The sequence below is a fragment of the Tiliqua scincoides genome, chromosome 2 (genome assembly GCF_035046505.1).
Source record: "Tiliqua scincoides isolate rTilSci1 chromosome 2, rTilSci1.hap2, whole genome shotgun sequence".
NCBI classification, from domain to species: Eukaryota; Metazoa; Chordata; class Lepidosauria; order Squamata; family Scincidae; genus Tiliqua; species Tiliqua scincoides.
The window spans coordinates 265227195-265331751 of NC_089822.1; the positions used below are offsets into that span (position 1 = coordinate 265227195).

Genomic DNA, 104557 nt, shown 5'->3' on the forward strand with positions numbered 1-104557 from the left:
GGTGGACCATGCAAAATGGTACGGCAGGGGACAAACATTGAGGAATGCTGGTGTGCAGCATATCAGTTTAAATCAATTGCCAGACTCGGAGGCAGGATAGGGGAGGCAAACAGTGGGGACAACTTCAGTCTTTGCATTCAGTTTCTGCCCAGTTATGGTGGGAGAAAAACACTGCCTTGTCTGCTTCAGCAAGTATGTGGATGGAGGCAAGACAGCCAATACTGTGCACTTGGACTTCCAAGGAGTCCCCTGAGAGAATCCCTCACCCAAGGCATAAACATAGCAGTCATGGACTAAAACGCAGTGTTAATCCTGGCCCTGGTGCTGTCTAAGGCCACGACCACAAGTTGCTCCCCCCCACTGGTCCCGCCCCCTGCTTTCCTTCCGGAAGCCATGGGACTTCCCCAACCCTCCAAAGGCCTTTTAAAGCCCTTAGAGAGCCCATAATAATCACTTACAGTTTCACGGAGGAAACCAGAAGCGACGTTTTGATACCCAAAGAAGGCCTTCTGGGGACTGCACAGGGGAGGAAGGATGGTGGTGTGGCACTGCTCTCCCAAGTCTGGCACCCGGGGCATTTGTCCCCCTTGCCCCCCTTCAGGTATGCCACAGAAGAGGCCTGCTATGGATTGTTAATTGGTTGCAAATGGAAAGCACAGAGTGAGAATAAACAGACATGTTGCTCAATGGAGAGAGGAAGAAATGGGGACCCCCAGGAATTTGCCTGGTAGCTTTTAATCATTTATACATGATCTGGAATTGAGGGTAAGCAGCAAGTGGCCCACATTCACAGAGGACACCAAGTGAGTCACAGCCCAATCCTATTCACACTTTCCTGGGAGTAAGCCCCATTGACTCTAATGGGACTTGCTTCTGAGTAGACATGCATAGGATTGGGCTGTCAGGGTGGTAAAAGCAAGAGCAGAGGAGAAGCTTTAAAAAGTCCTCTCCAAATTGGCTGAATGGGCAACCAAATGGCTGAAGCCTGCTTCGCAGGGGCCTTTGGGGACGAGGCCCACTCAGTTCAAGCACTGGGGAGCTCTGAAACTCACTAAAGGAGGCGGGGCCAGTGTGATGAACAACCCTGATTTTGTACCTGTTTTCAACCTTCCTCTCGCCTCAGAGCCTCCTGGGATGCCTCAGCCCCTGATCAGGCTGCGGAGCCATTTCAATGGAGAATTCAGGTTGGCCCTTCTGGTTGTTCTTTATAGTTCTTGATCAAGAATCACTCTTCTTTCTCAGTAGACCAGTAAACTAAGAACTTGGCTTAGAGGTAACTCATTGGGTCACAGGAGCCCACCTGATTCCCTACAGCAGGAGTGTCTTTGGGCTCAGGTGACCCCAGGCATCCAATTGCACAGGCAAAATCTAGTGAATGCCCACAAGTTACACAAAGATGAGTGATTCACCCTCCCCCTCTGCTTATTTGTCCTGGTCTCTCACCTGAGCCTTGGATCATGAGTGGGGGGGGGGGGTTGCTTGCCTGTTTGGACAGGTGTGGAATTAAGGACCACTATCAGGGACTCTAGACAGAAGAAGCACTTGGGGTTGAGAAAGTGCCCAGCAAGCCACACCAGTGTGTTGTGTTACTTTCCGCCTGCTTTTTATTTTCTGTGCAAATCTTTTGTCCAACCTCCCCCACCTTGTTGCAGATGCACTCGCTTCACCTTTGCAAGTGCTGAGCCCTCTCCTTTATCTTTTTCTTCCATTGCTTTGTGCTGTTTTCACCCACATTCACAAACCTGTTTTTATTTTACTGTTTACCGTTTTTGTTGACAGCTGGGTTGTATTAACTGAAGCACAAATTAATTGAGACATGAGCAGTTACAGTTCTGCTCTATACTGCATATGTCAGACCAGTGACATAGCTAGATGGGATGCAAAGCGCTAAGTTTTGCAAGGAGCCTCACCACAACATGCAACTGGTCCCTCCCCTTCTGAGCCATGAGAAGATGGAGAAAAGGGCAAAATATAGGCAAAACTAGAACATGGATATGGATTACTGAAAATATCCAAAATGAGGCCAAAAAAGAAAAAAGAGAAGCTTAGCTTGCAGTTACTTCTTTTTTTGTTACAAGGAGAAAATGAGACAAGATGTTCACGCGGCCCCCTTCATTCCTTTTTTCAATGCAACATTCATCTCCTTTCTACCTCTTCTCTGGTGTTGGGGGGGGGGGATATGTGGCTTTGCTCCCCCAGCCCTCAACCTGCAGTTCTTTGCATCAAGAAATGGCCACTTTCCTTTCTCTCCCTCTGTCCTTCCCTCTTTTTCTTTCTCTGTCTGTCCATCCACCTCATCTCTGCTCCTCCTTGCTGTGCTCAGTGAAAACAGGATACCAGGCTCTTCCTCTCCCAGAAAGTTACAAAATAGGGAAGTCTCAAATTCGGGGGGGGGGGGGAAGACATGCAATGTGGTTGTCTGCAGCATGCAGGCACATTGGGGTGGGGGAGTTGTGCATGAAAAACAGAAGAAGATTGTGTATTCTATGCTTCAGTCTCTTGTATTGGGGGGAAAAAATATGAAAATCCAGTCTCCATGTTGGTCTAGCTCAGCACACTCTTCAACTTGAGTGTGGTGTGTGTGTCCCCAAAGACTTGGGGGACGGACGGACATGAAAGCAGCCCACCTACCTCAGGCCAGCTTGAGAAACGGGGACATCTCCCATTCCCACCCACCCCCATCCTCCTCCTCTTTCTTCCCTTTTCTCACTCTGGCTCTCCATCGGACCCAGCACTTCTCTCCCCTGCCAAGTTCAGTGACAGCAGTGCACAAAAATTCTGCTTTTATGAAAGTTACGGGGGGGAGGGACTGCAGTGTGGTTGCTGCAAGACTCAGGCAGGCAGGCTGGGGAGGAGTCACATCCTCTTTCTTCAAGTTTTTTCAAATACGCCTTTGAGATTTCAGGCCCCTGAGTACAGAAACTTGCAGCCTGGTCTCATGTTGGCCATGAAGCAGGCTTCCCAGTGGTGGAATGAGCCTGAAAACTTAAGAACATAAGAAGAACCCTGCTGGATCAGGACAAAAGCCCATCTGGTTCAGCTTCCTGTATCTCACAGTAGCACACCAAATGCTTCAGAGAGCACACAAGACAGCAAGAGACCTGCATCCTGCTGCTCTCCCTTGCATCTGGCATTCTGACATAACCCATTTCTAAAAACAGGAAGTTGCACATACACATCACAGCTTGGAACCTAGGATGGACTTTTCCTCCAGAAATTTGTCCAATCCCCTTTTAAAGGCACCTAGGCCAGATGCCATCACCACTTCTTGTGGCAAGGAGTTCCACAGATTAATAACACGGCAGGTAAGGAAATATTTTCTTTTGTCTGTCCTCCCAACACTCAATTTTAGGTCAACACGTTCTTCAAGGGTGAAGGGAGCAGGAGATGTGTGTCTGTCCATCCCCAAAAAGACTCAGGAGACAATGAAGGCAGTCCCTGCAACTCTGGCCGGCTTGGGAAAGGAGGCCAGGTTGTAACAAACCCCCTTAGTCCTCTTACTCACCCCACAACTGGTCAGCCTCTGGCAGGCACCCCCTGAGTTCCAGCCCCGGACTGGGTTCCAGTGAAGCCTCCTCCTGGGAATCAGCCCCAGTCCCCATCGCCTGTGCCCCCTGCAAGAGACAAGAGTCAGGATCTGGGCAGGGAGCTGGGAAGGGGACTGGCAGGGATGAGCGAGGGGCAGGGGGTGAGACCCCCCACCCCGGGATTTATTTACCCATATGGCAAAATGCAGTATCATTGTATTACATTCGCAATATACTAACTAGATAGATAGACAGACAGATAGATATAAACAAGCAATAAATTATTAAAACTTAATGGGTAAAGCATAGTGGATGACATAGTGGATTAAAACATAGAGGTACATTATATGTCACATACAGTGGCATAGCTAGCGGGGCGGGGGGCGGTCCACCCCGGGTACCACCCTTGGGGGGGTGACACCACAAATATCCCAACATCGCTAACATTGCAGAGGTTCATAGTAACCCCAACATGCCATATACCATTGGATGTGGAATTTCCAGCAGAATGCAATGCAAAAAAACCAGATTGAAATATCTCCTTTCCATCAAAAGTTATGGCCAAAAAACCGGAAACAAAAAATGTATGGAATCCTATTGAAAATGAAACTGAGCCACATCGTGCAGTTACTTGCGAGTAGGCGAACTTGCCATAGTTCGTCGGAAAGGGCAGGCTGAGAGGCATCCAATGACACCAGAATGGTTCCTATCCAATGAAAGCAGCCCCCCAAAAAACACCCAAGAAGGAAGTCTCTTCCTCCAATCAGACAAATGTATTGAGCCCTAAGGGAAGCGAAAGTAAGCTACATGGTTGCGTTTACTCATGAGTAAGCAAACGTGCCTTGGCTCGTTGGTCAAGTCAGGCAAAGGGGAATGCAAGGCTAGCTAGCTGCATGGTCCCAATCTGATGAAAGTGGAGCTCAATAAATGCTTCAGAAGGCAGCCTCCCCCCCCCCCCCAAAGAATAAAGCAGAGGCTTCAGATGGTAAGGTCCATTTTATTTGTTTTTAGACTGGCTGGCTTCCCCTTATTTAATTATTTGTTTTTCTTTAATTTAATTATTTATTTTATTGTGCTTGATGATGTCACTTCCAGCCATGGCATCACTTCCAGTGGGTCCTGGACAGATTGTCATTCTAAAAAGTGGGTCCCAGCTAAAGTTTGAGAACCACTGCCTTAACTCAAAACAGGCCAATGTGACATCCGGGGTGGGGGTGACACCCTAGTGACCAAAATTCTGGAAATTGTGACTTTTAGGAATAATACCATCATGTTATATGCCATTGGATGCAGAATTTTCATCCATTGCTTGTGGGGAAATATTCACTGCATTTATTTTCTGGCCATTATTATTATTCATTTCAAATCCTGAGCTGCTTAGAGGAAGGGTGGTATAAAAAGGTGAATGAATGAATGATGTCATATTGTGAGGGGCCCCCTAGAATTTAGCGTGTTTGAATCTATTCAGAGCCCCTTGCTGTGAGCAGAGGCAGGGTGCTTGGCCAAAGTAGGCCCTATATTTAGCTGCTTGGGTCAGCAAGATATTTCAGAAAATGCCCTTTGAATGCCTTTCTGTGCCTGTGTAAAAGAGGAAAGGGTGTTGCTGACTAAACTTGACGCAGAAGTTGTTTGCAGAGCTAGAAAGCCTCAATAACAGGAAACTGCTAGCTTAACTGCAACTGGGGAGCAGGTGTGAGGAGAACAGGGACTTTTTGCAAGTCTGCTATTAGCCAATGCAAAGAGGGAGAGATGGGACTTCTGCAGCTTAGAAAGATTTCACATATTTTAAATGCCATTTTTATTTATTTATTGGATTTGTATTCCGCCTTTCTCCCCAAAGTGCACCCAAGGCGGTGGTAGAACATGCTGGGCAGAATTTGAATAGTGGGATATGTAGTCAGACAGAGCTTCATTTGATATGCTGTTTGCCAATCAGGAATGTATCCAATGCTTTGCAATTTGCATTCTGCCAATCAGAAATCTGACCAATGCTTGACATGCTTTACCAGTGCTGGAGACACTCCTGATGCCACGTGGGTTAGTAGACCTGGACTCCAAAGACTTCTCCAGCAGTCTCTAGCCTCCCCCCCTGTTTTGCCCCTTCCTGCCCCTATTCTGCTTGCCCATCAGCAACCTCCCCTGCTTCACTACCTTCCCCTTTGCAAAGGGGCCCAAAAGAAACTTTGTACCCCCTGATCAAACTCCTCTGGGAGGCCCTGCGTATGAGCAGTTACATGTTACATGAGCATTATGTGTTACATATGACCCCGTGCGATGATCCCCCCCCCAAGCCAGAACCCCCTTACCTGCCACTCCTCCGCCGCTGCTGCGCGACTCCCGAGGAGACCTTCTGCCAGGGCCACCGCCTGGGCGCTGCTCTCCGGCCGGCAGTCCCGCACCCAACGCGCCACCTCCGGGGGCAGGAGGGTGAGGAGCCTCTCCAGGTCGAGCATCTGCGCCTTGGTGCACCGCCCCGGGCTGCAGCCACCCGCGGCAGAGCGCTCGGGGCTCCTCGCCCTCCCCGGAGCGCAGCTGCAGGGCCGGCCGGCTGCGCTGGTGCGAGCGGGCGGCGTGCGGACCCCGCAGCCTCCCCAGCAGCTGCGTCAGAACTCCGCAGCGCTCCTCTGCGGGTCTCTGCCCCGAGGCGCCTCCGCAACAGCCTTCTGGTCCCGCTACGCAACTGATGCTGGCGGCACCGCCGAGCTCCGCCGGGCCCAGACTCGTCCGCAGAGGAATCGGCTGGACTCTCCAGGCGGCTAAAGGAGATCCCTGGGAAGCCAACCAGGGAAGACACGAAAGGAACTGGAGGCGGGCACGTGGGAACGGAGATTTTCGTGTCTGGGGAGATCATCCACAGCGGGGCTCAGCTCCGTGCAATCCAAGGAGTCCTCCCCAACCGAATCCGGTTTCAAGAGGCAGAGGCAGGGCGAGGGGAGGGGCGCCTGGGGAGGACGGGCCTCCGTGGGGAGAGGAGGGGCCGGCCGCGGGGAGGACGGAGGGAGAGGGGGGCGCCCGACACCCAGATCCCCCACACTTACTTTCAGCCCTCTGCACTCGCTGCCCCCTTTGCAGCGCGCAGGAGGGCGGAGCGGGTGAGCAGCGCTCCCAGCAGGGTCTCCGCCCCGAGCTGCTTCCAGGCAGATCGGGGCAGAGCAAGAGGGAGGCGCCTGAAGGTCCTTGGCTGGCCGGCTCCTCTTTTGCAGGCTGAACCACAGACCCCAGAAACAATCACCCGCGCTGGTCCCCTTAGGCAGCCTCCTTTGCCCCTCCCTCCCTCCCTTCCTGAGTTCCCTTGGGTGCCTGGCCAGACTGGAAGCTGTGATCTGTCAGCCCAGTCCTAGCCACGCTTTCCTGGGAGTAAGCCCAATTGACACTAATGGGACTTACTTCTGAGTAGCCATGCCTAAAATTGGGCTGTGTGTCTCTTTCTCGCGTGTCTTAAGGAAATTGTGGGTCTGGTGAAGTTGCTTGTGGCTTTGTGGAAACTGGGGAGATCTGGGTGGTCGGATTCTCGGTGGTCTCCATGGCAGGGTCAGTCCTTGTCATCTGGGAAGCTCCTCTCTCTCAGGCAGGCAGGTTAGGTTGCAAAGTCTTCCTCAGGGGAGGGGCTGCCTCGATTCCCCAGCCTGCAAAGACCCCGATGGCCCCTCTGTCTCGGACTTGCTTGGGTGGATGTTCATCCTTCAAGTCCAGTGTGTCAAAAGGCCATCCAGATAAACTCTGGCGACCTAAGTCTAACCCCATTCTGGACCAAGAAAGGCGAGGACCATGCTGTACCCCAGATACAACCATACTGTACCTAAGGGGGACCTGTCAAGGATGTTTCATCCTTGTCTTCTACCATTTGCATTTGCTTTCTTCTTTTTCATATGCTTCAGGCTGTGAGGGTGGGCAGACTGACCCTGCCATGGTGACCACAAAGAGGAGTTCGCAGGTAGGCTCAAATCTCCCTGTTCTCCAGTGGGGTCTCTATGGCAGGGTCAGTCCTTGCCATCTGGGAAATGCCCAAGCCCTGCCTCCTCAAGGGTGGGAGCTGCCTGAAGTCTCTGAAATTATGCCCTGGAGGATGGTGTATGACCCCCCCCCAGGTGGACCCCCCAAGCCAGTCTCCCAGTGCCTGTGGGGTCACAACCTCCTAATGAGGGAGGATGGGGCTTAAATTTGGACCAATCTAAACTTGGATTGACCCTTGGGACTAAAGGATTGCTTGTGACCTTGAAAGGACTGGTGTTTGGAATTATTCTTTATTCTTTAGGAGCATGGGCAAAACCTTTCTCTTATCCCTGTTCTCAATGAGAATGGGATCTAGTGCCTCCCCAAATCGTTTATTGACCTCAAAGGGGACGGAGACCAATCTGGCCTAGAAGCTGCGTTGACATCCCCATGCCGGAGCCAGATGTTTCTCCTGGCCACTAAGGTAGAGGCCATGCATCTTGTAAATTGAAAAGGAGGCATCTGCAGTAAGAGCTGCTGATAGAGCAATTTCTTTCAGTGTATCCTTGGCACTCTTGCATAGGTTGGGGTCTACCTTGGCCAGCTCTTCCACCCCAAAATAGGTAGGTCTAGACATCAGGAAGTTAGTGGCAGCTGCCCTGGGGGCCTAAGAAGAGGTTTCAAGGCTCTCTTGTGGGCACCTCTATCCCTTTTATCACAAGGGTCCTCTGGTCCCCTTTCGCCCCTCTGATGATATTTCAGCATGCAAAGTGAAGGCAGCAATGGGAGCATCAACTGTGGGGACCTTCAAGGTTTGCAGAGTATTCTGAGGCAGAGAATAAAGCTTACTGAGCAATTTGGAGGCATGCTTCTTCTGAGATGGCTTCACCCACTCCACTTCCAAGATGGATTTCAATATCTCCGGAAAGGGAAAGGGAACTTCAGGTTCCAGAGCAACACCTCATTTGCATGCTCCCTACTCCTTCAGTTACATTGTCTGGCCGACAATATCAATTTCCAGAAACTGTGTTGAAGAAAGTGGCTCCTAAATGCAACAGAATGTAAAAAAAAGATTGTTAGCGCTTAAAATTGAACTGCAGACTTCGGCTTGGGAACCATATAAGATACCCAGTTTAAGCTTGGGAACCTAGGATAAGCAGCCCAATCTTTGGCTTGGGAACCAGATAGATACACACACAAGGTTTTGGAACCTTGACAAAGAAACCAAATTACAGGTTTGGGAACCTAGATGAAGAAACCCACCTGGTATTGCACAGCTATTGGGTGTGACCCCTACAGCAATGGGGTTGCCAGTTCAAGCTCTTGAACTGGCAGTGATGATGTCACTATGGACTAGTTATAATGATGTGGATAAAAAAATTGTTTAAAAAAATCAGCGCGACCGGAAAAATGACAGAATTGCATGTTGAAATATAGGCTGTCGCTATGGCAATGTCTCCCAACTTTGTTCCTATTTTTCAGGCACTGTTTGCCCGAGTTAGAAAATCAAACACATTTTTCTGGAGGGTTTGAAACATGCTCTTTCTTATGAGATTAGTGAGGGAGATTTTTGGGGTTTACCTGATTTATAATCTTCCTGTGTAAACTTATGTAATTGCAGAACTTAAGAAATGCACACTGCTCTCTAAAACTGGTTCTCGGGCTTTCGGGCCTAGCAATATGGTTGCAGACTGTAGTTTCTGCTTATCCAGTTCTCTGGTTATGCAGATAGGAAAGAATGTGTTTTGAGCTTTTGGATGTGGCTGAAATCCAGGGACTTTACTCGAAAACAGATATATCAGAAAGTAGAACAAAACATGTCAAAAATGTTCTAGGGCGCTATGACCCATGTTTATGAATTCTGGAAAGTTTGGAAAGTCCCACTAAGCCAAAGTGCGTCATGGCTGTTATGCACGGTTGTTGTACTGTTATAAAAGGATCGAAAAAGGGGAGGTACGGGGGGGAGGGGGTTTGGTCTTGTCCTCTGACAGTCTGTTTTGTTCTGCAATTGTTGAGCAATAAACATCTGAAAGAGAGCAGATTCGGATTTTTCATTTCAGCTGCCTAGCTGAAACGAACCAGCTTCTTACAAACTAACTTTTATCCAGTTAGTTTAAAAGCATTTCTAGAAGGTACCTTTTTGTAAAAGCAGGTTGAAAATATCCTATTTTTGGCCTTTTAACAAAAATCATCAACTTTATATTTAATTTGTAAACGAATGGAAAGAGCTAGGAGGCTGAAATTACATATTTGAAAACAAGGTTATATTGGGATATTATGCATTAAATTTCACAATTATGACTTAATTATTGCTGGAGCTATTCAACATTAAACTTTGGATTTTTTTTTGGAGAATTGATTTTTTTGGCCAAATTTGCAGCAATTTTAACCACTTTGGACACGCTCAACAAAAATTGTTTTAAGTTTCATTAAATAGAGCGCAAAAAGTTGTATAAAGTAGCTAAGTTTCATTTGTTTTGAAAAAATAGCAAGGAAGATATTATGTCTCAAAGTTGTCAAAATCTGACAATCGTACTGAACACGGTCGCAGTATGGGGTCAAACAAATGGTTATATCTCCACAAGTATTCCACTGGCGAACCTAAAACTTTACCAAAGTTCGCTTGAGACATGTGGGACTCTGCACACAAAATTTCATTAAAATCCATGATGGTCGTGCGGGGCACTTTTCAAATACTAGACCACTTGACATGGAATGACCCCCATGCCCTCCCGCAGACTTGTGCAGAATGCCCCTCGTTGCTTCCATCTGGTGGGATAAGGCTGTGGCGGGAGAATAAACTGTAGCACTGTGGCCTGATCTCCACTGAGCCCCATCGCCTGTCAACTATGAAGAGGGTTGGGGACGCTCAAATCAGCCTGTCATTTATCTGAGTATGGAGAGGGTCAGGGACTCTAAAATTAGACGCTTCCGGCAGGGCCAGGCAAGTTCCGTCTCCAGTCTCAGCAGAGGGGCAGATCAGGATGCCTTACAGGCAAACAAAATAGCTGTGGACTCTCTGAAGGAGCAAGCTGCTGAAGGCCATCCGCCAGTTCAAGGGAGATGCGGCAGTCCAAGGACTGCTTCCACTGGCTAAGGAGCCCAGCTTCCTTGTCTTCTTTGCATTGAGCTGACTGAAGACCTAGAGGCAAGGTCAGGCTGGGAGAGCAAGGGAGCCCCTGCCCTCAGGAAGACCTTGTAACCTGCCCAGCCTGCTTGAGAGAGGAGCTTCCCAGGTGACAAGGACTGACCCTGCCATAGAGATTCCACCAGAGAATAGGTTACCTGCACCAGGGTCTTAAGTCATTCTAAAGTGGTTCCGTGGAACCAGGCTGCACACTCTCCTGTGTCAAAGACAAGTTTGGGTGTGAGGGAATCGCCCCTTTCCTTACCAGCACAAGACCTCTCTCTCCTGGCCAGTTTTATAATTTTCTTCTTTTTAATAAACTCACTTTAGCAAACTGCTTTAAGCACATATAGTTCCTTTTTCTTCTTCAGAGGCCGTGCTTGGCCACAGTTACCCATGAGTGCTCAGTGTTAGTGCTCAACACAAGCTGACCAAGAATGGACAGGGGGTGCCTTGGGGGCTCAGGGCAAGGCTTTTGGCCAGGGGCCCCAGTGCTTAACACAAGCCAACCAAGAATGGGCTGGGGGTGCCTTGGGAACTCAGGGCAGGGTTTTCTACCAGGGTTCCCAGTGCTCAACACAAGCCAACCAAGAATGGGCAAGGGGTGCCTTGGGGACTCAGGGCAGGGCTTTCTACCACAGCCCCCAGTGCTCAACACAAGCACCGGTGCCAGGACAGATCCTTGGAGTACACCACTTTCTCTCTCTCTCCATTGTGAAAACAGCCCACTGACACCCTCTCTGTTTCCTGGTCCTCAACCAGTTCCTAATCCATAAGAGGACCTGACCTCTTATTCCCTGACTGGGGAGTTTTCAGCCTCAGCCTTTGGTGAGGCAATTGGAAGCTCACAGCTCTGCTTGGGAGAGGGAAATTTAGACTGAATGTATCAGGGTAATACAGAGAATTCCCTTCCCTCCAAGAAGAGAGAGATGACTTCACTCCAAGATCAGTTTATTATAAAATAATAAAGATAAAAACATTGCATACTATGAAATATGTTTCTTTGCCCTAAAATTGTGTATAGTGTTCCTGTCTTTTGGTGGTGGTTCCTTGTAATGGAACTAAAGCCATTTAGTTATTTGATTTTTTTCTGTAAACCGCTTTGAACGTTCAGTTGAAAAGCAGTATATAAATACTGTTAATTAATAATTAATAATGCAGTGCATTTGGTGCATGAGAAGAAGTCAGGAAAAGGAGACACTTTAAGGGAAAGGAGCTATAGAAGTCCCTGCTCATCCACCCCAGCTGCAGCCACTAGAGACAGGGAAAGAGAAGTGAAAGGTGGAGTGGAAAGAAGGGGAAGGACAGAGCTTTGCAATAGCTGAGTTCCTGAAGAGGTTTGCCTTGTGGGAATCTGGAGGTCCTTTGAGCAGCTTGTGGAAATCCTCTCTGGACCCAACACAGGAGTGTACCAGAGTGACCCGTTACTGATCGAAATCCCTTACTATTTACGGATTTTGGGTGATGCTGCCAAGTGCAGAAGGGGGGTAGGCCAATTATCAGGGATTTGGGGGTGAGAAGGACTTGGGTTATTTTAAAGTATAATGGAGGGATTGGGGTGTGACTGGGATGGGAGTTCAGGAAGGACCTAGATCAAAGCAGTGTTAGCATAGATCAAAGCAGTGTTAGCTACCACACAAATAGCCACCAAGCAGTGGGGCTAGAGGGAAGATGTCTGGCATCTTGAAATGACCTTTACAGAGAGTACGTGCAAAATGAAGGTCCAAAACAACAGGTAAAATGCAGGTGGAACACAATACAAAGATTATTGAGGTCACAGTCACTATAAGAAAGTACAAAATATAAATTCAGACAGGAGTGGGATAAAAAAAGACAACCAAGTTGCATTCAGCTGGAGACACACAGTGAGATGATCTCTTTTCCTCCCTGGTTGTGTGACTGTGGGGGGGTGGGGGGTGGAGAGATCACATATGCCAAGAGTTTGAGATTTCACCACTTTAGAAACATGTATTTGGGAGTCACAGAACAGGCTTTACTATTGATTTTGTACACAGAGGTTCTGGAAAACACTTCCTCTGGGCAGTGGATGATGCCAGCATAGGGAGCTGGTAGTACTGTTGTTTGGTATCAGAGTCCATATTGCACTTAATGTTAAGATATAAAAGAATTGGGAAGGGAAAAAAATAAAGAAGAAATGGGGGAGAGAATAGTGCGCTTAATGAGAAAAAAAAACATGAGATTCATCAATATCAGGTATATCATGCTTGTTACATACAGCAGGCTGAATAGAGTTCATGGCACCTTTGGGGATGGAAGTCATCACATTTAGCAGGAAGTGACATCATTAAGCAGAAGATGGAAAGAAATAAGCACTTTGCAGACATAGGAACTCATTAACCACAAATGACAGAAGGAAAACATATGCAAATCTTGAGCATATCTTCGAGATAAGGGAGACCCCAATTGTCACACTGAGAGAGCCCAATAGTCACATGGACTGCTCTTTCAGACTTTTCCACCTAAGCTCCAATGGAAGCTTTACTCACACTCCCACAACTTCTAAAGTTCCTCTTCTGTGTGGGTTCTTCGATGCCGGCTCAGGTTTGAGCTCCGGCTAAAGCTCATTCCACAGTTCAAGCATTTATATGGCTTCTCTCCTGTGTGGGTTCTTTGGTGCATAGTCAGACTTGAATTCACACTGAAGCCTCTTCCACACTCCAAACATTTATATGGCTTCTCCTGTGTGTGGATTCTTTGATGCACAGTCAGGCTTGTGTTCCTACTGAAGCTCTTTCCACACTCCAAGCATTTGTATGGTTTCACCCCTGTGTGAGTTCTTCGATGATAGGTCAGGTCCCAGCTACGAATAAACCTCTTTCCACACTCCAAGCACTTGTATGGTTTTTCCCCTGTGTGGACTGTTTGATGAAAGGTCAGGCTTGAGCTGTTACTGAAGCTTCTTCCACACTCCAAGCATTTATATGGTTTCTCCTCTCTATGGTTTCTTTGATGCACAGTCAGGTTCCAGCTCCGAATGAAGCTCTTTCCACACTCCAGGCATTTGTATGGTTTTTCCCCTGTGTGGGTTCTTTGATGATAGGTTAGGCTATGGCTCCTACTGAAGCTCTTTCCGCACTCCAGGCATTTATAGGGTTTTTCCCCTGTGTGGGTTCTTTGATGCACAACAAGGTCTCCATTGTCACGGAAGCAGTTTCCACATTTCAAACATTTATATGGTTTTCCCCCTGAGTGGATTTTGCTCTGTTCAGTAATATTGAATTTACAACTTTCCCTGTGCAAAAGATGCTCCTTCCTTCCCTTCCCTTCGGGATGTTCTTGTCGGATTGAGATTTCATGGAGGTCCGTCAAGGTTACATCTTTGTCAACAACAGATGTTTTGTCAACAACAGATATCATCCAGACAGATGCTAGACTTTCCTCCTGCCTTTCTGATCTGTTTTGGTCTCTGAACTGTACATCAAGGATGTTCATTTTCAGTGACACCCCTCGTTGAGTCCTCCAGTCGTCACTGTCCTCTCCGTTGCTTCCTGGAACAGAAAGAAAAACTGATTTGGCACCACAGTATAGAAATGGACCTCTAATGCACACACTTAGATGGGTATATAGTCATCAATAGACCCGAGTGGATTAATTGGCACTTAGTCCCAGGAAAGAATGTACAGGACTGCTCAGTGACCAGTTCTCAGCTGTAGGGGAGAATTGGCACAATTTTGGAGACGTGGGAATTAATGGCTTGACTAACATTAAGTGAGCAGGAGAATTGCTTATTTTTATTAAAACAATGATATACTGCATTTATTGTGCTAGCTCAGGTGAGAGCCCCGTCTGTGTCTCACACTGGCCCCCAGATGCTTCTGAGAACACAGACTAGCAGGATGCCTCTTGATGATGGTATTTCACTATAACACTGTAAGATCTGTTCAGCCTTGTGTAAGTAGGATGTCTAGTAACAAAACAAAATGAGTGGAACCGGTCAGCAAACGGGGCCCCTCTGCCTGGGAGCCTCACCCTGGCGCTTGACCTTAGCAAGCAGGCACATTTCAGCCTCTGCTTGGCCCCCTTTCGGCCCAGAGGAAGAAAAGTCATTCAAAGCCAGTCTTAAAGAATACAGAAAGAAGCTTCCAAATCAGAAGCAGCTTGTCTTTCACTGTGAGTTTCCTCAGGACTAGAACCGAAGAGGGGGCGGTTTTCCCCAACCGTGGCTGCTTGGCTTGTTGGAACCTTGCCCGGTCTCGGGATGGAGGCAGCTTTGTCGCTGTGGAGGACAACTTTTCTGTGGATATGTCAGAAAATGGGTCCTCCCCAGGGATGTGCCATAGCTAGACTCGAGTCCCAACTCCCCACCCCTTGACTCGACTCATGCTCAAGTCTTAATGGGGGGCTGTGGGGATTCATCCAGAGTATGTTTGGGACTCTATGTGACTCGAGTCCTGTAGTAGAGCAGAAGCGTTGAGCTTTGAACTGCTTTAGCATACTTGGCAACCTAGCAGACATATCTGCGTTTGTGCAGAGCAAACTCTGCTGGCCTTGGTACTATGCTGAGTGTCTGAGCCCAGTGCTGTAAACAACAGGATGAAATAGGAAGCAGTCAGACCTTAAGAATGTGTTGCCAGCTAGAAGCTTATCAGTAACCTTCAGTAACCCTCAGTATTGCACTGTATTGCTTCATGAGCCAGAAAGTGAATAAAAAGGGCTGAGAGGGGGCTGGTCAAAGAGTTTTCCCCCCTGCATCTACCTTTGAAGCCTGCCTGCCTTCTCCTTTTTTCTGCCTCTCTGACTCCTTGCTGCTTCAGTTCCTTCCCTCAACCCTCAGAGTGCCTCTGCTCCGTGCACTCCATCAAGCAACAAGGCTCTAAGCCTTGTGTGCTTCCCATGCCATTTGCTACAGAGTCCCAAGTCTTTTTGGTACATGTGTCAGGTGCAAAATGGAGCTCTTGGAATGTGCATGTGTGTGTGAGTTCTAATATTCCCCTGATGTCCCTATCCCATCTGTAAACAAGGCAGGAGGGGGTGGGATGAACAGTGTGAGTGGGGACAGAAGCGGCAAGAGGGATGAGGGTCACATGCAGCAGCTGGAGGGCTTATCAGTATGACCCAATCCTTTGCAGCTCTACTCAGAAGTAGTTCCATTGCAGGGGTCATTAATGCGCCTGCTGCAGCCATGCCATGAGTTTCTCCTGATTGGCTAGGAACTGCGTCCCTCCCTGCCTTCTCTCCTCACCTGTCCAGGGAAAAAACCTTTCCTTCATCCAGCGGTTCTCAAACTCCAAGAGAGTTTGAGCCCTGCAGTAAGTCCTTGCGGAGGAAGGGGGGAGGCAGCAAGGCAATCACCAGGATCATGTCACTGTGAAGGGGCACAGGGGCTTGGCTGGACTTACCAGAGCCTCCTGCAGCCTCCTGGGGGTGCGGGGAGCCCTGCACCAGCCTCCACAGTGCCCCCCAAAGCGCCCTGACATTGAAAATATCAATCGCAACCCACTTCCAGTTTGCGACTGTGAGACCGGAAGTGGGTCGCAATCAATATTTTCAAAGAGAGTGCTCTAAAACATTTTGGAGCACTCACAATGGGCAGGGCCCCTATTCCACACCCACATTAAATTGACAGGTCATCAGTACCAATGGGCCATTTTCGGGTCCTAGTAGAGCTTTCTGGGGAGACTTGGCACTGGTTAGGATGATTCAGCACAGTACAGCTCTGTCATTCCGATCTCATCACCTGCAAGCCAGGACAGCAGCTTGGCTTCTGCATTTGCTGGGTGGGGCTCATTTGTGACTTTCTTCATTTAAAGTCTGATGCCCTTGAGGAAGCTGTGATGCAGGGAGGGAGGCCCAAAGCATCACTCACTCCAATCACAGTGGCACTTTCAGCTGGAGGTCAGCCTAGATGCTCTATCGGCCTGCAGGTGATGAGAGCAGACTGGCAGGGATGTACTTTGCTCATCTTAACCAGTGCCAAGCTATGCCACAGGGGAGGAGAGTTTCTATTGTGGCAGTCCCCATTGAGAAAGCACATTCTACTGCTCTGCTGCTATGAAGCTCCTGCTGCATTAAGCAGTCCTGTGCATCAGCAAGTTACCTGCCGATTCCTCTTCTTCCTGGAGATCGTGGAAAAATTCACACTCCCCTTCTTCCAGCTGGGCAATGAAGGCAGGCTTGGAAAATGCCTCTGAGAAAGAAACAAGGAGATGAGATCCTTCCACCGACATCATATCAAAACTTTCCAAAGCCACCTGACTCTGTGTGGCCCCCAGTACCTAAAAGGGAACGAAGTGGGAGAAGGCAAGAGGTGAATGTGCTGCAGGACTAACTTCATGTATCCCAAAGTATTGGTCTGGCTGATGGGAGTTCAAGCTCACTGCTCATGACAGCTGGGTTGAATGACTAGTTGGGAATCCAGCTTGTGGGCAAAACCAGTCACATTCCTTCCACCCACCTCTCAGCACATGGAAGGGAAGCCTCAACCAGAAGGCCAACTGTTTCCCTCCACCTCCTCCTTCCCCGGCAATTCCCTCTATATAAAGAGACTGGGAATCCAGGCAAGCTGAGAAGGGATGTGGTCTTCTGCCTTTGCATCATCTGAACATGACTCTCACTGGAGCATCACAGCAGTCCGGAGCAGACACAGCTTAGTGGTCAAGAATTTGCTTTACGTGCAAGAGATCCCAGGATCAATCCCTGGCACCAGCTCAGGGTAGAGCTGGGAAATGTCCCTGCCAGAACCCCTGGAGTGCTGCTGTCAGTCAGTGTAGACAGTAGTGAGCCAGATGGGCCAAGGGTCTGGCTCAGAGGAAGGTAGTTTTCCTCTGTTGCAGAACTCTGTTAATGCCACCTTGGACAAGCTCAGGCTGAGAGGAAGAGCTGCTTTAAGGGCTAAGACAATCTTGAGCTTCCCTGTGGCATCAGCCAGGCCAAGCTTGCTCAGCAACAGAGACAGAAGGGCATCCTTACCCTTCAGAGAGGCCACAGTCCCATAATTCTCCAGCATGACTTCCCTATACAGAGCCTTTTGGCTTGGATTTAGCAGAACCCATTCCTCTGCAGTGAAGCGCACAGCCACCTCCTCGAAGGACACCAGAGCCTGGAAGGAAAAGACAGTCTATCCTCACAAATAATGTCCCAGTCTTTTGACATAACATCCCCCTGCTCTTTTGCCCACAGTCTGAAAAGAGGAATTAAGTTAGGATCAATGGTATTTTCTTGCTGCATATTTGGCAAATCAGACCAGTGGTTTGCCTGGGTTTTTTCTCCACTCCTTTATGATGAAATTCCTACAGTCCCTAGAATCCCTGAATTATATACATGCCTGAAGGAGGGGAGCAAGAAGTTGCAGCCAGATCCCAGCCTCCAGAGGGGGCAGCTGCCAAGAACCAGGAGGACTGAGCAGCCAGGCAGGCATCCCTGCAGCCCTGGCAGTTCTTCTCGCCAAATGGGGGACTTATAGGGATACTCTATTGCAGCCTTTCTTGGTGCCAACTTTGACATTGCAAAGAAGCTTTATTGTTCATTACAAAGATAGAATTAATTATGTTGATTTGTCCCTGTGCAAGCATCCTCTTGCAGACACCCATCTAAAATAGCTGTGGTGAACAGGGTAAAAAATGGTCAGGCTGGATACCATTTTGTTAGGCCAGAAGGCATTTTAGCCTGCCCTGGGAAATTAGTGATGCTTGGAGACAGTTGTCACAGGAAGGGATTGTCACTCCCGGATTGGCCTTTTCAGCCACACTAGACGCTGTGCCAGAACCACCTTTCAGAGCGCGATACCAGAGTCTTTCGAGACTGAAGGTTGCCAATACAATACAAGGAGACAGTGCAAAAAGCATTACTGGTCTTTTCAGTAGTAGCTGAACTTAGAAGTCAGAGAAGGCAGCCCTTGGGCTGGGCAATGAACTACCCAGTTAAGAACAATGTGCAGCTGTGATTCTCCAGTTTGGGGGGGGCGGGGGCAGAGTAGGACTGCATCAGCCAATGAGGTCATCTTCTAGAAGCTTCACCCATTCTGACCCTCTGGTTGGCCAGAAGTTACCTTTCAGGTACATAAGCCTACTGCTGGGGCAGGAGAGAGACTGGCCTTTGACCATTCCATCAAGGATCCCTGTGGAGACAACGGGTGGAAGAATCCCCCTTTGCCTACGCTCAGGAGTCATTTAGTTCAGGTGAGTGTTAGGAGTAGTTTTACGGTTCTCACACTGTGTGTGAACAGTACTGATTCTCTTAAGTAACAGAGGCTGCAATCCTAACCATACTTTCCCAAGAGTAAGCCCCATTGAACAAAATGGGGCTTACTTCTGAGTAGACCTGGTTAGGATTGTGCCCAAAGGGTCTGATCCTATCATACTTTCCAGAGCCCTGAAAACCACAATGCAAAGGGAACCATAATGTTCCCTTACTGTGAGGAGGCCTCCATGACTGCTTCTCCACTGCAGGATGCAGCACATGCCCCATTGGTAGGGCTGCATTGGTGCTGACCAGTTGGATCAGATTGGGCCCTAAATGCCCTTTTTGTTCATGTAACATTTCATGTAGTTGAAAAGTGGTATATAAATACTGTTAATAATAACTGTATTTTTGTTCTTTAACAAATCATCAGTGTTGTGTGTGACTCCTAGAAGGCTGGGGAGTCACACTCCAGCCAGTGCAATAGAAGAACCCCCTGATGCCATGAAAAGGGGAGAGAAAGGGATTCTGGACTCCACGGAACGTCTGACAAAATGCAAGACTGGCTTAATAATAGGGGACAAATTCCAAGATTGACTTGGTCAACTGACCAGCATTCCAACCCTTGGAGTTTTTTTGTTTTGTTTTTTTTTGTTTTTTGGTGCTCACACACACTCTTCTTCTGAGGGGTCAAATATGATTCCTTTCAGCCCCAGACAAAAAGGCTTCCTTCAAGGCCTGAAAGAAAGAAGGAGGCACTCAAGCAGTTTCTTGTACGTTGCCCTGATGATCTGCCCTTTACCTGAGCAGGCCGCATAGCTGCCAATTCTGGTCCTCTGAAAAGAGGAGACGGTCCAGAATGTTGCCCCGACGCCATCCCACTGCCTGTGTGGGAGACAATGGGAAGACTTTCACCCTTCCTGCCCTTTTCAAATGTCCCTTCCGTGTGCAATTTCACACTATTTCCTTATTTGCTCCATAGCTCAGAGTTCTGATCCAGAAATACCCCAGTGGGGTGAGTCCCACACATCTTCATTCACGTTCTTCAAATAAATTCTTCCTTCTGCCACTTTGTCCCTGTGTCCTCCCCCTCTGCCCCTAGGCACTTTCCTCTCCTCCTTGACATCTCCTTGCAAAACACAGAGCCTTTCCAGGCCTGCCAGGATCTGCCTTTCCTGCTGCATTTTCTGCCTCAGTTCCTTCCTCCTGTTCATACCCTTTTATGAAGCCCAGACCCTAAGACTGTCCTTTAGCAGCATGCAAGGCAGGTGCTGTGTCAATTTCAGGTGATGTCCTGTAACTGGGACCATATGAGTTGATGTGGGGGAAAATCTGATTTGCAGATACAGGGGCCGGGAGTCCTGTTCAATGGGGGCATCCTGCAGGGCTGTTTCCTGGAACAGACGCTTCAGTCCTGGGTGGAAGCTCATCTTCCAAGAAGCCCCCCCCCCCAAAAAAAAACAACACACACACACCTTGAACGATGCAGATGTTTTGACACTGGTTATGTGAGGACATCATTCTCTGCAGGGCAGACATTGGAGGCTTTATCTTACCTGCTTCCTTGCTGGGGACTCACCCTGCTCTGTTGCCCTCAACTCCTTCTTCTGCAGAGATCAGCTGTCCAGAGGAACTCCCTGGTTCCTTTGGATCAGGCACGGATGCTGGAATGATCCTTTTTGGCTGCAAACTCCAGCTCTCTTCCTTATGATTTTTATTTCACCTTCCTCTGTTTACACCAGGAGCAAAGAAGCCTATAAGAGTTCAAGAAATAAAGGGTGATATCAAAGACATTTTAACAGACATTAAAAATACATGCATAAAAATCCTCACCCTCCTTGGGAGTTTAAACCATCCCTATCAAGACATTTCAGAGCAGACCCAAAGCTTAGCATGCAATGGGGGGTGGGGGGTTCTTCTCAGCCCCCCCTTTCCCTTTACCAGCTGCTGACCTCTTGGTTGGGGGAAGGAAAGGAAGGGGCAGAGCAGGAAGTGGCTCCCCATTCACTTCTCCTTCCTGATTAGCCCCTCAATGAATCCAGAGTTGCTCCTCTTAACTCTCAGAGTGCTGGTCAGTCGAGAGCAGGGTCACCTGACGTCCTCTTTTTCCAGGACATGCCCTCTTTTTGAGCCTGGAAAAGAACTTAATATGTTCCCTGTGAGTGGGCAGCGCAGAGCCTTCTTGTAATGAATAAATTATATGCAATAAATTAAATGTAGTATACAGTAGTTTTAAACTTAATAACAAGTAATATAGTGTTTAAATTAACCACATGAAATCAATATATGAGTGCCTTTAGCTTTTATTTGGCTATGTCCAACGTTTTGCTTGGATGTCCTACATTTTGGGGTGCCTGGTTCTCTTTGGTGGTTATGACATCTGGTCACCCTGGCCAAGAGGAAAGACTCTAACCCCTTCGGGGGGGGGTACCTCTCCCCTTGCTGGGCATCCCATCCTTCCCCTTACTGATGCAGCATCAGAGACTCTGAAGCCTCTCCTGGGCTGAGCCTCTCTTGCCCAGGGTGCAAGGGGCCAACTAAACCTCTTCCCTGGGTCTCCTACCCCAGCCTGGCATCCTATCACTGAGTTAAGGGGGCTGGAAGGTCTTTGCAAGGAACAGTGGCGTCACTTGGGTTTGCATCACCCGATGCGGGAGGCCAGCGAGTCACCCCCATGATGGACCTCCTCCCATGCAGTGGGCAGGGCAACGCCCCAGGTGGTGGGCATAGTGAAGCCCCATCACCTGGCCTCTGCTGGTTTTTTGCCTATGACTTTTGATAGACTAGAGAGTCTACAAACAATGCCGTTTGTTCCATTGCATTCTGCATGAAATTACAAATTGTATGATACATAACATGACAGTGTCATTCAAAAATACCAAGATTTAAAAATTTTTGGCCAGTGGTGGTGTCACCCCTCCATGCGCGTCACCCAGTGCTGCCCACATCCCTCAGCAACACCACTGGCAGGAAATCTTCCAAGCATCCCAAAGGGATCACAGGTGAAGTCTGGCCCAGGGCATGTGCAACAGGAACAGAAGTTTCCTTTAGTGGGACATCAATGGGGAGGCCCCCTTTTAGTGGGGAGGAGGGGGCTTGGTAGTACAAGCTTCATATGATGTGCAGAGAATTGAGTTGGAGCCTGTATGTGCACACCTAGTGCAGGGGGGGTCATATGGTGGGCTGAATAGCGCTCACATGCCTGACACCTGTTATCTGACACACTGACTAGTGGCTTTCAGGCAGATTGAGGGCAAGAGAGGGGCCTTTGTCAGCAGGCTGGTTTGAAGCCAATGGGACCAATTGCTTTAAGCTAATAGGACCAATTGTGTGGGCTTAGGGGGTCCTGTGCTAGGGTAATCTACTCTTGTATACAATTTCATGTTTAAATGTGCTTTGATCCATTTGGTCAATTAACTTACATGCACATGCATGAACAGAACATGCATCTGTTCATGCATGGCCAGATGGCCAGAACAGCTGCCATCTGCTGAGTCAGACCCCTGGGGCATCCACCTGCATCAGTGCCTCAACATGGGCTGGCAGCAGCTGTCCAGCCCTCACTAGAGATGGTGCCGGGATTGAACTTGGGACACTCGACATGCAGAGCAGGGGGTATGTGCCTGAACTGTGGCCCGGTTCCCGTCACTGTATCTCTGTATGCGGTGAGAGAGTTTTTCTACACAACAGTAGGGTGTGTGTGTGTGTGTGTGTGCGTGCGTGCGTGCGTGCGCGTGCGCGTGCGTGTGTGTGTGTGTGAGAGAGAGTGAGAGAGAGAGAGAGATCTATAAAACAGCCAGAGTTACAGAAAGGGTTGCAAATCTTTTCTCCTCTAAAAGCTGCATGACAGGCCCACATTCAGCAGGTGAAGCTGCTCCTAGCAGGAAAAAAGGTACAGGAACTTACATTGCTGCTGCTGTCACTAGCAGGTCTCTTGTGCTGCATGACAGGCCCAAGTGCGGCAGGGGAAATTTCACTTCCTTTGGGGGCAGGTGAAACTTCACCTGCTGAATGTGTGCCTGTCATGCAGCTTTTAAGGAAGAAAAGATTCGCAACCCTTTCTGTAACTCAGGCTGTTCTATACGTCTCTCTCTCTCTCACACACAGACATGCACACACCCTACTGAATATAAGAACAGTCCCACTGGATCAGGCCATAGGCCCATCTAGTCCAGCTTCCTGTATCTCACAGCGGCCCACCAAATGCCCCAAGGAGCACACCAGATAACAAGAGACCTGCATCCTGGTGCCCTTCCTTGCATCTGGCATTCTGACATAACCCATTTCTAAAATCAGGAGGTTGCACATGCACATCATGGCTTGTTATCCATAATGGATTTTTCCTCCAGAAACTTGTCCAATCCCTTTTAAAGGCATCCAGGCCAGATGACATCACCACATCCTGCGGCAAGGAGTTCCACAGACCAACCACACACTGAGTAAAGAAATATTTTCTTTTGTCTGTCCTAACCCTCCCAACACTCAATTTTAGTGGATGTCCCCTGGTTCTGGTGTTGTGTGAGAGTGTAAAGAGCATCTCTCTATCCACTCTGTCCATCCCCTGCATAATTTTGTGTGTCTCAATCATGCCCCCCTCAGGTACCTCTTTTCTAGGCTGAAGAGGCCCAAACGCCTTTCCTCATAAGGAAGGTGCCCAGCCCAGTAATCACCTTAGTCGCTCTCTTTTGCACCACTGTATTGGCAACCTTCAGTCTCGAAAGACTATGGTATCGCGCTCTGAATGGTGGTTCTGGCACAGCGTCTAGTGTGGCTGAAAAGGCCAATCCGGGAGTGACAATCCCTTCCACACCACCACCTCAGATCCCTGCACCACTGCTATATAGTAAAACTCTTAGATCAGAACCACCAACTTGCAACTGAAAAAGGCAACTGTCTTCAGCCACCTCTGCAGTTTGATGCTGCAAAGAGTTGAATCAATTCCAGATGCTCCAAAGAGTTAAGTCAATAGAGAGTCAGGCTGCCAGAGAGGGCCGGAAATATAAAAAGGGGAAGGGGAAGCCAGGCAGCCCCTTTCCTGTTTCACCTTCCCCAGGAGGGAATCCTGCCTTTTGAATTTTTCCCAGCCACTCATAGCCTAGAAGGATTGGTCAACCAGCACAAAGGGTTTCCACTGGGGATTTTTTTGCAGTGGAAAAAAAAAAATCATTGCAGCTCTCAGGTGGAGGTGAGTGAAATAGGAGCTTTTGTGGGGGTGCAGAAAGGCAAGAAGCAGGGGGGACAAGAGGGACTGCAGCCCCCCCACCTATGTAGGGAGGGGGAATTCGGTGGGAAGAGTAATGCTATACCCTGCTTGCTCATTGCTCTCCCTTTTCTGTGCAGGTTCTCTACAGATTGCTCAGAATTGCCCTGTGTACAGAAGAGGAAGAACTGCTGACGACACAATTATCCAGTACAGGGCAGTGATTTTCAACCTTTTCCATCTCACGGCACATTGGCAAGTCACTGCAATGGCCAAGGCACACCATCGGTTTTTTGACAATTGACAAGGCACACTGTGCTGCCAGTGGGGGGCTCATATCCCCCAATGGCCCTACTAATAATAAATTACCCTCTCCCAAATTCCCACAGCACACTGGGGGACAATTTGCAGCACATCAATGTGCCACGGCACAGTGGTTGAATATGGCTGGAATAGGGAATGATCCAGGCTTCTGCGTAAACATTTATGGATTGTGGTGCACACACCAGGCACAGCCAGGATCATGCCCTATGGGTGCAGCTAGTGGCATAGCTCGAGGGGGTGCAAAGCACTAAGTTTTGCAGGGTGCCTTACCACAGCGTGAAAGGGGCCCCTCTCCCTCCCCTTCAGAGCCATTTTGTATACGCCTCCATTTTGCTCCCCCCTCCCGGCTCCAAACCAGAGGAGCCCCTTGCACACTGCAGTGAGGTTTCCTGCAAAACTTAGTGCTTTGCACCCCCTCTACCTGCACCACTGATAACTATAATATTGTAATAAAAATTATTATTTTATTATTTGGAGCTGCAAGAGCAAAATATGTCACATCACATATTTGCCCAAGGCATAAAGGAGGGTGCAGATTTTCACAGGCTTCCCTCCAAGGTGACCTGACATATGAGGAAGTATATCACATGCTGCCCCCCTTACCTATTGATGAGCCAGTCTCTGCCCATCTCACTCTTTGGATTGGAAAAAAAAGGGGGTAGAAGTGGAAAAGATGAGAGTGGTGGACTAGCAGCAGTTCCCAAAGTTTTTCAGCTGGCATCTCCCTTGACCATTGGCTGCGGCTCCCCATTAGGGTTGAAGATATTGTATATAATGTATACCGGGGTGTCAAACATAAGGCCCGGGGGCCGAATGCGGCCCACGGAAGCTTTTTATCTGGCCCTCAGGCTCTCCTTTGCTAAGCAGCACTGAGGTGTTACTTCTGAAAGGGCAGCCCTCTTGAAAATTGGGCTCTCCCATAGCTTGAAATATGATCAAGAACTGCATATTTTCTCTTCTGTCATTTACAGATAATGAGGTCCTAAGTGAGAAAAAGTGCTTATTTTTGGTTATGACCTGTTTAATTACATCATTTCCTGCCTTTTGACATTACTTCCGGCCCTTAGCAGGCATCAAAAATGCTATTCGGCCCTTGGTTTGAAATGAGTTTGACACCCCTGATGTATACTATACAATACATTGTATAGCGCAGTGGGTTTTTGGTGAGGATTTCGCAGCCCCCCTGTCTGGTTTCTGAGGCTCCCTGAGGAGCCATGGCTCACAGTTTGGGAACCACTGGGCTAGAGCATCTGAGAGGATGTCGCCAGGTATGGGGGGCTCAGCATATGGCATGCCAGTTCAGGTACCAGGAGGTCTGAGGCCTACCCTGCTCCCAAGGTCTACAAGGGTTGTGTATAGGGTCTGACTGATTGCAAAATCCAGTGACAGAAAAGACTTGCATTTATTTTCCCTTTCACATATGGCTTCACTAACTTCTGGATGGTTTGCATAGGGCCCTCGTCCTGTACTTGTGGCACATGGTGGTCTGGCTTGTTTGGGCTGACCAGGGGAGCTGCGGTGCTGAGGTTTTGCAATTTCACAATACAGTGATTTGATTCAATGTCCGTGTTGCCTCCTCAGGAAAGCAGTTCCAAGAGAACCCAAGACCAAGATTCTGAGACCAAACCCTTTGAAGGACACGGCTCATGCCTAAAAGCCTGAGAACAAAAATTGCATCTCCATTGCTTGCAATTAAGGAGGAGAGGAGTGGAGGCAGGCTTGAGTGTGAATGAGGCTGTCACCTAGACTGGGAAAGAAAATGGCTGACAAGCAGATAATCGTGAGAAGCCAGGCTAATATGGGACAAGGGGGGCGATCAGAGCAAATGGAGATGCAGAGTCTGGCAGCCTCCAAACAAACGGTGAGATTGGAAAGAGAGAGAAAAACACCTCATAAAGGGGTCCATTCTGGGAGTGTTAGAAGACTACTGAAAAGGGTCACAACCCTGCAAGTGAAAGAGGAGCCAGAGGAGGGCTTGCTCCAGAGTCAAGAATGCCACTGGCAGGAGTCACCACAGGGAAAACAGGCTCCTTGTTCAAGCTGGAACAGCCCAGAACTGAAAGAATCATGGGAGGATATCAGATCTTTTCTAGCCCGTTTTGAGGGAGCGGATGAGGCCAGCCAGTGGGCAACGCGCTTGGTCCCTGGCCTTGGAGAAGCTGAGGAGGCCTTGAACAGCCTTGATTTCAGAGAGACTTGTGGGAAAATGAGAGCTGCCATCCTGCGAGGCGAGGCCAGCTGTCGGGAGTGGCAGCGCCAGCGGTTCAGGCATTTCGGTTTTGAGGAAGCTGAAGGGCCCCGAGAGGTTTGTGGCCAGCTCCGGGAGTTTTGCTACCAATGGCTGAAGCCCGATAGATGCACCAAGGAGCAGATTTTGGAGCTGGTCATCCTGGAGCAGTTCCTGGCTGTCCTTCCTGAAGACATGCAGAACTGGGTCAGAGAAGGCGGGCCGGAGACCTGCGGCCAGGCGGTGGCCCTGGCAGAGGAATTCCTGCTGCGGCAGCAAGAGGATGAGAGGCAGGAAGAGCAGGTGAGGGACCGAGAGACTCTGCTGCAGGAAAGTGGAGATGGAGTCTGGATTTGAGTGTACATTGTGCTTAGAGAAGAATCCAGAATCCACACTGGAGAAAGGGTGTGTGTGTGTGTAGTGCTGCAGCCAACAGAGTGACTTACCCAAGGCCACTTAATTTATCTCATGGCAGGGATGGGGTCTTCCTATTGGGACTTCTTGGCTGGTAGCTCAGCCCCTTAACCAATCTGCCATTCCAATAATAATACTTGTCTGTTGTTTCTACCAGTGTGGTGTACTGGTCAGAGTGCTGGACCAGTTGCAAACACAGGTTTGTTGGGAGGACTGAGTGGGAGGGGGAACCCCGTTTGTCATGCTCAGCTCTTAGAGCAGAGGGTGCCAAACCCTGGGCCGCAGACTGGAACCTGTCCCTGGAAAAAGCCCTGTCATGCATGGTGCTTACCGTTCCTAGTGCTTAACATGCTGCTGCCTGTTATCTTTCCAGTCCGTCTTGTCAGATAGTTGCACTGGGCAGCCGTGGTTTGGAGACCACTGTCTTAGAGGAAGGCTGGGGTATACTCAACATAAATATACACGCTGTTGTTGGCAACCTTCAGTCTCGGAAGACTCTGGTATCGTGCTCTGAATGGTGGTTCTGGCACAGCGTCTAGTGTGGCTGAAAAAGCCGATTCAGGAGTGACAATCCCTTCCACACTGGGAGCAAGTGCAGTCTGTCCCTGGTCTGTCTCCCTGTCTATGGGTCTTCCTTCTTTGCCTCTTTGCCTCAGTCTGTTGGCCAAGTGTCTCTTCAAACTGGAAAAGGCCATGCTGCACAGCCTGCCTCCAAGCAGAATGTTCAGAGGCCAAGGTTTCCTATCTGTTGAGGTTCATTCCTAAGGCTTTCAGATCCCTCTTGCAGATGTCCTTGTATCACAGCTGTGGTCTACCAGTAGGGCGCTTTCCCTGCACAAGTTCTCAATAGAGGAGATCCTTTGGGATCCGACCATCTCCCATTCTCATGACATGACCAAGCCAACGCAGGCGTCTCTGTTTCAGCAGTGTATACACACTGAGGATTCCAGCTCATTTACACGCTAACTACATATAATGTAGCACCATTAGAGTCTGTCACATAAAAAGAAACAAGCTTCTAGGTCCCAAGAAAGCAAGTAGAGTGATACTTTGGGTGTCCTGTCTGTGAGGTAGATTAGACTGAAAGAGAGAGACTAGACCAGTGTCACCAATGAGTTTCATGGCTCTGAGAATTGGAACCAACGTCTCTGCAAGTTTTAAGCACCCCCTTGCCTTTTCTGTCCCATTTCTTGCTCTTACTGTGGGGTCCTTGTTGCAGGTGCTGGGAGTGTTTGAAGAGGGAGCCTCAAATTCTCCCGAGGAAGACCAGATCCTCTCGGATTCCAGGCAGGCACAGCTGGATAGTGTTGTTGAGCAAGGAAGCTACCGAGAAAATACAAGCTTGATTAGTAAGTGCTCAGGCAGTGTGATGTTTCTTCTTTCTGATTGGGATATTATCTGGATGCAAAATTCACATCCCGCTCTTGAGCCCAAGACAATCCAGCACAAAAAGTTTAGGATGATCATATATTGTTGTTTATTTGTGAACGCAAACGATAGGAATCAAGTCACAATATTAGGCAGAGAGGTGACAGCAGAGGTCAGCCAGATTGGGCATTCACTAGGGGCCAAACAGAAAGGCCGACCAGGCTAGGCTGATCACTGGACCTTTAGTTCCAGCAACAGTTGTAGCACCCAATACATCAACATGGTGCCAGCACTGATATTAGTGGCATGTAACCACAATAAAATTTTTTATTTTTAAGGATGTTTTGGGAATGTCAAGCCCATTCTTTGCCATCAGTAGATCCCATGTTTAGTACCTGGCATTGCAATTTAAAAGAATCTCTGGCAGCAGAGCTGGGAAAGGCCTCCTTCTGCCATGGATGTTGGAGAGCTGCTACTGCCAGTCATTGGGTAGACCTGGAGATGGCCGCTGACTGCAGATTATTTAATTCATTGGCCATGCTGGTGTAGTGGTTGGGGAGTTGGACTTGGAAGATCCAGGTTCAAATCCCTACTCTGTGAAGCTTCCTGGGTGACCTTGTGCCAGTCACACGCTCTCAGCCTCATCTGCCTCGCAGGGCTGTTGAGGTCAAAAGGAAGGAAGAAAAAAGGAGCCATGTACACGCCCTGAGTTCCTTGGAGGAAGGGTGGTGTAAGAATGTGAAAAATAAATGAAAATGAATCAGTTTGTAAGTGGAAGGGCTGTGGCTCAGCAGCCACAACCACACTTGGCATGCCAAAGATTTTAGGCGTGATTCCTAAACAAAGTCAACAATTCAATAAATGCATCACAGCACAAATTCAGTTCATCTCTCCTCCAAAGAGAGATGCTGAGAGCAGAAAAGGAGGGGGGGAGTTGGGGAGTGTCAATGGTGTTAAGTCCTCTTTTCCACCAGTGTCCCAAGTGCTTGGGCTCCTAGTGCTGCTTCTACTGAATGCTAAATTGTAAGCTCCTTCTTCCCTCTTTTACTTTGTCAAGAGTCATATCCACTGACAACACCACATCTGTAGCATAGAGCAGAAGCGCTGGGCTTTGAAATGCTTTGGCATATTTGGCAACAACAGCAGGCATGCCTGCGTTGTGCAGAGCACACTCTGCTAGCCTTGGAATTATGCTGAGTGTCCAAGCCCAGTGCTGTAAACAGCATTAGAGAAAAGGAGAAGCAGTCAGATCTAGGAATGTGTTGTGGTTAGCTAGAGCCAGCTAGTTGTAGCTAGAAGCTTATCAGTAACCCTCAGTATTGTACGGTATTGCTTCATGAATTTAAGAGTGAATAAAAAGCTTGGAGGAAGCTAGGCAAGAATCAGTCCCCAGTCTATCCCTTGCTCCTTCCAACTTCCTTCCTGCATCTACCTTTGAATCCTGTCTGCAGTCTCATTCTTTGCTCCTTTCCTCAACCCTCAGAGTGCCTCTGCCCCTGGCATCTCCATCAAGCAACAAGGCTCTAAGCCTTGGGTGCTTCCCAAAGTAGCATAGCGCTGCTACACATATCAATTAAGAAATGAAAATAGATCATTTCTTACCTACCATCTGTACAGGTAGGTGGAAAGGATCCTGACAGGTTGTGACTCATATTGATCTCTGACTTGCTTTCAGCAGGTGAGGATGAGGGGCTGGGAGAAAACAAGGAAGCTTTGTCACTGGGAAACTCTCATGCAGATGTTGATAGAAGAGAAGAAAAGATCTCTCCACATCCAAAGTCAGAAAGGACCTCAGAGAAGCAACATGGGTCAAAGAGGAAGAAGGAAGGCAGCCCAGTGAGAAGAACTGGTTTGTTCCTCTTGGGAGGAGGTAGGGATGAGCATGAAGACCTGCCCATCAGGCACACATTTGGGGTCCCAGAACTCTGTGCTGAGGATGGGAGTGATTTTGGTGACAGCTCGGATTTCTTAATCGACGCAGAGGGCAGGCCTCATAAACGCTCAGACTCCAAAGAGTCGCCTGGTCAGAGAGCTGACCTTGTTCATCAACAGAAAGCTCCTGCTGGCGAGCAAGTGTGCTGCTGTTCAAATTGCAGGCAAAGCTTCCTTTGCAGCTTGAGCCCAGTTGAACATGAGCAAATCTGTGTGAGAGAGGACCCTCACAAATGCTCCGGTTGTCAGGGAAACGTTGATGTGGGTTTGGCACTACAGCATGAAAAAATGCATCCAGGAGAGAAACTGTACACCTGTTTAACCTGTGGGGAAAGCTTCAGCCTCTATTCAAACCTTATGAAACATGAGCGAACACACACCAGAGAAGGGCTGCAGTTGCCCCTTGAGTGTGGAAAAAAGCCCCATCAGACCTGCCGTCCTCCTGCCCTGGAACAGGGAAGCCACGCCGGAGAGAAGCCTTATCAGTGCCCAACCTGCGGGAAGAGCTTCAGCAAGAGCTCCGGTCTTCGCTTTCACAAGAGAATCCACACAGGAGAGAGGCCATATGAATGTGCAGATTGTGGGAAAAGCTTCAGTCAGAGGTCCAACCTGATCCTGCACGAAAGAACTCACACAGGAGTGAAGCCATTCCGCTGCTCAGACTGTGGGAAGAGTTTTCTTCGCAGCTCTGACCTTGTGAGGCACGAAATCACCCACACTGGAGAGAAACCATATACGTGTTCAGAATGTGGGCGATCCTTCGGTCACAACTCCACTCTCATTGCACATGAGAGAACTCACACAGGCGAGAAGCCTTATAAGTGCTCAATTTGTGGGAGAAGCTTCCGGCACCACTCGGGCCTTATCAAACATGAGAGGACCCACACTGGAGAGAGACCCTATGCGTGTCCAGCTTGCGGGAAGGGCTTCAGTCAGAGTTCCGGGCTCACTTTACATATGAGGACTCACACTGGTGAGAAGCCCTACCAATGCTCAGCGTGTGGGAAAAGCTATAGTCAGAGATCAAAACTTACGAAGCATGAGAGAACCCACATGGCAGAAAACTTTTAGATGTTCTGATCTGGGTTGGGGGAACCAGGAGGAAATTCAGTTTTCACCTCTGGATTGCAGGTTGTTGCACATAAAACAGAAAAACTTAAAGAGACAATTTCATGCAGAGGGCAGAATGTTGGGCTCCTTTAACCAACTGATTGTCTTTTCTCAGGGCTTGAACGAGGATTATGGGTGATCCATGATCCTTCGCATCATGAACAACAAAATGTCCATCAGATGAAAGTTTATTCCAACAATGTGATATTTGTGTTCCTGTAATCTAGATGTTTGCTTTGTAATCTCTAATGTTGAGTTCCCATTTTCTTAACTTGGTTTTATCTTCCATTATACTTCAACACCTCCCCTTGCTTGTATGTGTGTCTAGACTAGGGGTGTCCAAACATTTTGGCAGGAGGGCCACATCATCTCTTTGACACTGGGGCTGGGTAAAAAAAAAGAATTTGCATTTCAAATTTGAATAAATTTACATAAATGAATATATTAGAGATGGAACTCATATGAATGAATGAAGGTCTTGCAATAGCTCAAGGCCTACGAAAGGCCTTGCACAAAGCAAGGCTGGCCTTTCCTTCGCTGCTGCAGCTGCATCACAGACATGAAACAGCAAGCACCAGAGGGAGCCCTTGACCCACAGCTCACGCGAGAGGTGGCCTTCACGCTGAGAGCAGTTGCATCAGGCCAGTAACTGGTTCAGATGCACTTCTTTTTCCATCAATATGAACATCGCTAGAAAACTAGTGGGATTCTTCAGGAGTTTTTCCCACTGCCGATAAAATTTTATGGTTTCTCATCTCCTCATTTTGATGCCATTGCAGGTGGGGTGATGGAGACATTCATGAAAATGGGTGAAAGGGCTTTCTGTGTAATCTAGCGGAATTTTCCCAAAGCTTACTCATCCTAAAAACTTTCAGAGGACATTACATGTTTACATTTTAGCGTTCCTGTATATCAGACCTTCATAGGGCAGCCTATTTAACATGTGACTTTTAAAAACGAACACACTGTTCAGTTTCATGAGGTTGTTTCCATTCCATCTGAGATTCTGTATTTGTGATGAAAATGTAGTTGGGGATTTTCACATAATTACTGGCTGTCCTATTTATAATAACCTAAGGACTCAATCTCTTTGCTTTTAGGAAAAGAATGTCGGGTCAGTTCAACAAAAGATCCAGCAGTAACTTGTCTAGTGAGTGTGTGTGTGTGTGTGTGTGTGTGTGTGTGTGAGAGAGAGAGAGAGAGAGAGAGAGAGAGAGAGAGAGAGAGAGAGTGTGTGTCTCTTCTGGAGACTTTCCTGAAGAAGTACTTCATCACAAGATTGGAAGAGAACAAGCCTATATAGCTAGATTTCATCTGACTAAATCCGTCATGTGGCACTTACAGTCTAGCTTAGGGGTCTCAAACATAAGGCCCGGGGGCCGAATACAGCCCCCAGAAGCTTTTTATCTGGCCCTCAGGTTCTCAGCTGCTGAGCAATGCTGAGATGTTACTGCTGAAAAGGCAGCCCATGTGAAAATTGGGCTTTTCCATATCTTGAAATATGATCAAGGTTTGCATATTTTATCTTCTGTCATTTTCAGCTAAGGAGTTTCTATGTGAGAACAAAGTGTTGATTTCTGACCATCAGTTGCTTAATGATGTCAATTTCTGCTTCATGATGTCACTTCCTGCCCCAGCAGGAGCCCTGAATGCTGACTTTGGCCCTCTGTATGAAACAAGTTTGACATCCCTGGTCTGGCTTGTTGTCCTCATAAAACCAGACTCCTACCAGAAGCTTGCGATTTCCATCCTTGCAGTTACTAATTTAAAATAAAAACAATCCTTTATGCAAAATGTGGGGCTGGGTTTATTTATTTATTAAATATTGACAATCGAAAGCAGAGGAGAAGCAGGTCTTTCTTTGGAGCTTTGCATTCACATGGATTATTCCTGCTGGACCTTGCCTCTCCCCCTCCACCTGCTTCACCCCATGTGACTGTGGTGCAAAGGCAGAGCACCTCTTGGATGCATGAGGTCCCAGGTCCAGCTCGTGACATCTCTGGGTTGACTGAAACCCTGGAGATCCACTTCCAGTCAGTGTAGCCAGTATTGAACTAGAGATGGTCTAATAGCAGTCTGATTCGTGCAGCATTTTCTCGTGCACCTGTGATGAGGTGCGCCTTTGTGGTTGAGCACTGTTCCTGGGAATGTCATGTGCATGACAGGGTGGAGGCACTGGAATACCCGGCAATGTGGAAGGAGGACCCCTGGGACAGTTCTTCGCTATTATGGTGTTGCACTATGAAATAAGGTGTTGCACTCCCTCACTTCCTTCAAATCACACCTCAGAACCCCCAACTCCTTAGCTTGCATGCCTCTGGAATGGAAAAGAAAGAAAGAGGGGAATGGGGGACAAGAGCAAGCCTGGAGGAAAAGTCCTCCAGGGAGCCGGAGGAGCAGAGACCGGCACCTCACCAGGTCAGAGGACAACACTTGGCATGCTACTTCAGGCACCTTGAGGTTTGGTTGTGATCTGGCACCACCGCCCCATAAGAACATAAGAACAGCCCCACTGGATCAGGCCATAGGCCCATCTAGTCCAGCTTCCTGCATCTCACAGCAGCCCCACCAAATGCCCCAGGGAGCACACCAGATAACAAGAGACCTGCAAGGCTTTCTGGGAATTGTAGTTAAGAACATAAGAACAGCCCCACTGGATCAGGCCATAGGCCCATCTAGTCCAGCTTCCTGTATCTCACAGCGGCCCACCAAATGTCCCAAGGAGCACGCCAGATAACAAGAGACCTGCAAGGCCTCCTGGGAATTGTAGTTAAGAACATAAGAACAGCCCCACTGGATCAGGCCATAGGCCCATCTAGTCCAGCTTCCTGCATCTCACAGCAGCCCCACCAAATGCCCCAGGGAGCACACCAGATAACAAGAGACCTGCAAGGCTTTCTGGGAATTGTAGTTAAGAACATAAGAACAGCCCCACTGGATCAGGCCATAGGCCCATCTAGTCCAGCTTCCTGTATCTCACAGCGGCCCACCAAATGTCCCAAGGAGCACGCCAGATAACAAGAGACCTGCAAGGCCTCCTGGGAATTGTAGTTAAGAACATAAGAACAGCCCCACTGGATCAGGCCATAGGCCCATCTAGTCCTGCTTCCTGTATCTCACAGCGGCCCACCAAATGCCCAGGGAGCACACCAGATAACAAGAGACCTCATCCTGGTGCCCTCCCTTGCATTGGCATTCTGACATAACCCATTTCTAAAATCAGGAGGTTGCGCATGCACATCATGGCTTGTACCCCGTAATGGATTTTTCCACTGCTGTCAAATTGAAAACCCAAATGAAAGAGCACCGACATTCAAATGAAACAGAGATACAAATGCAACAAAACACACAAAGAGTGTCTTCCAGTCCAAGGAATAGAAGGGGGAGCAGAGGTAGCAAGTGGGCCTGGTGGGGAGGTTGCCTTCTGCCAATCTCCTGCCTGAGGCAACCACCTCAGCAGACCTCATGGATGGGCCAGCATTGGGTGGGGATGGATGAGAAAGCCTTTTAATAAAGTTAAATTAAAAGATTTAAATATCAATACAAAAGGCAAACCCCCTGCGGGGAGATCAAGAGTTAAATTGTTAATTCTAATAATTCATTTTAGCAGTGCAATCCTACTGTCTTCCCTGGAAGCAACCACAGTGGGATTTACTTGAGTGTAGCCGCATAAAATTGTGCTACACCAGCATTTCCCAAACTGTGGGTTGAGACTCCCCAGTGGGTCTCAAGATGATTTTTGATGGGCTGTGAAAAGTTTCTGAAATTTTATTTTTCTTTAAACTTTACAAGCACCCTTGCCCAGTTTGCAGAAGAAAATTGCAGCAGTGGGCAATCCAGATGGAGAGACCAACCATCTTGTGGCTAGAACGCTCACCTGTGATGTGAGGTCATCTTCATACCCCCAAATCACAATGTCACATTTGTAAATGTGTAAATACATTTCTCTAGTATTTCTCTAGTATTTAGCATGCTGTAGATCAAGTGTGAAGCCAGTTTCAGCTTTTTTCTGGCCTGGATGTCCCTAACTGGACATCTTGCTCTGCAGTTCAGCTTTCTGGGTTCCCTAGAATGACTGAAAATGTTTGGCGGAACAGTCCTTGAGCTCCATGCCTAGGCAAGTGTAGCAAACGTCTACACTCACACACACTATATGTAAGATCTCCACTAGCCTCAGGAGCACAGGACCCTAATATCATTACTTAATAATTTATTATTCATTAATAAAAATATTTTCTCTTTTTTTTCTAATAAGGCTACGTGGGTCATGATAGATTGTCTTTTAAAAAGTGGGTCCTGGTCAATGTGACCAGATGCCCTCCTTTTTCCAGGACATGTCCTCTATTTTAGCCTGATGTCCTGGAAAAGAAATGTCCTCCTTTCCCCAGTGAGCAGGCAGCGCAGAGCCTTCTTGGAATCAATAAATTATATGTAATATAGTTTTAAATTTAATAATAAGTAATATAGTGTTTAAATGAGCCACAAGAAATCAATATACAAGTGTTTTTAGTTTTTATTTTGTCATGTTCTCTTGGATGTTCTACACTGTGGGGTGCCTTGTCCTCTTTTGTGGTTATGTCATCTGGTCACCGTGGTCTTGGTGCTAAAAAGTTTGGGAACCACCGCTTTACCGTCAGTGGTTCCCAAACATTTTAGCACCCACTTTATAAAAGGACACTCTATAGCAGTGTTTCTCAAAATGTGGGTCGGGACCCACTAAGTGGGTCGTGAACCAATTTCAAGTGGGTCCCCATTCATTTCAATATTTTATTTTTAATATATACGACAATGCTACCATGGTATGTGACAGCATTTGGGGAAATGTTACAGACCTATACTTTTAACAAGCTACTCTATATATGCTTTTAACAATGATAGTGAATGGGACTTACTCCTGGGTAAGTGTGGGTAGGATTACAGCCTAGGATTGTTTAAAATTTTCCTGTTTGATGATGTCACTTCCAGTCATGACATCACTTCTGGTGGATCCCTGCAGATTCTCATTCTAAAAAGTGGGTCCCGGTGCTAAATGTGTGGGAACCACTGCTCTATAGGGACCCACCTAGGTTTACAAGACTTTTCAAAAAGGAGACCTAGAAAGAAATAATATTTTCTTTAAGAAATATTTATAAGAAATATTACTTATAAACAAGTAAATTACTTACAAGTAATACTTATAAATAAATATTTATCTAAATAAATAAATAAATAAAATTAAATAAATAAATATTTATTTATAAGTAATAATAGCCAGCAAAAGCGATTAGCAACTACCTTGCAAACTTCAGGAGCTGAGCTCTTTGCCCGGTAATTAGCATTTACAGGATCTGACTTTTGACCAGCCTCAGGGCTTGAGGCAATTAGTCATCTGATCCTTCCATCACTCTTTGGTGACCCACCAAAAATCAGATCGTGACCCACCAGTGGGTCCCGACCCCCAGTTTGGGAACCACTGCATGCATTCCTGTGGCTCTGCGTGCCTGAAGGAGTTAACCAGAAAGAGCCTCCTTTCCTAGAGAGGCACTGGTCCCACTTCTGAAAAGGCTCCTTCCTGCCCTGCCCCCTCCGGGTGGGAAAGTGGCACCTGGAGTTTGGGGACCCCACCGGTCTGCGATCCCCCCTAAGGAGGTAAGGGGCGGGGAGGCTCCCCTGAGCAGGGCGGCCAGAGGCGCCGAGCGCTCAGGCGTGGGAAAAAGAGGCTGCTGGTTCCCACGCCCAGCGCAGCTGCTTCTCTGGGCGGGGGCTGCCAGGAAAGCGCCCTGCAGACAAAAGCAGGCGTGGGGGGCTGCTTTCGCCCCTTCCCTTTGTGCGCATTGGGGGTCCGTGGAAGGAGGGGAGCTCCCCAGATCCCACGTTGCAAGGGGCTTACTCGGAAGTAAACCTCAGCCAGCTCAATGGGGCTCGTTCCTGAAGGGCGTGTCATTAGTCTGTGGAACTCCTTGCCACAGAATGTGGAGATGATGTCTGCCCAAGATGCCTTTAAAAGGGGATTGGACAAATTTCTGGAGGAAAAGTCCACTGCAGGTGACAAGCCCTGATGGGGATGTGCAACCTCCTGATTTTTGATGATCTCAGAATACCTGATGGAAGGGAGGGCACAGGAGGCAGGTCTCTAGTCGCCTTGCAGGCTCCCTGAAGCATCTGGTGGGCCACTGTGAGTTACAGGAAGCTGGATTAGATGGGCCTTTGGCCTGATTGATCCAGCAGGACTCTTATGTTCTTATGCAGCCTCAATCTGTGTCTGTCTTGGTCGTAGGATGGCAGTCTGTTTAACAAGAGAAACAAAAGACAGTCAATGCAACTGATGCTTCTAGCAGTGGCGTAGCTAGAGGGGGTGCAAAGTACTAAGTTTTGTAGGGAGCCTCCCAGCGGCATGCAAGCAGCCCCTCTCCCTCCCCTCCAGATCCATTCTGGGTGTTGGGAGCTAAACAGATGTGACCATGGAATGAAAGCGGTTCGTTTTGCTCCCACCCACCTGGAATGGCTTTGCACCCCCTCTAGCCACTAGCTTCTAGGCGTGTTTACTTCAGAGGAAGGACCTAGATCAGTGGGAGACTAGCGCATGCTTTGGGTGAGAAGGTCCTGAGTTCACGCCCTGATGTCACCAGTCAAAAGGAACAGGGTAGCAGGTGATGGAAGAGATTCTGTACCCAGGGTAGACAGTACCCAGCTAGAGAGATAAATACTTCAGGTTTTATGTTCACAGTTAAGGTCTACTGAGTTCAGTGGGTTCTGAGCTGTACTGAGTTCTACTGAGTTCAGTATGTTCTGTGCAACTCTATGCAGACCTTGAAAGTTCTTGCTGTAGCCTCCCTTCAAATATAGATATAATGGATATTGTGCACAGATTTTTCCAGAAGGGGTAGCGGTGTGAGTCTGTTGCAACAAAATATAATGAAGCATCTTGGAATGCCTTAAAAACAAACACATTTTCAACAGCGTGAGCTGTGGCCCGCTTCTGCTACAGCCTGCTTCGAGAGATGCATGAAGTGTTGCAGTAACATAGCTGAGGACGGTGACAAAATGATAAATACTGCAGGTGTCACAACACATCACGTAAGCTCCCCCCCTTCACACTATCGGAGTCATTCCGGGCAGCAGCGGCAATGCTCAGGTGCACGTTGAACCAAACGTTGCCCACTCATTGCTGCCCAGAATGGCTCTAACAGCAAGTGGGAGGGGCAGCTTATAGGGCACATTGCGGCACCTGTAGTACTTAGCATTTTTGCCCCCCTCTGGCTACACTACTGAAGTGTTGTTGTTGTCATTGTTAATACATTTTTATCGTGTCCTTTCTCCAGGGATCTCTGGGCAGTTTGTATGATGTGTCCATCCTAGGGCCAGCCCAAGTCTTCCTGAGCTGGCATGCCAAATGCCCGACCTTACCCACTGGCATTTCTCCCACTTTCCCTTGTTCTAGCTCAGCTCCCTTCCGTGTTTCCTTGTCCCTCTGTCCCCCTCTCCCTTATCCAATCCAAGCATTGGAACCAAGCAGGCAGAGATGGACACCCTCCACCAATCTCCAGTTTATTTAATATATTTCTATACTGCTCTCTAAAAACTTTATACACATTCCGGAGCTGAGGGAGGTGGCCCGCCACCTTCTCCCTCCCTGGGGGCAGTGGGTGTTACAGCCCCTGGGCCCCATCCATCACCACATCATCAACTTGATACAGGGATGATTGTTTTAATGAATGTGAACAATATGTCAAAACAGAAGGCTAAAAGTAATTCACCATGTATGACTTTATACTATATGTATAGTGGATCTCTCTACACAATGTAGTTTTTTTAACACAATGCACGCAGAGAAAAAAGTATATTTTTTGCTGGCAGATAGAACTCATTCTTGTAGTTCGGTGATGTCATGAACCACAGCCTTGCTTTCATTAGTCTCCAAACCAGCACCAAACTGGAAAGTTTCATCCACTGTACAGGGCCATCCTGCTGAACAAATTTTAATCACAGGTAAGCCATGGATGGAGTGTGGGCTATGAAGCCCCATGGTTTGTGGTTCACAATGACGTTTTAAGAGCAGCTAGCAGCTGTCAGCTTGACTCGGGGCTTCGAAATTGTAAATAAGACATGTAAAGAATGAATAGGGCAGCGATCTTCAACCAGTGTGCTGTGAATGGTCTCCAGATGTGCCATGGGAGCGTGAGGGAGGGTCATTTATTAGTGGGGCCATTGGGGGATGCGAGCCCCCCCCACCGGCAGTGTGGTGTGCCTTGTCAATTGTAAAAAAAACTGATGGTGTGCCTTGATAATTTTAGAGCCTTGTCAGTGTACCATGAGATGAACAAGGTTGAAAATTGCTGGGATAAGGAATGTCTCTTCCTGGAAAGAAAAAGATGGCATCAGAACAGGTGTCGGCAGAAGAACAGGACCAAGCAGCATTTGAGAAGGAAATGCAGCTAGAAGTGGAAATGGAAGCTCTGGATCCAGAGGGACGTGACTCGGGTGATGAGTTGAAAGCACTGGAGGAGGAGGAGGAAAAGGAGGAAGAAAATCCTCAAGTTGTCCAACATGCTGTGGACTTGCTCAGATGGTCAGCATCACCTCAGGTGAAACAGGAACCAGATGATGACCTGACAGAACATTGGGAAGCCCAGTGGCAAGAGTTCTTGAAGGCCACCCCATCCCTTCGCTCACGACTTGAAGACTCGCCAACGCCAGGACACCCGTCGTGGACTGACACCAAAGCCTTCCTTGCCTCATTTGAAGGAGCCGGCAACGCCTGCCGGTGGGGTCGAGGAGAGTGGGTGACCCATCTCATCCCGGCTCTTGGGAGAGAAGCAGAGCAGGCCCTGAGCAGTGTGGATACCAGTGAAATGGGTTCCTCCTGCAAGGCTAGAAAAGACTCCATTAGTGCAAAAAGCCAAGACTTGCAACTGTGCTCCCAAAAGGTTGAGGGGCCCCATGAGGTTTGTTCAAGACTCCGGGCACTTTGCCAGCAGTGGCTGAAGCCAAAAACACCCATGGAGGAGCAGGTCTTGGAGCTGGTCATCCTGGAGCAATTCCTGACCATCCTGCCACTGGACATGCAGAGCTGGGTCAGGGAACACCACCCAGAGACGTGCACCCAAGCAGCATCCCTGGCGGAGGACTTCCTGTTGAGGTGGCAAGAGGCCGAGGGGCAGGAATTGGAGGTGAGAGTGTTTTGCCCTAATGAGAGAGAGATCCATTGTTTCTGATGGGCGCCTGATTCGAGGGTCCAAAGCTAGGCTGCCCAGCTTGAAGGCCACACTACAAGCATGTCCTCCCCGAACACAACACTCCTTTATTTCAATAGATATGTATTGGAGCCATTCCGTTCTTTAGGGGGAGGACTAAGCATGCCCCATGCAACCTCAGTGAGAGATCCTGTTTGTTTTGTTGTGGAGAACCAAATTGGATCTATGAGCGTTTAGCTCATCTCCCACCTGCATACCCCTTCCCTCCTCCACTCCTGATTCTTGGTCACTCTAGAGCAGGGGTGTCCAAACATTTTGCCAGGAGGGCCACATCATCTCTCCGACACTGTGCAGGGAAAAAAAAGAATTAATTTACATTTAAAATTTTAATAAATGTACATAAATGAATATATTAGAGATGGAACTTATATGAAGGAATGAAGGTCTTGCAGTAGCTCAAGGCCTCTAAGAGGCCTTGCACAAAGCAAGGCTGGCCTTTCCTTCGCTGCCGCTGCTCCATCACATACGTGAAACAGCAAGTAGTGGAGGTAGCCCTCATCCCACAGCTCACGGGAGAGGTTGAACAGTCACCCTCACACTGAGAGCAGTTGCATCGGGCCAGCACAGGCTCCAGCAAGTCTCCGGAGGGCCAGAGGCTCTTTGGAGACTGGGGGCTCCCTGAGGGCTGGATTGGGAGCCCCGAAGGCCGCAAGTGGCTCCCGGGCCGGGGTTTGGGCACCCCTGCTCTAGAGTGTTACAAGCAGAGAAGTGGCGTTTATATGTGACTAGCAAAAGGCTGGCAAAGGTTTGGGACTGCATAGGGGGCACTAGCCCCCCCCATCCTTTTATCTCTTCCCTTCTTTCCTCCCATTTTTCCTCCCTAGAATGTGGCTGGCTGCCTAGATGGGCTGCTTTGTCTGCTGCAGGGTTACACCAGCTGTTTAAGACAGTGGTGCCCTGGAGGGACAGTGCTACATTTCTATATGAGAATGAGATCCATTGAGGATGGAGCTGCCTGCAGCCTGCACAGCTCTATGCTTCTGGCTCAGGTACATGATCAGTGTATGTGTGGCAAGGTACACGTCTCAACCCACTGATGTACAAGGGCATGGAGGGATTTGGGAAATGGCAGGGAGGGGTGTAGAATCCAGCCCTTGCCTGTAGCTTTTACCTTTTCAGCCCTGCCACCCTGCGCTGAACGCGATCCTCACTGCTGCTGTTGTAGGTCCCAGGGCCGTTGGGGATGAGGACCGTGGATTTCCCTGCAGCAGAATTGATGTTTTCCGATGCGTGGCAGATGCATCTCCGCAGGATGGGCGACAGGGTGAGCGGTTTGGCAGGTAAGGATGCTAGTGCAAAACTCAGTCTCACAAGAACTTCAGATCTGATGTTTTTCGGCCTTTCGGGCTGTGAGAACAAGCTTGGAAGTGCGTGGGAAATGCTTGGTGATGTCTCAGAAGCAGGAAATTTATTTTCTGCAGCCATTGAATCATCAGTGCCCTCTGTAACTCCCTGATTCGTCCTAGGAGTAGCAAAAGCAAGTACAGGCATGCGCCGCTCAACAACCGTTTGTTTAACGACGGACCGCATTTATGATGGTGGTCAAAGCACAGTAAAGATGCTCTTAAAGAGGCAATGCTGTCTCCCATAGCCTGCAGCAAAGTGCTTACACAGCAGAGAGGCTCTTAATGCAAACAAGAGGCAATCTATCGCCAATAGCCTGTGCAGCCAGTGAGTGTCTGGCAGGGAGTGTCTGTTTACACAACAAAGGCAATAGATTGGAATGAATGTTCACTTAATGGCCTAATCACATAACAACAGGGATTAAATGGCGCCACCTGTATTTGTGTGTATAGATTTATTTCCCACTTTTCCCTTCTGAAGAGGCACTCAAAGCAGCAAACGTAATGAATATCAAGAAAATTGTTTCATAATTAACAAAAAAAATCTGATTACTAAACGTGGAAGAGTAACACCTCACAGTAAATAAGTTAAATCTAGAGAAAAAACAAAACAGAAAATCTGAGTAACTAACAGCTGTAGAACAGCAATGAGGAAGGAAAATGGACCTCCCATGACAGGGAGTTTCACATGGTGGGTGCGACCACTGGAAAGATCCTTTTGCATGTCCCAACCTGCCAGGCCTGTGAAAATGGTGGAGCAATTCTATATGGGAGAATGCTGAACATCTACTCCTGGGAGAACAGTGTCTCTGCCTGCTGCAGGTATATTCTCCTTTCCCAGGACTGTGTCCCCCCCTTAGGCTGTCTCATGGTTTCACAACTACTGTTTGAAGCAGTTATTGCCTTAATTTTTAAGACATCCCAATTGTAGAGAACTGGTGTGACCAAAACTGAACCGGGAAGTTCCTGTTTCAAAGTTCCCTGCTCCTGTGAATTCTGTGGGTGATGTTAGTCAAACCTCTCAGCCTTTTTCATCTGTGCTGTGGGGATGATAATAATAGGGTTTTTATGAGCAGGATATTGCATGTAAGGCACTTTGAATGCTTAAAAATGGTATCCAAATGGTTATTATTTTGGTGCATGTGGTTTGATCTCCTCTGCAGTCTACCTCAAGCTTCCTTCTCCTTCTCCCATGGGTTCTTGTTTCTCAGTGTGATGCCTAATCTGCACTCTCTTTTCTGGTGCCAGTCTTCTGCCTGCCCACAATGCCATACCTGTCCCAAGAGCTTGTGTCAGGTTTTAATCCCCATCAGGCTAAACTCTGCCTTCCTTCACAAAAGGTGCACTACAAATATTCTTATATTTTTGTTCTCCGAGTATTTGAAAAGTTTGTTCACATTCTGTGCTTTCCAAGCTCAGCCAACCAGCACTAAAAGTATTGCTGTCACAGATGCAGAAGGGAAGGGGAGCAGAGAGGAAATAAATCCATTTGGCAATGCCTGAATGGAGATCTGGATTTTAAAGCCATTTCTGCCCAGTGTTGCATATACGCAACGGGGAACAAATGCATACACCAGCCATTTTCAACCTTTTTCAGCTCAGGGCACACTGTCAAGGCACTAAAATTGTCAAGGCACACTCCCAGTTTTTTACTTACATTAAATTACTACAATTAATTTTTAATTAATATAATTAATTAAATATAATTAATACAATTAAATCATTACATGACAAAAGGCACAAGCCTAACCAGGTCTACTCAGAAGTAAGTCCTATTTTGTTCAATGGGGCTTACTCTCAGGAAAGTGTGGTTAGGATTGCAGCCAAAGACTGGGGGGGCACTGGGGGGGGAATGTGCCTGTGGGACTTACTTCTGAGTAGACATGCCTAGGATTGGGCTTTTGGTTGCATTCTTTTTTCTCAAATACAGGAGCAGGCAATTGGCACTTCTCTGTCCTTCTCCCCCCCCCCCACAGCCACATCCCCCCATCTCATAATTGCAGTTAGCACCTCTCCTACTGTCCCTCCAGAGGCATATCTACTCAGAAGTAAGTCCCATTGTAGTCAATGGGGCTTACTCCCAGGAAAGTGGGGCTAGGAGAGGAACTTGAGAGCCCAGACCAACCCAGCTCAGGCATGCCTACTCATAAGTAAGTTCCATTATAGTCAATGGAGCTTACTCCCAGGAAAGTGGGGCTAGGAGAGGATCCTGAGAGCCCAGCCCAGGCATGTCTACTCAGAAGTAAGTCCCATTATAGTCAATGGGGCTTACTCCCAGGAAGGTGGGGCTAGGAGAGGATCCTGAGAGCCCAACCCAGGCATGTCTACTCAGAAGGAAGTCCCATTATAGTCAATGGAGCTTACTCCCAGGAAAGTGGGGCTAGGAGAGGATCCTGAGAGCCCAACCCAGGCATGTCTACTCAGAAGGAAGTCCCATTATAGTCAATGGGGCTTACTCCCAGGATAGTGTGGATAGAATTGTGGCCCAAGGCCCCTCCTCTGAAAGGCAAAGGCAAGGCAGGGAGGGTTGATTTGGGGAGCTGCAGGCAACTGTGGCAAGGAAAAGGGACTTCAGCCAGCCCATTCTTAGGCTGGTAGCCTCAGCAGACTCCCTGGCTTCCTACCTGCTTGCCTGCCCCGGCTCCCTCCTTCTCACTCTGCCCAGACCTCCTCCAGGCTTTTCTGACTGACCAATCAGCACGCAGGGCAGACAAGGGACTTGATACCCAATCCTAGGTGTGTCTATTCAGAAGTAAGCCCCATAATAGTCAATGGGGCTTACTTTCAGGTAAAGGAGGATCGCTGCCTGCTGCCTGCCTCCTCTGGCCCAGCAGCACACCTGAGGGATTGAAAACTGCTGGTGTACACCAATGGACTGGGCAAAAACGGGTTAAGCTGCAATCTTAACCACACTTTCCTGAAAGTAAGCCCCATTGAACAAAAATAGGACTTACTTCTGAGTAGACCTGGTTAGGATTGTGCCCTTAGGCATTTAAATCCAGTTGAGACCAGACTGATTAAGTAATATCAGATTAATTCCCCTCTGAAATTCCAGCTCTTTTTGCAGAACAAGGCTTAACGTGACTGTGTTTTCTTCTAGATGGGTGGAGAAGTGAGAATGAAAAGAGCTCCCTACTTAAAAGAAGTGAGCAAGTGATGTTACCGAAACAGACCAAGGAAAATGTGGTCCAACATGATAAAGAGGGGGAAGCTTCTAAGAATCTGGGTAGAATAGCGAAGAAGCAGGAACTGCATAAAGGGGTGAGACTGAATACATTGGCTGTTTGTGGACGAGGGAATGATGGTGGCTATCTTAATGTGATGAAGGGTCAATGTGATGAAGAGATGGAAGACATCTTGGACCTGTGTCCTGACCCTGGGCATGAGGGAACCATTCCTGGTGTGAAAATATATGATTGCTCAGACTGTGGGAAGAGCTTCTCGCGGAGCTCAAACCTTATTAGCCACCAGAGAACCCATGCTGGTGAGAAACCGTACAAGTGCTCAGAGTGTGGGAAAGGCTTCACCCGCAGCTCGAACCTCATCAATCACCAGAGAACCCACACAGGAGAGAAGCCGTACAAATGCTTAGACTGTGGGGAGAGCTTCTCACGCAGTTCACAGCTCATCAGTCACAGGCGGATCCACACAGGGGAGAAGCCTTACCAGTGCCCCGAGTGTAGGAAATCTTTCAGTTTGCGCTCACTCCTTATTAGGCATCAAAAAATCCACACAGGGGAAAAACCGTACCAGTGTGCGGAGTGTGGGAAGCGCTTCATTGAGAGCTCCGAGCTCATTACGCACGAGAGGACCCACACGGGGGAGAAGCCATACAAATGCAGTGTTTGTGGGATAAGCTTCTGCCAGAGCTCCAACCTCCTGGCACACACCCGAACCCACACTGGAGAAAAACCCTATCGATGTGCAAGCTGCGGGAAGAGTTTCAGCCGGAGCTCAAACCTCATCGTGCATGAGAGGACGCACACAGGAGAGAAGCCATACGAGTGCTCCTTTTGTGGGAAAGGCTTTAGCCAGAACTCCCGCCTTATTAGTCATAAGAGGATCCACACCAGAGAAACCATGTGAAAATCCTCGGGGAAAGCGTTGGCTGTCAATTCTGGCTGTACAAGAAATCAGCCAGCAAAACCATTCTGAGAATGAAACTGTGCACTTCTCTGGTGAGGGAATAAACTGTCCTGAGAGAGCACCAACTCAGTTAGACACAAGAGTATCGCTGCAGAAGGACACTTTCCAAAAAAAAAAAAAACACACACACAAGTCATTTTGGGGTGCAGTGGGTGGACTGGGAGCCCCTGATATGACAACATAAGCTGTGCTAAGTAGATGCTGACCTGCTCAGCCCCTTGGATGGGAGACAACAAAGTCCCTCTAAAAGCAGGAGATAAGTTTACGTAAATAAACATGGGGGAAAATCATAATTCACAAACTGTAGGACCTCAACACCTATCAGAGTCTTTGCATCCTTTCCCTTCTTTATTCACCCTAGCAGAAATGTGTATCGATCTAGATCAGTGTTTCTCAAACTGTGGGTTGGGACCCACTAGGTGGGTCAATTTCAGGTGGGTCCCATTGAACATAAGAATAGTCCCGCTGGATCAGACCATAGGCCCATCTAGTCCAGCTTCCTGTATCTCACAGCGGCCCACCAAATGCCCCCTAGGGAGCACACCAGATAACAAGAGACCTGCATCCTGGTGCCCTTGCTTGCATCTGGCATTCTGACATAGCCCATTTCTATAGTCCCCATTCATTTCAATATTTTATTTTTAATATATTAGACCAGGGGTGCCCAAACCCCGGCCTGAGAGCCACTTGCAGCCTTTAGGGGTTCCCAATCCAGCCCTCCGGGAGCCCCCAGTCTCCAGTGAGCCTCTGGCCCTCCAGAGACTTGCTGGAGCCCATGCCGACCCAACACAGCTGCTCTCAGTGTGAGGACGACTGTTGGACCTCTCACCTGAACTGTGGGACGAGGGCTCCCTCCACTACTTGCTGTTTCATGTCTGTGATGCAGCGGCGGCAGCAAAGGATAGGCTGGCCTTGCTTTGTGCAAGACCTTTTATAGGCTACTTGAGCTACTGCAAGACCTTCATTCCTTCATATAAGTTCCATCTCTAATATATTCATTTATGTAAATTTATTCAAATTTTAAATGTAAATTAATTTTTTTCCCAGCCACCAACACTGTCAGAGAGATCATGTGGCCCTCTTGCCAAAATGTTTGGACACCCCTTATTAGATGATGCTACCATTGTATGTTGACTACATTTGGGGAAAGGTTAGAAACCTGTACTTTTAACAGGCTACTCTGTATATGCTTTTAACAATGATAGTCAATGGGGCTTGCTCCTGGATACATGTGGGTAGGATTGTAAAAAAGTTTCCTGCTTGATGATGTCATTTCCCATCATGACATCACTTCTGGTGGGTCCTGACAGATTCTCATTCTAAAAAGTTGGTCCTGGTGCTAAAGGTTTGAGAACCAGAGATCTAGATGGTCTACAAACATGCTTGGTCATTTTTTTCCTTAATTCAATAGAGCTGGTGTAGCATAGAGACTGAGACCAGAACTGAACGTCCAGTTATTCCATGAGAAAATGCGTTTGGGAGTTTCAACTCACATGGGATTGGGAACTCCACATTCACATGTATTTCATGTTTTCTTTGAGGTTTTTTCTTGTACTCATCTTCCTCTAGCATTGCCAATCACCTCTTGGCAGACTTTCTGTGCCTGTGTGTCTCAGCAGCCTCAGAGAGAAAGGGGTAAGAGCTTTCCCTTGAGGGTTTGCCCTTCTGACGGCAGTGACAGCAGGATTCCCGTGCTGGTTGCCAGTGTTCACAGGGCTGACTCACTTGTTTGAGCTTCCAAGTGAGCAGGCAGGCATCATGCCCCAAGACAGGTACCTTCCCACACTCAAGCAAGCAGACAAAAATATATCAGTTTCATCATCCCTCTTATTTGCACCCACTACTATGCAACTTGGGCTGCCATCCTGTGCACACTTTCCTGGAAGTACGCCTTCTTGAACACTTTGCGACTTACTACTGGGTAGGCATACATAGAGTAACATAAACAGATGGCACCTCCTCCCCTGCCCAGGGGAAAGAGGATCGAGGCACTGTTAGCTTCCCCCTCCTTCTGTCTCCTTCCCCAGATCCTAAACAGTTAGAGCAAAAATTCAAGCAAAAGACACTTACTGCTGTCTCTCCTACTTGTCTCAAGCAAGAGGAGAGATGGCTGACCCATAAAGCTGAAAACATGAAGAGGAAGAGTTGAGGGTGAAGACAGGCTCCCCAGGTAGGTCTCACTTAAAATGCATCCATTTTCTGGTTCTGAGTTCTGGTTCTGAGATCCATGTGGGTTTTGCAACCATAATTTTTTTGAAACCCGCTTAGAAGGTAATAAATTCACAGATTATGGGGGAGGCGAGTGGGGAAGAGATTCTTGGATATTCTGTGGCACAAAATACATGCCACAGGACCAGGAAGCCCACCTGAGTGTATTGCTTTCTAATGTGGGCTTATTCTATGGAAAATGCCCATTAATGTGTGGGTGCCTGCAAAGGTGGTTTGGGCCTAAGGCTCTGGACTGCAAGTCAGAACTTTGTTGTTTTGAATCTTGCTCCTGCCATGAACTCAGTAAGTGGCCTTAGATTAGCCATGCCCTCTCAGTCCCACCTGCAACTGGGAGTAATAATAACACCTGCTTACCTTTCAGGGTTGTTGTAAGAATGTCATCAAAACTGGAGTGCTTCCATGTGCAGAAAGTGCTGCAGAAACGCTATATATTATTAGAGTTGTTGTCTTTAAAAAAAATGCTCAATATCTTTGTCTGTCAGTGACAACGTCATCCAGTGGTCAATCCCTAGAAACAGTAGCAGTTAAGGCTCCCTGCATTCTCATGGAGGTCAGCTGGTGCCATGCCAGCTGGTCTCTAAGGTGACTCCTCTTCCAGAGGCAGGGTGCCTCTGATTGCCAGATGCAGGGGAGGGCACCGCCTGTGCAGGTTGTGCCTGTTTTCTTGTGTGCTCCCTGGAGCATTTGGTGGGCCACTGTGAGATACAGGAAGCTGGACTAGATGGGCCTTTGGCCTGATCCAGTGGGGCTCTCCTTATGTTCTTAAGGGAAGAGAAAGGTTGGCTTGGCTGAAGTGCAGCTTCATTGGATTGGTGAATTGTCACGAGCTACCAGAGATACAAGCAAACCAAAGCAGGAAGATACTGTTGCAGACAGATTTTAGACCTCCTGATTTTAGAAATGGGCTATGTCAGAATGCCAGATGCAGGGGAGGGCACCAGGATGAGGTCTCTTGTTGTCTTGTGTGCTCCCTGGGGCATTTGGTGGGCCACTGTGAGATACAGGAAGCTGGACTAGATGGGCCTTTGGCCTGATCCAGTGGGGCTGTTCTTATGTTCTTATTTGTCCCCCCTCCTTTTGTTTTCTCTGGTGGGGCTATTGTGCTTTTTAATTCCAACTATGGGAAGTACAAATCCCAGTCCCGTTCAGGAGAGAATCCCTGACTTGAAAACCTGGAATAGGGGAGGGAATGAAATCCAGTGAATCGTGTGGATTATCAGACTTCAGCTAGTGGTTGGTATATCTTGGTCTAAATTGGAGTGTACCAGTGGCAAAAGTAGAAAGACTGAGGACAGGGAGAGAGAAAGGAGGAGGAGGAGGAGATCTGCCCTACAAAGTACTGAGAAGTGTAGTTGGTTGTAGGTGCCAAGAACTGTCTGTTAGAGCTGCCTACCATGTAACCACAATTCCCAGAGTTCTCTGAGGAGCAGGACCAATTAATTACTTTTGGAATACAGATTGGCCCTGAAAAATGCAGTGAGGGAAAGAGAAACACATGGGGGAAAGGGAAAAGGGGACTTGGATGTGAAAAATGAAAATTGGATCCCATGTTGCAGGTTATGTTCTCAAATGTGATATTGAAGCTATTGGTGTAGGTCAGGGGTGTCCAAAGTTTTTGGCAGGAGGGCCACATCATCTCTCTGACACTGTGTCAGGGGCCAGGGGAAAAAAGAATTAATTTACATTTAAAATTTGAATAAATTTACATAAGTTTACATAAATGAATATATTAAAGATGAACTTATATGAATGAATGAAGGTCTTGCAATAGCTCAAGGCCTATAAAAGGCCTTTCACAAAGCAAGGCTGGCCTTTCCTTTGCTGCCACTGCTGCATCACAGACATGAAAAAACAAGCTTTGGAGGGAGCCCTCATCCCACAGCTCATGCAAGAGGACAAACAGTCGCCCTCATGCAGAGAGCAGTTGCCTCTGGCCAGTGTGGGCTCCAACAAATCTCTGGAGGGCCAGAGGCTCATTAGAGACTGGGAGCTCCCTGAGGGCCACATTGAGAGGCCTTGAGGGCTGCAAGTGGCCCCAGGGCCGGGGTTTGGGCACCCCCGGTGTAGGTAACCCTTTTATGGATCCTATCAGGCTATGCAGTTTCTAGCATCTGTACAAGGAAGCAAACTTACATCATTTCAAGGGAACTTGCTTGTTACACGTTACATGTAAAAGGCATAGAACCAAATGGACTTCATCAGAAGTTCAACTTAAATCAGGGCTGACCTGGGACCTCCTGATGCCTGAAGTGTGTCAGATGCTTCTCCCTTTACCTGGTGGTATGACAGCCTCTATTCTGCCCACTCCCTGGGTTGGAAAAGGAAGAACAGCACTGATTGACAGAGGGAGCAGAGTATTATGTATTGTGTAGTATTATGAAAGTAATTTTTTTTAAGTAAACAAAGGGTTTATATGTGATATTAATTTTACTTAATTTTACTAGCTAGAGCAGCAGTTCTAGCCCACAACTCTGCTCCTCCATCAAACTTCCTTTGCTCTTCCTATCTACGGAGTGGGGGGAGGAGAAGCAGTGGAGACAAGTAAGCAGTTGGAGGTGGGCACCCCTACCAATTTGCTGCCCGAGGTGACCATCTCAGTTGGCCTCTTGGATGGGCCAGCCCTCGTTGAAATGGTTCTCTTAATCTTGTGTTGTTTGTGAAATTTGTTATAAATTTTTCTGACATTAGCACACATGGATGATTTGGTATGACTTTGTTGGGTCATACAGTCGGTTGACTGTCCCAATGAAGTGCTGTTTTTCTTTTCTTTTTATGCTTCATTCATGTGCTCATTTAATGGTCTGGGGAAAAAATTTGAGGAGGAATTCTCATAATTTAATAAATGCTATTGAAAAATAACGTAAGAAATGAGGACTTTTTCCAGCCAGTAATGTTATGATTATTAACAACTAGTAACAGAATTGAAAGAAGAATTATAACTAAAATTAGAACACGAACACTTTGCCAAACAGCTATATCATCTCTTTTGACTAGTGCAATTCTACTGGGTGGGGAAGAGACTTCTAATAATTAAATGACATTCCTCTTGGGCAAATGCAGGCTGATCAGAAATTCAATTTTCAGTTGGATATGGAGATCTTGCTGCATATGAAGATCTTGAAGATAAACGATAGAAAGGAAATTAAAGGCAGGGATAGTGAATTGATATTTTATGATTGCACCTTGAGATGAGATATTATGAAAGTAAATTTTTAAAGTAAACGAAGGTTTATATGTTATATTAATTTTACTTAATATCAGAATTTTAATTTTTAATTATAATTACAAATTATTTGTGAAAGAGAAAGTAGGTGGTTTACAGGGGAGAAGGGACAGTGGTAGTACTCCCACCACAAGGTTTATGACACACCAAAGAGGTAGTGGGGCGGGTGGGGGACGATGACCTCATAGGTCAGGTTTAGAGATGACTGAAATGTCATCACTGAAGTGCCACGGTGCCAGAGGATGGCAGGATAGCAAATGTCACACTGATCTTTAAAAAGGGAAGGAGAGGGGACCCGGGAAACTATAGGCCAGTCAGCCTAACATCTATACTGGGTAAGATAATGGAATGCCTCTTCAAAGATAGAATCTCAAAACACATAGACGGACAAGCCTTGCTGAGGGAAAATCAGCCTGGCTTCTGTGAGGGCAAGTCTTGCCTCACAAACCTTTTAGAAGTCTTTGAAAAGGTCAACAGGTATGTGGATGCGGGAGAACCCGTGGACATTATATATCTGGACTTTCAGAAGAAAGAAAACTCCACAGTCAGGGAATTACAGGACAGGTCCTCTCATGGACTGAGAACTGGTTGAAGACGAGAAAACAGAGTGGGTGTCAATGGGCAATTTTCACAATGGAGAGAGGTGAAAAGCGGTGTGCCCCAAGGATCTGTCCTGGGACCTGTACTTTTCTGCCTGTTCATAAACTACATGGAGGCAGGGCTAAGCAGCGAGGTGGCCAAGTTTGCAGATGACACCAAACTTTTCTGAGTGGTGAAGACCAGAAGAGATTGTGAGGAGCTCCAGAACGATCTCTCCAAACTGGCAGACTGGGCAGCAAAATGGCAGATGCGTTTCAATGTAAGTAAGTGTAAAGTCATGGATGTTGGGGGCAAGGAATCCAAACTTCACATATAGGCTAATGGGTTCTGAGCTGTCTGTGACAGATCAGGAGAGAGATCTTGGGGTGGTGGTGGACAGGTCGATGAAAGTGTCAACCCATCGTGCGGCGGCAGTGAAGAAGGCCAATTCTATGCTTTGGATGATTAGGAAAGGTATTGAGATCAAAACAGCTAATATTATAATGCCATTGTACAAATCTATGGTAAGGCCACACCTGGAGTTTTGTGTCCAGTTCTGGTCACCATATCTCAAAAAGGACATAGTGGAAATAGAAAAGGTGCAAAAGAGAGTGATTAAGATGATTACTGGGCTGGGGCACCTTCCTTATGAGGAAAGGCTATGGTGTTTTGGCCTCTTCAGCCTAGAAAAGAGGCACCTGAGGGGGGGACATGATTGAGACATACAAAATTATGCCCCAGGAAGGATAGAGTGGATAGAGAGATGCTCTTTACACTCTCACATAACACCAGAACCAGGGGACATCCACTAAGATTGAGTGTTGGAAGGGTTAGGACAGACAAAAGATTTCTTTACTCAGCATGTGGTTGGTCTGTGGAACTCCTTGCCACAGGATGTGGTGATGGCATCAGGCCTAGATGCCTTAAAAGGGGATTGGACAAGTTTCTGGAGGAAAAATCCATCACAGTTACAAGCCATGATGTGTATGTGCAACCTCCTGATCTTAGAAATGGGCCATATCAGATGCAAGGGAGGGCATCAGGATGCAGGTCTCTTGTTATCTGGTGTGCCCCCTGGGGCATTTGGTGGGCCACTGTGAGATACAGGAAGCTGGACTAGATGGGTCTTTGGCCTGATCCAGCGGGGCTTTTCTTATGTTCTTAGAGGAATACTCCTCTAATATAGCTCCATTGAACCTATTCTGATGGTCATCTTGGAACAAATTAAAGATCTACCCACAATACGATCCTGTTCCCAATTGTGGACAGCCATGTGTTTCTAGAAATGTCTCTGTGTGTCCCCAAGCAACTGGTATTCAGAGATACTCTGCCTCTGAGCATGGAAATTTCATTCAATTATCATAGTAACAACACAGAAAGAATTTTGTTGGATCAGACCTTTGATCCATCTAGTGATGCTGACTAGAGGTGGTTTCCTAATATTTCAATCAGGTGTTTGAAGACACCTGGTTGCCACCTTTTTTCTGGGAGGGCTCCTGTGGCCTCTTCTCATTTTTCCTAATTATTGAAGATCATAAAAAGAGTCCTGGTAGATCAGAAGAAATACAAACTTGATCCAGCAAGAAGGAGGCCTCAGCCCAGAAGTAGAGCATGCTTTGCATGCAGAAAATCCTTGATTTACTCCCTGATCTCTTCAGGTAGGATGAGACACTCCCAGCCTGAAACTTTAGAGCAGAGGTTCTCACACATCCCACTTGGGACGACTACCTGATTTGAAATTTGAAAAAGGTCAAATATTTTTGTACATGATCCTAGAAGAACTGTTGGTGAACTCTTAGAGCCTCTTAGGATGGTCTCTCCCTCAAATGCAAAGGAATCAAAACTTGCTGGATTAGGCCAAAGTGCATCTAGCCAGCATTCTGTTTCCCATTGTGGACAGCCGGAGGTCCACAAGCAAAGCACGATGGCAAGAACCTCCCCAATGATTGCCGCTGTCCGTCTTCAGTGCTGTGTTGCCTCTGAACATGAACCAGCTGCCATTTGGCTCCTCCCACCAGTAGTGGATTTACCCTGCCCACATTGCCGCCCCTCCACCTCCAAAGTGCAATGGAGCCTCAAGCGACTTTCAGACCGACTGGGGAAGCACTCTGAGGCTTTCCGCGGTCTTAACTGCACGTCCAGAAAACTGGACATGCAGTTTCCGACCGCATTGGAGACTCAGTGAGGCTTCCCGCGTGGTCCTAGCGTCTCATAGGTTCAGTACCTGGGGCGTTTGCCCCATTTCCCTAACACTAGGTCTGCTGCTGCCACTGGCAGCCATCCCACCTGACTGCTTCTCAGGGAGAGATGAGGTGGTAGTGAGGCTTACTCTATCAGCTTGGCTGGGACCAAGTGCCAGCTGGCTCTTCCCCGCCAAGAATTGCCACCCGCAGCCATTTCCTACGAAACCCTTTCAATTGGCCTTGCTGTGACTGTGCCATGTTGGCTCCTTCCGTCCCCAAACTGCCTTCTCTGGCTGGCATTCCACAAGGCTGCACCTAAGGGACTGGGGAAAAAGCAAAGCCTCCTTCATTGACCTGGCTGGAACCAGCAGCCACTTTGGCTCCTCTCCACCCACAACTCATTAGCCATATAACTCAACAAGTCTTGATGCCTGAATTGTTTATTTTGCTCTTCTCTGTGTGTCCAATTGATAGACAAGAGTTACCCCATCTTGAAACCCTGATATGTCAGAAGGATCTGAATGGCTGCTATACGCTTTGGCAGAACAGATACTGAGTGACATGGTGGGAAAAACCACCTTGGCCAGCCTTACATGAACACCTGGACCGACCGCCACCATACCCATCAATGGGCATTGTCTGGAATGTTCTGCTACACCAGTGATGTTCAAAGTTTTTCATCTCATGGCACACTGACAAGACGCTAAAATGGTCAAGGCACACCACCAGGTTTTTGACAATTGACAAGGCACACCATGCTGCCAGTGGAGGCTCACATCTCCCATTGGCCCTATTAATAAATGACCTTCCCCCAAATTCCTGTGGCACACCTGTGGACCACAGCAGTGTGCCACGACACAGTGGTTGAAAATGGCTGTGCTACACAGTATATAAGGGGGAGGGAGGCTCTGCAAGGGAGAGCAGTTGTGATGTTTGAAGGTATTAGTTCACACTCTGCTCTCTTATTCACAAATAAAATTCCCTGTAGTATTCATGCTCCACTTTTGTGTGTGATTGGCCACACACCAGGCACACCTACGCACTAGATGTACAGCAATTTTGCCAACACTGTTTCCCTTTCATATCATTATTACAAGTCAATTACTGCAAACCCTGAACTGCCTTAAATGCATTGGCAGAGAAGCAATTCCGCAAAGGTAGTTTGCATTTTGGCAGGAGGGCCACATCATCTCCCTGACACTGTTGGTGGCCAGGAAAAAAACAACATTAATTTACATTTTTAATTTGAATAAGTTTACATAAATGAATATCTTAGAGATGGAACTTATATGAATCAATGAAGGTGTCGCAATAGTTCAGGGCCTATAAAAAGCCTTGCACAAAGCAAGGCTGGCCTTTCTGTCACTGCTGCTGCAGCATCACAGATGTGGAACAACAAGTAGTGGAGGGAACCCTCATCCCACAGGTCACGTGAGAGGCTGAACAGTTGCCCTCACGCTGAGAGCAGTTTTGTCAGGCCAGTATGGGCTCCAGCAAGTCTCCAGTGGGCCAGAGGCTCATTGGAGACTGAGGGGCCCCTTTGGGCTGGATTGGGAGTCCCTGAAGGCCACAAGTGGCCCCCAGGCCAGGGTTTGGACACCCCTGCTTTAAGAGGATGTCTGCTGTGACATGCATGTGCCTAGCCTGGTCTAAAAACAAAGTGTGTCTGCTTTTTTCCTTCCCAAAGTTTTTTTTTTCCTTGCTTTTTCATATGCAGATTTAATCAATTAATTGGCAGTTAAATGACTGATATTTTTAATCTGGGCACAGCCTTGGAAAATACATGTATTTTTCATTGTAAGCACGCCTCTGATTTTAATATCCAGAAAAACAAAACTGGTGCGCATGACACTTGTGTGCTTCCCTTTGTCCCTTACAGAAGATGGTTTACAACCTCCTTGAAATCCTGGTTTAAAACAAACCACTCTCTTCAATACAGGAGGCCAGTTAGTTTAAATGCTGGTTGATACATGAACAAAAATCATCAGTCAGTTTCATGTTCCACCACACGGGGATGAAAATTGAAGTTTCTCCCCCTGTCTGGGCATTCATAGGGCTTCTCTTTCCTGTGGGTTCTCTCGTGTTTGAGCACACCAGTCCTGTTACTGAAGCGCTTCCCACAATCAGAACACTGGTACGGCTTCTCTCCAGTGTGGATTCTTTCATGTTTAATGAGGACGGATCTGTTGCTGAAGCTTTTCTCGCACACAGAGCATTTGTATGGCTTCTCCCCTGTGTGAGTTCTCTTGTGTGCTATGAATGTGGAGTGATGGGCAAAGCTCTTCCCACATGCCAAGCATATGTAGGGCTTCTCCCCTGTGTGGGTTCTCTGATGCCCAAGAAGTTGAGACCTCTGACAGAAGCTTTTTCCACAGTCAAAGCATTTGTGCGGCTTCTCACCTGTGTGGATTCTCTGGTGCCTGATGAGATCTGACCTCCGGCTGAAGCTTTTTCCACACTCAGAACATATGTGCAGTTTTTCTGCCATTTCAATTCTTTTGTGTTTAATCAAGTCTGAGATGGGGCAGAGGCCTTCCCTGTTCTCGGGGTATGTTTCCAGGTTTCTATCATTGGAGATTTTTTGCCAGGCTGTAGTTTCTTCTTGGTCTGCACCAAAAATAAATTTCTCCACCTTCTCCTCAGAGTTTGTTCCTTGTTGCCTTTCTGCTCTTTGCTGATTTCCAGATAGTCCTTTCAGCTCATGGCAATGGCAAACATTTCCCTCTCTTTCCATAGGAACCCCCTGTTGTTCTATATACCCAGGATTTTTCACCTGGGAAATTTTTTCAGTCTCTCTGGACTGCTCATCATTTCCTGGAACAAAAAGACAAATTTCAACACGGTGATTATTATTAGGGTTATCGCCCAATGAAAGGAATCTTACAGCCCAATGCTACTCATATCAACAGGTGTAAGTCCCACTATGTTCAATGGGGCTTACTCTCAGGAAAGCATGCATGCTTTTGCGAGAGTAATGGGAGTGGAGAGTGATGGGATTCTTGAGAGCAATGGAAGTAGTTCTCATTGGACTAAATGAGACTTATTTCTGAGTAGACATGCAAAGGATTGGACTGTTAGGGCACAATCCTATGCCCTACTTTCTCCTACTCAGAAGTAAGTCCCATTCTGTTCAACAGGTCTTACTCCCAGAAAAGTGTGCATAGGATTGCAGTCTTAGGGCCCAATCCTATCCAATTTTCCAGTACCAGTGCAGCTGTGCCAATGGGGCATGCAGTGCATCTTGTGGTGGAGCAGTAGTCACAGAGGCCTCCTTAAGGTATGGGAACATTTGTTCCTTTACCTTGGGGTTGCATTGCAACTGCACCGGTGCTGGAAAGTTTGACCCTTAGGGTCAAATCCTATCCAATTTTCCAGTACAAGGGCAGCCGTGCCAATGGGGGCATTCACTGCACCCTGTGCTGGGAAGGTAGCCACAGAGGCTTCATGAAGATATGGGAACATTTGTTCCCTTCCTTCAAGGCTGTATTGTGGCTGCACTGGTGCTGGAAAGTTGGACAGCATTAGGCCCTCAGTCTACTAATCCATTCAATTTGCACAGGAGTCAAATCATAGTTTTGAACATATTTTATAATAATTTTTTAAAAAAGTGCAGATAGCAGGTGCTATCTTAGAAGAGGCATTCCCTCCTGTATGTGAGCAAAAAGGGAATGCCTCTTTTGAAAGGATGGCTGCCACCTGGTGTTTTTATAAGAACTACTAGAAAAAATGTTCTTAAAAATATGGTATTGCACAATTGACAGTGCCTGTTTCATTAATTAAAAAAAGCTGTTTAACCCATTAACATAATAATTAGTGGTTAAAGCCCTGATTTTTATTCATTTGTACCCACCCTTCCCCCAAAGAACTCAAAGTAGCATGCATGAAATGATCTTCAGCTAATCAAGCCTGAGTGATGGTGACTGGCCCAATGTCACCCAGTAAACCTCATGCCCTGAAGAATCTTCTGAATCAATCCTTCCGCTTCAGGGTCATGTCATCTTAGAACACTAGAAAAGAGCAGCACCACAAAGCAGGAGTAACCCAGAAGTCAAACAAATATGACTTTAATATGTTTTTAATTGTGAGCCACCTTGAGTGTCCTTCACTAGTTAGAAAGGTGGGATATAAATTTCTTAAATAAATAAATACACAGGTGCAGTAGGTAAATATATTTGATCCCAGCTTTGTAAATCCCAGAGCAGTTCAATCAAGTTGCTTTCCATCAGGGAACGCATAGTAATTTTTTAAATAACTTTCTTCAAATGGGCCCCACTGATTTAGTCCTATTTTTGTCAGGAATCTGGTAGCTCCTTGTGGCAGTTCATGCAAAAGAAAGGGCGGAAGATGGCTGAATGACAGAGCTCTTCAGACCTACAAAATTATGCAGAGGATGGATAAAGTGGATAGGGGCATGTTCTAGAGTTAGGACAGACAAAAGAAAATATTTCTTTACCCAGCTTGTCATCTGTGGAACTTCTTGCCACAGGATGTGGTGGTGGCATCTGACCTGGATGCCTTTAAAAGGGGATTGGACAGATTTCTGGAGGAAAAGTTCATCGCAGGTTACAAGCCATGATGGGTATATGCAACCTCCTGATTTTAGAAGTAGGCTACTTCAGAAAGCCAGGTGCAAGGGAGGGCACCAGGATTAATGTCTCTTGTGGTCTTGGGTGCTCCCTGAGACATTTGGTGGGCCACTGTGAGATACAGGAAGCTGAACAAGATGGGCTTTTGGCCTGATCCAGTGGGGCTCTTCTTATGTTCTTATGCATGCAGTAGGTCCCAGGTTCAATACCAAGACTAGACACTGGGTGGAAGAGGCCCTTGCTTGGTACCTTGGAGAGAGCCAGGGATTGAACGCGGGACCCTCCGCAAGCAAAACAGGTGCCCTGTCACTGAGGTATAGTCCTCCCTGACAAGGCCCTCCCCACTGACCTCAAAGAATTATGGGGGTTCATGTGGGACTACTAGGAGAGCTGTCAGCACCCTCTCTATCACCATCAAAGTGTCCAAGAAAACCAGGACATAAAAGTCTTACTTAGTAAGTGGGCATCTCCACAAGCTTCTTCCACAGCCTCTGATGGACTATGATCCACTTCATGAGAATCCACAGCCAGTTCTGCAAATGCCTGAAACAGCAAAGGGGATCTTGTTCAGCTCAGGAAAAAGGGACAGGGAAGTTGACTGTTTAAGGCCAAGATTTCCAGAGGGGTTGAGGTATTTGGGTGTGGCAGAAACCAACACTGAAAGAGAGCTGAGAACAAACCTGGGCAGGATGCCAGCAGGTCAGCTTCACCTGCGTTCACTGAAGCTCCATTCACAACTCTCATATCTCAGTGCCATTGACAGACCCATCCTCCTCCAGGAATCGGACTCAACTTCCTTTTCTTAAGTCATCCATCCATCACCACTCTGTAGCAGTGAGTTCCACAAACTAATTATGCATTGTATCAAGAAGGACTTTCCTCTGCCTATTCTGAACCTACTGTTAATTTCACTGAGTGATCCCAGGGTCTAGTGTGACAGGAGAGGGAGAAAAGTGTCTGACTTTCTTCTGTCTCCCAACTCCTCATACCACACTGTAACTAAGCTAAAGTATGTATAACTGACATCATCGCATAGTCTTCCCCTGCTTAATGGTTGGCAACCTTCAGTCTTGAAAGACTATGGTATAAGCCTACAGCACTTGGTATTCCCAGGTGGTCTCCCATCCAAGTACTAACCAGGCCTGACCCTGCTTAGCTTCCAAGATCAGACAAGATCAGGCATGTGCAGGGTAACAGTTGCCCTGCTTACCCTGCCTCCATTTCTCTTCACCTTCCTCTGTTGCTTCCCTGAGGCCAATATTTAAATTGCAAGCTTCTAGGGCAGGGGTTCTCAAACTCCCTCGGAGTTTGAGCCCCAAGGTAAGTCTTTGTGGGGGGGCAGGGGGGAACGGCAGTAGTGCGATCCCTAGGATTGCACCGCTGTGGGGGAAGAGGAAGCTTTGGCTAACATCCTGTACCTGTTGCCAGGGTCCAAGGGATGTGGGAAGTCCTGTGGAGCCCTCTTCAGGGCTCCCCGCGGCTTATCAAAGGTGAAAATAGCGATCGCGACCCACTTTCGGGTTGCAATCCCAAAACCCTTTCCCCTTCCCCCACCCCTTAAAAGGCCAGAGGCTGAGGTCATCGCGATGCCCCAGTTTGAGAACCTGAGCTCTAGGGGCAGTGACTTATCCTCTCATACTTTGCAAAATACATAGCACAAACAGAACAATTCTACTCGTGTCTACTCAGAAATAAATCCCACTGAGTCCAGTGGGATTTACTCCCAGGTATGTTTGTATGGGATTGCAGCTAAATCTTACAAGGATGGGACGTCATAGTCTTGCACAGCTTACCAGCTCCCCACAAAGCCTCCTTCTGATCAGCAATAGCCAAATAAATGGGTGTGTGTCCATAGTACAAAGTGCAAATGTGGTCCCTTTGAACAGCCTTACAGAGTACCTAACAAAGCCTCCTCTTAGTTCTGTGAATGGCGTCTCCACTGTACCACTGACTCTGGGCTCCAGGGATTCTTTACGGCTCTCACCTGCTTTTCTGATCTCTCTGGCTGTCTCAGCAGGAAGTCCTCAGCCAGGGCCACAGCCTGGGCGCATGTCTCCGGGCCCCCTTCCCTGACCCAGCTCTGGATTTCCTGTGGCAGGATAGTCAAAAACTGCTCCAGGATCACCAGCTCCAGGATCCGCTCCTTGGTGTGCCTCTCAGGCTTCAACCACTGGTGACACAGATCCCACAGCCGGCAACAAGCCCCTCGCGGCCCCTCGGCCTCTTGGTAGCGGAACTGCCTGAAGCGCTGGCACTCCAAATCAGTGGCATTCTCCCCAGGGATTTCTTCCTTCATCTTCCTGTCATCCACCTCGTGCTCGACTGCTCCATGAAGGCCTTCCAGAGGTTTCACATCCTCTTCTCCTTGAAGGGATGGACCTGTGTTGGTCTCTCCCTTGCTGGGGGATAGAAACTCCTTTGTATCCTCCCACAATGGGGGGTCCAGCAGCTGTGGGTTGCTCCATTCCAAGCGAGGACACTCCACAGCCTTCAGAAACTCCTGCCATTGGGCTTCCCAGCGCTGCGGTAGAACCTCCCCTGGCTCCTGTTTCACCTGGGGCAGCGTCATCCTTTGAGGAAATCCCTGGATGCTCCCACTCTGGACAACCAGGGAGGATTTTCTGCCCGACCCTGACCCTCCCCCAACTTCAGGGATGGCTATATCCTGTTCCTCCAGTTTGACCCTGGGAGACGGTCCATGTTTGGGTGCTATCTGCAGCTCTGCAGCCATCATACTGAGATAGGGTCCACTCAGGCCTACCACCTACCCCTCCATCCTAATTCATGTGCCTGGAGGTCTTCAGTCAGCGCCACCTTGCAGAATGGCCCTCTTGAACACAGCAGTGTCCCATCGTGATGTTTTAGCTTCTCAGCAATTTCAGGCCAGTGGTCATTTTGTAGAGGCTGGTCATACTTCTTTGCAAGAAAGGCTTTGCCCTTAAAGAGAAAGAGATAATCAGCCACCTAAGAGAAAGAAGAGTATCTAAGAATATCAGGGCTGCCATATACCACGTTAAATCACAGAGTCATCAAGCCCAGTTTTGTTGACTGACGGGCAGTGTCATAGGAGCAAATGCATGGACTTGGCTGCCACACAGTGTGGTGACAGTCACTAGCTTAGGTGGCTTCAAAACAGGATTAGAACAAGTCATACGGGAGAGGCCCCGCTGGCTTTTAGTCAGAGTAGCCATAGGAACATAAGAACAGCCCCACTGGATCAGGCCAAAGGCCCATCTAGTCCAGCTTCCTGTACCTCATAGTGACCCACCAAATGCTTTAGGGAGCGCACAAAACAACAGACACAACCTGCGTCCTGGTGCCCTCTCCTGCATCTGGCAATCAGAGGCAGCCTGCCTCTAAAACCAAGACCTTGCACATACCTACTATGACTTGTAACCCGTAACTATGACTTGTAACCTGTAAACTACCCTGCAAACTACCCTGCAAACTGGGCAAAGAGACACTTTTTGAGGTGGTGCTCCTCTTATATTCAGTAGGGGGAGAATAAGTGTCCTTCTTCACCTCAGCACCATGTCATTTCTAATGGCTGTTGCTGGTGGCTACAATCCTATCCACACTTTCCTGGGAGTAAGCTCCACTGACTATAATGGGACTTACTTCTGAATAGACAAGCATAGCATTCGGTTCAGTGTCTCTTCTGCACCTCTTTTTAAACGGTGAGCCCTTTGGGGACAGGGAGCCATTTAATTATTTCGCTGTAAACCATTGTGTGAACTTTTGTTGCTGTTGAAAAGCAGTATATAAAAATTCTTAATATTAATTATCTGAATATAACCGTAGTTGGCAAAAAGAAAAATCAAGTTTGGCTCATTGATATTGGAATCCCAGGTGACAGTTAGAAGATAAAGAACATGATAAGATACCAAGACCCAATTTCCATTTTGCAAATATCCTCTTCTTGCAAATATCGACTTCCCCCTGTCAATATTGGGCTTGGGAAAGGAGAGTTACAACTCTGCCCTTCTGAACTTCTTCCAACCTTCTGTAATTTTCCCACTATTAACCTGTAACTTTGGTGGATGCATAAAGCTGCCTGGGCCCATCTAGCTTCCCTTGCCTGCACTGGCTGGGAGCAGCTCAGCAGGGTTTCAGACAGGTCTGTTTCCCAGCCCTGTGGGGAGGTGGCAGAGATCAAGTTCAGGACAAGCTACATGCAAAGGCAGAGGTTTCCCAGCTGATCTACAGCAACTATGTCCTAAGATCCTGCTGGGTGCCCCAGCAATGTGGTTCTGCTGGGATCACTGACCCATGCTCCCTAGCCAAGTAAAGAAAGACTGCCTGCTTGCCCAGCTTCTTTGCCCCCCTGCCTTCCTTCAACTCCCTATAACCAAAAAGGCCCTTGAAACTGACCTCCACTGGAGAGCTGCAGCCAAGGCACTGTCAGCTTGCACCAAGCAACTCTCCTGCATGCCTGAGAAATTCAAAAGGTAGATGCTCCTAAGCAAGGAGGGGGAGCAGGAAGGGCAGCAAGCATTGCATTCCCCCCTTGTCAGGTTTCTCTAGCCTCTCTGGAAACCGGCTCTCTGTCTTTAACCCTTCCCTCACATTGCTAGGTATGTATTACTTCCCATGTATTTATGAATGAGTTTTCCTCTAAGGTCCTTAGGGCTAAATAAATACATGGTCTTTCTCCCCACTTTCTGTCTTGTAACATCTGTAGAGGTAAAGCTAAGAAAGGAGTGAGCCATGATCTTTCAGTAAGCATCCTGGCTGAGTAGGGATTTGAATCCAGGACTCCTCAAATCTAGCCCAGCGTTCTTACCACTACATCACCCTTGCAGAATGAGACTATGAAGATGGATTGCTCTGAGTCAGACCACTGGTTGATCTATCCACCCCAATGATCTCATCTGACTGTCAGGGGCCCTGAGGCAGGGGTGTTTCTGAGCCTTGCACCCTGGAGATTCTGGGGGTTGAATCCAAGTTTTGTGCCCTGCCTCTGAGCTGTGCACCGCCCCCCCCCCCCAAGAGAGTGAGAAACACAGAACAATTACCCGAAAATTAGCTAAATTTGAAGCAGGTTCAACCATCAGTAGCTATTAGCTGGGATGGCTAAAAAGAACTTCGAGGTTTAGAGGCAGTGTACCTTTGGACACCAGTGGCTATGGGGCAAACAAGGGAGGGTGCCCTGCATGTGGGCTTCCCAAAGGTCTTTTGATGGGCCACTTTGGGAAATGGGGTGCTGGACTACATTGGCCTGTGGCCCGATCCAGCAAGGTTTTTCATATGTTTTGGAAACAAGGCAAAATGTGTTTATTTATTGGAGCCATTTATATCCTAAGAACATATGAAGAGCCCCGCTAAATCAGGCCAAAAGCCCATCTAGTCCAGCTTCCTGTATCTCACAGTGTCCCACCAGATGCCTCAATGAGCCCACAAGACCACAAGAGACCTGCGTCCTGGTGCCCTCCCTTGCATCTGGAAGGCAAGGGAGGACACCAGGGAGGGGAGGGACCTTGCATATCCTGCTTTTCTTCAGATAATCGGAGTGAGGGGCCGTCAGTCAGCTGCAGCATAGAAGTGATGAGTTTTGTGGCACCTGCCTGATTTATGGTGGCACAAGATATCAGGGCCAGAGTCCACTTTGCCACATGTATGAAGTATTAATGCACACATCGGCGTAGCAAAAAATGGCAAACAATAGAGCCAAGAGGCCATGAAATGCAAGAGAGATGGTCTGTGTCATCATGTGCCAATTTCTGCTACCTCTTCATGGGTCTTATTATGTATGCAAGTTATGCAGGATCGAAATCCTGCATAACTGATTGGCCCAGACTTATGGCTGGCCAATCAGGTTATGAATCAAAATCCTACCATCCCATTGACCCTCTAGTTAAGGTTTCAACTGCACCAATCATGAGGAGTCTGGGAGGTATATAACAGGTCGACATCATAGGTGCTAGACCACCACAGTGCCTGCCACTTGAAGGCACCAGGATGCAGGTCTCTTGTCCTGTGTGCTTCCTGAGGCATTTGGTGGGCCACTGTGAGATACAGGAAGCTGGACTAGATGGGTCCTTGACCTGATCCAGTGGGGCTGTTCTTATGTTCTTAGGTACCAATCTGCCACAGTTTACACCTATAATTGTCTATGCGGAGAGAAGGCCCCCTGAGTTCAATGGTCATTGCTCCCAGTCGAGTGTGCATAGCATTGCAGGCGGGTGCCACAAGATTGCACTGTTGAGCATGGAAAGGCTGAATTGCAAGCGTCAAAACCATAGAGAGCACTGATTCTTAGACAGGCCCCACATTTGAAAAAGGGGGGACTGTAAATACTGCAAGGTCCCTTCCTGCTTCTGTTCCCAGCCAAGCTTGTGCAGTGCAGCTATTGTTGCAGCCTAATTGACAACCTCTGCTGCCGGTTGGGGTGAGTTTAAAGGGGGGTTTAAAGGGTTAATGAAAGGGCCGCTTTCTTTTCTCCAGGGAGGGGATCAGGAGAGGAGGTTGGAAAGGGAGATCTTTGCAGTGGGTTCAGGGTGCCCCCCCTTTAGTATTTGCATTACGGGGGTTGACGGCTTTTCAACTTGCCAATTCTAAATCCAGCCACTTACCACATGGGAAGCCAAGTCACCAAAGGTCTTGCGGCAACTGCAATATGACCATCACACCAAGCTTCATTATTTTCATTTTGCATCCTTTGGCATGTTTTCAACCAGTTGAGTGCACATGTATAGACAGGCAAGCAGGCTGGCTGGCTGATGGACTCACTTGGCCAGCAATGTTAGACTTGCAGAGGTGACAAGCTGGCTTTTCTAGGCACGTATGGGGAGCATAAGGAAAGACGAGGCAATGGAAGAAGCTGACAAAAGGCTTGCAGCAGGGCAGAGCCACAAAGAAGGAAGTGCATGGAGCCAGGTGGCAGTAGCATACCTAGGAGGGGTATAAACCAGCACTGGAGGCACCATGTGCTGTGTAAACACTTGCCGTCAAAGCCATTTTGGGCAGTGCGTCAAAGCCATTGTGGGCAGCAAAGGCAATGCGTAGGGAATGTCCCCTAGTTCCGGTGTTATTCCGGAGGCGTGCTGGGGGAGGGAGTGGGGCAGGAGGTAGGTGGGACCGGTGGAGCAGAGCTGGCCACCAGCCTGACACGGAGACTCTTGATTCTACGGCAACGCAAGTGTTGCCGTAGAATTGAGCAGCCCCATTGCAGGGCTTCTTGCCTTGCCTTCTTGCCTTACCTAAGCTGCCAGCAGCTGCCCTGTTGCATGCAAGATGTCACGGCTGCTGTTTTGGCACCAGGGCAATCCCAGCACAATGGGTAGCTCAGGATTGGGCTGTAGTAATTTGATTTTTTTGGTAAACCACCATGGACTTTTTTGGTGAAAAGCGCTATATACCTACTAGTAATTTGGGGGCCTCCTGTTAATTCAGGAGGAAGGTTTTCCCAAGGCTCACTAACTATACATGGTGGCTGCCTTTTCCCAGTCCATTCCCAGTTTACCCAGTTAAAAGGATGAAGCAGGGGCTGGGGTAGGTACCAGCTGCAAGATGTTGCATTTGTCTTGCCCTCTCTCCTCCCTTTCACCTTGATCATAATGTTTTTTAGCACGGGTTTGCCAAAGGTTTCTTTGTTCTCTGTCATTCCTGTGTGTCTCTTTTCCCTTATTCCTACCAGCCTCCTGCCTTAACCACCTTTTTATCTGAATCTCTCACTTCTTCTGTGGAGTGATCCAAAGAGAGTCTCATGAACTCTTTCAGTGAGCTGGCATTTGTGAAGAACACAGCAGAAAGTGCTTGCAAACATTTTTGGAGAAAGACTGAGCACTGCGGGGGTGAGAGTTAGAGTGGAGACCCTGAGCTAGGAGAAGAGCCATTCTCAGAGAAAATGGCTGCTGAGCAAGGGATTGTGGGAGATCCAGTTTCCCTTTTCCCAGCTGGATTGCACCAAGGAGGGTCAAGGGAAGGACAGGGCCTTGTAAGCCCCAAAGCGGAGGAAGAATCAGAAGATTTGCATGATCCTCCTCTTAGCATCCAGACTGGGAGAGCTGGGGCTTCCCCACAGATCAAACAGGAGGCAGACGACAGGATGATACACCCTTGGGAACCCCAGTGGCACGATTTCCCAAAGGAACTGCCATCCTTTCATGCAGGGTGGGAGAACCTACCGATGGGAGAACCCTCCCCATGGGAAGAGCCTGAGAATTTTTCAGCCTCTTTTGTGGGCACTGCTGACTCTGGCCAGCAACCCAGAGGAGAGCAGGAAGCCCAGCTCCTACCCAGCCTAAGTCGAGACGCCCACGGGACAGAGGGCAGACTCTTTGCCAAAGCCAAGGTTGGCTGTGGGAAGGTTGAGGAGAAGACCCTGGACGAGGAGACAGTCAGTGCTGAGCTGCGGCGCCAACGCTTCCGGCAGTTCTGCTACCTGGAGGCAGAGGGTCCACGAGAGGCCTGCAGCCGCCTTTGGTTCCTTTGCTACCAGTGGCTGAAGCCCGAGAAGCGCACCAAGGAGCAGATCCTGGAACTTCTGATCCTGGAGCAGTTCCTGACCGTCCTGCCATTGGAGATCCAAAGCTGGGTGAAGGAGCGCGGCCCCGAGACCTGCGCCCAGGCAGTGGCCCTGGCAGAGGAGTTCCTGCAGAGGCAGGAAGAGCCACTGAGAATGGACTGTGAGCTCTCCCAGGAAGGAGACAGCGACTTGGGATCTCTGTTACCTCTGCAGCACATGGAGAAAGTGGTAAGCGTTGGCTTCTGCCTCCCCCCTTATTTCAATCACCTGATATCACCCATTTGGCTTACAACCATTTTATTCCCCCTCCCCCCACAAATTACTACTTCACACAATGCATAATTAATTTATGGAACTTCCTGCCGCAAGACGTGGTGATGGCCATGAGGTTAGATGGCTGTAAAAGGGGATGATCCAAATTCACGGCTAGTGGCCCTGATTACTAAATCGAACTTCCAGGTGCATCGATAATCTACCATTTTGAATACTGATGCCTGGGGGGGCAACTGTGGGAGAAGGGCTATTGCCTTCACCAGTGACTCCCAAACTCACTGGGGCCACAGTGCCCTCTGCACTCATCGGGGTGCTGCAAGTGTATGGCTGCTCTTGATCCATGCGTGAAGGCCAGAAGTTCCCAAAGTGTGCATCATGGTGCACTCACAGGGGCACCATGTAGCTTCTTCTTCCTGGCTCACCCAGCCAACACTGCGCAAGCTCAGAATTTTCTTTCTGTCCTGATTAAGTTCATCATCACGTTCCAGGTCTCTGGACTGTTGGCAGAGGTTGGCCTGTATTCCTCCAAAACCAAGGGAACAGTAGAGGGCACCAGCAAACAGGAGGGCACCAGAGATACTTCTTCATTGGGTAAGCCTTGGATGTACCAGTGTTGTAAGTCTCTGGGATGATTTGGGAGCACAGAAAAGAGGGGGATACAGCTTCCCAATAATGTTGTCTTGAGAACCATTGGTTCATTTGAATTTTTTGTATTCAGCAAAACACAACAAGATACAGGAGGCAATTGTTGTTGTCAACCTTCAGTCTCGAAAGACTATGGTATCGGCTCTGAATGGTGGTTCTGGAACAGCATCTAGTGTGGCTGAAAAGGCCAATTCGGGAGTGACAATCCCTTCCACACTGGGAGCAAGTGCAGTCTGTCCCTGGTCTGTCTCCCTGGCTATGGGCCTTCCTTCTTTGCCTCTTTGCCTCAGACTGTTGGCCAAGTGTCTCTTCAAACTGGGAAAGGCCATGCTGCACAGCCTGCCTCCAAGCGGGCCGCTCAGAGGCCAGGGTTTCCCACCTGTTGAGGTCCACTCCTAAGGCCTTCAGATTCCTCTTGCAGATGTCCTTGTATCACAGCTGTGGTCTACCTGTAGGGCGCTTTCCTTGCACAAGTTCTCCATAGAGGGGATCCTTTGGGATCCGGCCATCATCCATTCACAGGAGGCAATAACAATGTAAAAATGATTGCTCTACAGCGATTTTTCAGCCTTTGTCCTGTGGCACATTGGTGTGCCATGAAAGGTCCACAGGTGTGCCATGGGAGTTTGGAGCACAGTGAAAATCACTGAAAAGCTATTCGGGGTTCTGTGGCTCTATTTCTAGGGCAACTGTTCATAATAACAAATTGTCCCTCTTCCTCTGCCAGTTCCTTAAGAGGGACAGACAATTTGTTACTCCCCAGCCTCAGAAGGCCTTCTAAGGGCATCAAAATGTCACTTCTGGTTTCCTTCAGCCCTCTGGGAGCCTCTTTGGGGGGGTCCTTTGGGGGGTTTAGCAAGGCCTTCGGGGGGGTCAGGGAAACTGCATGCAGCCTCCCCAGGCCTCTAGAAGGGAGGCAGGGAGCAGGACTGGGGGGGGGGGAGGTGGTTTGGCTGGAGGGACAGCAGCTTGTGGTTGTGGGGCCAGGATTGCCATTGCTCCCGGAAGCTGGAAGTAACATCACAAGAGGCGAAGACCATAGACATCAGTGTGTCGTGAGAAGAAAACATTGAAATCCACTGCTCTACTCAATCTGTCTGACATAAAAAGAGATTTCATACCCTGAGGGAGGCACACTTTGTAACAAATTATGTTGTAACCTGCCTGGAGGCTACAAATACATTAGACTAGTGACACACAAGAATGAATTACAGTGTTAGCGAACATAATATAAAAACAGGTTACATATCATCCAAGTTGTTGAAATTCCTCCAGAATAAGATATGTGCCATTAAGTCTCTGTTTGTGACAGTCCCTCCTATGACAAAAGGGGTGCATTTCAGCTGGGGACCGGAACCCAGATAAACTTGTATGCTTTTCAGCTTGCTGCCCTCCCTCCTCCTCAACAACAGAACCAGGGGACATCCACTAAAATTGAGTGGCAGGTGAGTTAGGACAGACAAAATAAAATATTTCTTTACCAAGCGTGTCATTAGTCTGTGGAACCTGTGCCTAGGATGTGGTGGCATTTGGCCTGAATGCCTTTAAAAGGGGATTGGACAGATTTCTGGAGGAAAAATTCATCACAGGTTACAAGCTATGATGGGTATGTGCAAGCTCCTGATTTTAGAGTAGGCTACCTCAGAATGCCAGGTGCAAGGGAGGGCACCAGGATGCAGGTCTCTTGTGGTCTTGAGGCACCTGGAGGACCACTGTGAGATACAGGAAGCTGGACTAGTTGGGTCTTTGGTCTGTTTCAGTGCAGCTCTTCATCGTATGTAAGGGAGCTCTCTTCCTGCCCTTGCTCTGCTCCGCTCTGCTCAAAAAAGTATTCTTTGTGTGTGTGTGTTTATATGGGTGGAATCAATGGGTCTGAACCCAGGACACAGGGGTTTGTACTAGAGCTTTGCCTATGTCCCTTGGTTGCTGACACCACTATAATTCCTATAGGGAGGAGGGGTGTCATGTGGTGTGTGTGTGTGTGTGTGTGTGTGTGTGTGTGTGGTGTCCTTGGGGTGGTGCTTCTTGCTGTATTGGTCATTCCTAGTTGCTGGCAGGGAGACACCCCCCTCCCAGTGTCAAAAGCCTGCCAATCCTGTTGAATCAGAGGAAGTACAGGACACAAGACATGTGTTTACACTGTGGGAAGCAAAGCATCTCTCAAACCACTTTTGGCTGCTCTCTTTAAAACTGTTTTCTGTCTCCAGGCTAAAAATATATATTAGAATTGAATAGAATTCAACAGCCAACCCAATGAAAATATAGATTCTCTCTTTATTTTAACAGATAACGGGCAGATGAGAGAAAACATAGTCATTTCTCAGCCAGAAAATTCCAAGAAAGAAGAATCATCGGGAGATGGGGAAGACTTTGGAGCCGGTTCAGTTGCGGCCGAATGTGAAAAGGCTCCTCCAGGCCTGAAACCTCACAAATGTTCCGAGTGTGGAAAACGGTTCCATCAAATTTCTCATCTCAATAGGCACCTGAGGATTCACACAGGAGAGAAGCCCTACAAGTGCTTGGACTGCGGGAAAAGCTTCACTCAGGGCTCTTGCCTGTTGGGTCACCAAAGAATCCACACAGGTGAGAAAGCGTACTCGTGTTCCTACTGCAACAAAAGCTTCATTTGGAGCTCTGGCCTGCACCAGCACGAGAAGATCCACTTGGGAGAGAAACCTTATAAATGTTTAGAGTGTGGGAAAAGCTTCCACCGCAGCTCAGCCCTCACCGACCACGTGAGATCCCACACTGGAGAAAAACCATACACCTGCTCTGATTGCGGGAAAGGGTTCAGTCAGCACTCCAACCTCATTGTGCACCGGAGAGTCCACACGGGTGAGAAGCCGTACACGTGCTCCGTCTGCGGGAAGAGTTTCACCCGCACTGCGCTGCTGATGGCCCACCTGAGAATCCACACAGGAGAAAAGCCTTACAAGTGCTTGGTCTGTGAGAGGAGCTTCAGAGAGAGACCAGCACTTACTAAACATAAAAAGATCCACATGAGAGAGAACCTGTAGCACACACGGACTCTAGGGAAAAATCCCTGCGTATGCTTTTCTTATACCTATCATTGGCTAGAAACAATTTCTGTATTTTGTGATTGGATGTCATTTGCTGGCAGACTTCATCCCACTCTACCATTGGCCTGAATTAATGTCACGTCTTTGAACACATGCACATTTTAGAAATGGTTTTAGAAATGGGTTGATTTTAGAAATGGGCTACGTCAGAATGCCAGATGCAAGGGAGGGCACCAGGATGCAGGTGTCTTGTGTGCTCCCTGGGGCATTTGGAGGGCCACTGTGAGATACAGGAAGCTGGACTAGATGGGCCTTGGCCTGATCCAGCGGGGCTGTTCTTACGTTCTTAAAAATGTCCGACAGTGAGAGAACACTAATAGAAATATAGTGAGCCCTCCTTATCTGCTGGCTTGGCGCCTGTAGATTTGATTACCTGCTGCTGGAGGGTCTCAGAGGACCTCCAGATGTGACCAGAACTGTGCCCTGCAGTTGCATCCAAGAGACCTTCTGAGGTGCAGGGAGGTCATGTGCAGCCTCCCCATGCCTCAGAAGGCCTACTGGAGGCTTCTGAAAGGCACTTCCAGTTCTCTTGCTGCCACTGCCCCCCCTGCAGTTTGCTGGAATTGATCCCCTGTGGATACCAAGGGCCCACTGTACAAGGGAAGAAAGAGGTTGGAAAATGGTATAGGGGAAAAACTGACACAGGACCAACAGGCCAGTGAGCCCAGGCAAAGGAACTTTAGAAGGGGGAGGGGGGACGTGGGCCAGAGAGCCATTGTGGCAGTGATTGATGGGAGCTGGATTGATGGGAGCTCAAACTAGTTGTGAGTTTCAACTAACTACTCCCAGTTCTGGGCGCAGGTTTCTTACACAAGATGAGGATGGAAACTCTAGTGCAGAAGAGGCTAGCCCGGTGCCACTAGAACAGCCTGTCGCCATCATTTCCCAGCAAGGACCAGCTTCCCCTATGGAAATGGCTTCGCTTAGAATTTCATTCCACTTAGCTTTGGATGCAAAGCTGTTCTAAACGGGTGAAGGGGGACAACTGATTATGGGAAAGTGGCCACTGGCCCTAAAGACTTATTTCAATTTGGTACCATTCTGTTTGCTGTGACATCATGGAGCAAAAGCAAGTCCATGCACAGCAGTCTTATATTCTCGAGGCCAACAGCAAGTGTTTTGCCTTGGAAATTGCCCTATCTTCCGTTGCTTTCATACAAAAGACCTCTAGTGCAGTGGTTCTCACACATTTAGCACCGGGACCCACTTTTTAGAATGAGAATACATCAGGACCCACTGGAAGTGATGTCATGATTGGAAGTGACATCATCAAGCAGGAAAAACAGTCTTTTTACAGTCTTAGGCTGCAATCCTATCCACACTTACCCAGGAGTAAGTCCCATTGACTATCATTGTTAAAAGAACATAGATAGAAGCTTGTTAAAAGTACAGGTCTCCAAATGCATTTCTCCAAATGCAGTCAAATACCATGGTAGCATCAAGTCTAATATATTAAAAATAAAATATTGAAATGGATGGGGACCCACCTGGAATTGGCTCGCGATCCACCTAGTGGGTCCCAACCCACCGTTTGAGAAACACTGCTCTAGTGCATTACTTTTTCACAGTTAGCTGGAAGTGGAATTAAAACAGGTTTCCCACAGCACATAGTCTAGCAATCATCTAACAAAGCCCTTCTCCACAGCCAAGAAGATCATTCTGTAATGCCTAGTCACAAAAAAGTTTATTTCAGTGTTTCAATCTTAATTGAAAGCTTCCTGTTTTGCAGGTTCTGGTCAGCTTATTGATTCCTGTTCTGCGCAGTTGGGGCTTAGTGATGAATGGCCTGTTATCAGTCAGTTTCATTTCCTAAAGAGGAGAGGACTTTAATTACTGATTGATTTCCCTGCATACTTTTGTCCCTGTCCGATAGCTAAATACAACTGGTTCACTATGAAAGAAAGAAAAAAACAATGCAAGGAAGGTAGTAGTTCCACTCCTCTTCCTCTAAGTAGGGGAGCAGTAACTGACTTCAACTCTGCATAGGATTGGGCTGTTAATGGATTTAGGCCACAAAAATCAACAGCATAGAAGAAGACCCAGGCTGTTGAAGGAAGAAAGAGAATTGGCATCATCGATAATCTGCAACTTCCCCAGTTACCTACAATGATGCCAGGTCTCTTCCATACTATGCTGTGGGTCTTGTGGCCTACATCCATCCATTGCTTACCCCTGGGCAATCCCATACATTTCTAAGCAAAAGTAAGTCCCATTGTGTTTAACCCCTGGTATAGGATCATACTCTAAGTGCTCAATCCTGTTGGGCTGTCCCACCACTGGAATTCTCATTCTCGTGGCTCAGCCTGCTTTATGTCTATTGCACCATTCAGTGCAGCTGGGTCACTGCCACAAGCCAGCATAGGAGGTAGTAGAACCAAAAGGGGAGGGGGTAGATTAAGGCTGAGAAGAGGGCAGTATTGGTGGCAGTGGCGCTGCTCCAAGTAGAAACGTTTGAGCATTAGAGGCTTACCCCTGGGCAAGGAAACAAATGTTCCCTTACCTAGAGGAGACCTCTGGGACTGCTCCCCCTCCCCCCAAAGCAGGATGCAGCACATATGGCGCTGCTGTAATACCAGGAGTGGGGTAGTAAGAATTGGGCTGTAAATCTTTGGATGTCCTTTGCAACTGAAATGAATGCTAGGCACGTGTAACTTCTGGTAAACTTTGCCTCTCTCCACTTTCCAGCTTTTGTCTCTCCATTGGTGGGGGGAGGATTTTAATAGAAGACTGACTGAGTAAAGGGCGGCATATATCAAAAATGGCCAAGCATGCTGAAATGGCAAGGCTTAAACAGGGAGAATTGAAAATAAGGACATTTGCAAACGGTTGACATTGAATTGGGGGAAATTTAAATACCATCTCGACTTAAGTGTGTAAGTGTGTGTAGCATTTTGGAGTGTGTGTATTGCAAAATGATGTTTGTTCTTCTTTCTACCTTTTTGTTGTTGCTATTTGTGAAAGGGAATGATGTTTCATAGTGTTGTTTTTTTTTTAATTATTATATATATATATATATATATAAATAAAAATTTTTAGAAAGAAATTGGGATTGTAATCTCCTTTTGGACCATGGACCTTAAACAGGTTGGGTTTTTGTACATTGATGGTGCTGCATTTTTCACCCACTGAAGAGCACCCATTGATTCAGAGCCTAAAAATAAACACACACAGGCACAAGAACAGCCTTGCTGGATCAGGCCAAAGGCCCATATGGACCAGCATCCTGTTTCCTACAGCGGCCCACCAGCTGCCCCTAAGCAGGAGAGCTATATGGCTGCTGAACCTGGAAGTAGCACATAGACATCCTGACTAGTAGCTAGTGATAGACCCGTCCTCCACAAATTTATTCATTTAATGCCCTCCAAGCTAGTAGCCACTACCGCATGCTGTGGCAATGAATTCCATAGGCTAATGGTGCACTTTGTGAAGAAGCCCCTCCTTTCGCCCATCCTAAATCTCCTGCCAATCAGAATCATTGGGTGACCCTGCTTCTAGTGTTGTGAGAGAAGAAGAAAATGTTATCTCTCTCCATACCATACATAGTTTTTAAAGCCTGACAGCTCAACCCTGACAGCCCTATAGGAACTGGGCTGTACAAGGAAGGGTTTTGCGACAGCCAAGGACACTTCAGTTGCAGCAAATTGCTGCAGCGGAACACTGTATTGGTGGACATTTTGGGTGCTTTGCCACAAGAGGTGACAGCACTCCCTGTCCATTGCCAGACCTGTCCATGGCAGCCGTAGCAGGTAAGGCTTTGGAGGGGAGAGGTGAATCAGGGCAGGGAAGGGGAGGAACAGGTGGCAGGAACCCACTCCAGGAGGGGGTGGTTCTGGCAGTGATGGGGCAAACCAGATCCAATCCCTCTTTTTCAGCCCCCCTCCTTTCCTCAGGCTTGCACCAGCTTAGAAACCGGTACAGGTCCGAGGAGACCCATTACTGAGCGGGAGGCTTATGGAGGAGTATGGGGATTGAAATCCCTTTTCCCCTCCAAAGCCTCCCCCCCCCTCCACTGGATGCAGCATGCTCCTTTTCAGTGTGGCTGCACCAGCCTGGGGGAGATAGGATTGTGCTCTCAATCATGTCCCATGGGCAGAGCAACCTAAATACACCCTGAGCTAGTGCAGACTAGCGCTGGTTCCCCAGTGTCACAAATGTACCATAAAGCATGTTCACATCTCCTTGGGAGTCAGGTAGGCTGGTGCAAGAACATGTACCACCCGCCCAGTGCCAGATCCAGCCAGAGGGACAGTGTAAAAGATCCAGCCTACAGAACAGTGTAAAGCCAGAACAGAGAGGCCCATTCATCACTGAAGACGTTGCAATAAACAGCACGATGTAGGAGGGACTCTGGAGAACAGTATTTTAGGCCTAGAACTGTTCCTGAAACTCAGGGGGTGGGTGCTTTTCACTGTCTTGTATTTTAATGTCTGCTATATCTTTGATATTGTTTATTCTTGGAACTATTGTAAGGTTTTGACTCCTGGTTTGTACAGAGGCAGGTGGATACAAATCGTAAGAAAGAGAGCTGGAGTTTGCAACTGAAAAGGAACTGTGCCTGATCAAAAAAGAACTAAAGCATTATTTCTCAAACTGTGGATCATGAGCCAACTTCAGGTGGGTCACCGTTCATTTGAATATTTTATTTTTAGTGTATTAAACTTGATGCCAACACGGTATGTGACTGCATTTGGGGAGATCTGTACTTTTAACAAGCTATAATGTAGATGCTTTTAACGTGATAGTCAGTGGACTTTACTCCTGGGTAAGTGTGGTTAGGATTGCAGCCTAGGATTGTAAAATAATTTCCCTGCTTGATGATGTCACTTTCAGCCATGACATCACTTCCAGGTTAATGACATCACTTCCCGCTGGTCCTGACAGATTTTCATTCTAAAAAGTGTGACCTGGGCTAAAAAGTTTGAGAACCACTGAACTAGAGAGTTCATTAGAGAGCGGATCTTTTCTAAACAAGTAATGGAGGAGGATAAAGCAGGGAGATCTTTCAAGGTGTGTGTCTCAGCAGGGTGGGGGAGCTGGTTTCTCATTCCACTTAGGACCAAAGAGCCCATTCTGGGAAACAACCCTACCAAGACATCTCCACTGCATCTGACCAGCTTCCACCCCCTGCAGCTGCAAATCAGGATTGCCCCCCCCCCCCACATCAGGTGGTCCTGGTTACAGGACATCACCTGGAATGGCCACAGCACCTGCCTGACATGCTGCTACGTTGGACTAGTCACTTTCTCTCAGCCTCACCTACCTCACAGGGTTGTTGTGAGGACAAAAGGAGGGAAGCAGCTGTGTACACTGCCCTGAGCTCTTCGGAAGAGGGGAGGGAGGCCACTAGACAGGCAGGGAGGGGAACCAAACTGCCTGGTTCCTCTGGATGAGGCTTGGATGCTGGCAGGACACTTTACAGCTGCACACTCCAGCTCTTCCTTAATACTTCTGGCATCCACATTGGATGTCACCTGCAACAAGGTCCTCTCTCTGTTCCAGGAAGTAACAGAGAAGACACTGAGGACCAGAGGGAGCCACGTGGGGGGTCACTAGAAATGATCAGGTGTGACATGCAGGATGTGACTTTCAGAGACCAGGCTGGACCAGGGATGCAGGAGGTCAGCCCAGCATCCCCCACAAAGGGTCTCTGCACGGCTGTCTAAGGGTTAAAAGGAGTGACTCCGGATTCCTAGAAGGGTGAATGGGGGGGGGGTGAATGGGATGTCCTTGCTCCACCCTCCTCTTCTTGGAGGTCAGACTCAGCTGTCCCCTCTGGTGAGTTGGGGTTGAGGGGGGTCCCAGGGCTGCAGTGGGTGGAAGGGAAGAAGGAGGGGGAAGAGAAGCCCCCAGGTGGGGGGGGGGAGACAGCCAGGCTCTGCCTCTACCTTTGCCTCCCCCAGGCCAGCAGCCCTCCCTGGTGAGTCCCTTTGGGAGGATGGGTGGGGGTCCCAGGGCTGCTTGGGGGTGGGTGGGAGAGGGAGGGGTGGGAGAGAAGCCCCCAGAGGGGGAGAGACACCCAGGCTCAAAAACCAGCCAAGGAAGGGAAGGGGGGTTGGGAAGACAGTGAAACCCCCCATTTGAGGGCGAATGAGGGTCCCAGACTGAAGTGGGTGGAGAAGAAGAAGGAGGGGGAGAGGAGCCCCCAAGTGGGCAGAGAGGGCCAGGCTCAAAGACAGTCAGCGAAGGGACAAGGGAGGGGCTGGGAAGACAAACAGTGGCACCCCCATCTGCATGTGGGTGAATGGAGGTCCCAGGCTGAAGAGGGAGGGGGACAGGAGCCCCCAGGGGGGCAGAGAGGGCCAGGCTCAAAGACAGCCAGCGAAGGGACAAGGGAGAGGCTGGGAAGACAAACAGTGGCACCCCCATCTACATGTGGGTGAATGGGGCTCCCAGGCTGAAGAGGGAGGGGGACAGCAGCCCCCAGGTGGACAGAGAGGCCAGGCTCAAAGACAGCCAGGGAAGGGACAAAGGAGGGGCTGGGAAGACAAACAGTGGCATCCCCCATTTGGATGGGGGTGAATGGGGGTCCCAGGCTGAAGTGGGTGGAAGAGAAGATGGAGGGAGGGAGAGAAGCTCCCTGAGACACCCAGTCTCAAAGTCCAGACTGTGAAGGTACAGGGAAGGGGTTGGGAAGAGGAACTGTGGCAACCGCTCCCCCCTTTCATGCCAAGCTTTTGGTCTGCCCTTAAAGGGGTTTATTTTTATGTTGGTGGGTTTGTTGACCTGGACAATGTCAGAGCTGGAATGGAGAGACCCAAGAGTGTCTGCACTGAAATCATGCATAAAACCTGCAGGACGAAGGAGGGATGCCGGAGAACCATATCTGAGGCCTGGGACTGTTCCTGAAACTGAGTGATTGGGGGATTTCAATGTGTATTTAATGTATGCTATATAGATGACACTGTTGATTGTTTGGTTGTCACTTTCTCGATCCAGGTTTTAAAAGAGGCAGGGGGTTAAGCATCATAGGAAGGAGAGCAGGAGTTTGCTGCTGAAAAGGATCCTTCCAGCATCCAAGCCGAATCCAGGGAGTTCGTTAAAGAGCTGAAATTATCAAAAGAAGGAGCTGAGAAGGACAAAGAACATAAGAAGAGCCCTGCTGGATCAGGCCAAAGGCCTGTCTAGTCCATCTTCTACATCTCACAGTGGCCCACCAAATGCTTCAGGGAGCACACAAGACAACAAGACACAACCTGCAGGTGAGCTCCCCCCCCCCACTAAACAGATGATAAAGCCTCAAATGTCTGCCCTGCAGAGAATGACATCCTTACATAGCCAATATCAAAATATCTGCATTATTCAATGCGTGTCTTGTATGTCAAGGACAATATTTTAGCCCTGAGACTGTTTCTGAAAATGGGGACGACAACTTTAAACTGTGTTGTGTTTTTAATATATGCTAGATCGGGGGTCTCCAAAACCCGGCCCGGGGGCCAGATGCAGCCCATGACCAGCCTCTATCCTGCCCGCGGCCAATCTCTGATCCCCTGAGAGACTCTGGCCCAGTTGACCAAACGCAACTGGAGTTGTGCTTGTGGGGTGGGGGAATGGGGGTCAATTTAAGTGTGTGCTTTATTTCTTAGGCTGTGTTGGTGGTCAGAGAAATCCTGGGCATTTGAACCCATTCATTTATTCATTCATCTAAGATCCATCTCTAATGTATTTATTTAAATTTTATTATTTAATTTTTTTTTCTGGTCCTCAACACTGTACCAGGTATTTGATGCCGCCCTTTGGCTGAAAAGTTTATAGAGACCCCTGTGCTAGATCTTTGATATTGATGTTGCTTGTTTGAACTATTGAATGTTTTGAACATTTTTTGCTCCTGATGTGAACAGAGGCAGGTGGAATTAAAATCGTAAGAGCTTCCACCCCCTGCATCTGTAAATGAGGTTTTTCCCCACATCAGCTCTGATGGTCCTAGTTCCAGGACATCACCTGGAATGGACACAGCACCTGTCTGTAATGCTGCTACATCTCCATCTTTGGGACTCAGCGGTGTGGAAGGATAGCTGCAGGAGGACTGGACGGAGGCAGAAAAGAGAGCAGGGAAGGCAGGTTTCAGTGGTCAGGAAAAGTTTTGAAGGAGGATGTTTAGCAAGGAGATTTCAAAGGGGGGAGGGAGATGACCAGACAGGAAGAGAGGGGAAGAAATGGGGACAAAGTGGAAGAAGGAAGAAGCAAAGAAAGTGAATCTGGATGTGTGGGGCTCACTCCTTTTGGGCATTTCTGAGTCAGAACCAAAGTTATGGAACAAATAGGAAGAGCATTGCACAAGGAAGTGAAGTTATTAAAGAGCACGAAGGGTCAATGTCTTCTCATCCGTTATCTCCCTCACAGGCAGTGGGATGGCATCAAGGCCACATTCCAGACTGTCTCCTCTTTGGTACGGAGCAGAATCAGCAACTCCACAGCCTGCTCAGGTAAGGGGCGGATCACCAGAGTGATGTGCATGAAACAACTTGGCCACCTCCTTCTCTCTTGAAGGCCTTGAAGGAAGCCTTGTTGTCTGGTGTTGTAACGTTCAGGCAGCCCTTGATATTCACTAGGCTTTTATCTCAGGAGACCCCTGTGGATTAGGGCCTGAAAAACTCCAAACACGACTGAAGCTGTGCAGGCTTCCCTGGACCTCAGAATGCCCATTTGGGGCAAAAACAACTGCAACGTCCAGTTTCTTGGGAGGGGACAGATCAGAAGTGATGTATATCCCACCTTTCCCATGCCAAAGTAAATGCCCAAGGTAGCTTACAGAGCTCATAATAAATGTACAATGCATCATAACAGTAAGACAGGGAAAAAAGAGGGGGGAAAACACACCATAACAAGCCATTAAAACATTAATTTGAACCATTAAGCATTAAAACATTTTAAAAAGCGTTAGAGCAGAAACACAACACACATTCTCAAGCCATTGGGGGGAGGGAACAAATTAGTTCAGGGAAGCAGTCAAGCCACAGCACTATTATAGAGGGGATATTTGAGTGTAAGGGGGCCTTGGGATATTCTCTTTTAATGTGTAACTTGGTGTGTGAATGACCAGGAAATTCGTTGTTTCTCATGATGATGTAGGTCAGCAGTCTCCAAACTGCTGACCTATATCATGATATAGGAAAGGCATCCCTGCTTACCGTTCTGCCAGGGAGCCATCCTTCTCTGCTGCCAGTCTCCCCCAAACTGTTGTACAGTCCGCCATGCCTGCCCAGAAATCCAGGCACAGTGGCTGCTGCCAGAAGTGGCGGGCTAGAGCTCAGTTTGGGGGAGATCAGTAGTAGGGAAGGATGACTCGCCTGAAGAACAGTAAGTACTTTTCACGCAGGGTATAGAGCGGATAGAGAGACACTCTTTTCCCTTTCACATAACACCAGAACCAGGGGACATCCACTACAGCTGAATGTTGGGAGAGTTAGGACAACAACAGAAAATATTTCTTTACCCAGCGTGTAATTAGTCTGTGGAACTCCTTGCCACAGGAAGTAGTGACTGCTTCTTGCCTAGATACCTTTAAGAGGGGATTGGACAAGTTTCTGGAGGGAAAGTTCATCATGGGTTACAAGTCATGGTAGGTATGTGCAAAGTAGACATAGGCTGCCTCTGATTGCCAGATGCAGGGGAGGGCACCAGGACGCAGGTTGTGTCTGTTGACTTGTGTGTTCCCTGAAGCATTTGGTGGGCCACTGTGAGACACAGGAAGCCAGACTAGATAGGCCTTTGGCCTGATCCAGCAGGGCTCTTCTTAAGTAGGAAAAGGCAGTGCGCCAGATCTGATCCGCGAGCCGGAGTTAAGAACATAAGAACATAAGAACAGCCCCACTGGATCAGGCCATAGGCCCATCTAGTCCAGCTTCCTGTATCTCACAGCGGCCCACCAAATGCCCCAGGGAGCACACCAAATAACAAGAGACCTCATCCTGGTGCCCTCCCCTACATCTGGCATTCTGACTTAACCCATTTCTAAAATCAGGAGGTTGCGCATACACATCATGGCTTGTACCCCATAATGGATTTTTCCTCCAGAAACTCGTCCAATCCCCTTTTAAAGGCATCTAGGCTAGACGCCAGCACCACATCCTGTGGCAAGGAGTTCCACAGACCGACCACGCGCTGAGTAAAGAAATATTTTCTTTTGTCTGTCCTAACCCGCCCAACACTCAATTTTAGTGGATGTCCCCTGGTTCTGGTATTATGTGAGAGTGTAAAGAGCATCTCCCTATCCACTCTGTCCATCCCCTGCATAATTTTGTATGTCTCAATCATGTCCCCCCTCAAGCGTCTCTTTTCTAGGCTGAAGAGGCCCAAACGCCGTAGCCTTTCCTCATAAGGAAGGTGCCCCAGCCCCGTAATCATCTTAGTCGCTCTCTTTTGCACCTTTTGCACCTTTTCCATTTCCAGTTTGGAAATTTCCAGTTTCCATTTCCAGTTTTTCCATTTCCAGTTTGGAGAGCCCTGATGTGGATAAGCAGGGTTTCTTGAAAGGCTTAGAACTGTCGGTGAAATGGTCATACAGCAGTGGTGCCAGGGGAATCTACCTTGAAATGGGTGCAGAATTACCTAGGCTCCATGCAGAATGCTGGTGCAATAGAATGCAGATGTTTTGATACAAGGTACAGTGGTGACTGAAGTTGCATTCTCAGAGGGCAAACATAAACTCTGAGTCCAGGAGATGCAGAGAGAGGGCTACAGGGTTGTGTTCAGTGGAGACAGAAAGTGAGATTATGTTCTTCCTTCTATGAAATGTGATGGGGGGGGAGGCGGGGGATTATGTACACCAGAGTTGGAAGCTTAACCAGAATCCTTAAGAAATATGGCCGTAATGTCAGAGAAGTGTCATTCCTGTCGTTTTTGTGTACAGAAGTTCTGGGAATACAGTGCACATTAATGCTGGCATAGGGAGCTGGTAGAACTGTTGCTTGGTATCAGAGTCCATATTGTTCTTTATTATCATGAGAGGTCATAACATAGTCAGGAAAGAAAAACAAAGGACAAGGGAGCATAATCACTAACAGAGTAAAAAAAAAAAGGGATGGGGGAGATCCATCCATTACAAGATGGAGGGAGCAGGGTGCTTGTGTGTGTGAGAGAGAGAGCAAGAGAAGATGGTTGAAGGTTCTGACAGGCTGTGGTTCTGACATGGCAGCAGGAAGAAGATGACTTGCAGCAAGACCAGGCCTCAGAGAATGTCAGTTGCCCTCCAGTTCCAGGTAGCACATGTGTTAAGAATGAACTCTGCTGTTAGAGGAGCTCATGAAAGCAAAACAGTGCTGAGTTTGGAGCACTGGGGGGATGAGGTCTTAGAGAGGGCCAGGGAAGGAGGGCCATAAAGGAACCCCGCACAGCAGTTATGATGGAAGTTGCTGATCCAAGAGGAGAGAACGAGGGTGTGTCAGAACTCCGGGATCCAAGACTGCAAACTGACACTGGCCAGTCCACTTGCAGGCAAGCAGGAGTGTGTTTGGGTAGGGAAAAAATTCAAAAAAAGTGCAGTAAAGAGTTCCATGCTTGCTGTGAGGACCAATGAAGCTTCTTTGCATGGCTGAAGTTGGCCCCAGTCTCTCCAAGAGTCTATCCAGCCCCACTTGGGCAGGGGGATAACCAGGACTGTGGAATGCTAGCCCCCTCTGCAAGCTGGGATCCAGTTGCAAAGTCCTGCTCCCCTCTCTCATGCATAAACATATTTGATTGATTCTAGAATGTTTATAAAAATGTATCTATGTGCGTACCAAAATCTACTGGAAAGAAGTTTAAATTACCTTCTGTGTCCCACGTACTACATGGATATTCACAGTGTTTGCCAATGTTTTCTAGACCGCTTTGCAATGACAGGTCAGTTATCCTGCCTCTCATGCGAATATAGTAGCTGTGATCACTCATGTGGTATTTCCTTCAGGACCCCGTGCATCTCAGAGGGTTTATTAATTTTTATTAACGAAATAAAAATTGTTGGCATTTGTTCCATCAGAAAAGAAAGAAGAAAATGCCCAAGCAACCACCTCGTCAGATGGTGGTTATACCAGGTATACTGCAGAAAACTTGGGTGCTGCCACCTTAATTTCTCTTTTCAGATGGAGCAAAGAGCAGGGGGATGCTATATCCAAATGGTGGGACATTATTTGTGAAGAGGAACTTTTTTTCCTGTCCAGGATCCAGTGTCCTTTGAGGAGGTGGCTGTGCGCTTTACAGCGGAGGAGTGGGCTCTGCTGGATCCAGGCCAGAAAGCTCTGTACAAGGAAGTCATGCTGGAGAATTACTGGATCGTGGCCTCTCTGAGGGGTAAGGATGCCCTCTGCCTCTCCAGGGGAATGTAGGAATTATCAGGCTTACCTGCAGGGAGTATGGTTAGCCATCACCGGTGCCTGATGACACCAATGAAACACTGGGCTCTGATTGGTCTGTTGCAGTTGGAGCATGATGATGGAGTGTGGGGGGAGAGGGTTTACATTTCAATGGAAGTAGAACCAGAAGTCAAGGTTGGTTTTGTCTTCTCCTGATGCCAAGAGTCACGTCTATTGACCAGATCACCTTCAGGACTTGTGGCTGACACCATTTTTTACTTGATCTGTCATGGCATCTTCCAAGGCCTTTGGAACCTGCTGTTTTGCCAGCCCTCTTTGGGCATCAGAGCCACACAGAGGAACCAGCAACCTCTCCCCCTCGCTGCTCGCCCTGTTTCCCTCTATCTCACTGGGAATTGTTAAGTCAGAGAGATGGGGGTCTGGGAAAACGGTTTGGGAGAACAGAAACCACAACAGTTACACATTAACAAAAGACATTTAATTACTTAAAAAAACATTTGGTACTAAAACAATAAAGCTGAGCTCCTAGATTTAATTCTTCCTAACGCTTACCTGGACAGCAGCTTCAAAATGACTTCTGGTCTGCAAAATGGAGTCAGACTGAACCAGAGATTTTACCATGTTCAACACAGCTGGAGGTCAGCTTAGGATATGGTCTGTTCGGGAAGACTTGATATTTTGTAGAAGAAAGTATCACATCTCGTTTCCTTCTCAGAGGAATTTCCCAAACCTGCCTTCATTTCCAAGCTGGAAGATGGGGAGTGTGTGTTTTTGCAGGATCTCCAAGAAGAAGACAAATCAGCAGGTAACTTGCTTTGTGTAGTACTTAACACAGCAGTAACTTCAGCTAGGACAATATTGGCTGAATAGAGACACCATGATAGAAACTCCTCCTCCTCCTTTCTGGGTTGTGTTGGCACTAGTTAGGGTGAGTTGGCAAAGTACAGTGGGTGCTCCAAATCCACGGGGGTTTGGTTCCAGGACCCCACGCAGATACTAAAATCTGCGGATGGTAAAATTCTGGCATATATGGAGGACCAACTGGAAGGGAAGGTGAGAGGTAGGGTAGCACTAGACATCTCACCCCTGTTCTTGGCGGCACCCCTGCAAGACTCACCAGCTTCCAGGTGGATCAGAGTGCCTGCCACCATCCTGAAGAGGAAGGGGAGAAGGCTTGGCAGGCTGACAGGCAGGAATGAGCTACAGAGCTATCCACTGGCGGGGCTGTAGCGAGAGTGTGGCAAGGGTTTGGCAGCATCGCTCTACTCCTGCAGCCTCTACCTTTCATAAAGGGAAGGCAAAGAATGGCAGGCTTGCCTGCTTTTGCAGCAGCTTCACTCCTGCAGTGCAGAGCAATGGCTACAAGGGCAGAGGCAGTGCTGCCATCCCCTTGCCACCACCTGCACAGGTGGGCAGGACCACGCCCTTCATCTTCTTGCTTTTCTGCCCTCTCTGGGCCATCTCTTCCTCTTCCAAATGGTGGCAGACACTCTGATCCAGCTAGGAGTCAGTGAGACTTGTTGGGGTGCGGTCCTGTGGATTGAAAAATGCAGTATATGAAAAAAAATTTCAAATACAATATTTTTCAATCCGCAGTTGATTAAATCCATGGATGTGGAACCCGTGGATACGGTGGGCCCTTTCTGCTTCTGTGCCATTCTGATCTCTTCACCTGCAAACCACGACAGCAACTTGGCCTAGCTGTAGTCTGAAAATGTTAGTGTGATTTGAGTTTCTGATACTCTGGCCTCCACTTTCCTGTCCACATCACAAGCTCCTCAAAGGATGCCAGACCCTGATGGAAGACAGTCCCAAACCAACCCCACCCAGCAAATGCAGGAGCCAAGCTGCTGCCAAGCTGCTGCCAGGGCTTCCAGGAGATGAGACCAGAATGTTAAAGCTGTGCTGTGCTGACTCATCCTAACCAGTGCCAAGTCTCCCCAGAAAGGAGGGCAGTTTCTGTTGTGGGGAAGGATCCTCCCCACAGTACTTGGGAGGAGAGCAGTGATGTTTTGCTCTGTGTTGATTCCAATGAGTACTTATCAACTTGCACCACCTCTGAAATCAGTGCAGTTTCATCAGGATCGTGACTGGGATCTGAGTGGGCCATGGGGTTTGATATACTACGTCCCCGTCCATCACCCTCTCATTCTAGCTCCACACTGGTGGAGCTGCTCTGATGGCACGGCTGTGGTGCCCTTCCATTCCACTGACATACAGCATGTCTTTGGTGTTGGGAGTTTCTGGGTCTGCTCAGTTTGGGGTCATTGCAGCAGAGGGGTGTATCTCACAGGTCATGGGAACTAACAGTTGGTTGTGAGAGACCAATTTGGGGAATAAAGTGCAGTACCACACTGATTTATTACAACATTGATGTGTGTGTGTATCCACGCATTCACACACACACAAGGTTCAAGTGCCAGATAGTTCCCAAAGCTTGCCCACTTGCCACTGATGGCCATTGCAGTTTGGGTGTGGAATAGAGGTCTTTTATGATGTCTGAGTCCTCCAAAATTTTGTGAAGAACCTTCCATTTGACTCTTGGACTCTGTGGCATCTGTCATTCTCCTCCCAAATCTTCTTCTGCCCTAGACTGTCTCCTGCCTGTTTCTCCTTTCAGGAAGATGCAGTAACTGCTTGGTCTAAATCAGAGGTGTCCAAAGTTTTTTGCAGGAGGGCCACATCATCTCTCTGACACTGTGTCAGGGGCCAGGGAAAAAAAGAATTAATTTACATTTAAAATTTAAATAAATTTACATAAGTTTACATAAATAAACATATTAAAGATGAACTTATATGAATGCATGACGGTCTTGCAGTAGCTCAAGGCCTATAAAAGGCCTTGCACAAAGCAAGGCCAGCCTTTCCTTTGCTTCTGCTACTGCATCACAGACGTGAAACAGCAAGCAGTGGAGGAAGCCCTCATCCCACAGCTTACGCAAGAGGTCAAACAGTCACCCTTACGCTGAGAGCAGTTGCGTCTGGCCAGTGCAGGCTCCAACAAATCTCCGGAGGGCCAGAGGCTCATTGGAGACTGGGGGCTCCCTGAGGGCCGCATTGAGAGGCCTCGAGGGCCGCATGTGGCCCCAGGGCCGAGGTTTGGGCACCCCTGGTCTAAATCAAGGTTGGACTGATCATGTCCTGACATCAGCATGAGCACCAAAGAGACAGGGTTTTGCAGATGTGCCCTGACTGATCTCCAGCCTGTGAGGAACTCTTCCTCCAGACTGATTTGTTTCTTGGTGCTCCAGCCCATTTAGTATTTATTGCTGTCTTGGAGCAACTCACCAATAAGCCGCAGTGTACAAATTAAGTGATGTTTTATTATCTCTATGAGGATAACATGACATTAAAGCTACTGTGAGGCCTCAGAGAATTCAGAGGGAGGCCCCTTCTCATGACTTCTCCATAAAAATGTTGCCTACCAGGGATAAAAAAGCTGCCTCAATCCCAGAACCAGGCAGGCTGCAACAAGCCACACAGTCCTAATTTTCCGCTCCTGTAGCTTATTGAGAGTCGGTCTCTGCACAAAGCTGCAATCCTATCCATCCTTTCCTGGGAGTCAGTGCTACTGAATCCACTGGGATTTACTTTTATGTATGCCTAGATGTCTCCTTTAGATGCCCCATTCCTCGACTGCACTGCTAACCAAGACCCTCTCTCTCTGTTCCAGCAAGCAATGGAGAAGACAGTGAGGATCAGAGGCAGCGACAGGGGGTGTCACCAGAAATGACCATGCATGACATAAACGACGTGACTTTTAGAGACCAGGATGAATCAGGGAGGCAGGAGGGAAGCTCAGCGTCTGTCTGGAGGACTGAATCAGTTCTTTGTCAGGGTTATGACAAGCATGAAATCCTAATCAAACAGGAGCGTCTCAAGGGGAAGAGAAGGAATAAGCGTCCTTTGCACGGGGACAGAATCACTTGTACATCCAACATTAATAAACACAGCAAAATCCCCAGAGAGAAGAAAATATTTAAAGACTCTGAGTGGAGAAATAGCTTCAGTACAAGCACTCGTCTTGCTTCCCTTGAAAAGATACATGAAAGGGAAAGTACTACACATCATAAAAGCTCAGGGAAGCAGGAAGTAAATCAGACAGAGAAATGGAAAACTACATCTGTTACTCATCAGGGTGGGAATTTCATTCTAGTCATTCCAGAAAAAGGAATTGGAAAGAGGACGGAGAAATATCCTCAATTAGCAAATACCTTCAGCAGTAAATCAGAACTTGGAACACATCAAAGAAACCACAAAGGAGAGAAGTTATTTAAATGTCTGGAGTGTGGAAAGAGCTTCAGTCAGAGCTCAAGCCTAACTTTGCATCTAAGAATCCACACAGGGGAAAAACCATACAAGTGCTTGGAGTGTGGAAAGAGCTTTAGTCAGAGCACACACCTGACCTTTCATCAAAGAACCCACACAGGAGAAAAACCATACAAGTGCTTGGAGTGTGGAAAGAGCTTCAGGCAGAATGCACACCTGACCTTTCATCAAGTAACCCACACAGGGGAGAAACCCTATAATTGCTTGGAGTGTGGAAAGAGCTTCAATCGAACCTCAAACCTGACTCTGCATCAAAGAATCCACACAGGGGAGAAACCATATAAATGCTGGGACTGTGGAAAGTGCTTTAGTCAGAGCTCAGGCCTGACTGTGCATCAAGGAACCCACACAGGGGAGAAACCATATAAATGCTTAGAGTGTGGAAAGAGCTTCAGTTACAGAAAAAGCCTGACTTTGCATCAAGGAACCCACACAGGGGAGAAGCCATATAAATGCTTAGAGTGTGGAAAGAGCTTCCGTGACAGTGGGAGCCTGTCTGCTCATCAAAGAACCCACACAGGGGAGAAACCATATAAGTGCTTGGAGTATGGAAAATGCTTCACTGCAGGCTCACACCTGGCTGTGCATCAAAGAACCCACACAAGGGTGAAACCATACAAATGGTTGGAATGTGGAGTTTCAGTAGGAGTGATACCCTGACACTGCATCAAGGAACCCAAACAGGGGAGAAACCATTGAAATGCTTGCAGTGTGGAAAGAGCTTCAGACAGAGCTCCAATCAGACAGCATACCAAACAGTCCATAGGGGGGAGCATCCACATAAGTGTTTAGAGTGCAACTCCTGACAGTTGAACTCATTCCTTATAGTTCATCAACAGAGTCACACAGATGAAGAACTACTCTGCTACTCTTGTGTGTCCTCCGTTAGAGATTGGCAAAATGAACCCCTGCATCAAAGAACACCCTTCTGCCATCTCTCGTTCTACAAGAATATGTTTGATAGTGAGCTACCTCATTGTGGGGAGAAAGAGGTGGCCACAAGCGGGTTGGACCTGTTCAAGGAGGACAGGTCTGTAAATGGCTGCTAGTCCTGATGACTGTGTGGGATCTCTGGGTCCAGCGAAAGTGTAGCTCTGAATCCCAACTGCAGGGGTGAGGGAGACATACACCTTCTTATCCTGCTTTGGGGCTTCCTAGAAGTGGGTGGTGGACCACTGTGGGGAACAGGATGGTGGACTAGATGAGCCCCCTTTGGCATGATCCAGCCAGACTTTCCTTATGTTCCAGGTCATGCACTTCCTGGGCCCTGCCTCTATTGCTCTGCAGACTGATTCCCTGTTGAGGGTCTTCCATGGTGCTCTGTGTGTCCAAGTCAGTCAGTGCAGAATGCAGCAGGAGTGGCTGAGGCGAGCCAATTTCTTGATCATGTTAAATTGCTGCATTACCAGTTTCATTGTCTTCTGATTTGGTTTTGGGCCCAATTCAGAGTACCGATTTTAGTCTATAGAGTCGTAAACCGTTTCGGAGCTAACTGTTCAAAAGGGACCAGACTTGTCTATATGAATCTGCCCACACACTCCACACTGCCCTCCATAGAGGGCCTGCTGCGGGCCCCATCTCTATCTAGGGTTGGTTGTTTGGCAACCTTCAGTCTTGAAAGACTATGGTATAAGCCTACAGCACCTGATATTCCCAGTGGTCTCCCATCCAAGTACTAACCAGGCCTGACTCTGCTTAGCTTCTGAGGTCAGGCATGTGCAGGGTAACAGTTGCTAGCACAGGCTTGAGAGATGGGCCACTCTCAGGACAGGTGCCCAATTTATGGGATATTTTAACATCCTTTTAGCTTCTCTCTTTGGATGCCTACCAGAAAGAGTTTTTTATTTTGGTCATCTTGATTTGCTGTTTTGTAATGTGCCATTTTGTAATGATTTGCCTTTTATAAACTAGTTTCTGCTGGTGTTGCACATTCTCTTGTGGTATTAGCTCCATTTTTAGACTCTTCTGTTACACTGTATTTTTGTAAAGGAAGTTTTTAACTGTCTAAGAAGCTTCATTATGGAGCGAAAACGCAATTTGGTTACACCAGTGGTTCTCACACGTTTAGCACCAGGACCCACTTTTTAGAATGAGAATCTGTCAGGACCCACCGGAAGTGACATTATCAAGCTGGAACATTTTAGCAATCCTAGCCTGCAATCCTATCCACACTGACCCAGGAGAAAGTCCCATTTACTATCATTGTTAAAGAATATACATAGTAGTTGGCAACCTTCAGTCTTGAAAGACTATGGTATCGCGCTCTGAATGGTGGTTCTGAAACAGCATCTAGTGTGGTTGAAAAGGCTGATTCGGGAGTGACAATCCCTTCCACACTGGGAGCAAGTGCAGTCTGTCCCTGGTCTGTCTCCTTGGCTATGGGCCTTCCTTCTTTGCCTCTTTGCCTCAGTCTGTTGGCCAAGTGTCTCTTCAAACTGGGAAAGGCCATGCTGCACAGCCTGCCTCCAAGCGGGCCACTCAGAGGCCAGGGTTTCCCACCTGTTGAGGTCCATTCCTAAGGCCTTCAGATCCCTCTTGCAGATGTCCTTGTATCGCAGCTGTGGTCTTGTATCGCAAGCTGTGTCCTTGTATCGTGCTTTCCTTGCACGAGTTCTCCATAGAGGAGATCCTTTGGGATCCGCCCATCATCCATTCTCATGACATGACCGAGCCAACGCAGGCGTCTCTGTTTCAGCAGTGCATACATGCTAGGGGTTCCAGCTCGTATATTCCAGAATATACATAGTAGCTTGGTAAAAGCACAGGTCTGTCATGTTTCCCCAAATGCAGTTACATACCAGGGTAGCATCAAGTCTCATATATTAAAAATAAAATATTGAAATGAATGGGGACCCACCTGAAATTGGTTCACAACCCACCCAGTAGGTCCCAACCCACAGTTTGAGAAACACTGCCTTATAATAGATAAGACTGTGAACCTAGGCATAGGACAGCAGCTAGCGTGGATGTCCCCAAGGTGTTTTGATACAAATCTTGACAGGGGGAATAGTCAATTGCTTATAGTTACACAGGAATCTTTCTCATATGACTGCAGGCGGCAATTCTCTGTGTCAGGTATGAATAGGCTGTCTTGTCGTTCCCAGGGCAGAGACAGAACACACCGAGCTGCTGCCTAAGGAGGGTGTTCATAGGATCTCTGCAAGAGTCACTGCTCTGGTCTGGCCCCCTTTCAATCAGCCTTTGCTGACTGTGGAAAATGTGGCAATTATTCCATATGTCTTTGCAATGGGGTGACAATCTTCTATACATTTGCTTTGTACTAAAATGCAAGTAGTTAATTGTAAGGTATCAGCATACTGGTATTGGACACCCCCTTCCTCCAGATTTGTTACCAGGGATGTGAGATTTGCTTGGTGGGGCTTCCAATGTGTTGCCCTCCCCCATCTCTCTCTCTCTCTCTCTCTCTCTCTCTCTCTCTCTCTCTCTCTCACAGCCCCTTTGGTACTGCAGACGCTAAAACTACTTGCAGAGCGAGAAGGGTAAACAGTTCTTCAAGAGGATCTGCTGAGCCCAGAGAATGGTGTAGCCAGGAAGAGTAGACCTGGTCAGTGGGAGCCCCACATAAGAGCAGTACAGAAAAACACTGGGAGCCACATTAAGAAGCCCTCACTTGTGCATCATCCCAGATTAGTCCCAAAGGTGGAGTTGTTCAGACGTGGAATGGTTGTAAGATTCAAACAATGAAATTAAGCCACAGGCTAAGGGCTCCCCTGTCAGTCTAGGTCAGGATATGAAACACCACCAGTGTGGGGGGGGGGGGTTGTTATACTTTGACAACAGTGACTCCATTAGAGACGAGTAAAACTAAATGCGTTTGCTTGCCAAGTTAGATCTGTCACAGATAGCTCAGAACCCAACAGCGTATGCTGCAGTAAACTATACAACCCACCAGTGGGTCCCAGCCCAGCTTTTGGTAATTTCATGGGTAGATTAGGCTATGTGCCTCAAGGGTTGAACAGCCTGCTACGGGGGGGGGGGTACTGCTGCCCAATCACCATATAGCCACAGAGGCTAGGGTGGCTGGCAAAGTGAAACTTTTTTTAGTTTGTCCCAATGCTAAGAAGTTTGGGAGCCACTGCAGTAGAGCCTACTGGTAAGTAAAGCCTGCATAAGTTGGGAACCTCAATTCTTGGTTTGGACAATTTCTTTAATGAAATGTTGGCCCTTTCTGAAGTCTATGAACAGTGGTCAGAGTCTGGATCTGTAGGTGGCACCCGCTTCTCACCCGCTGGTGAGAAGAGACAGGACTGCCTCCCATGCCACCCCTTCTTCAAATATTCAGATAGAGCTTTTGGTCTTGGAGCCAGACCTGAGCTAGCGGTTTTAGGCAATTTGTCCCAATCTGCCTTTGAGGTGGCATCTAAGGAGGTTCTGTAAACCATGAAGAAGGGCTTGGATCTTTCGGTCGAGGCCAGATGTCCTGCTTGTGAAGCTGGTCAATGCACAACGTACATCAAAAAGCCAGAAAACAATAACTCCAACATTGCTTGGCAAATTTTATTCTTCCTTCCAGGAGACTGAAGGACCAGAGAGGACGTATGGAAAGCCAGAGGATTCTCCCTCAGCAAGGCCTGTAAGTCACGCAAAGTGAACTTGCCTTCTCTCCCCAACCGCTGCTCAGACATCACTCATGCCACTTGCTCTCCTCCATGTGGCCTCCACCTTCTGGCAGAGACACCCCTGAGCATCCCTGTGCTCACAGTGAGGTCACCTTGGCTTCATGATGTCATAAAGTTGATCATGTCATAGAGGCACCTGCTGGGAGTTGTGGAGACTACCCATCCTCCCATCCCATCCTCACCCTAGTCAGCCATGTTGAACTGCCAGTGTTAAAGTTGCTACCAGCTCCCAGAAGCACAATCTTTACATGCCAACATATCTAGATGCCAGTCTGGCACGATCAATTGTTTCACCCAGAATCCATACACACAAAAATGACATGTGGGCAGAGTTGCCCTGATGAAGTAGGGCACTCCGTGCAGCCATTGGCTGCCCCCAGCCCTTGGGCCATGTCTGTACACCAGTCACTTCCAGGGTGCACCCATTTCTTCTGGAACTTGTTTTCACAGAAGCTCCAGCAGGATGTTGGACAACCTGAAGGCCAATGGGGTCTCGGGTGGCACAGCAAAGCCAGCTGGCAGTTGCAGGAGCGCAAGGGTTGAGGGTGCACTCCCTCACCAGCTCTCCAAGAGTGGCGAAAGGCACATGACTCTGCAGCTGCCAGATGGCTCTTCTGGGACTCAGTTTGAATAATGCAGGAACATGATTGGATTGGATCCTAGCCCTTCCTTGCACAGGCTTGGAAAGATTGCCATGACCTCCCAAATCTTTTTTAAAATAAATAAATAAATAGTTTCATCAGAGGTCTGTGTTTCATTATATTCTTTTAATCATTCCCTTAAAGTTCGCTCTATCAGTCAGTAACAACTGTGTTCAGGACTCTGAACAGAGAGGAATGGATGGTTTCTGCTACAAAAATAACACCCAAGGTGGTTCTCAAACTTTTAGCATCAGGACCCTCTTCTTAGAATGACAATCTGTCCAGGTCTCACCTCAGGAGACCTATAGGGGTCAGCATGCCTTACCTGGAGGTAAAGGGAAACGTTTTCCCTTATCTCTGACTAAGCTGCTTCTATCCCATGCCAGATCCCATGCCAGATACAGTGCAAGCCTCTTGGCTTACCTGTTCCAGTACAGGACAGGATTGCGCCCTTAATTCCTTAGTCAGTAGGTCTTCTTGAGGTCTGCCAGAGGTCATCTGCCGTGAAGACAGATGTTTGAAACAGCTCAATGTCCAGTTCAGGTCTCCAAGACCAGGCTGCAGTGAGCATGAAGGACACACCCAGGAAAGAAGCAACATGAACAGAGCTCTGATCCCAAAAGCACAGAAGTTGAGTCTGGACTCTGAGTTCTGCAGACTGAGGATCTGGACTCTTCTGTCTCTTTTCTTTCACAGCACTAAGGCAAGTTTCTAGCTCTTCTTATGCCCAAAAGAGGCTTGGACAGGTGTGGTCACTGTCAGGAAAATGCTAAAAATTAGGGAACTACTGATATGGTGCACTTTGGGTTGGGAGTCAGGCCTGTGGCAGGGTGGTGGGCTTGAAGCCCCCACCTCTCGGCTTCAGAGTCTTCCCATCCTGTGCGGCTGGAGGTGTGGGGCACAGAGAGCAGTGTCTCCAGGGCCTGATGCCGCGTCCTCGCAGGACCATCCCTGGTAGGTGGAAACCCCAGATAGGAGGACAAGCAGGTGGGCAGCAGCATCCAGAAGCCACCACGACCTGCCTGGGAGGCATCCCAGGACGACCTCCAGAGGGGGGCTGCGCACAAGTGGGAAGAACCTGGAAGCAGGGAATGGGATGCGGCGTCAGGACCGGAGCCAGGTGGGAGGACGGCAGGGGGAAGGGGCGCCCGGAGGGTCTTCCAGGCCTGCCCTGCTGTGCTGCAGAGTGACCAGGCAGGAGGGAGACGGGAAGCCCCCCCCCCCCGAAGCACCAGGCGGGGGACCAGCAGAGACCCCAGTCTTGCCCTTCGCTGCGCTTCAGATGCTGCGTCCAGGAGGAGGAGGAGGGAAGCCGTGCGGGAGATGCGCCTCCCGGGAGTGGAGGGTTCAGCCTGGATGCTCTGCCAGGAGTCCTTCCTCTGCACAGGCACCGCGAGGGTTAACAGGAGGAGTGAATGGGAAGCCAGTCCCTGCTCCGCCCCTTCCTCTGCCTCCCTCCTCCAGGCCTGCAGTCCTCTCTGGTGGGTCCCCCTGCGGCGGTGAGCGGGTCCCAGGGCTCCTGGGGTGGGAGGGAGAGAAGCACCAGAGGGGAGAGACAGCCAGGCTGAAAGGCCAGCCAGGGAAGGGAAGGGGGGGCTGGAGAGGAACTGTGACACTCCTGCCCCCCCCCCAGCTGCATGCTACCCTCTGGGGCTGCCTTAGAGGGCTCTGCTTCTGTGCTGGGGTGTGTGTGACAGGGACAAGGCCAAAGGGGGAGCAGTGTCAGAGCTGGAAGAGTGGCAGGAAGAGCTGGAGGCAGGAGGGACACCCAAGAACCGTGTTTGAGCCCTGGGACTGTCCCTGAAAGGGAAGGGGGTGGGGGTTTCTCAAGTGTCTTGTCTTTTAATTGCATATCCTTCAGATCCTCCCTCCTTGCTTGGACTCTTCTCAGCTTCTTTGCTCCTGACATGAACAGAGGCAGGTGGAATAAAACCCTTTCCTAAGAGCGCTGGAGTTTGCAGCCGAAAAGGATCCTTCCAGCATCCAGGCCTGACCCAGAGAAGACAAAGCCCCAGATCTCTGCCCTGCCCTCCCAGAGCCTGCGTCATCATTCCAGGTGTGTGTCAGTGGGGCGGGGGGGGGGGAATTTCATTCCACTTACACAGCTTTTCCTAATGTTTGCGTACCAGTTGACATGGTGCAGCTATTGGCAATATCACTGGAAGTAACTGGTGATGGCATCATCCCCAGTTACTTCCAGATTGAGAGGCCAGATGCGATGTGACCAACACCAGTAAGAGGCTCTGGGTGGAGGGGAGGGCTTTATCAAGTGAGGAGTAGCATGCTTTGCGGTTCTTGCTGCAAGCAGAACCTCCTTCCACCATTTGTTGCATGGCATTGCTGGTCCCACAGCCAGGCAGTAGGTGTCAGGTGCTTTCAGCCAAACATGGACGATAGGATCTGGCAGAGGAGGCCTGCTGGTCCCACCCCCTCCCAGGCCAGTTCCTCCCCCTGCTACACCCTCCCCCCCCCCCAGAATATCTCCCCACCATCCCGAAACTCTGCACCTCCAAGTACTGGGTCCAGCACTGACTGGTGCTAGCCCGGAACCAGCACTTCTTACTCCAAGAGTGCCACAAAAGTGCTTTATGGCACATTTACAAGCTGAGCTCCAGCACTATTGGCCCTTAGAGCTGGGCCCTTACAGACATAACTGAACTTCCACCCATGAATGATCTGGAAAACAGCCCTGCCAAGATGCCCCCATTACATCTGACTTCCTCCTGCTCTGTGGATTGGCAAATCAGGGTTTCCAACCAATCTAATTGCCTGAGTTCCAGGACATCACCTGGAATGGATACAGCACCTGTCTTGTGTGCTGCTCAAGGTCACTCCTAGGGACAGGGCTTGAACAGCTGCAGGAGAACTGACTGGAGGCAGACAATGCAGCAGGAAATGTGGGTCTCGGTGGATCTGAGACTCTTTGAAGGAGCAAGGACTGCAAGGAGGGGATGGAGGTGACTAGACAGGCAAGGAGGGGAAGAAACAGGAACCAGGTGGCAGAAGGAAGATTGTGAAGCAAGTGGATGTGAGTGTCTCACTCAACAGAGGCATTTCTGGGTTGGGGAAATCGTGTCAAGTTGCAGAAGGAAGAGGGCACGAAGGTTCAATGACCTCCCATCAGGCTTGTCTCCCTCACAGGCAGTGGGATGGCATCAGGGCCATGTTGCAGACCTTCTCCTCTTTCGCATGGAGCAGAATCAGCACCTCTGCAGCCTGCTCAGGTAAGGGGGGATCCCCAGAGCAACATGCAAGGAACACCTTGTCCTCCTCCTGTTTCCCAGGCCTTGAAGGAAACCTTTTTGTCTGGTGCTGTAAAATAGTGTAGTTGACCACTCAGAAGAGTGCGTGTGAACTCCAGAAGACTCCAACGGTTGGAGAGTTGGCTGACCAGTAAAATTCTGTAATTTGTCTCCTTTTATTGGGATGCCCTCACATGTTGTCTGATGTTCCTTTGAGTTCAGAATCTGTGTCTCTAAGCAGCTCTCTCCCTTTTCCACTGCATTGGGGGGGGGGCCCTCAATCATGGTGGCTGGAGTGAGGAGCAGCCTGGAGCCTTTTCTCCCCAGCTCTTCAGGAGTCCTTCACACACTGCACTGTCCTTCCAAACAGTTTTAAGCATCCTGCAAGTCTCGCCAGGGAGCCTCTGCCCCCTCTGCCAGTTTGACACCATGGCACAGCTGCTACTGCTTGCCATTCACTTCATCATGGTTGGTTTTAGATTTGGGGGTTTGAATGAATGCCAGATGGACGTTTGCTTGTGTGTGAGTGTGAGCAAGAGAAGGTGGCTGAAGACAGGCTGAGGTTGTGACGTGGCTGAACCCAACAGATTATGGCTCAGGGCAAGAGCAGCTCAGAGAACATTGGCTGCCCTCCTTTTCCAGACACACCTTCAGTGAGAGCAGCTGAGCAGAGCAAGCAGACAGCTACAAAACTGGAATGGCTGGCCATGTGTTAAGAACAAACTCTGCCCACAGGAAGAACAGCGCAGTGCTCAGTGGGCAGTGACTGAGGGGAGGAGGTCCTGGGGAGGCACTATGGCTGGAGGGGTCAAAAAGGGGCACAGCCAGCAGCACGATAGAGGTTGCTCACTCAGGACAGGCTGAGCGTGTGCATGTACAAACTCTGGCCTGCTATACTGGAGTCAGCTATTCCTGTTACATGCAGCACAGTAATATAAGGAGTTCTGTGCTTTTGTGTAAGCAACAATACAGCTTCTTTGCACCATCAAAGTGGGCAGCAGTCCCTCCAAGGAAGGCCACACCTGGGCATCCCTGTCTGGCCCGTGCTGGGACAGAAGGATTGCCGTGTTGTATATATGGTGAAACAGTGAGGCAGTCTGTGAATATTTCCTGGACCACTTTTCAATTGCTGGTAAGTCGTCCTGCCTCCCAGTCTAATACCATCGATGTGGCCACTGAATACCATAGAGGTGGTCACTCAAGCGATGTGGTATTTTTCATCAGGACCACGTGTGTCATACATGCATGGCGTCTGTTCAGTTAAAAAAGGGAGGAGAAAATTACGTGTAAAGAACTGTTCTGATTTGCTAAATATACTGCAGGAAAATACCAGTTGATCCCAACTTAATTACTCTTTCAGGCTGAGGGCAAAAGAGCAGAGAGATGTTCTATCGAAAGGGTGGAATGTTCTCTCTGGGAACAGAACTGTTTTTATTTTTTCCTTCCAGGGTCCGGTGTCCTTCGAGGAGGTGGCTGTGCGCTTCACAGAGGAGGAGTGGGCTCTGCTGGATCCAGGCCAAAAGGCTCTGTACAGGGATGTCATGCTGGAGAATTATGAGATGGTGGCCTCTCTGGGTAAGGGTGTTCTTCATTCTTGGTATGTAGGAACCAAAAATATGAGCTGCTATTCTTGTTTCCCACTGTTAGAATTGCACAATAAAATGTAAGTTATGTAGGGTTGGAACTTGTGTTCTGAACATGCCTTGAACATGTTCCTTGCTGTTAGAGAGCTGAGCACGGCCTGACTGATGCTTTCTGGACCTGCAAAATGCACCACTTGTACCTGACAGTGCTGGTCATGCCTCCTCCAGTCCTTCTTTATTGTTCAGCTTCTTTCCCCATGAATTGGTGGTTTGTCGAGGACTAGGCACTGCTACTGGGGGGATTTTGGGTGACCTGGCTGTTGGTCCTATCACCAGGGGAATGTGGGATTTCTCAGGCTGACTGAAGGGGCTGTGTATCCATGACCTGTACCTCATGTCTCTAGACAAACACTAAACAGTTACATTGGGGTCATGACGTCGGTGTGCTCTGGTTCCCTCTATGGGAGGTTTCAGGTCTAAAGTGAAGGGGGGCAGGATTGAAGATTATTTCTCCCGACTTCCACATATGTTTTCCAGATCACCTCCAGGGCTTGTGGCTGATGTCATCTTGGACTTGGTCTGTCTTGGCACCAAGAAAGTCTTTTGGAACATGCCACTTTGCAAGCCCTATTTGGGCATCAGAGCCAAACAGACCACTGGAGTCCTCCTTCTCTTGGTTTTCTTTAGTGACCAGATCTTGATACTTTTTCTTGTTAGGAGAAAAGGCTTTGTACAGGAGGAGGTTTAACTGCCATTATGAGTCACAGGATAGCCCTGGGGTGTGTTGGCCCATAAAGCCACTCCTTCTCCAGCATGTGGGAAGTTTTCATTTAAGAAGGAATGAGAAATCGAGATTATTTTCATCTCTTTCTGATTCCAAGAGCCATGTACGTTTGCCAGACCACCTCCAGGACTTGTGGCTTATGCCGTCTTGGACGTTGTCTGTTGTGGCACCTGCAAAGTCTTTGGAACCTGCTGATTTGCCAGCTCTATTTGGGCATCAGATCCAAGTACAGAAACTGTCAACTTAAGTCCTCTTTCTTCCGGTTTTCTTCAGTGACAGATCTTAGCACTTTCTCCTGCTATAAAAAATGGGTTTGCTGAACAAGAACGTTGTGAACCGAGAGGAACACAAGGAGTGTCTTTGCCCTTTAAGCTCTTCCTGCTCAGCCTGAGCTTGTCTGGGGAGGCATTCGTGGTGTTCTGGGACAGAGGGAATCTGCCTTCTGAGTCAGATCCGTCTGATTCAGTACTGTCTACACTGATTGACAGCAGCTGTCCAGGGGTTCAAGCAGGGATGTCTCCTAGTCCTCTCTTGAGTTGATGCCAGGGATGGTTTCTGGGTCTTTTGTGTGCAAAACAAGTACTCATTCACTGAGCTATGGCTGTTCCAGGTTGAGAATCTGGAGCTCTGGTCTTACTGAGAGTCTTGCTGAGGAGATGAAAAGGCAGGAGAAGGCCACCTCTTTTCTCTGCTTGCCTAAATTCCCAGTCACTTTGCAGAGAGGGAATTGCCAGAAGAGGAGGGGGACAGCTTGTGTGTTAAGGGACAGCCTTCTGGTTAAGGCTCCCCTTTCATGTGCTGAGAGGTTGATGAGAGAAGCGTTGCTGGTTACACATTTGCAACTGGATTCCCAACTGGTCCCTCATTCCAGCACTCATGAACAGTGAGCCTGTACTTACATAAAGTACACTGACCCTTTCAGAACTGACTATGCAGCTCATTCATGTGCAGGTGTTCAGCGAGGGCACCTCTTGTCCTGTCCCATTCCAAGCCACTCTGGAGGTGGGGGGCAGTCATTTTGGAAAGGCTGGATATTTTGGAAGCAGAAGGAACTCATTCTCTTGTTTCTTTCTCAGAGGAGTTTCCTAAACCTGCCTTTGTTACCCAGCTGGAGGAAGGAGTGTGTGCATTTTTCCAGGAGCACCAGGAAGAAGAGGAATCAGCAGGTAATTCTATTACACACAACACTGCTTAATACAGCAGTAGCTTTGGATCAGTGTGTGCTGGCTGACTGGGGACACCTCACCTCTGTAAGCAAAATTTTGGCTACATATCCCCTAAGAGAAAATCAGATGTGATCCTGACCCCTGTGCCGCCCTGTGGCACAAATAATATGGCATTGAAACTGTTGTGAAGCCTTAGAAAATCCAGAGGGAGGACCCCTCTTGTGACTTTTCCAAAAAAACATTGGACACAATCCTAACCATGTCTACTTGGAAGTATGTCCTATTTTGTTCAATGGGGCTTACTCTCAGGAAAGTGTGGTTAGGATTGCAGCCATTATCTACAAGAGACAAAAAACCTGCTCCAATCCCAGGCTTAGTCAGGTTGCAACAAGCCAGGCAGTTGTAATTTTTTATTCCTGCACAGCACTGCACACCACTATGAATGGATTACTGAGAGGGCTACAATCCTAAGCAATGCTTTGAATGGCTGCCTGGGGGCCCCTCTGAAGAATACTAGAAATAAATTAATAAATACCTTCCTGGGAGTCAGTGCCACTGAACCTTCTGGGGTGCCCTGCTAAGGTGTGGACATTAGAGGTCCCATTTCTCTATTGGGCTGCTCATCATGCTTCTCTCTTTGTTCCAGGAAGCAACAGAGAAGAGGATGAAAGGAAACCACAGGGGCTGTCACCGGGAACAACCTTGCATGATGTACAGGAAGTAACTTTTAGAGACCAAGATGGATCAAGGAGGCAGGAGGGAAGGCCAGCATTTATATTGTCTGAGACAAGAAAGAGCTTCAGCACCAGCACAGATCTTATCTTCCATAGAAACACCCACACAAAGGGGAAAGTTGTGCATTATGACAGGCCAGAGGAGCAGCATGGAAGGGAGACAGAGGAATGGAGTAGTAAAGGTGATGCTCTTCACGAGAGGGACTTCAATGTTATCCCAGTTGATCCAGAAAAAGAAACTGGAATGAGGGGGAAGGAACATCCTCAATTGGCAAAAACCATCAGCTGTAAATCAGAACTTGGAACTCGTCACACAAACCGTAAAAGAGAAAAGCGATATAAATGCCTGGTGTGTGGAAAGAGCTTCAGTGAGAGCAGAGACCTGATTGTGCATCAAAGAACCCACACAGGGGAGAAACCATATCAGTGCTTGGAGTGTGGGAAGAGCTTCAGTCGAAGCTCGCACCTGACTGTGCATCAAAGAACCCACACGGGACAAAAACCATATAAATGTTTGGAGTGTGGAAAGAGCTTCAGTCATAGCTCACACCTGTCTGTACATCGTAGAACCCACACAGGGCAGAAACCATATCAATGCCTGGAGTGTGGAAAGAGCTTCAGTCAGACCTCAAACCTGTCTTTGCATCACAGAATCCACACAGGGGAGAAACCATATCAATGCTTGGAGTGTGGAAAGAGCTTCATTCAGAGCTGTGACCTGATTTTGCATCAAACAACTCACACAGGAGAAAAACCATATCAGTGCTTGGAGTGTGGAAAGAGCTTCAATCGGAGCTCACACCTGACTGTGCATCAAAGAACCCACATGGAGGAGAAACCATACAAATGCTTGGAGTGCGGGAAGAGCTTCAGTGAGAGCAGAGGCCTGACTGTGCATCAAAGAAACCACACAGGGGAAAAACCATATCAATGCTTGGAGTGTGGGAAGAGCTTCACTGAGAGCAGACGCCTTACTTTGCATCAAAAATACCACACAGGGGAGAAGCCATATCAATGCTTGGAGTGTGGAAAGAGCTACATTCTGAGTTCACAACTGATCCGGCATCAAAGGACCCACACAGAAGAGAAACCGTATAAATCAGGGAACGCCAAACTTGCTTTACATACGAGCCACATACAATAAATAGACTTCAGAAGTCTGAGAGCCACAATATTTAAGAAGCATTAAAATTTGTAAAAATTTAAATTTGTAAAAAGATTTAATTATCATGAACTAAATATTTACTTACTTGAATGTTTGTTGTAACCCACTTGACTCTTAGTTTATGTACAGGAAATAACAGGAGGGTTTGAGCATGCTGGTGAACTCCCCTTCTAAGTGGTGCCGCGGCAGGGTCAGTACTACAAATGGGAATCAGGCAGGCAGGTCAGTGATTGAAGTCTTCCTGAGTGGGTGGGGCTTCCATGATTCCCCAGACTGTATGTCCCCTCCCTGGTGTAATAGCTAGTCCATGAGAAAAGAGTCCTCTGGAATGTCCGTACAGGAACTGGATACCACTTCCATTCGCCTCCATGCACAGAATTCAGCTGTTGGCACTAGAAAAGAGCAGCCTAGGCCTATGAAGAGCAGGGTTCAGACCTAGGGATCGGGGCACTGAAGGACCTCCTCCTTCTGTGGCTCCCAGCTGTACCTTCACAGAGAACCCCAAACTCCTAAACCTCTTCCATCCTATTTCTTTCTCTCTCTCTCTCTTTTTTTTTGCAGTGACGAGTGTCAGACGTGCAGGTGGACTGACCCTGCCATGGCACTACTGAGAAGGGAAGTTCACAGGTAAGCTGAAACCCTCCGTTCTGCAGTGGCTCCATGGCAGGGTCAGTCCTATGAATGGGAAAAGCTCAAGCCGTACAACCTCAGGGATGGAAAGAACCCGAGTCACTAGCAAACCATGCTCTGCAAAAGGCACCTGGCAAAGGCTCCGTCTCGCAAAGCGTAGGAGTCAATTTTATAATGTTTGATGGAAGTGTGAGGCAAGCTCCAGATGGCTGCCCTGCACCATCTAGAGAAGGGAAGGCACAGAGCACTGCAGTGGTAGCAGTGCCTCTGAGGGGGTGGGCAAACAATCCCCTGTGGGGTAGAGACACCTCGTTACACCTGTGGGGAAACAACATCTCATGCCCTGTAAGATTCCACAGCGGCCTCTCAGATCCACCTGGATATGGTAGAAGTGGAGACCCTGTTACTCTGACTGGGAGACCTAAAAGATATGAACAAGTCCTCAGGGTGGCGGAAGGAAGAGTACGGAACGGGAAGAAGCTTACTGCTCTGCAAAAGCCCAGGTTGTGTTGCTCCCTCTCCGTGTCAATTGAGGGACAAAAGGATGGGATGAAATGAGGAATTAACCTGGGGAAGGAAGGCAGGGTCCTGAGAACTGGCTCTGAATGTCCTAATTTCGATACTATCACTCAAATCTCCAGGCAATTAGCTGCAGCATTGCTATCTGAGGATGGATGATGGGACCCTGAGATAGCAGGTCTGGTCTCAGGGAAAGACTGGTGTACTAAGAGCCTTTTGAGGTTGGAAAACCAGGAGCGACAGGGCCAGTAGGGTGCCCTAAGAAGGACCTTTGCCCCTTCTAGCCTTATATTTAGTAACACCTTTGAAAGAAGCCTGGTGGGACAGAAGGTATACAGAACGCTTCTGGGCCAAGGGAGATGAAAGGTGTCCATCCCCTCTGAGTCTTGGCATCTCCCCCGAAAAAGAATCTCAGCAGCTGTTTGTAGTGCTGGCTCACAAACAGGTCTAGCATCAGTGGCCTGGACCTCCAGCAGTGAGAATACCTGGGGGTGAAGTTGCCATTTGGCTTGATCTATCTCTGGTGACTCAGTCAGCCCACTCTGCTTTAAGGGGGAGTAGCCCACTCCTTGCAGCCTGAAGGGCTGAGAGATAGTAAGCCTCCTGATTTGCTAGAAAATCTGCTGAGTGGATGGCAAAAAGGCACTATAGCAAATCAATTTAAAAAACAAAGTTCCTTTGCTCCCCTGATTTAAAAACAGCCATGCTGACCTTCTTGATGTTAAGATAGAATCATTAAGACCACAATCCAACCATCAGTCTCTCTCAAGGTGCTTAGAAAGGCTTCACTCCCTTCCCTTTCCCTCCCTTCACCAATGCAAAGTATCTTTCTTTCACCTGCTCAGGGGGAAGGGAGGAGTCTTGGGCTGAAGCTGCCTGAAGAGAGAATGATTGCTGGATTGTCATCCTGCTGCCCCCCCCCCCCCCACATTTTTAAAGGACTGTTTTCCTTTAATTTAAAGGGCCTTCTCATTACATTGAGAGAGAAAAATCTTTGGATGATTAGGTTATACCTAATGTAATGGGTTGCATGTAATGGGTTGCATGACTGTCTCTCTCTACAACAGTAAGAAAGCACTTTTTAAAACTTTTTAAAGGGATGCATATTTCCCCTTCTCCAGGGATCAGCACTTTCCTTCTCATTTGCAGGGGCCATTTTGAGTCAAATCAGTGTATAAAAAATCCGTGTATAACAAGGCTGAACTTGTAATCTCTGTTCCCCTATCAGTACAAGACCCCCTGTGGTGGGGTCCTAACAACTACTTGGGCTGACTCCAAGGTAAGCCTGGTCCCCTCTATAGGACTTCAGGCCCTGAAGGATGCAGTGTTTGGATCCCAGCCAGGCTGACCTCCGCCTCCTCCAAGCCAGTCTCGCAGAGCCTCTGGGGTCTCAACTTCCCAACAAGGGATGATGGGGCTTAAATTTGGACCAATCTAAATTTGGATTGACTCCTCGAGTTACTCATCCTAGTGCTCATTTTTAGAGAATTAACCCAACAACCTTGCTGGAGGTGACAGCAGGTACATTAACACAACAGATTCCTTT

General features: G+C 48.2%; 5 protein-coding genes across 9 annotated transcripts; 3 read left to right on the plus strand and 2 right to left on the minus strand.

Annotated features, from left to right (window-relative positions):
- Positions 1–12528: 12528 nt before the first annotated feature.
- LOC136640464 (zinc finger protein 558-like) lies at positions 12529–19859 on the minus strand. The gene is made up of 4 exons (XM_066615619.1): positions 19529–19859; positions 17518–17647; positions 16646–16735; positions 12529–14096 (listed from the first exon to the last, which is right to left on the minus strand). Exons 1-4 carry the CDS (start codon positions 19601–19603, stop codon positions 13108–13110), a joined length of 1284 nt encoding a protein of 427 aa, XP_066471716.1. The 5' UTR covers positions 19604–19859; the 3' UTR covers positions 12529–13107.
- A 6135-nt stretch (positions 19860–25994) lies between these two features.
- Positions 25995–32477, plus strand: LOC136640368 (zinc finger protein ZFP2-like). Of its 2 annotated transcripts, none has more exons than XM_066615446.1 (3): positions 25995–26780; positions 28111–28240; positions 29935–32477. In XM_066615446.1, exons 1-3 carry the CDS (start codon positions 26010–26012, stop codon positions 31260–31262), a joined length of 2229 nt encoding a protein of 742 aa, XP_066471543.1. In that variant the 5' UTR covers positions 25995–26009; the 3' UTR covers positions 31263–32477. The 2 variants fall into 2 exon arrangements, with proteins under 2 accessions (XP_066471543.1, XP_066471544.1); XM_066615447.1 differs by having other exon boundaries at positions 29938–32477.
- Positions 32478–36873: 4396 nt separating this feature from the next.
- On the plus strand, positions 36874–74262 carry LOC136640533 (zinc finger protein 271-like). The gene is made up of 5 exons (XM_066615688.1): positions 36874–36929; positions 39575–40450; positions 41700–41814; positions 44978–45946; positions 70621–74262. The coding sequence occupies exons 2-5, from the start codon at positions 39629–39631 to the stop codon at positions 71223–71225; spliced, it is 2511 nt and encodes an 836-aa protein (XP_066471785.1). The 5' UTR covers positions 36874–36929; positions 39575–39628; the 3' UTR covers positions 71226–74262.
- On the minus strand, positions 56213–63282 carry LOC136640421 (zinc finger and SCAN domain-containing protein 31-like). The gene is made up of 4 exons (XM_066615545.1): positions 63195–63282; positions 60808–61760; positions 59276–59366; positions 56213–57051 (listed from the first exon to the last, which is right to left on the minus strand). Exons 2-4 carry the CDS (start codon positions 61555–61557, stop codon positions 56222–56224), a joined length of 1671 nt encoding a protein of 556 aa, XP_066471642.1. The 5' UTR covers positions 61558–61760; positions 63195–63282; the 3' UTR covers positions 56213–56221.
- A 3991-nt stretch (positions 74263–78253) lies between the features above and the next one.
- On the plus strand, positions 78254–101898 carry LOC136640432 (zinc finger protein 665-like). Of its 4 annotated transcripts, none has more exons than XM_066615568.1 (6): positions 78254–78487; positions 79629–79711; positions 83426–83555; positions 84294–84383; positions 87252–88452; positions 101025–101898. In XM_066615568.1, the coding sequence occupies exons 2-6, from the start codon at positions 79637–79639 to the stop codon at positions 101839–101841; spliced, it is 2313 nt and encodes a 770-aa protein (XP_066471665.1). In that variant the 5' UTR covers positions 78254–78487; positions 79629–79636; the 3' UTR covers positions 101842–101898. The 4 variants fall into 4 exon arrangements, with proteins under 4 accessions (XP_066471665.1, XP_066471662.1, XP_066471663.1 ...); XM_066615565.1 differs by lacking the exons at positions 78254–78487; positions 79629–79711; positions 83426–83555; positions 84294–84383; positions 87252–88452 and adding exons at positions 94639–94669; positions 95080–95244; positions 96330–96412; positions 97879–98005; positions 99874–99963 and having other exon boundaries at positions 100610–101898; XM_066615566.1 differs by lacking the exons at positions 78254–78487; positions 79629–79711; positions 83426–83555; positions 84294–84383; positions 87252–88452 and adding exons at positions 95077–95244; positions 96313–96412; positions 97879–98005; positions 99874–99963 and having other exon boundaries at positions 100610–101898.
- Positions 101899–104557: the final 2659 nt, after the last annotated feature.

What these genes read in the sequence shown, in the direction of transcription:
- LOC136640368 (XM_066615446.1), top strand. Translation starts at nt 26,010, where the DNA reads ATGGCTGACAAGCAGATAATCGTGAGAAGCCAGGCTAATATGGGACAA. An exon ending in ATGAGAGGCAGGAAGAGCAG is followed by an intron (nt 26,781 to 28,110) that starts GTGAGGGACCGA and finishes TCCTTGTTGCAG; the next exon opens with GTGCTGGGAGTGTTTGAAGA. An exon ending in AGAAAATACAAGCTTGATTA is followed by an intron (nt 28,241 to 29,934) that starts GTAAGTGCTCAG and finishes ACTTGCTTTCAG; the next exon opens with CAGGTGAGGATGAGGGGCTG.
- LOC136640533 (XM_066615688.1), top strand. Translation starts at nt 39,629, where the DNA reads ATGTCTCTTCCTGGAAAGAAAAAGATGGCATCAGAACAGGTGTCGGCA. An exon ending in CCGAGGGGCAGGAATTGGAG is followed by an intron (nt 40,451 to 41,699) that starts GTGAGAGTGTTT and finishes CTGCTGTTGTAG; the next exon opens with GTCCCAGGGCCGTTGGGGAT. An exon ending in CAGGGTGAGCGGTTTGGCAG is followed by an intron (nt 41,815 to 44,977) that starts GTAAGGATGCTA and finishes GTTTTCTTCTAG; the next exon opens with ATGGGTGGAGAAGTGAGAAT.
- LOC136640421 (XM_066615545.1), bottom strand. Translation starts at nt 61,557, where the DNA reads ATGATGGCTGCAGAGCTGCAGATAGCACCCAAACATGGACCGTCTCCC. An exon ending in CAGAGAGATCAGAAAAGCAG is followed by an intron (nt 59,367 to 60,807) that starts GTGAGAGCCGTA and finishes TTGCTGTTTCAG; the next exon opens with GCATTTGCAGAACTGGCTGT. An exon ending in TGGAGATGCCCACTTACTAA is followed by an intron (nt 57,052 to 59,275) that starts GTAAGACTTTTA and finishes TTTTTGTTCCAG; the next exon opens with GAAATGATGAGCAGTCCAGA.
- LOC136640432 (XM_066615568.1), top strand. Translation starts at nt 79,637, where the DNA reads ATGGCATCAAGGCCACATTCCAGACTGTCTCCTCTTTGGTACGGAGCA. An exon ending in AGAAGAAGACAAATCAGCAG is followed by an intron (nt 84,384 to 87,251) that starts GTAACTTGCTTT and finishes TCTCTGTTCCAG; the next exon opens with CAAGCAATGGAGAAGACAGT. An exon ending in AAACCATATAAGTGCTTGGA is followed by an intron (nt 88,453 to 101,024) that starts GTATGGAAAATG and finishes AAACCGTAAAAG; the next exon opens with AGAAAAGCGATATAAATGCC.
- LOC136640464 (XM_066615619.1), bottom strand. Translation starts at nt 19,603, where the DNA reads ATGGCGTCGGGGCAACATTCTGGACCGTCTCCTCTTTTCAGAGGACCA. An exon ending in CAGCTATGCGGCCTGCTCAG is followed by an intron (nt 17,648 to 19,528) that starts GTAAAGGGCAGA and finishes TTTTCCTTCCAG; the next exon opens with GCTCTGGTGTCCTTCGAGGA. An exon ending in GGAAGAAGAGGAATCGGCAG is followed by an intron (nt 14,097 to 16,645) that starts GTAACTTGCTGA and finishes TTTCTGTTCCAG; the next exon opens with GAAGCAACGGAGAGGACAGT.